Source organism: Scyliorhinus canicula, chromosome 10, assembly GCF_902713615.1.
Source record: "Scyliorhinus canicula chromosome 10, sScyCan1.1, whole genome shotgun sequence".
NCBI classification, from domain to species: Eukaryota; Metazoa; Chordata; class Chondrichthyes; order Carcharhiniformes; family Scyliorhinidae; genus Scyliorhinus; species Scyliorhinus canicula.
The window spans coordinates 139,086,887-139,231,065 of NC_052155.1; the positions used below are offsets into that span (position 1 = coordinate 139,086,887).

A 144,179-nucleotide genomic window follows, 5' to 3' on the forward strand; every position below is an offset into this window, starting at 1 on the left:
GTGTATAAATAAACTATCTTTGAACTTGAACTGACTAACTGGTTGTTTGGTCCTTTGATCGATATCCGGTAAAGCCTTGTGGTGGTATCATTTGATACCAGGTGACTCTGAAAAGCAATACTATCATTAATAACTGCCATATCTAGTTAATTTGGCAACATTATTGGTGCCGAAAGAGCAACAGGCCCCTCATGATTTTGAATCAAATCTCCTCTCAGCCTTCTTTTCTCCAAGTAGGCTCCCCAAGAGTCCACTTACACATCAATCACTATTCCTTCATCATCATTGGTCATAATCTGGTTTAGCTGTTTGAGCACACTGAGCTAAACAGTTGGCTTGTAATGCAGAACAAGGCCAGCAGCGTTGGTTCAATTCCCGCATTGGCCTCCCCGAACAGGCATTGGAATGTGGCGACGAGGGGCTTTTCACAGTAACTTCATTGAAGCCTATTTGTGACAATAAGCGATTATTATTATTATTATCTTGAACTTCTTGGCTGAACAGTACTCCACAGACCGCATCGGTTCAAGGTGGCTCAGCTGTACCTACTCAATAGGAGTGGGCAATAAATGCTGGCCTTGACAGTGATGTCCACATCCTGCGAATAATAAAATTATTTAGTGTTGACCGTGTTGCGGTGCCCACTAGCAGTACATAGCTGGAATGGGTAGACAATATGATGGCAACAGATCCAAATAGACTCACCTAGCCCCTTCAATGGCAGCACTGGACCAGACAGCTGACAAACCCAGGCAGTGACAATGTCCTGCATGCAACTCCATAAGCAGCTACTCCCCAAAGGTTTTCATTTTGCTCACAAGGTTCATCCCCAACTAACCCCCCCCCCCCCCCCCCCCCCCCCTGCCCCCGCCATTATGTTGCCATCCACCCCAGCAGGTTAATATTTTATCCTGTTCCTCCCTTTCTCTAGTTTCTGATTCAACAATTGCTTTTCATGTACTGGATTCAAATTCAGAGCTGTTAGTGCAACATGTTCCTTCCTGTTGACATTTTAGTGTCGAAGACCGACTCATCCTAACCTCGCCCCACTCTGGTGGGAGGGAAAGAGAGCACCACCACCATCACCCCTAATTTCACCGAATCTCACTGAAATCCATCCTCTCTGTTGAAATTGTGTTTCTGGCATGGGAGGTTGGGAACGGGGACAAAAAGTTTCCTGCTTTCCTCAGGTCTTCACCAAAATGAAAATCTTAACCGCCTGAAAGAATGAGCGAAGAAATGAGATGGCCTCCAGAAGCCCCTTTATCCTCACCAAAACGGTCCACCCCATGCAGCTCAAATGGTAAGTTTCCTATTTTAACTCCCCCCTTCACCCTCGTAATGCTGAGGTAATTTCCTTCCATTTGCTCCCATCTCCTCCTCTCTCTCCTTTAGCGACTCCATCTCTGCCCCCTTTGCACTTTTTCTTTTGCCCCCATCCTCCTTTTGTCTCCTATACCCACCTGCTTACCCTCCCCCTTGCTTTTTCACATGTTGTGGGTAATATGAGCAATGTTAGCAAACCTGCCTTGAATAATATTAAGGAATACATACAATTCCTTTGGAACATCAGACATGGGATTTTTCTGGCAGAGAATAGAAGGAAATGTTTGTTGAAGGAGAGTTGCTGCATCAATTAACTTTCAGTGCATTGCAAGCTTGATTTTGTGCCGGCTGTTGTCAGGGACAATACCCAATGATGCTTCCCTGGATACCACAAACAACGCCTGTTGCTGTTACTTACAACAAATCTGGCGGTGCCACTTAGTCCTGAAGTCACTAAACATTGTTCGTTTGTAAAGCATGCCAGATCCAGCTGAAATATGATGCGACCTTAAAAACGTCATCAAGGGCACCATCTGTTTGCCTTTCTCCTCAGACCTCTTCTCCAGCAGGCACAATCACTGCTTTCAAGGATATCTTGCAACATTTTACCGGGTGATCACTTTAATCTATCGCATAGATTTTTGCATCTCGCAACACTCAATTATTGCATTGTAATGCTGCCCTTCCCAGGATTATAGTGCTCAAGATACAATTTAAATAAATGGCACAGCTCATCTCGCTATCTATCATCCATTATACTAAGCAATCAGGTTGGCTACCTGCAGCACGGTGAGCAGGTCCTGTTGCTGCATTTCTCCGCAACCCAGTGAGCTTAGCTGGACAGGGCTGTGCTGCTGGAGGTCGGGCTGTGCTGCAGGACTGTGTTTGCAGGGGCTTATCTGGGCCGGGGTTGAGTTCAGTTATGCTGGCCGAATCGGAGTTGTGCTGCCCTGTGCAGTATTGGTCAGAGTGGGGCTAGCTTTCGGAGCACTGCTCCTTCCTCAGGTGAATGAAAAGGTGGGTTCCAGAAACATATATATATAGACAAAGTCAAAGATACAAGACGATACTTTGAATGCAAGTCTTTGCAGGTAATTAAGTCTACAGTTCCACAGGAAAGGATGTCCCGAAGCGTGGTACATTGGCAAGACCATGCAGATGCTGCGACAACGAATGAACGGACATCGCGTGACAATCACCAGGCAGGAATGTTCCCTTCCAGTTGGGGAACACTTCAGCAGTCAAGGGCATGCAGCCTCTGATCTCTGGGTAAGCATTCTCCAAGGCGGCCTTCAGGACACGCGACAATGCAGAATCGCCGAGCAGAATCTTATAGCCAAGTACCGCATACATGAGTATGGCCTCAACCGGGCCTTGGATTCATGTTGCATTACATTCAACCCCCCCCCCCCCCCCCCCCCCCCCAACATCTGGCCTGGGTTTACAAAATCCTACCAACTGTCCTGGCTTGAGACAATTCACACCTCTTTAACCTGTGATTATCCCTCTCTCCAGTTGCTCCATCTGGACCAGGAGACTTAGTCACCTGCAAAGACTCGCATTGGAAGTATCATCTTGCATCATTGGATTTGTCTATATATGTGTTTGTGGAACCCAGCTCTTCATTCACCTGGTAGAACAAAGAACAAAGAAAAGTACAGCACAGGAACAGGCCCTTCGGCCCTCCAAGCCCGTGCCGACCATGCTGCCCGACTAAACTACAATCTTCTACACTTCCTGGGTCCGTATCCCTCTATTCCCATCCTGTTCATGTATTTGTCAAAATGCCCCTTAAACGTCACTATCTTCCCTGCTTCCACCACCTCCTCCGGCAGCGAATTCCAGGCACCCACTTCCCTCTGTGTAAAAAACTTGCCTCATACATCTACTTTAAACCTTGCCCCTCGCACCTTAAACCTATGCCCCCTAGTAATTGACCCCTCTACCCTGGGAAAAGCCTCTGACTATCCACTCTGTCTGTGCCCCTCATAATTTTGTAGACCTCGATCAGGTCGCCCCTCAACCTCCGTCATTCCAGTGAGAACAAACCGAGTTTATTCAACCGCTCCTCATAGCTAATGCCCTCCATACCAGGCAACATCCTGGTAAATCTCTTCTGCACCCTCTCTAAAGCCTCTACATCCTTCTGGTAGTGTGGCGACCAGAATTGAAGACTATACTCCAAGTGTGGCCTATCTAAGGTTCTATACAGCTGCAATATGACTTGCTAATTCTTATACTCAATGCCCCAGCCAATGAAGGCAAGCATGCTGTATGCCTTCTTGACTACCTTCTCCACCTGTGTTGCCCCTTTCAGTGACCTGTGGACCTGTACACCTAGATCTCTCTGACTGTCAATACTTGAGGTTTCTACCATTCACTGTATATTCCTGACCTGCATTAGACCTTCCAAAATGCATTACCTCACATTTGGCCGGATTAAACTCCATCTTCCATCTCTCCGCCCAAGTCTCCAAATGATCTAAATCCTGCTGTATCTTCTGACAGTCCTCATCGCTATCCGCAATTCTACCAACCTTTGTGTCGTCTGCAAACCTATTAATGAGACCAGTTACATTTTTCTCCAAAATCATTTATATATACTGCAAACAGCAAAGGTCCCAGCACTGATCCCTGCAGAACACCACTAGTCATAGCCCTCCAATTAGAAAAGCACCCTTCCATTGCTACTCTCTGCCTTCTATGACCTAGCCAGTTCTGTATCCATCTTGCCAGCTCTCCCCTGATCCCGTGTGACTTCACCTTTTGTACCAGTCTACCATGAGGGACCTTGTCAAAGGCCTTATTGAAGTCCATATAGACAACATCCACTGCCCTACCTGCATCAATCATCTTTGTGACCTCTTCGAAAAACTCTATCAAGTTAGTGAGACACAACCTCCCCTTCACAAAACCATGCTGCCTCTCACTAATACATATATTTGCTTATAAATGGGAGTAGATCCTGTCTCGAAGAATGCTCTCCAGTAATTTCCCTACCACTGACATAAGGCTCATCAGCCTGTAGTTCCCTGGATTATCCTTGCTACCCTTCTTAAACAAAGGAACAACATTGGCTATTCTCCAGTCCTCCGGGGCATCACCTGAAGACAGTGAGAATCCAAAGATTTTTGTCAAGGCCTCAGCAATTTCCTCTCTAGCCTCCTTCAGTATTCTGGGGTAGATCCCATCAGGCCCTGGGGACTTATCTACCTTAATATTTTTCAAGACGCCCAACACCTCGTCTTTTTGGATCTCAATGTGACCGAGGCTATCTACACACCCTTCTCCAGACTCAACATCCACCAATTCCTTCTCTTTGGTGAATACTGATGCAAACTATTCATTTAGTACCTCACCCATTTCCTCTGGCTCCACACATAGACTCCCTTGCTTATCCTTCAGTGGGCCAGCCCTTTCCCTGGCTACCCTCTTGCTTTTTATGTATGTGAAAAAGCCTGGGGATTTTCCTTAACCCTATCTGCCAATGACTTTTCGTGACCCCTTCTAGTCCTCCTGACTCCTTGCTTAAATTCCTTTCTATTTTCCTTATATTCCACACAGGCTTCATCTGTTCCCAGCCTTCTAACCGTGACAAATGCCTCCTTTTTCTTTTTGACGAGGCCTACAATATCTCTCGTTATCCAAGGTTCCTGAGATTTGCCGTATTTATTCTTCTTCCTCACAGGAACATGCCGGTCCTGAATTCCTTTCAACTGACACTTGAAAGCCTCAAACATGTCAGATGTTGATTTCTCAAACATCCGCCCCGAATCTAGGGTCTTCATTTCCCACCTAATATTGTTATAATTAGCCTTCCCCCAATTTATCACATTCACCCTAGGACCACTCTTACCCTTGTCCACCAGCACTTTAAAAGTTACTGAATTGTGGTCACTGTTCCCGAAATGGTCCCCGACTGAAACTTCTACCACCTGGCCAGGCTCATTCCCCAATACCAGGTCCAGTACAGCCCCTTCCCTAGTTGGACTGTCTACATATTGTTTTAAGAAGCCCTCCTGGATGCTCCTTACAAACACTGTCCCCATCTAAGCCACTAGCACTAAGTGAGTCCCAGTCAATATTGGGGAAGTTGAAGTCTCCCATCATAACAACCCTGTTGTTTTTACTCTTTTCCAAAATCTGTCTACCTATCTGCTCCTCTATCTCCCGCTGGCTGTTGGGAGGCCTGTAGTAACCCCCACTATGCACCGAAAGCTAGTGATTCAAAACAAACCTGTTGGACTTTAACCTGGTGTTGTAAGACTTCTTATTGTGCCCACCCCATTCAAACACTGGCATCTCCACATCAGGGTGGGGCTGGTCAGGGCTGGAGCTAAGCTGTGCTGGTCTGGCTTGGGTTTGTCTGGTGTGGGAGGGGCTGTACTGCTGTGATAGGGGCTGCTCTGCTTTGGGAAGGTCTGTGTTGGTGTTGGTTATGCTGGTGTGGACTGTGCTGGTGCGTGCTGGTGTGCACTGTGCTGGTGTGGGTGGATCTTGTTGCTAGATGTTGCTTTTACTTAATTTCACTATTTTAATAACCTTTTCTCTAGAGTTGCCAGGTATCTTTCTGATACCACCACGAGGTTCAAAGCCAAGTGCTGATCAATAACTCAATACACCAGTTAGTAAGTTTCAAATCAAAATACATTTATTATACACACAGTCAATCACGACTCATGCATAAAACTCTACTTACTAGACTATTACTACAACTAAAGGCCTATACTTAGCTTTCGAATGGCCCACCAGGTCAGAGGAACAATGGCTTTGTCCGGTTCTGAATCTGCAGGCTTCAAGCTGGTATGGAATAGTAGCTAGGTGCACCTATCTCGTAGCGTGCGTTGACTGGAGACTTACTTGGTTGATGCAGCTGCTAGGTAGGTCTCTCCTCGCTGAGAGTCACGGTCAAGAGTTCTTTGAGAGCTGCCAAGAGAGAACTGCCAAGAGATCGAACTGAACTTGGAGACTGTACTTTATAGTCCCCACGGGTTTCGCGCCCTTGTGGGCGGACCCCGGACCTGGTCCCAATTAATTGGACCATGTCCCAATCGGTTCTATCGATTTCTCCAATACTGGAGCTGTTCCCTAATCACTGGGCAGTTCCTATGTGTCCGTTGGCCTGCCTTTGTCCTGGCTCCCGCTGGCGCCGGGGAATCTGTCTTGGTCCTGATCGCTTCAATGTTTCTAATTGTTCCTGGGGATTGCTCATTAATATGTAGATGGCTATTGGTTTCGGTTCTTCTGGGTTCTGCAAGTCTTACTACACAGGAAACCTTGCACCTGCTTGTTTTCCTGTGCCTGGCCGATTTTCCCTGTATTCTTTGCGGGCCTCCATTTTGGAATTGGGAAGTGGCCACCCCAGGTGGCTACAGTGATCTGTGCTGGTGAGGGCTGTGCTGGTGAGGACTGTGATCATGTGGCTGGGTCCATGCTGGTGTGGATGTCCTGGTGTGTTGGACTGTCTGGGCTGGGCTGTGCTGGTGTGGGAGGGACTCTGCTGAGCAGGGCTGAGTTTATGTGGGTGGGGTTGTACTGGCCAGTACTGTGCTGCTGCGGGCAGGGCTGTGGTACAGATGGTGCTGAGTTGGTGTGTGTGGGGTTGTGCTAGTGTTTACTGTGCTGGTCATCATCCGATCCCGAGACCAAAAGCATGCCCTCATCACTAAAGCGATGACCATTGCAGATGACTGCTAGACAGATCAGCGGCTCATTCACTCCTCTGTATCCAACATACTCTACCAGAAGCAGAGGAAGATGAAGAAACAACGCAGAAAAATAACAATGTTGAGCGGCGTCAAGAGCCAAGCATGCTGGTGAACTTCCAACAAAGTCTTCTCCCAACTCTACAAAGTGTCCACTCTAATGAAATGGAGGAAAACTGCAAAGAGCGGAGTACCGCTATCATCTTGATCTGTGAAGAAACAATTGGCTACAAGACCAGGAAACACCAAGACTGTTTTGACGAGAGCGACCAGAACATCCAAGACCTCATTGAGAAGAAGAGGAAAGCTCTCCACATCTGTCAAAATTACATAACCAGCAAGGCAAAGAGGAGAGCTCATCAACCCGCCAAGGCGGATACAAAGAAGAATAAGGGAAATCCAAAACCAATGATGGACTGAGAAAGCTGCAACTCTGGAGGAAACCCACAGAGATACGGGAAGAACATGCTGACTCCGCACAGACAGTGACCTAAGCGGGAATTCAACCTGGGACGCAACAGTGCTAACCACTGTGCTACCATGGCAACATGGCACATAGATACATAGATACATAGAATTTACAGTGTGGAAGGATGCCATTGGGCCCATCGAGTCTGCACCGGCTCTTGGAAAGAGCATCCTACCCAAGGTCAACACCTCCACCCTGTCCCCATAACCCCATAACCCAGTAGCCCCACCCAAGACGAAGGGCAATTTTGGACACTAAGGTCAATTTAGCATGGCCAATCCACCTAACCTGCACATCTTTGGACTGTGGGAGGAAACCGGAGTACCCGGAGGAAACCCACGCACACACGGGGAGGATATGCAGACTCCGCACAGACAGTGACCCAAGCCGGAATCGAACCTGGGACCCTGGAGCTGTGAAGCGATTGTGCTATCCACAATGCTACCGTGCTGCCCTCAGCAACCTCAGCTGGTGTGGGTGGGGCTGTGCTGGTGTGGGTGGGGCTGTGCTGGTGTGGGTGGGGCTGGGCTCATGGGGATGGGGGTGGGCTGGGCTGAGCTTGTGTGAGTAGGACTGAGCTGGTGTGGGCGGTATTGTGCTGGGGGGCATGGCTGTGCTGCTGTGGGCAGGGCTGTGCTAGTCTCGGTGGGGTTGCGCAGGTGTGGGCAGGGCTGTGTTGGGGGAGGTACGGCTTTGCTGGTTAGCTGTGCTGGTGTGGGCGGGGCTGGGTCGTTGTGGGCGGGGCTGGGTCGTTGTGGGCGGGGCTGAGCCGTTGTGGGCGGGGCTGAGACTCTGGGTGGGGCGGGGTCGCTGAGGGCGGGGCTGATTGGGTGTGGGCGGTGCTGAGCCTGTGGGCGGGGCTGAGCTGTTTTGGGCGGGGCTGTGAGCGGGGCTGAGCCGCTGGGCGGGGCTGAACCTCTGGGCGGGGTGGGGCTGAGCCTCTGTGGGCGGGGCGGGGCTGAGCCTCTGTGGGCGGGGCTGAGCCTACTGTGGGCGGGGCGGGGCTGAGCCTCTGTGGGCGGGGCGGGGCTGAGCCTCTGTGGGCGGGGCGGGGCTGAGCCTCTGTGGGCGGGGCGGGGCGGGGCTGGCTCCCCCCGGATCACCAGCACCTGTCCGGGCTCGCTGTCACGTGCTGCCGCTCCCAGCTCTCTGCTTCACCTGTGTTGACGGCCACAGGAACCATGTCGGCTCCCGCTACAACTCCCAGCCTGAACTCTAACGCCGTGTCTTTCCCGGCTCCTCGGATAACCTTACCTCTCGGAACGTCGGTGCTGCAAACCTATTCTGGAGCTTTAATCTGTTTGGAAATTGTGAGTAGTTGGTAATGATTATAACAAAAGCTGCTGGGTGGTGACGCCCAGTGTCTTTGCCCAGCAGGTAAATCTTTCTCTCTTTTACCTCAAGCTGTTCGGAGCGTTGGTGTGGATTCTGGTCGCCTCGTCTAATGTCCCGGTGCCCCTGATGCAAGGTTGGGTGATGTTTGTGTCCGTCACCATGTTCCTGTGCTCGACCCTGTACCTGTGTGTGTATCTGTGCGGACTGGCAGACAGGCTGGATACCGACTGGAATCTGGTGGTGAGTAAATGTCCCTTATTGTCACCGAGTGATCGCTGGGCATCCCGATACCCTGGTCTCGTAGTCAGTCCCTGGCATCGTCTTAAGCTGTAGTGTGAAGCTATCGCTAAATGAACCTGTCTGCAGACACAATTGTTACTCTGTAAAAGTCTGACATCTAATCTAGTTATGTAGTCTTGACCACCTTGCGAATTTAAAAAGTCACATTGTTTGACTGTCGGTCTACAGTGGTATTGCAGGGTGCCAGAGCATCTCCGAAGTGGTTTTACTTTGATTTGTTAGAAGTGCAACTAGGTTTCCTCACCTGCAGCAAAAATTAGTGAGAATACAAAACAACTTGAAAAGTTTTTGGTTTGGATGTAAATCTCGATTATCAAACGCTGTAGCAGAGAAATGGGGTCATTATATTCATTTAAATATGTATCCAGTATTTGTCCCCACACAAGCTGCCTTGTTTAATTCCAGCAGGAGTATTGGATAGTTACCTGATCTCTTGTGTCTCACCTCTGTCTGGAGGACAATTTAATGTCTCAGTGCTCATTCTGGCTAAAATAGCTATCTTACACTTGATTGGAAATTCAACTCCAAACTTCCTGATTTGATTTTGTCTGACATCACTAGTGCTTTGGGAATTATGTATGGCTTCACCTTAGATATTCTAATGACCATTAATATAATACCTTTTTAATGTAGTCCAATGTACCAAAGTGTAATCCCAAAATGTTAACACAAGGTGATATTGGGTCAGGTAATTGATCAGCAGTATGTTTTAAAAGGAAGAGAGAGCTGGAGGGTTGAAAGCATGCTGCAAGTGCAGATGTGAAAGGTTATATTACAGGCTATAGTTGGAATGAAGCAGAGTTCTTGTAGATTGTAAAGCTGGAGGAAGTTACAGAAATAGGAAGGGTCAAAACTGGGAGTCCATGTAGGTCTGCAATCATGTTTTTTTTAATTCATTCATGTGATGTGGTATTTTACTGCAAGGTCAGAATTATCAGCCATCCCTAATTGTTCTTGATAAAATGGTGGTGAGCTGCTGCTTGAATAGAATTTAATGACTTGCCTTGCCAGTGTCAGCCACAGTGTCATAAATCTGGAGTCACATTTGGCTGTACTAGGTATGGAAGGCAGATTTCCTTCTCTGAAAGACATTGGTGAATCTGATGGGTTTTGTGACAATGTGCAAGGCTTATGGTCGCCATTACTGAGACTAGCTTTTTATTTTAACTGATTTGTCATTAATTTCATTCAAATTCCCCAACAGCCATGGTGGGATTTTAACTTGCAATGATTCATTTGTCCAGACCTCTGGATTGCTACAGCGCCCTCTTAGCTGAATGAGATTTGAGCTAAATGAGATTTACTGTAGTGTTTTGGGCAAAGGAGTTCATATGAGCTCAGTTATGGCAAGTGACGATTTCAGAATCATAAGACTTTAAGCTGTCTAATTTATTTTTGGAGTATGCAGATGTTTTATTTAAGTGTATAGTAACTTAAATCATGCGCAAGATCCCTTTCATGTGGGGATTTTCTGGTTGCGGAAGTGAACCATAAGGCCCATCGAGCCTGCTCCACTATTCAATATGATCATGGCTGATCTTTGGTTTCAATTCTACTTTCCTGCCTATTCCTCATGTTTCTTCATTCCTTGAGATTCTGAAAATCTGTCTACCTTAGCCATAAATATATTCAAATGATGGAGCATTTTCTGTCCACTCGGGTGGAGAATTCCAAAGATTCATAACTGTTTGAAGTAATTTTTCCTCATCTCAGTCCCGATAGCATAGTGGTTAGCACTGTTGCTTCACAGCACCAGGGTCCCAGGTTCGATTCCCGCTTGGGTCACTCTGGGCGGAGTCAGCATGTTCTTCCCGTATCTGCATGTTCTCTCTGTGCCTGCGTGGGTTTCCTCCGGGTGCTCCGGTTTCCTCCCACAAGCCCCGAAAGATGTGCTGTTAGGTAAAGTGAACATTCAGAATTTTCCCTCCGTGTACCCAAACAGGTGCTCTGGTGTGGCAACTAGGGGCTTTTCACAGTAACTTAATTGCAATGTTAATGTAAACCTACTTGTGACTATAATAAAGATTATATATTAAAGTGATTGGCCCCTTATCCTAAGACTGTGCTCCCTTGTTCTACATTTCCCAGCCAAAGGAAACAACATCTCTGCATCTATCCTCTCGAGCCCCTTCATACCTTGTATCTTTCATTGAGATCACCCCTTATATACTGCTAAAATCCAGAGAGTATAGATTCAGTTTTCAGTCTCATCATTGGGCAACCTACTCATCTCGGGAATCAATCATGAATCTTTGCTGTGCTGCCTCCAATGTGAGTATACTCCTTTTTAAATGTGGAAAACAAAACTGCACAGAATATTCCAGGTGTGATTTCATCAAATCCCTGTGCACTTGTAGCAAGACTTCATTATTCTTGTACTCCATCTTCCTTGCAATACAGGCCAACATGATATTTGCTTTTCATTTTTTCAAAATTATTTTTATTCAAATTTTTGTCAAAAACATAATTTTTTTTTGCATAACTGTATGCAACAATTAACATAACAAAATAAATGTTAACCATATATACAGAGAAAAGAACGATACTACGTAACAATTCCCCCTAAACCTGGCATATGATGAAGAGGAATTGACCCTGTTTAGGGCATCCGCCCACAGGCCCGCATCCAGCTCCCCGCCTAGCTGCTCCTCCCATTTGCCCTTAAGTTCCTGCACTGGGGCTTCCTCTGCCTCCTGAAGTTCCTGACCTTCCCCTCCCCTACCCAGGTGCCGGAGACCACCCTATCCTGTATCCTACGTGGGGGTAGCAGCGGAAATGATACCACCTGTTTTTTTGAGAAAGGCACGTACCTGAAGGTATCTGAAAGCATTTCCAGGGGGCAAACTGAATTTCTCCTCCAGCACTTTCAGGCTGGGAAAGGTTCTCTCTATGAACAGGTCCCCCATCCTTTTAATGCCTGCCCTATGCCAGCTTTTAAACCCTCCATCTATCTTGCCCGGGACAAATCTGTGATTGTTGCGTATCGGGGTGCAAACTGAGGCTCCCTCACCCCCCTGTGCCTTCTCCTCTGACCCCAGATCTTTACTGCTACCACCACCATGGACTGGAGGGGTAGTGGACCAGCGAGAACAGCAGAGATGCCGTTACAAGTGACCCTAGGCTGGTACCTTTGCATGAGGCCGCCTCTAACTGTTCCCACGTCGACCCCTCCCCCAATACCCATTTTCTAATCATGGCTATGTTAGCCACCCAGTAGTAGCTGCAAATGTTCTGCAGCGCCAGCCCCCGACTGCGCTCCAGGTACAGTCTCTTTACTCACGGGGTCTTATTTGCCCATACGAATCCCGAGATGATCTTGTTCACCCGCTTAAAGAAGGACTTGGGAATGAAGATGGGAAGGCACTGGAAGACAAACCGGAATCTGGGGAGAACCGTCATCTTAACAGTCTGCACCCTCCATGCTAAAGATAACGGGAGCATGTCCCACCTTTTGAAGTCCCCCTCCATCTGCTGTACTAGCCAAGATAGATTAAGCTTGTGGAGGGCATCCCACTTTCGAACCACCTGTATCCCTTGGTACCGAAAGCTCTTCTCGACCATCTTCAGCGGGAGCTCCCCCAGTCTCTTTCCCCCTTCCCGAACCAACCCCTGCCAGTTCTTTGAGGTCTGCAGCGCGAGAGCCAGCGGCTCTATCGGAAGGGCAAATAATAACGGGGAGAGGGGGCATCCCTGCCTCGACCCCCGGTGGAGCCTAAAGTACTCCGACCTCCCCTGTTCGTGCATACACTTGCCACGGGGGCCTGGTAGAGAAGCTGGACCCAACCTATGAACCCCTCACCGACTCTGAATCATCTTAGCGCTTCCCACAGGTACTCTCATTCCACCCGGTCAAAGGCTTTCTCTGCGTCCATCGCCGCCACAACTTCTGCCCCCCTCCTTCTGAGGGCATCATGATGTTTCGGAGCCTCCGTACATTGGAGTTCAATTGCCTGCCCTTGACGAAGCATGTATGATCCTCCCCCATCACCCCAGGGACACAGTCCTCAATTCTAGCAGACAAGATCTTGGCCAGCAGTTTGGCGTCTACGTTCAGGAGCGATGTCGGTCTATAAGATCCACACTGTAGCGGATCTTTCTCTCGTCTGCGGATGAGTGAAATCAAAGCCTGTGACATTGTTGGGGGGAGGATCCTTCTCTCTTTGGCCTCATTAAAGGTCCTTAGCAGTGGGCTCAGCAGCTCCGGAAATTTCTTGTAGAATTCTACAGGGTAGCCATCCGGTCCCGGGGCCTTGCCCGACTGCATATTCCCGACCCTTTACCATCTTCTCCAGCTCTATGGGGCTCCCAGTCCCTCTACCAGATCCTCCTCCACTTTGGAAACCTTAGTTGGTCCATGAATTGCTTCATCCCCTCCCCTCCTGGCGGGGGCTCTGACTTATACAATTAACTGTAGAACGCCCTAAAGACTTTGTTCACGCCCTCTGGGTCTATAACCGTGTTGCCCCCCTCATCCCGTACTTCCCCACTTTCTCTGGCCGCCTCCCTCTTCCGAAGTTGGTGCGCTACCATTCTACTTGCTTTCTCCTTGTATTCCTAGACTGCCCCCTTTCACCTTCCTCAGCTGTGCTACCGCCTTCCCAGTGGTCAGCAGGTCGGATTCCGCCTGCAGCCACCAGCGCTTTCAGTAGCCCCGTCTCGGGGGTCTCTGCGTAGCTTGTCTACTCTGAATATCTCCTCGACTAGCCTTTCTCTCTCCGCTCTTTCTTCTCTCTATGGGATCTGAAAGAGATTAACTCCCCTTTGATAACTGCCTTCAGGGCCTCCCACACCGTGGACGCCGCTACCTCCCCCGTATCATTAGTTTCCAGGTAATTTTTAATGTTCCTCCTTATCCGCCCGCATACCTCGTCATCTGCCAGCAGCCCAACATCTAGCCTCCATAGTGGGGGCTGACCCCTCTCCTCCCCAAGACGCAAATCCACCCAGTGTTGAGCATGATCGGAGACTGCAATGGCCGAGTATTCTGTCCCCTCCACCCGAGGGATTAACGCCCTGCTCATCACAAAGAAATCTATACGGGAATAAACTTTGTGGACATGGGAAAAGAAAGAGAACTCCTTCGCCCTCAGTCGGGCAAATCTCCACAGGTCTGTGCTCCCCACCTGTTCCACGAATCCCCTCAGTTCTTTAGCCGCCACTGGTCACTTCCCCGACCTGGGGTTTGACTGGTCCAATACAGGGCCTATAACTGTGTTAAAGTCACTCCCCATAATCAGATTGTGTGAGTCTAAGTCTGGAATTTTACCCAGAGTGCGTCTCATAAATTCCACGTTATCCCAGCTCGTGGCATAAACGTTCACTAGCACCACCTGAGTCCCCTGCAGCTTCCCGCTAACCATTATGTATCTGACCCCCCTTGTCAGCCACAACATTCCCTGCCTGAAAAGCCACCCATTTGCTGACCAGGATTGCTACTCCTCTGGTCTTTGAATCCAGCCTTGAATGGAACACCTGGCCCACCCACCCTTTTCTCAATCTTGTTTGGTCCGCAAGTTTTGGGTGCGTCTCCTGTAACATGTCTACGTCTGCCTTTAACCCCTTCAGGTGTGAGAACACGCCAGCCCGCTTGACTGGCCCATTCAGGCCCTGCACATTCCATGTGATCAGCTTGGATGGGGGGGCTACCCCCTCCTCCCCCTGTCGATTAGCCATCTCCCTTTTATCGGTCAGCCACTAGCCCGCGTCCCCTGCTTACTCGAGCCCTCCCATCGAGCCTCTCCCCCCCCCCCCCCCCCCCCCCCGACTCTTCCTCTGTTCCCCCATGTTGGCTCCTTTTCTCCGATTATTCAGATGCCTCATTTTTCGGGCCCCTCCCTCCCTGTGGAAAGCCTAACTTATCTGCTTCAAAAGCCCCCAAAGAACATTTTCCACCCCCCTCCCCCCAACAAAACACACAACAAACCCCTGGCGCAAACCTGGCCCCACAAAAGAAACGGCTCCAGCTACCAGGAGAGCAGCCTTACATGTAGGGCCCTCCTCCTCCCTCTGCGGCCGAGCTCTGCAAGAGCCGAAAACATGGCCGAAGAAGCGGGGGGCAAACTAAAATAAGAGGGAACCACATAATGTCGCTCCCTCCGGCTACTCGGTAATTACCATCCTCACCAGAGTAACATCCCAGTGTGGCTGTCCTTTAGGTCGAGCCCAACTTTTCTTGCTTGATAAAATTCCACGCCTCGTCCGGTGTATCAAAGTAATGGTGGCGATATTGATACGTGACCCACAGCCTCGCCGGATGCAACAGCCCGAACTTCACCTCTTTTGGTTTGGAGAGCCGCTTTAGCCCGGTTGAATCCAGCGTGCCTCTTGGCCAGTTCTGCTCCCAGGTCCTGGTAGATGCAGATTACGCTGTTCTCTCACCTGCTGCTCTGCTCCTTTTTAGCCCATCGCAGGACTCGTTCCTTATCTGAGAAGCGGTGGAACTGTACCACCATGGCCCTCGGTGGTGCATGCTAATTTTGCTTTCCTTCTGAGTACTTTCAAGTCTCTCTGAACATCAGCATTTATGGGTTTCACACCTTTTTGAAAGTACTCTGCTGTACTATTTTAATGATTGAAGTGAATAACCTAGCACTCCCCACATTATACTCCACCTGTCACCTTGCCCACTCACTTGTCTTTATTTCTTTGCAACCTCGTTGTGCTCTTCTCACAGCTTGCAATCCCACCTAACTTTGATAAATTAGCAAACTTTGTTAAATTTCTCCGTTAATGATTTAAAAGAAAAGACAGATTGTAAATAGCGAAGGCAATCATATCGGACTTTATGAGCGGGAAGGTGCCGAGCGTGGGGAGGACCCTGCTACAGAGGCAGAATCAGCAGGAGGTTTGGCATTGAGAGAAAGAGAATGGATAGTGTATAGAGGCAGAGAAGGGAAGTCAAGATGAGGGATCTGTAATTGGAGGAAGGGTTCACCAGCCTGGAGGAGCTAAGAAAGAGGGTAGAGCTACTAAAGGGGAGTGATTTCAGGTATCTGCAGGTTAGGGACTTTGCGCGAATGGTCGGGGGGGGGGGGGGGGGTTCCCTTGGTTGCCAGGATGCACCCTGCTGCAGCGACTACTCCTTCTGGATGTGGAAGGGGAGGGAAAAACTGGGGATGTATGTAAGTGGCTGGGGGAGCAGGGAGGCGAGCGGGTGGTGAAGATCAAGGAGAAATGGGAAGCGGAGTTGGGAGGGGAGATCAATTGGGGAGTATGGAGTGAGGCACTGCAAAGGGTAAATGGGACGACCTCTTGTGCAAGGATGAGCCTGATACAGTTTAAGGTGGTGCAAAGGGTGCATATGACTCGGGCGAGAAAGAGTGGTTTCTTTCAGGGGGTAGCAGATGTGTGTGAGAGGTGTGGGTGGGGGCCAGTGAATCTCACGCATATGTTTTGGGATTGTGAAAACTTGGGAAGATTCGGGCGGGAGTGTTCGCGGTGTTAGCCAGGATAGTGGAGGAAGAGGTGGACCCTGACCCTTTGGTGATATTTGAGGTTTCAGAGAAGCCAGTGTCATGGCCTTCACCTCTCTGATGAACAAAGAACAAAGAAAAGTACAGCACAGGAACAGGCCCTTCGGTCTTCCAAGCCTGTGCCGACCATGCTGCCCGACTAAACTACAATCTTCTACACTTGCTGGGTCCGTATCCCTCTATTCCCAACCTATTCATGTATTTGTCAAGATGCCCCTTAAACGTCACTATCGTCCCTGCTTCCACCACCTCCTCCGGCAGCGTGTTCCAGGCACCCACTACCCTCTGTGTATTAAAAAAAAAACTTGCCTCGTACATCTCCTCTAAACATTGCCCCTCGCACCTTAAACCTATGCCCCTAGTAATTGACCCCTCTACCCTGGGGAAAAGCCTCTTGACTATCCACTCTGTCTATGCCCCTCCTAATTTTGTAGACCTCTATCAGGTCGCCCCTCAACCTCCGTCGTTCCAGTGAGAACAAAACGAGTTTATTCAACCGCTCCTCATAGCTAATGCCCTCCATACCAGGCAACATCCTGGTAAATCTCTTCTGCACCCTCTCTAAAGCCTCCACATCCTTCTGGTAGTGTGGCAACCAGAATTGAACACTATACTCCAAGTGTGGTCTAACTAAGGTTCTATACAGCCGCAACATGACTTGCCAATTCTTATACTCAATGCCCCGGCCAATGAAGGCAAGCATGCCGTATGCCTCCTTGACTACCTTCTCCACCTGTGTTGCCCCTTTCTGTGACCTGTGGACCTGTACACCTAGATCTCTGACTTTCAATACTCTTGAGGGTTCTACCATTCACCGTATATTCCCTACCTGCATTAGACCTTCCAAAATGCATTACCTCACATTTGTCCGGATTAAACTCCATCTGCCATCTCTCCGCCCAAGTCTCCAAACGATCTAAATCCTGCTGTATCCTCTGACAATCCTCATCGCTATCCGCAATACCACCAACCTTTGTGTCGTCTGCAGGAATTCTATCACCCTCAACTCCGTGAGTCTTTATCCTGTGTATTAACCTTTTTTGTGGTGCAATCTCAAATGTTTTTTTTGTGGAAAATTGTGTATTATATTTTCTATATATCCATATATTATGGTAAATTTAGAGTACAAAGTCATTTTTTCCAATTAAGGGACAATTTATCGTGGCCAATCCAACTACCTTGCACATCTTTGGGTTGTGGGGGCGAAACCCACACAAACACGGGGAGAATGTGCAAACTCCACACGGACAGTGGCCCAGAGCCGGGATCGAACCTGGGACCTCGGCGCTGAAAGGCAGCAGTGCTAACCACTGTGCCGCCATGCTGCCCTTATCCATGTATATTATTATCTTTTCTTTCCCTTTTATTTGCCTGTATTTGCGTCCTCAAGATATTTTAACAAATTAGTCAAACAGGATACCTCGCTGTGCAGTTTACCGGGAACATTGGTTAAGACTGGAGGTGACAGCAGCATGGATGAACATTGCAATGGGTGAGACAACAATGGCAATTGAAGTAGTCTGTGTTTGCAGTGGAAAAGAATGTGGGGTCAGACTTTCAATGCAGGGATAAAGTTTGCCAAGATTTGAATACTGTATTGTTCATCCTGAGATGATGGCCAAGTTAAGGGGATGGAAACGTAAAGGAACTAAAGTTGGTGGCAGGGGATAAAGATACTGGCTTTGGACTTCCCAATGTTTAATTGCAGAAAACCGCAGCTTAACCAAGATTAGATGTCAGGCAGTCTGATGGGCAGTGAAGAGGTAGTGGGGTATTGAAGAACTGGGTAGCGTTAGCATTTGTGTGGAATCTGATGTCATGTCTTGAGATTATATCACTTGAGAGACAAGGATAAGTACAAGGGAGTGTAATGGTCCTGGAGCAGCATATGAAATAACTGCTAGAAAATCTCTGACTTTAACTGAAGAGGTAAGAGTGGGAATAGGTCAAGGCAGCATCACTACGTTGAACAGGGGGCAATGGTGTTGTCGACCATGTAAAACATTGCAGTGATTGAGAAAGTTTAAGGTTCACATCCTTTCATTTATGACTTTGGGGCCGTTTCCATTTCATTGAGGCAGGGATGAGACCAAAAACTAACTGGAGAAGTTCAAATGTGGAGTTGTGGTAAAGTTAGGTAAGGATTTGGGAACTGACAATCCTCTCAAGAACTTGAGAAGAAAGTAAATCTGGAGATAGGATGATAGTTTTCAAGGGCACAGAGAGGTCAGAGAAGCTTTCTGGCGTTGGAAAATGATAGCAGGTTTGAAAGGGAACAGTACTTGAGATGGAATTATTTGCTGTGAGAATTAGCATGGGGCCTAGAAGAGAGGTTGGGTGGTATTATGGCCGTTGAGTGCATATAAGGATAAGGAATCAGGAGTAAAGTCATCTTGGCCGAATGAGCTCCGAGCTTTGGGCGACATGGTAGCACAGTGGTTGGCACTGTTGCTTCACAGCTCCAGGGCCCCAGGTTCGATTCCCGGCTTGGGTCACTGTGCAGACTCTGCACAGACATTCTCCCCATGTCTGTGTGGGTTTCCTCCGGGTGATTTGGTTTCCTCCCGCAGTCCAAAGATGTACACGTTAGGTAGATTAGCCATGCTTCCATGAATGCTAAGAAAGATGGGGAAACTAGTGAAAGTTGCAAGTCCAGTCTGGACAAGGGGCAGGAAATTTAGTACCCTGGTCAAGGGGAAAAGAGGGATGAGGCAGACACAGCTGAGCAATGCTGTCTCAGTCAGCCATTTAAGGCGGTAGCAATGTCTGGATTGAATGTTGGTTTGGAGAATAAGTGAGCCCAGGAGCTGTTTGGGAGGCAGAATACTTGAGAAATTTTAATTTATCTTTGTAATTTCTCTGTAATCTCAGAAGAAATTGATTGTGGTAATTTCAAGTTTCATAAATATTGATCTAAGGGACCTTAGAATGGATTAGGAAAATGGCACGTTTGCACAAGTAAGAAGTAAAACCAGCTTCTCGAACCAGAAACTGCTGGAATTTTGACTAAGTCAAGTTATGCCCAAGAAACCCCCCCCCCCCCCCCCCCCCCCCCCCACACCCCACACCCCAATGTCATTGGAGTACGTTTGATAATAAAATGGGCAAGAATCAGTCAAATTAATGGTGCAAGAAGATGCCAGACCATCTCATTAAGTTTGATAATGCATCTAAGGTGCAGAACATTTAGGAAGTTGCATTTTGGAAGGGTTTTAATTTTTGTTTTTATTATGACTTGCACTTTGGAGCATAAAAATGCATTAAATAAATGAGAAAATGCCAAGCGGGTGTTTTTTCTTATGAAAGCACTCTGGTTTGCAAATATAATACAAGAAAAATTGTAGCTTTTCTCCCAGCAAGTATAATTGGAGGATCTAAGCGGCTGGTGTGGCCAGTTTTGTGGACAGAGATTTGTTTAGATACAGGGTTTGATGGACAGCCATAAAGATCACGACCATTCGGGCAAAATTATAGTATGATGTATTGGATGTAACTCACTTGGATCCAAAATTTCACAATCTATTAAGCCATGCATTTTGTTTTCTCCCAATCACTGCTGTATCTTGGTGTAAATGCAGAGGGAACTCCAAGTCTAGGTCATTTCCAGCACCTCAGCAAAAGAGTTGTTTTTGACGACTGTTTGAGCTATTCTACATGGGGAGGGGGCCCATATCACAGATCAAACCCAATCTTACCCACAAATGGCTCCACATGTTCACTTTACAGCAGTATTTTTCAAACTTTTTTTCCCAGGACCCACTTTTACCAACCGGCTAACCTTCAGGACCCACGCTGGCCAACCATCATAACAGACCAATTTTTCTCTTGCCTTTAATGCGGCAGGTGAGCCTGCTTGGTCTTTATGAGCTCACATCACTGCTTTGTCCTGCTGTGGACTCTCCTGTGCAGCGCTCTCTCCAGATTTAGTTGTGGGATCCTGGCCTATTTGCCTCTGGCGTTCTTTTTTTTAAATTACAAAACTATCCATTTTAAATTCTTCAGTCCTTTTGCTTGCTTGCTGGCAGCTACAAATGTAGCTGTGCTCTGTGATTTCGCGGCCAGAATACGCATGACCTGCTCTCTGCCAGCGCTGCTGGCAGGAATCTCCATTATTAAAAATCTGCTCCTGGGACAGCATACTGGTGTCTGGAAGAGGCTGTCTGCCCGGCTGGGCCCTGGGCCTGCGCATTGTTACATGTGGCTGAAGGGGCACACATGCGTGGGGCTGCTGTCATTCTTGAAAGCTGGTCGAGGATGGCAATTTTAAAAGCCGATCCTGTCCATTGGGTACTACTTCTCACCACCGCGATCGATCATTCCACGAACCACAAGCGGGTCGCGGCCTTGAGTTTTAAAATAACTGCTTTACAGTGAGCAGTAGATGGTATATAGAACATAGAACACTACAGCGCAGTACGGGCCCTTCGGCCCTCGATGTTGCGCCGACCTGTGAAACCATCTGAAGCCTATCTGACCTACACTATTCCATTTTCGTCCATATGTCTATCCAGTGACCACTTAAATGCCCTTAAAGTTGGCGAGTCTACTACTGTTGCAGGCAGGGCCTTCCACACCCCTACTACTCTCTGAGTAAAGAAACTGCCTCTGACATCTGTCCTATATCTATCACCCCTCAATTTAAAGCTATGTCCCCTCGTGTTGGTCATCACCATCCGAGGAAAAAGACTCTCACTGTCCACCCTATCTAACCCTCTGACTATCTTATATGTCTCTATTAAGTCACCTCTCAGCCTTCTCCTCTCTAACGAAAACAATCTAAATTCCCTGAGCCTTTCCTCGTAAGACCTTCCCTCCATACCAGGCAACATCCTAGTAAATCTCCTCTGAACCCTTTCCAAAGCTTCCACATCGGGGTAGCATGGTGGTTAGCATAAATGCTTCACAGCTCCAGGGTCCTTGGTTCGATTCCCGGCTGGGTCACTGTCTGTGTGGAGTCTGCACGTCCTCCCCCTGTGTGCGTGGGTTTCCTCCGGGTGCTCTGGTTTCCTCCCACAGTCCAAAGATGTGCGGGTTAGGTGGATTGGCCATGCTAAATTGCCCGTAGTGTCCTAAAAAAAGTAAGGTTAATGGGGGGGGTTGTTGGGTTACGGGTTTGGGTGGATACGTGGGTTTGAGTAGGGCGATCATGGCTCGGCACAACATTGAGGGCCGAAGGGCCTGTTCTGTGCTGTACTGTGCTATGTTCTATGTTCTATCCTTCCTATAATGTGGTGACCAGAACTGCACGCAGTACTCCAGGTGCGGCCGCACCAGAGTTATGTACAGCTGCAGCATGACCTTGTGGTTCCGAAACTCAATCCCCCTGCTTATAAAGGCTAGCACACCATATGCCTTCTTAACAGCCCTATTAGCCTGGGTGGCAACTTTCAGGGATTTATGTACCTGGATGCCGCGATCTCTCTGTTCCTCTACACTACCAAGAATCTTGCCATTAGCCCAGTACTCTGTATTCCTGTTACTCCTTCCAAAGTGAACCACCTCACACTTTTCCGTATTAAACTCCATCTGCCACCTCTCAGCCCAGCTCTGCAGCTTATCTATGTCCCTCTGTATCCTATAACATCCTTCAGCACTATCCACAACTCCACCGACCTTCGTATCATCTGCAAATTTACTAACCCATCCTTCTACACCCTCTTCCAGGTCATTTATAAAAATGACAAACAGCAGTGGCCCCAAAACAGATCCTTGCAGTAAACCACTAGTAACTGAACTCCAGGATGAACATTTGCCATCAACCACCTCCCTCTGTCTTCTTTCAGCTAGCCAATTACTGATCCAAACCGCTAAATCACCTTCAATTCCATACTTCCTTATTTTCTGCAATAGCCTACCGTGGGGAACCTTATCAAATGCCTTACTGAAATCCATATACACCACATCAACAGCTTTACCCTGATCCACCTGTTTGGTCACCTTCTCAAAAAACTCAATAAGGTTTGTGAGGCATGACCTACCCTTCACAAAACCGTGTTGACTATCGCTAATCAACTTGTTCTTTTCAAGATGATTATAAACCCTATCTCTTATAATCTTTTCCAACATTTTACCCACAACCGAAGTAAGGCTCACAGGTCTATAATTACCGGGGTTGTCTCTACTCCCCTTCTTGAACAAGGGGACAACATTTTCTATCCTTCAGTCTTCCGGCACTATTCCTGTCGACAAAGACGACATAAAGATCAAGGACAAAGGCTCTGCAATCTCCTCCCTGGCTTCCCAGAGAATCCTAGGATAAATCCCATCTGGCCCAGGGGACTTATCTATTTTTACACTTCCCAAAATTGCTAACACCTCCTCCTTTTGAACCTCAATTCCATCTAGCCTGGTCGACTGAACCTGAGTGTTCTCCTCGACAACATTGTCTTTCTCCAGTGTAAACACTGACGAAAAATATCCATTTAACGCTTCCCCTATCTCCTCTGATTCCACACACAACTTTCCACTACTATGCTTGATTGGCCCTAATCTTACTCTCGTCATTCTTTTGTTCCTGATATACCTATAGAAAGCCTTAGGGTTTTCCTTGATCCTATCTGCCAAAGACTTTTCGTGTCCTCTCCTCGCTCTTCTTAACTCTCCCTTTAGGTCCTTCCTGGCTAACTTGTAACTCTCAAGTGCCCTAACTGAGCCTTCATGTCTCATCCTAACATAAGCCGCGTTCTTCCTCTTGACAAGTGCTTCAACTTCCTTAGTAAACCACGGTTCCCTTGCTCGACAACTTCCTCCCTGCCTGACAGGTACATACTTATCAAGGACACGCAGTAGCTTTTCCTTGAAAAAGCTCCACATTTCGATTGTACCCATCCCCTGCAGTGTCCTTCCCCATCCTATACATCCTAAATCTTGCCGAATAGCATCATAATTGCCTTTCCCCCAGCTATAATTCTTGCCTTGCGGTATATACCTATCCCTGCCCATTGCTAAAGTAAACATAACCGAGTTGTGATCACTATCACCAAAGTGCTCACCTACATCTAAATCTAACACATGGCCGGGTTTATGGGTCTTATGCTTTTCTCTTTCCTATACATCTGTGAGCCAACAACTTGAAGTAAGTCAGCTGCACCTTTGGTACGGATAAGCTAATTTAGCACCGACATGGATCCTGGTTTCATTTTTTGGTCTTTTTTTACTTTTCCCCTATTCAGAAGTCTACAGTGGCAAAGGCAACCTAAATAGGAGCAGGAGTAGACAATGTGGCCCCTTGAACCTGCCCCACTGTTCAATAAGGTTATGACAATATTCTACATCAACTTCACTTTCCCTGTGTACCTTGATTCCCTTTGTGCCCAAGTCTATCGTTTTCTTTTTTTTCCTTTATTATTTTTTATAAATTTAGATTACCCAATTATTTTTTCCAATTAAGGGGCAATTTAGCGTGGCAAATCCACCTAACCTGCACATTTTTGGGTTGTGGGGGCGAAACCCACGCAGACACGGGGAGAATGTGCAAACTCCACACGGACAGTGACCCAGAGCCGGGATCGAACCTGGGACCTCAGCGCCGTGAGGCGGTTGTGCTAACCACTAGGCCACCGTGCTGCCCTATCGTTTGGAGTCAATGGTTGAGTATCCTCAGCTCTCTCAACTAGCAAATTCCAAAGATTCACAACCCGAGGGAAAAAAAACTTCAGCTCAAGTCTTAAATGGCCAACACTATATTCTGAGGCCTTGACCTCTAGTTCTAGATGAAAGGAAAAAAACAAATTCAGAAGAGTGAGAATGTTGGCAGGTCTCTCTTTCTGTTTCTGAAACCGTCTGTGCTGTCATTGTGAAACTTCCATGATCTGGTTGGATTATTAAATAGCAATAGGTATCCAAAATTAGTTGATTAATGATTAAACTGCAGCTGTTGAGTCCTTTAGCTGGTTGAATTCATAATTCCTTGTGTATGGGTGAAAAACAGGTGCATTAACTTTATGTCCTTATTACTTTGGCACCTATCTGTATCAAATTCTCAATGGGATCTACGAATAAGATGGACAAATGCTGGTTTGTATTCCTGCTGTGTCTTGGAAATGATTTGGTGCTGTTGGCGATTAATCTTTTCACAACATTGGATCTGAAATAAACATTTGTACATCCAACAATTTGGTTTGTCAGATGGGAGAAATGTGACAAAAACAATCCAATTTAAAAGATTACTAAATGCCACTATTTTGTGTTGAATAAAATCAATCAGTTGCATCTAACTATGTTTCTCCTGTGGTAGAAGCTCTTCATCTTTCTTGAAATTTTATTATTTTATTATTGATCAATGATAAAATTTCAAACAAAATGGAGATCATTATAAAAGTGTAATTGTGCTAACGGGAGACACGTAACCAAATTGTGTGTTTTGTCCATATTCACCACATTTCTGGTCCCTCGAAGCAATAGTTGATATTGTAAAGCATTAGAACACATTATGCCAAAAAAAATCCCGTTTTGTAAAGGGTAAGTTAGTTATTAGGTCATATCTCGTATCTGATGTGCAGATGAGTAAGGAGCAGATCGGTAACTTGGGTTTGAAAAGCAGGTAATAGATCAAGAAAGATTGATGGTAAAGAAAATAAATGAGTTCATGATTATATGGACATGAACTGTATGATTTTATGAAAAAGGAAAATGTGAAATGAGTAAGCTAAAGCATGAAGAGATTTGAAAGCAGAAGAACAAAGACAACAAAGTATACATTACAGCAAAAGTGAAGTAGCTTTTAGACTTTCATTTTCCACTGGGCTTTAATTTGTAGCTGTGGTTCAGTGCAATTAGCTTGTTGGGTTAAGATTTATCTTAACCCACGGGGCCTCACGGTAGCATGGTGGTTAGCATCAATGCTTCACAGCTCCAGGGTCCCAGGTTCGATTCCAGTCTGGGTCACTGTCTGTGTGGAGTCTGCACGTCCTCCCCGTGTGTGCGTGGGTTTCCTCCGGGTGCTCCGGTTTCCTCCCACAGTCCAAAGATGTGCGGGTTAGGTGGATTGGCCATGCTAAATTGCCCATAGTGTAAGGTTAATGGGGGGATTGTTGGGTTACGGGTATACGGGTTACGTGGGTTTAAGTAGGGTGATCATTGCTCGGCACAACATTGAGGGCCGAAGGGCCTGTTCTGTGCTGTACTGTTCTATGTTCTATGTTCTATCTCTTGGGCTAAAGACTATGTATGTTCCAATCAGTGTGTTGTACCTAAAGTGTAAAGGTAATAATAGTATCATAGAATCATACAGCACAGCAGCAGACTATTCAGCCAGTGGTGGCACTTTGAAAGAGCTACACACTTAGGCCCATTCCAATGCTCGTGCCCCAAAACCCTTCAATATCTTCTTCTGTGGAAAAGTGTATTTGTATATATTATTTTGTGAATTATGGACATTATGCTGTGCCTAGTTGTATACAGGGGTTGCACGGTAGCACAGTGGTTAGCACTGTTGCTTCACAGCGCCAGGGTCCCGGGTTAGAGTCCTGCTTGGGTCACTGTCTGTGCGGAGTCTACACGTTCTCCATACGTCTGTGTGGGTTTCCTCCGGGTGCTCCAGTTTCCTCCCATGGTGTTGGGTGAATTGGGCATTCTGAATTCTCCCTTGGTGTACCCAAACAGGCGCCAGAATGTGGCGACAAGGCTTTTCATAGTGACTTCATTGCAGTGTTAATGTAAGCCTAATAAAGATTATTAATATTAATTCCTGAAATTGGCCTTGGCTCCTAACCCCACCACACGTCATGCATAATTTTATATAGTTACTCTTAAATGTGTTTAATCTACATGAAGTTGCGCAAGTATATTTCTCCCCCCCCCCCCCCCCCCCCCCCCCCCCCCCCACCCTTCAAGAATAAGTTTCATACCCTGTACTATGATGGTGAGAATGCTTATGCAATGTTAAGGGTTTGCTTTGTAATTCTGGCATTTTTGTTAGATTAGAAAAGTTAGCTTTTGCCAAGCTTTTGACACATTGAAACAAATCTGGACTTGTTCACGCTTGGTGACTTAAAAATTGAGGAATGTGTCTGCTGATGGGACAATTGTGGATTTAATTCAGAAAATTGTTTTCATTTAAGGAAACTCTTGTACAAAATAAAATATAGAATAGATGTGATTTTTTTTTCAACCATCCAGTGTGGTGTTAAATGTTTCTTGCCTTTCCAATTCTGTTTGTGGGTTTGGAATAAGCTGACAACTGATATTACCAGAAATTCAGTTGAACTTGCACACAGCACAACATGAGCATGTTACAGGTAGAGTATTGTACAATGTTTATTCCATAAATAAATGTCCCAAGAAAAGGCTAGTATGCAGGATAGCTGTACGACTCATTTAATCATCGAAGATGGATGATATTTATTCACTAATTTCATGCTATGATGGTGAATGATCTATCTGTCTTATTAGATTCATACTCACTTTTCCCCTTCATGATAACTTTAGGTGGAATTGTTTTCTACTGAGCTAATTTTGCAGACAGAAGCGTTTCCAGTATCTGACTAAATTAGTTCTGAGGAATAATTAACTAATATGCACCAGGAGAGAAGTGACCTAGATATTTGTGCTTGCGTAATTCTCCTTTTTGGGTTCCAGGGTGTGTAGCTATAGTTGAGGGAGGGAAATCTATTAGATCAGATTTTTGTGTTAAGAATAACACGGAGGCTAATGGTGTTCACCATTATGAAGTAAATTGGACACCAACATCTGCCACCTGCACATGGGTTAAATGCAGAAATCCAACGTTGCTGCCAGGATTGTGCTGCTCACTGATATCTTGTGTGGTTTGGCATCAAAATGCATGAAGGTTGTGAGGTTCCAGGTGCTCTTCACTAAATAATGACTAAAAGCAGCTGACAATGTTAGGCTAGTGCAGGCAGCTGTAAGTGGAATTTTTAACAGTATGGTAAATCTTGAGTACTGCTCTCATCTCTGGCCCTGAAAATATTACTATACAAGTGTGGAGTCACATTCCTTCAGCAGTCGATTATTGAAAATATAGCTTAATTCTGTCTCTTTCTCTCACTGTTAATCCAATCTTTTATTTTCCTGTTTTAATTTTCCCCTAGCAAAAGAATGTAAGACATTGGGACAGTTCAGTTGGAACTATAAATGAGAAATTTCTCAGTCAAAGGGTTGTGAATCTTTGGAATTCTCTATGCGTTCAGGGTGGAGGAATTTGTGGGCAAGTGGAGTGGAGGCCGATGATCAGCTATGATCATGTTGAATGGCAGAGCGGGCTTGTGGGCTATATGGTCTAATCCTTTTTATGTGTCCATTTTGTTTTCTGTAAATTTTGCATTGAATTGCGTATTACCTCCTGAAATAGACTGTCTTTTTAGTACCCAATTATTATTTTTTCCGCAAATAAGTGGCAAGTTAGCGTGGCCAACCCACCTAACTTGCACATCTTTAGGTTGTGAGGGTGAAACCTACACAGATGTGGGGAGAATGTGAAAACTCCACACGGACAGTGACCCCGGGCCAGTATCGAACCCGAGTTCTCGATGCTGTGAGGCAGCAGTGCTAACCACTGCACCACCATGGCATCCAGACTCTGTGTTTCATTGAAGATTCTTCATTTTGGTTTGAAAAGCACACTATTGCTTGGCCTTCTCTCATCGCAGATTCTCTGTAGAACCTGTCATGCTGAAAACCATCTCCAGCATACTTGCTCCCCAAAATCAGGCTGCACCTTTTTTCTACCTATGATTTTTACAGTGCAGTACAGGCCCTTCGGCTCTCGATGTTGCGCTGACCTGTGAAACCAATCTAAAGCCCATCTACACTATTCCATTATCATTCATATGTTTATCCAATGACCATTTAAATGCTCAGAGTTTGAAAAAGCCAGCTGTACAGAACCAATTAATTCTATATTGAAAACCGGAAGAGCAAAACACTTTAAAAACATTCATTTATTACTATCTAGTATGTTTTTAAAAAAATATTCCACAAGGCAATAAAAGCATCATCCAGACCCTTTAAATTAACAATAACAGAAGTCACAAACTCTGTGAATCTGACTGCCAAGATCAGATAGCTAGAGCTATCAAATACAAGCCATGGCGACAGCAGCACCATTGGAATGTCACTGGGCAAGTCATCCAGAGTCCAGGCTAATGCGCTGGGAACATGAGCTCAAATTTCATCACAGCAGCTGGTTCAATTTAAATGTAATTAATAAATCTGGAATTAAAGCTAGTCTCAGTAATTCTGACCAAGGCAACTACATGGGGCTGGTTTAGCTCACCAGGCTAAATCGCTGGCTTTTAAAGCAGACCAAGCAGGCCAGCAGCACGGTTTGATTCCCGTACTAGCCTCCCCGGACAGGCGCTGGAATGTGGCGACTAGGGGCTTTTCACAGTAACTTCATTGAAGCCTACTCGTGACAATAAGTGATTTTCATTTCATTTCATTTTCACCAACAGTTGTTATAAAAACCTGCCACATTCTACATGGTTACTGACTATCTGCAGTCGAACTCTAACCTTCTGTGCGAACCCAAACCCTTCAACTGTCCCTCTGAACCACTCCTGTTCAGTGTAATGCTCCTCTTTATAACGTGCCTCGAAAGGTTTTGCTGCATCAAAGTGCCCCCTAAGTAACTATTGTTATTATTATGATGACGGGGAGTACAGATTAACAGGTTAAATGATGGACTTGTCCCTAGTGCTGACCTTTAAATCCACACGCCTATTCTGGGAAAGTATATTATTATTTTTAAAAGTACTTAGCAAGTAAATCTTTTGTTTGTTTCCAAACAAATGGACATAAGTCACGTAATTTGAACAATCTTAAAATTGTGCATTCCTCACCCATTCAAAATGCCAAGGTTTGCCACGTACTTTTAAAAAATACCGAGTGCTCAGAGTATCCTGAAGTAAGTCACTCAATTGCACTCTTGTCCCTGGCACCAGGGAGGCAACAATCACAGAAAGGCCTCTCATGAAAAGAATAGTAGAACATCAAAAGATTGACATACCGACAAGACAAGTGGCAATGGATGAAGTATTAATACGAAAGCAAAGTACTGCAGATGCTGGAAATCAGAAATACAAACAAAATGCTGGAACTGCTCAGGTCAGGTCAAATATATGGAGAGAGAATAGTTAACAATCGGGTCATTGACATTTTGTCAGAACATGAGCGTTTCTTTCTCCACTGATGTGGCTTGACTTCCTGAGCATTTCCAGGATTCCCTGTTTTTATTTCAGATTTCTAGCATCTGCAGTGCTTTGCTTGCGTATATCTATGGACTTCAGACAAAATAGGAGGCATTGTGGCGGGAAGGCGGAAAAGTTACTACAAAAATAAGGAGTACACTATTTTTAAGCTTGCCTACTTTCTTTGCAATGTGCATATTTAAAAATCAAACTTACACAGGCAAGAGAATCTCAATACAAATAAGGTTTTAACATGACACCACATGCAGTACACCATAAAATTTAAATACAAATAGACTGCATGACTAAACACTTTTTCTGCCTGGCAGTATTTCTAAAATTTAAATACAAATAGCCTACATGAACAACCACTTTTTATGCCAGGCAAAAATTTACTTCAAGGAGCAGCAGGAAGCAGGATACACCAGTTGTAAAAAGTAGCAAGTACAGCTAGGAGTCAATCTACAGATTTTGTAGTCAGCTGCAAAGTAGGATGGAGCAGTTATTATGCTCCTAGCTGGCCACGTACTTTGTAAACTTGCTGAGCATTTCCAGGATTCCCTGTTTTTATTTCAGATGTCCAGCATCTGCAGTGTTTTGCTTGCGTATATCTATGGACTTCAGACAAAATAGGAAGCATTGTGGTGAGAAGACGGAAATGTTACTACAAGAATATGGCGTACACTATTTTCAAGCTTGTCTACTTTCTTCGCAGTGTGCATATTTAAAAATCAAGCTTACACCGGCAAGAGAATCTCAATACAAATAAAGTTTTAACATGACACCACATGCAGAGAATAGCAAGCTGGACCTCTAAGATAGTAATCTCTGTATTGCTCCAATACCATGTTCTAGTGAGTACAAAAATAAAGAGTTGGAGCAGTTTAATGCATCTTTGGAGATAAATGGGGCAGGGGTGGGGATGACTACAGATTCCTGAGGTATTGGGATTGCTTCTTGAGGGATGACATCCCCACAGCTGAGGTGGCTTGCACTTCATCAGGCTGGGACCAATGTCTTTGTGGATAGTTTGCTCGTGCTAATGAGGAGAATTTAAACTAATTTGGCAGAAGGACAGGAAAGGAAAGACCAGGTACACCAAGGACTGGAAGAAGCAGATAGTACTAGAGTAAGTACAAAATAGTAAGGTATTAGGCGGGTTCAAACATTAGGACCAAATTCAGATTTACAGTACATGTATGTAAATGCATGTGAGAAATAAGGTTGATAAGCTGCAGATACATAGGGGACTGATGTTTAGGGGATAATGGAGACCTAGCTCAAACTCAACAGGACTGGGTATTAAATATTCCTGGATACAAGATGTTCAGGAAAGATTGGATGGAAAGAAAGGAGGAGGAAGAGTGACAATCAAGTGTATATAACAATGTTGGAGAAAGCAGGTATCCCCGTATGGTTAAGGACAAAATCTGTTTGGTTAGATTTGAGGGAGAAAGAGGTGCTATTTCAGCACCGTGTTTTGTAGGCTACCAATTAATCGGAATGATAGAGAGGAGCAAACTGGCAGGGAAATTAGAGAGGCAAGAACCATAGAGCAGTGATGATAAGGATACTATCTCAGTTTATATTAGGATAAATGATAGTACAGAAGAATAATTTCTAAAGTGCACTTCCAACGAGAAATTACTTGGGAATGAGATGTGTTTAGTGAATGGCACGTCAATCAAAACATTTAGGATACAGTGATCTTAGTATTGCAAGATTTGGGTTGGCTATGGAGAGGGATGAGGAAAAATCTGGAAAAAAAATACTTAATTGGAGGAAGGCAAATTTAACCTGTCCTGGGGTAAATTGGCATGAAAAATTAGCAGGCAGAACTGATGGAACAATAGGCTGCCTTTAAAGAGGAGATGCCTTTGGTGCAATAGAGTTGCATTCCCATGAAAAGAAAGGTAGACCAAACAAAGCCAGAGCTCTCTAGATGAAGAAAGGGATCGAGTAAGTTGAAGCAGAAAAGTAAGTTGAAGCAGAAAAGTATGACAGATACCAGGTTAATGATACAAACGGGCTAAATATAGCAAGTTCAGAGGGGAAGTAAAATAGGAAAGAAGATAAGTTAGCAACCCCCCCCCCAATATATTGGGATCCAACTTGCAAGCTCGGAGACTGACTTCAGATTGTCTTTCTGTCTAAGTTTGGGATGTCGAGTTGTGCAGGGTTCCATGCTTAGCTGCCCGCTGAATGCTGCCATTAGTATGTGGGACTCCTCCATGCTAACCACATGACTGAGGGGTTGAGATTCATAAAGCGCATTTAAAAAAAAATCTTTTTATTGGTATTTTCAAGAATAATAAATAATTATGTACATTGCTGATTTCTACTGGGCTATCTGCCCGTCAGTTGCTCCAACAGAGAATCTTCTCTTTTTCCCCCAATTTGCCTAAATAGATCATAGATCTATTGCCTGAAAGAATTGTCGAGGTGTCGCAGCATTTAAATGAGCACTTGAAACGCCATAACGTACAAGGATGCAGACCAAGTGCAGGAAAATGTGATTCGAATAGTTTCCATGCCAACTATCAAACGCCAATGGGGCTCTTTATGCTGTAAAACTCTTGACTCCATGCTGATTCATAATCAATGCAGATTTATGTTGGTGGTAATTCCATGGATGCCAGTGGATCTATGATCCATTGTGATCCTTGATTCTTGCTTGGGCATAGATGGTGAGTATTGAAAGGCGGCTGCTCCATCATTGAGACTCATCATAAATGCACTCACCCAAGATCTATTTCCCTTCATCCATTTCTGGCACATGTCAGGACATGGAGAGGCATGGCCATGGGCTGCTGGGTTGGACACTGGTTGGGCTGGCATGGGTGGTAGGAGGGGGGGGGGGGGGGGGGGGGAAAGGAGGGTTGTGATGGGGGAACGGGCCGTGTGGCTGGGGTGACCCCCATGAGACTAGGGTGGTATGCAGGCATGCACTGCCATTACTGTGGACTGCAAGGCAGCCATCATGCTCGGTACCCCACTGACCACCTAATCACCCACCTTGGCCCCTGGCTCTGCAGAGTGACACTAGCCATATAGGTACCTCCACCCCTGTATCTGACCTGCCATACCCCTCACCACCCAACAGGCTGCCACTCACTGGCGGCGCATCAGGTGCCCACCCATGGCAATGCCCACTACAGCCCCGATGGGGGTGCCAGACAGTGGCCAGGGTGCATACCCTTCGCAAGGGCAGTGCCAGCAGGGATGGCCTCCAGGGCCAGAGTCCCCACAATACGGGCACTAATGGGGCCAGGAGTGCGGGGATGGGGGAGTTAACATGAGGGGATAGGGTCCGCAATGCCAACAGGGGCCACCATATAGGCCGTTGGGCAAGGGGGTACGCACAATGCTAATGTGTGTGCCTTTCACCCCCTGCAGACAATGGATATTGGAATTCAACCAGCAATGGTGATTTTCCTCCTAGTCGCTGCAGCCCTGGGGAATGCATGTGGCTGTATGAGCTGGAGCTGCTCGAGGAGGATGAAGCTGCAGCAGCGGTGTGTGCCCCAGAGGAATAGGAGGCAGCTGCCCAGGATGGAAAGCCGTGTGCCCAACAGGCCGAGCAGGAGGTGCAAAGGAGGTGCCACATGAGGTGTGTGTACCGGCAGCGCCTGTCATCCGAGGACCTGCTGGATCAGGCATGCCATTAAAGACTCTGGCTGAGCAGGGGGACATATCTGGCTGATCTTGGCATACCTGGCACCATGGGAGAATGGAGGGAGGACAACAAGATGACTTGTTGCCCTGACCCTATTCACCATGGGCTTCTTCCAGGCGTCATGAGGGGACCTGTCCAGTAACTCTAGAGCTCGATGCACAGGTACGTCTGCGCATTCATGGAGGCCCTGTATGTCCAGTCAACACAATACATCCACATCAACGTGGACCGAGCACTCCAGGTAGCAGGGTTCGCCGCCATCGACGGGATGCCCAAGTCCAGGGGGTGATCAACACGATGCATGTAGCCTTACGAGCGCATGCTGGTGACAGGCCACTGTACACAAACTGAAATGGGTTCCACTTGATGAACATGCAGCTACATGACAATGAGTTGCACATCATGCAAGTCTGCACCCGATACCTGGACAGTGTGCACTTCATCCTGGCACACTCGATGATTCCTGAAGTTCGAGAGGGCTCCTCTCCTCCTCCCCCCCCCCCCCCCCCCCCCCGCCCGCCCTGGATGAGGGGTTGGATCATGGGATGGGTGATGAGGGTTATCCATTGCGGTCATGGCTGTTGACGCCTATCCTGAGGCCACAGGCCGACTAGGGGAGCCGCTACAACGACGCCCATGCAGCGACCAGGTGTCTGGACTGCTCTGGAAGGGCCCTCCCGTATGATTCCGAGAGGGTCGCCCACATTGTGGCAACCTGCTGCGTCCTCCACAACATCACGCACCAGAGGGTCGATGTGCTAGAGGAGAAGGATGAAGGCCAGGCCTCGTCAGATGAGGAATTTGGGCAGGACATTGGGCCCAGGCAGGTACTGGAGGCCGCAAGACGTGTGCGCCAGGGCCTCTGATCGCCTCTAGGTTCACTGACTAGGGGGATCTAGCCAGGGACATGGACATCCTCCTGTCTGTGCCACGTTGGCCAGTGTCTGGGCAATGCCGCCGATTATCTCGGCCGTGGCCTGCTGTGATAGGTCACACTCTGGAGTGCCGCTGCGATTTCCAGGTGGCTCTGGCACATGGTCGTCTGTGAGGCAGCAATCCTGTCCTGGGACGAAAGGGAAAATGCTGGAAAATCTCAGCAAGTCTGGCAGCATCTGTAGAGAGAGAAAAGAGTTAACGTTTCGAGTCCGATGACTCTTTGTCAAAGCTAGCAAACAGAGAGTGGGAAATATTTATACTGTGGAGTGAGAATGAAAGAGGAGTGAGAAACCCAGGGAAACCGGGTGTTAATGGCCACAGAAACCAAGGGGAAAGGGTGCTAATGGCAGTCCCCAGAGAGGACAAAATATGTGAAAGGTCAAACAGCAGGGAAACTAACATCAGAAATATATATTTTAATCCTGTCCTGGGCCTCGGCTGATGCCTGCACAGAATGCCCCAGGCATTGGTCACGCTGACCCATAGCTAAAACCTCACCTCCACTGCGGATATCACAGTGTGGTGTTGGCCTGGGCAGCACGCATGGTCGGCACCACCTTCTGCTCCTGCATATGGTTGGACTCCTCCAGCTGCATCTGCAGGTACTGGATGATCGCTGACAACCCCTCATGTAGTCTCTGGCTCGATGATTGCATCTCCACGACAGATGGGATTGTCTGTTCCGGGAGCCTGAAACCCGGCTTGACGGCAGCTAGCCCCTGGGTTCGGCCTGCCCTCCGACTGTCCGCCCCTCAGGTGTTCCTACCTCCACCTGCTGCTGTGTGATGCGCACCAGAGTGTCCCAGGAGCCTCTTCACTGAAGTGCCCAACTGAGGTGAGTGTCTCTGGGATAGTGGGTGTTGGAGATGGCTTTGATGGGAAATCTGTGTCATCCGCGGACTTGAGCTCTGGGGTGCATTGGTCTCTCATCGAGTGTTGCCGTCCGTACTGCCCTCCTCATTGCTGGTCGGCACATGGCGGGGGTCAGGCTGGTGATGGGGCAGGGCGCACTAGATGGACCTGCCCCATCAGCAGGAGGTCCAGCAAGATGCAAGACGAGATGCATGATTAGATTGCGGACCGGGGGGGGGGGAAGGGAGGGAGGGAAGAGTGGGGGTAATAATAATCTTGGTGTCACAAGTAGGCTTACATTAACACTGCATGAAGTTACTGTGAAAAGCCCCTAGTTAGCCCACACTACAGCGCTTGTTCAGGTACACCGAGGAAGATTTCAGATTGTTTGATTTGCATACCAGCACGTCTTTTGGGACTTGTGGGAGGAAACAGGACCGTCCCGAGGAAACCCACGCAGACACGGGAAGAACGTGCAGACTCCGCACAGAAAGTGACCCACGCTGGGAATCAAACCCGTGTCCCTGGCGCTGTGAAGTAATGGTGCTAACCACTGTGCTGTGGTTGGGGGGGGGGGGGGGTGGGTTGACACATATGGCATGGGGAAACGCAACTCAGTGAAGTCTCACTTCCTCGCCTGCAGCCGGCACCCACCCTGGTGACCATCCTTTCATCTGGCCATGTCCAAGGCCCTCTGCTCAGGCATGGTGAGGGGCTGCAGGTCCGGCGGTCACCTTCTAGTCTCCTGTTCCCAGTGGTTATGGGTGTCCTTCTACGTGGGGGGTGGGGGGGTGGCGATGATGGGGTTAGTGCTAGAGGGACAGTGGTACCTACTCACCCTGGACCCCCGAGGGAGGTTTTGCAGTTTCTTCCTCCACTGCAGGCTGGTCTGGGTGATGTTACTGACTGCCTCTGCCACCTGCACCCAGGCATGGCAAACGGCGGCAACTGGCAGCCACTTTCTGGGCCGAGGTACAAGGTAGTCCACCTCTCCTCTCCTCCTCCACTGCGTCCAGGAGGGTGTCCAGCTCGGCGTCCGTGAAATAGGTGCAGCTGTCCTCGCTGCCATCTTGTTGGTTGGGACGGTGTATGTGGGGCGTGAAATATATATATATATGCTGCAGTTTGTTGGCCTCCTGACTGTTAATCGTGAATCCAGCACAGTTTCTCATTGGAATAAATTGTGCTAGCCCCTTAACAGTTGCTGAATCGGTCCAGGTACGGTGATAGTTTAGCTGTTGTAGAAGTCCATGAATCCTGCCCCAGCGTCAACAATTAATCTCCAGAACGGAGAATCCAGCCGTTATCTTTTATTGTGTTAATCTATGAATTGTTCATCTCCCCAGCACAAAGTCTTATTATATTCGATTCTTAGTGAGACTAAGACACTTGAGTGGGAAAATTGTCATCTGATTGAATGCCATATGATCAAATGTCGAGCCAGAATTGACAATCCTAATTCTAGACTGTTTAACGTTTGCAAATATTCTGTTTCGATCTCCCAAGTCTCTTCCCTTAAATTTAAACGTCTTTCATCAAAACACCCATTCATTCTGATGAAAGTAGCTCCAACTTTTCAAGTCTCTCGTTATATTACTATTTCTTCACACCAGATAGAATCATTGGTATAATGTAAAGCCTGAAAATGTACATAATCCAATTGTCATCTTAGTTTTACATCTTGCATCTTGATATTTTTAGGCAATGCTACATTATTGGCTCACTATGCATAAGAGTACTCCAATAAACTAAGCGATAGAAGTAGTTTAGCAGCTTGATGCAATGTAAATTAAATGCTCTCAGTTAATATTGAATATTACATTGTTTTCTCACAACTATCCATGATTGAATAAAATATCAAACAGTTATAATCTGAGCCACTCAGTTTGTCAGTGGTGCTGTAACTGCTGATGGCCAGATCCAAAAATGGCAGGTTTCATGGTGTTGCAATGAGAGGATTATAAAATCCATTAATCCTGAAACTGCTGGGAATGTTGGCATAACCCGGACGTAATTTATTAATTAAATAGCTAACAGTAATAAAGAAATATAATTCATGTGGCTAGAGATTTCGAAATCACACTCATTGGGAAGTCTACAGGTCACTTAATAGGACAAGGAGGGTGGTGAAAAACTGCACAAACATTAACAAAATTAATAGTAAACGTTTAAAATGGGGGATTTCAACCTACGCTGAAATTAATTGGCCAGGAAAGATCATAAAAGGGATAGGGAATGAGGTTCCAACAGGAGACAGGACTCCTGATTCCGTATGTAAGAAGCCTGAGAAAGATGAACATAAGAACTAGGAGCAGGAGTAGGCCACCTGGCCCCTCGAGCCTGCTCCGCCATTCAATGAGATCATGGCTGATCTTTTGTGGACTCGGTTCCACTTTTTGGCCCAAACACCATAACCCTTAATCCCTTTATTCTTCAAATAACTATCTATTTTTATCTTAAAAACGTTTAATGAAGGAGCCTCAACTGCATCACTGGCCAAGGAAATCCATAGATTCACAACCCTTTGGGTGAAGACGTTCCTCCTAAGCTCAGTCCGAAATCTGCTTCCCCTTATTTTGAGACTGTGCCCCCTAGTTCCCCTTTCACCCACCAGTGGAAACAACCTGCCTGCATCTATTCTATCTATTCCCTTCATAATTTTATACGTTTCTATAAGATTCTCCCCCCCCCCCCCCCCCCCCCCCCCCCCCCCGCGCATCCTTCCAAATTCCAACGAGTACAGTCCCAGTCTACTCGACCTCTCCTCGTAATCCAACCACTTTAGTTCTGGGATTAACCTAGTGAATCTCCTCTACACACCCTCCAGGGCCAGTACGTCCTTTCTCGGGTAAGGAGACCAAAACGGAACACCATACTCCAGGTGTGGCCTCACTAACGCCTTATACAATTGCAGCATAACCTCCATAGTCTTAAACTCCATCCCTCTAGCAATGAAGGAGAAAACTCAATTTGACGCCTTAATCACCTGTAAACCAACTTTTTGCGACTCATGCACTATCACATCCAGGTCTCTCTGCACAACAGCATGTTTTAATAATTTATCATTTAAATAATAATCCTTTTTGTAGTTATTCCTACCAAAATGGATAACCTCACATTGGTAAACATTGTATTCCATCTGCCAGACTCTAGCCCATTCGCTTAACCTATCCAAATCCCTCTGCAGATTTCTGGTATCCTCTGCACCTTTTAATTTACCGCTCATCTTAGTGTCGTCAGCTAACTTGGACACATTGCACTTGGTCCCCAACTCCAAATCATCTATGTAAATTGTGAACAATTGTGAGCCCAACACTGATAACTGAGGGTCACCATTAGCTACTGATTGCCAACCAGAGAAACACCCATTAATCCCCACTGTTTGCTTTCTATTAATTAACCAATCCTCTATCCATACTACTACTTTACCCTTAATGCCATGCATCTTAATCTTGTGCCGCAACCTTTTGTGTGGCACCTTGTCAAAACCTTTTTGGAAATCCAGATATACCACATCCATTGGTTCCCCGTTATCTACTGCACTGGTAATGTCTTCAAAAGATTCCACTAAATTAGTTAGACACGACCTGCCCTTTAGAACCATGCTGCGCCTGCCCAATGGGACCATTTCCATCCAGATGCCTCGCTATTTCTTCCTTGATGATAGGTTCCAGCATCTTCCCTACTATCGAAGATAAGCTATGCAATGGTACTGTGCCTGGAAATGGGGACTGGATTGGAACAGGTAAGAGAAGTAAAAGTAAAGGAACATCCAGGTAATTATGACCATAATAATAATAAAGTTTATTTTCACAAGTAGGCTTTCATTAACACTGCAATGAAGTTACTGTGAAAATCCCCTAGTCGCTACATTCCGCTGCCTGTTCGGGTACACAGAGGGAGAATTCAGAATGTCCAATTCACCTAACAGCACGTCCTTCGGGACCTGTGGGAGGAAACCGGAGCACCTGGAGGAAACCCACGCAGACACGGGGAGAACGTGCAGACTCCACACAGTCAGTGACCCAAGCCGGGAATTAAACCCGGGTCCCCGGCACGGTGAAGTAAAAGTGCTAACCACTCTGCTACCGTGCCGCCCGTAATATGCACTTCAAAATTGTAGTTGAGAAAGACTTAACGTGCGGTGAAAACCAGGACACTCAATTGGAGAAAAGGTGATTTTTGAAGGGCTGGGAGTGGAATTCGACAAAAATAAAATCGTGTACAATACTGACTTATGTAGAACAGAAATAGGAAACCTTTTAAATGGTGATAAACAGAGTCCAGGGAAAAAAAGTATTAAAAGAAATGAGCAAACTAAGCACCAATGAAACAATGAATGAATAAAGCACATGGCAGCAGGGTAACGGAAAAGCACCATGAGGGGGAATACAGCAAGATTAGAAGAAATGACAACTGAGGCAAGGATGAACTCCAAAATTGTTACCAAGGAACATTGAAAAATAAATATTTGACAGGTACATAATGGAAAAAGAGATGGGCAGGTTGTAAATAGGGTCACTAAGGAATGGCCAGGAATAAATTGCAGACAGCAATGGTGAATAGGGAGAAATATTAATTGAATTGCTTCAATAGTTACAGGGAGAGGGATCAGGTGGACATGACATCAGAGGATGAAATTAGAAATGATGTAACTGTGGTTCGAATGTTTTTTTTAAAAACGAATTAAACTCCGGATAGAACCTTGGTCGGGACAGATTGTATTTGCATGTTTTAAAATAACCTAGGGAAGGAATAGCAAGGGTACTATTCTGCGTATCCAATAATTTAATAGAAAACGATGCAGTAGCAGAGACTGGCAGATAGCTAACATACCTTTATTTAAGAGGGAACATGTTGAGGATCTGAGCCAGCCTAATATTTACGGCTAGGAAACAAAATGGTGGAATCCTGATTAAATCTGAAAATAGAAAAATATGTGTTGGCCAAATATATAACAGTCAGCATGGATTTGAAAAGGGAATGTCTTGTTTGATCAATCTTGTTGAATTCTTTGGAGTTATGAGAGTGGATAAGGGTGGATACTTAGAGTCGCCAATATGATGGCTTGGGTCACTCTGTGCGGAGTCTGCACATCCTCCCCGTGTCTGCGTGGGTTTCCTCCGGGTGCTCCGGTTTCCTCCCACAGTCCAAAGATGTGCAGGTTAGGTGGATTGGCCACGATAAATTACCCTTAGTGTCTGTTAGTGTTGGGTGGGGTAACTGGGTTATGGGGATAGGGTGGAGGTGTTAACCTTGGGTAGGGTGCTCTTTCCAGGAGCCGGTGCAGACTCGATGGGCCGAATGGCCTCCTGCACTAAATTCTATGATCTATGATGATACTGAGGCTCTTTTTTATGATATGATGTTATGTCCCAACAGTGTTTCTGTTTCTCTTACTGAACCACAAGGCTTTCCTGTATATCGGTCAAATGACCACACAACCAGTTAGTCAGTTCAAAATTGGTTAATTTACACACGAGGGTTAATTCAACATGCAAGCACAATATACTACAAGTTAAACTCCACCTATCAACTACAATAACCTATACTTAACTTCAGGCGACCGGCACTATGCAAGTGGATAAGGCCTTTATCTTAATCTCACGTGGTTGGTTTGAATAAGTGGCTCTGTCACGGCTGGGCTCATCCATCAGGTGTGGGCTTGGATAGGATGCTCTTTCCAAGAGCCGGTGCGGACCCAATGGGCTGAATGGCCTCCTGCACTGTAAATTCTATGATCTATGATCTAAAAATTATTTATAAATACAAAACTTTGAAAAAAGTTAATTTTTAACTTGACGTTTTACTTTTAATCAGCTGAACAATTACTTAAAACTGCCTCAACTTTTATAAATTTCTTGCAATAAAATCTATTTTCTCACTTAAACACAACGGTCTCATCTATTTGTAAGAGGGGAGGAAGGTAGGGAAGAGGGTTTTGACAATTGTTAATTGATGAGCTCTATGTCTGAAAGCAGCAGCTGCTGAAGGGCAGTGTCCTGGCACACATCTCCTCTCACATCATTTTGGGATGTCCTTTTGGCAGTACACTGTTAGGGTGGGTGATTGATTCACTGCAATGTCTGTCAGACAGATAGTTCATATTACCTTACATGAGGCTTGCATATATATACTAAGGCATTTAACTTTGTTAATGCATTTGAATTAATCCACTGAGACATGTAAAGATGAACATTACATCAGGGAGACCTGTAAACAACTCAGCTTAAAATACATTGCAAAATCCAAATGTACTTTTGCTCTGAATAGCTGGGAGGACAGGCTTGCTAACGTTAGTGTCCTTGAAGGAGTCGATAGCACTAGTATCAAGATCATGATCAACTCCGCTGGGCCCCCCATGTGCTTAGGGTGTCAGAGTCCCGACTGCCAAAGCAAATCTTCTTCACCCAGCTCAAGGAAGGATCCTGAACAAGAGGAAGCTCTTCAAAGACACCTTGTAGGCTTACATCAAGAAATGGAACATGGATGTCAATGCCTGGGAGACATTTGTTCAGAGGAGACCTACTTGGAGCAACCTTCTGATTGAATTAGAATTAGAATTAGAACAGTACAGCACAGAACAGGCCCTTCGGCCCTCGATGTTGTGCCGAGCAATGATCACCCTATTCAAGCCCACGTATACCTATCCCAGTAACCCAACAATCCCCATTAACCTTATTTTTTTTCGGACACTAAGGGCAATTTAGCCTGGCCAATCCACCTAACCCGCACATCTTTGGACTGTGGGAGGAAACCGGAGCACCCGGAGGAAACCCACGTGCACACGGGGAGGATGTGCAGACTCCACACAGACAGTGACCCAGCCAGGAATCGAACCTGGGACCCTGGAGCTGTGAAGCATTTATGCTAACCACCATGCTACCGTGCTGCCCCCCATGCTACCGTGCTGCCCCTTGAAGGGACACAATTCTTCGAGAACACCCGACGGCAATAGGAGACCCGGGAAAGGTGCCCGAGAAAGGAGTACCTGTGACTTAGGATTCAAGGACCGATCCCACCTTTTGGAAACTCCTCGTAAGTGAGTGATTGAAGATGCAGGTCGAGGATCAGGCTCATTAGCCACAAGGACCCACAGAACTGAGTATCTTAGGTGGACAATCAAACTGTTACCAAATGATCACTGCATTCTATCCGTTGCACTTCCTTTAGTGGAAGGGGTGCGTGTAAAAGTGTACATAAGGAACATCATACTTTATAAATATTATTTGCTTTATGTTAAACTGTTATACTGTTAAAATTGGAAAATGGCAATAAAAATATTTTTTAAAAAAGCAACTCCCCAAACATCCGGGTAAGTAGCCCTAACTTGCGCTGCAGCTGGATTTTTCATTCAGCAGATAAAAATAAACCGGCTGGGAATTTGAATACTGTGTGCTTTTAGCACGCATGCCTGAGCACCCACATTTCTGCGTTGTCACACCGTGCATGTGAGCGCACCAACGACTTAGTCGTAAGTCCTGCAGGAAGTTACAGGCCATTATTGAACTTGCGGAACAAACGTGATTTGCAGATGAATTTCAACACTGCTAAGTGTTGAACATAATTTAGAAAATAATCTAAAAGGACAACAGGAACAAAGTGAGCTGCCTGTAGTACAAATGCACAAATCACAAATGTAGCAATGTAGTTAAGTTCAGTTTTTTTTTTAGAAGCCAACTAGGCACAAAGTCGAGAGATAATTCTAAGCCTGAATGGAACCTCAGTTAGACCACACTTATTGTGTACCATCCTGGTCGCTATATTATTTTTTTAAAAAGAGGTTCTGGAGTGGGTGCAACAAGCTTTGGATGAATTGAGGAACAGGAGATTGTCAAGAAAGAATGAATAGTCTGGGTCTCCTTTCTGTTGAAAAGTGAACACTGAAGCCTAATAGAGGTCTTTAAAAATTCTGAAAGGTTTTGATATGAGTAGATATTTCCACTTGTAGGGAAGAACAAAACTGGAGGCTATCAATGTAAGATGGTCAGCAAGAAACCAAATGGGGAATTCATCAAAAACTTCTTTATCCAGGGAGTGGTGAGAATGTGGAACTTGCAACCATAGGGAATGGCTGAGGCAGATATTAGATGCATTTAAGCGGAGACTAGATAAGTTGGGGGCCAGTTTAGCTCAATTGGCTAGGCAGCTGAGTAAGAGAATTTCAAAGACACTTGAGCCTCCAAGAAAGACACTCCTCATCTCCACTTTATAAATGGGAGATTTCATAGAATTTACAGTGCAGAAGGAGGCCATTCGGCCCATCGAGTCTGCACTGGCTCTTGGAAAGAGCACCCTACCCAAGGTCAACCCCACCCAACACTAAGGGCAAATTTGGACACTAAGGGCAATTTATCATGGCCAATCCACCTAACCTGCATATCTTTGGACTATGGGAGGAAACCGGAGCACCCGGAGGAAACCCACGCCCACACTGGGAGGATGTGCAGACTCCGCACAGACAGTGACCCAAGCCAGAATCGAACCTGGGACCCTGGAGCTGTGAAGCGATTGTGCTATCCACAATGCTACCGTGCTGCCCAAAGGAAGATCCCTTCCTTTTAAACTGTACCCCTAATTCTAGTCTCTCCCAGAAAGGGACGCACCCTTTCGGCATTCACCTTGTCCAGTTCCCTCAAAATATAATGTTTCAGTGAGTTCACCTTGATCCTCTAAATTCCAATGGCTACAGGCCCACCTTGTTCAATTTTTAATTGTAAGATAACCACCACCGCCATGCCCAATCCCAGGTCTCTTGTTGAGTGAACCTTCTGAACTGCTTCTAATGTATTTATACTAAGGCGACCAAAACTGTACACGGTACTCCAGACCTAGTCTCACCAACACACTGTAGAGCTATAGTAAAACATATAATGGTGCTCTGAAAATATAACAAGGTGCAAATTGTTAATTTGACAATTTGTTTGAACAACAAATAGGTTGAGGGCTTGCTAATTGAAGGCTTAATCATCCCAAATAGTTTCTTTGTCTTCTGTTTTGGTGTGTACTTTAGGATGGTTATTCTCTGCCCTCCACTGCCAACCCCCTCCCACAGGATGCCTCCCAAAAACTGGAAAATTTGGATGATTTAGGGTAGATTTTTCATGTGCACCTACTGATCACAAATAAAGCACAAATAAACATTTGAAATTTTGATTTGATATCAAGACTGCTCAAATTTAAGTTAAATTTTCCTTTTATGCACATTAGCTAAAAATACTGCAAGGGTTAAGTATTTAGCTTTAAAATAAAAGTTATAAAGAGAGCGCAAACAGCCGTCTGCCAGGAATTACTATTTCCCACGACCCTGCGAGCGATTAGCATATTGTTTAATCAACGTCTGTTTCCAAACCCCACCAGATTCGAGTTTTTTTTAAAGTGCACAGTCATAATTTTGTCATGAATTGTAATATCCAATAGTATATTTAGAAGATGATCAAATGTTTAATTGATTTGTTGAGGCCTCATGGATGCAGTTGCTAAGCCAAGACTTTATTAATAATAATCTTTATTGTCACATGTCGGCTTACATTGCAATGAGGTTACTGTGGAAAAAATACAAATAAAATTTTAAAATGCATGGACAAAATAATATTCCCACTTCGTGAACGAATGTACCAATCTGAGTGAAAATTCTCTATTTTACATTGAATGATGTGTGTGAATTTTTGAGGGTCCTTTAAAATTAACAGTTGGACTAATCATTTGACATTAATTTGAAAGAATGCTTGACACCAAATTAATCTTGCTCAGTCTTACTCAAAAACCATACTTAATGGAACACTTATTAACGTTTGCATCAGATTAGCCTGCCAGTTAACCTTTGGAAAGTGTACACAAACATGACCTTCCAAAGTTTCACATATTTAACATTGCTGGGAGTTTGCATTTCCATATTCAGTTTTTTTTTCACCAAAATAATCTAGTAATGCAAAGGCTGCTGGAGGTCCTGACCCATTTACTTCTCTGACAGCCACCTCATGAATGCCAGATGTGCTGAATGTCAATATCTGCAGCTTTCTCCAAAAGACAACTATATTGCATATTAAGTTCTAAAAATGCTCACCTCTTCCCCTACCTCCACTGGTATAAGACTCATTCCCCAACCCTAAACTTAATGACCTTGATCTGGGGCCTCTACAGATTAAAACATGTCAAATGCCTACAAATGACTGTCCTCCATTAGCACGCCTGTCACACTCATTATCTTTGTTCTTAATCTACACTTCCTTTTGTTATGACACCCTTGGCTAGTGCACGATCAATTCCAGCCCCACAGGTCCCCGAGTCCCAATACAACTGATTGAACCAATAATCCATTTAGAATTCCTGTAATCTTTGGCCCTTGGCTGTCCAATGATTTAGTCACCAGGTTTGTAAGTTGAAACACAATGACTGTTCATATATTACCAAAATAAAGATTAAATATGCCATAGTTACAACAGAATAATGGCAAGTTAACCTATTACCCTTCTCCTTTATTGTCCCAACCTCTACCCACACAAGACAGACAGATAGAGGGGTGGAAAGGGGTAGAAATAATCAGGATCAAGGTAAAAAGAAGGGGCAGCACGGAGCAGTGGTTAGCACAGTTGCTTCACAGCTCCAGGGTCCCAGATTTGATTCCCGGCTTGGGTCACTGTCTGTGCGGTGTCTGCACATCCTCCCTGTGTGTGCATGGGTTTCCTCCGGGTGCTCCGGTTTCCTCCCGCAGTCACAAGATGTGCAGGTTAGGTGGATTGGACATGCTAAATTGCCCTTCGTGGCCAAAAAAGGTGGGGTGGGGTTACGGGGATAGGGTGGTGGTATGGGTTTGGGTAGGGTACTTTTTCCAAAGGCCGGTGTGGACTTGATGGGCCCAATGGCATCCTTCTGCACTGTAAATTCTATGAAAAATAGATGATCCTTTTCGATATCCATGAAGGCCCTGTCTTTTCAACCCTGCCCCTTACCGGAGGTGCGGTGACCCTTGGGTTAAATCACCACCAGTAAGCTCTCTCTCTCAAAAGGGGAAAGCATCCTATGGTCCTCGGGCACAATGGCAACTTTCACACTCAAAGGATGTACTCCCCACACAGTAGCACAGAGGTTAGGCACTGTTTTTTTTTCACAAGAGATTGAGGTTATTGAGCAAGTCATCATAGGGAGGGACAAGATACTGGAGGTGTTGGCAGGCTTCAAAGTGGAGAAATCTCCAGGTCTGGATGAATTGTGTCCCACATTACTGTGGGAGGCGAGGGAAGAAATTGCAGGGGCACTGATCCAAATTTTTAATTCTTCTCTGGCCACGGAAGAGGTGCCAGTGGATTGGAAAACCGGGAATGTGGTCTCACTATTTAAGAGGCTGTGGGGGTAAGCCAGTATCACGTCAATAATGAGGAAACTAATGGAGAAAGTACTGATGGAGAAAATAGATCTTCACTTGGAGAGGCAAGGTTTGATCTGAAATAGTCAGCTTGGCTTTCAGAGGGAGGTTAACAAATTTGATTTGAGTTTTTTTGAGCACGTGACTGAGTAGATGAGGGGACTGCAGTTGATGTCGTTTACATGGATTTCAGCAAACCATTTGACAAGGTTCCACATGGGAGACGTATAAAGAAGGCAAATGCACATGGGATAAAGGGGAACCTGATAAGGTAGATGAGTAGATGAACTGTATGAAACACAGATGACAGATAGCTGCTTTAGTGACTGAAAGTCAGTGCTTCGTGGTGAGCCACAGGAATCTGTGCTGGGTCCCTTATTAATTGTGATTTATAGAAACGACTTGGATAACTATGTTGGGGGGGGGGGGGGGTGTAGGATCAGTTAGTTTGTGGATGACACAAAGATAGGCCGGGTGGTTAACAGTGAGTCTGAGTCCTTTGTTGCAGGAAGATATAGACGGGATGGTCAAATGGGCAGACAAGTGGCAGATGGAATTTAATCCGGAAAAGTGAGTATACACTTTGGAAGGAGCAATCTGACGAGGAAATATTCAATGAATGGCACCACACTGGGAAGTCCTGAGGAACAAAGATACCTTGGTGTGTTTGTAAATAGATCCCTGAAGGCACAAGAGCAGGTTAATAGGCTGGTGAAGAAGGCCAATGGTACACTTGCCTTTATCAATCATGGCATAGATTACAAAAGCAAGGAAGTCATGTTGGAGTTATATAGAACATTGGTGAGGCCACAGCTGGAGTACTGTGTGCAGTTCTGGTTGCCACATTATAGGAAGGATGTGACTGGAGTGGGTGCAGAGGCATTTCACCAGAATGTTTCCTGGGGTGGAACATTTCAGTTCAGAAAGGTTGGATAGGCTTGGGTTGTTCTTGCTGGAGCAGAGAAGACTGTGAGGCAACCTTATCAAGGTGTACAAAATTATGAGGGGCGTGGATAGGGAACACCTGTTCCCCTTAGTTGAAGGGTCTGTTATGAGGGGACACGGGTTCAAGGTGAGGGGCGGAGCCTCGGGGGATTTGAGGCAAAACTGTTTAACCCAGAGGTTGGTGACAGTCTGTAACGCACTGCCTGGGAGGGTGGTAGACGTGGGTTGCCTCACATCCTTTAAAAAGTACCTGGATGAGCACTTGGTACGTCTGAACATTCAAGGCTATGAGCCCAGTGCTGGCAAATGGGATTAGGATTGGCAGACTAAGTGCTTTTCATGCAGTGGTGCAGACTCGATGGGCCGAAGGGCCTTTTATGCATTGTATTTTTCTGTGATACTATCTCCGTCTGTAAAATCTTTGTCCCCTCTTCACTGCCTGCTTCTCACCTATTTTAGTATCATCCACAAATTTTGCTCTATTACACTTTGTCCTTGCTTGCAGATCATTTATATAAATTGTAAACCATTGAGGTCCGAGGATTGACCCCTGTGGCATCCCGCTCATTAGTTTGCCAGCCAGAGGACGACCCGTTTATCCCGGCCCCCTGCTTTCTGTCAATCAGCCAATCCCAAATCAATCTAGTACTCTACCCCCAGTCCCCTGCGATCTCACCTTCTGGATCAGTCTTTTATGCGACACATTATATGCCTTCTGGAAATCTCGATTTACCACATCCACCTTGCCAGTTACATCCTCAAAGAACTCGAGCAGAATTATGCATGGACAATAAATGTCTTCAATTCAGATAGCTCTAAATTGTCAGGTTTTTTGGAACTTTGTTTTGTTTCCTAGGATAATATACATGACCTTTTTTCATGTTTTCTCTTGACAGGAATTAGAAATAGGAATATGAAGAATTTTGGCTGATCATAATATTGGGTTTATTGTGTCAAGTATAAAGATGCCTTCAAAAATCATCGACTGGAATATTGTGCCGTTATGTTATAGCTTGTGGAGTCATCAAACCTCTCCCCTGATTTGCTAAGATGGTACTTGTTAGGAATCTCTTGTCTTCAAATCTGTTTCCATGGCTAAATATCAGGGATGTCAGGCTTGCGATCTGTGGTCCTTGCCACAAACTCTGTTGCATTTGGCATTGACTCAACTACCCCTCCCTGGCCAATACCTTGGGCTGAACTGAGAGTTTGCAACCTTAGTGTCCTTATTAACCTTGTATCTCTCCAAAATCAAAAACTGCCAGTTTCTAACTCCATAAAATGCCCTGTCGGTTTGCACCTGAACTGTCACTGGAACTCTGCCTGCCTTCAGACTTCCAAGCTCACTCAACCAAGCCGCTGCTTCTTAGAACATAGAACATTGAACAGCACAGAACAGGCCCTTCGGCCCTTGATGTTGTGCCGAGCAATGATCACCCTACTCAAACCCACGTATCCACCCTATACCCGTAACCCAACAACCCCCCCCCCCCCCCTTAACCTTACTTTTTAGGACACTACGGGCAATTTAGCATGGCCAATCCACCTAACCCGCACATCTTTGGACTGTGGGAGGAAACCGGAGCACCCGGAGGAAACCCACGCACACACGGGGAGGATGTGCAGACTCCGCACAGACAGTGACCCAGCCGGGAATCGAACCTGGGACCCTGGAGCTGTGAAGCATTATGCTAACCACCATGCTACCGTGCTGCCCTTGCTACCATGCTGCCCTAATCAAGTCCTATCTATCCTTTGCTGCCTAGAAATACCAGCCTATCCAAGACTCTACTCGTGTCTTGCCCAACTACCAGTTACACCCTTGTTGCCTTGCATTGGTATGTGGGGGTGTTTCTGTTCTTGGTGTGTGTGGGTGTATGTGTCCACAGTCTGTGATCACAGCTGCACTTACCTGAAACAGGCCCAAGCAGAATAGAATCCTTGCAAGCTGGGAAAGAAAATCGGAGAATGGCTAGGTTACTTTGCTTATTTAAAGCACCTTGTTTTAGAACAGCCGAGGAAGTCCTCCTCTTGACTGGTAAATTATACCTAGTTTACAAAAGCATAGTGAGAAAAAAAGTAGTATCTCCATTCGTCAAATATGTTTTGCAAAGGTAGAGGAGCTATAGCCATGGGGTATCATGGATTATTCTCACTAGTTAACTGGGTACTTAGTTGCATTTGAAATGAAAATGAAAATCGCTTATTGTCACAAACCTTCAAATGCAGTTAGTGTGAAAAGCCCCTAGTCGCCACATTCCGGCGCCTGTTCGGGGAAGCTGGTATGGGAATTGAACCGTGCTGCTGGCCTGCCTAGGTTTGCTTTAAAAACCAGCTCTTGAGCCCTGTGCTAAACCAGCACAGTTTTCGTCACAATTGGACGACATTAGGCTTTAAGTCTCTGATCGTTTTTAATTGTTTCAACTCTTGTGCCAGTCCTGCTGCACAAAGTTTTAAATGACAGCTCACCCTCATTATTTCTACCAGCAGTTAATTTATACTTTTCTCATGTGTCTGTTTCTACGCAGGAGCCTAACTCTAGGTTAAATACATTTTTGGAACAGTCATTTCATCTTGAAAATTATGGAAGATTTTCCACTCTTTCTCCCATGTTTCCTGCAAGCAAGGACTTCTTGCTGAGTGTGGCTTATTTTTGGGTTTGTTATTATAGTTGCTCTCTCGATACATAGAAGATAGGAGCAGGAGGAGGCCTTCCAGCCCTTCGAGCCTGCTCTGCCATTCATCACGATCACGGCTGAGCATCCAACTCAGTAGCCTAATCCTGCTTTCGCCCCATAGCCTTTGATCCCATTCTCCCCAAGTGCTATATCCAGCCACCTCTTGAATATATTCAATATATACTACATACTTATTTAATTGGTTGTCGGCTCAGTAAGTAACTAGATATGTTATCAATGAGTCTGAGCCAATCTCTCCTGGCCCACCAATTTATGGTTCCGTTTCATGCTGGACGTTTCTCTCAAAGTATATATTCATACGATTGATTGTAGAATTATCATATGTTTGCAGAACCTTTTAATCAATTACTATTAATAAGGTAATATTGGCAGGCATGTTTTTCAATAATGCTGGCAAGCTTTCAAAGTAGTGCACTGATTTCTTTTAAAGTTGAGTACTGGTCGTAATGGTCCCTTTTTTTAATTGCAGGATTTCGTCTATCATTTTGTTGCCTTTGTATTCTACTTTGGCGCATCAGTTCTTGAAGCTGCAACAACAGCTGCAGCTGTAGAACGCGAGGCCATCAATGCAACTACAGCTATTTTTGTAACGGTTCTAGATTTAAGGCAATACAGTATAAATGTTGCTGCTACGGTAAGTTTTTTTTTGTTTAACACAATATCGGTTTTTTGAGAATTCATCTACTTATAAACTAACTTTAAAATTATGTATAATATCCAAATCCTGTGTTTCTCATGGATAGTGTTTAGAGTACATTTGTAATATTTGTCAACTGTAGAGGTTCTTCTACATGGAGGTCCTACGTTTGAGGTGATTGAACTATGCAAATGTAGCTTTTGGAAATTCCTGAGATTGGTTTACTGATAGAACAGCAGGACCCAGTGTGAAAACTGTCTCTGAGCTGTTTTATATCTGAGATTGAGATATTGCTGAAAAAGAGAGCATGCTGTTGATGCTTTACATATTGCACTCATTAGGACAATGCAAGAATACCAATTCTCAGAACATTTTATACCGAATGACTGGTGGATTACATCAAACACCATGTCCCTTCTGTTTCAAACAGGCAAAATATTGATCATACTCAACCAGCCTGTGCTTACAGAGCTCAGAACATCGTGTCCAACAAGTATTTTACTAAACAATCCCAATTGGTGAATGCGCCAAGGAGCAGTTTACTGCCAAGCTTTTGTTTAAATTAAAACCAGACAAGTCAACTGCAAGATGAAAACTTCAACACCATGTCTCTTTCAGCAGTACTCAAATTCTGTTCTACCAAGTCACTATTTGCGACAGATGTTGAAATGAGCTTTAACACACAACTGACAGAAATATTTATTTGTCAGAATGATGACGATATTTGAAAGTTTGCAAACGTAACACCACTGTTTAAAAAAAGGAGGTAGGCACAAAGCAGGTAATTATAGGCCAGTGAGCTTAACTTTGTTAGTAGGGAAGATGCTGGAATCCATCATCAAGGAAGGAATAGCGAGGCATCTGGATGGAAATTGTCCCATTGGGCAGACGCAGCATGGGTTCATAAAGGGCAGGTCGTGCCTAACTAATTTAGTGGAATTTTTTGAGGACATTACCAGTGCGGTAGGTAACGGGGAGACAATGGATGTGGTCGATCTGGATTTCCAGAAAGCCTTTGACAAGGTGACACACAAAAGGTTGCTGCATAAGATAAAGATGCATGGCATTAAGGGTAAAGTAGTAGCATGGATAGAGGATTGGTTAATTAATAGAAAGCAAAGAGTGGGGATTAATGGGTGTTTCTCTGGTTGGCAATCAGTAGCTAGTGGTGTCCCTCAGGGATCCGTGTTGGGCCCACAATTGTTCACAATTTACATAGGTGATTTGGAGTTGGGGACCAAGGGCAATGTGTCCAAGTTTGCAGATGACACTAAGATGAGTGGTAAAGCAAAGTGCAGAGGATACCGGACGTCTGCAGAGGGATTTGGATAGGTTAAGCGTCTGGGCTAGGGTCTGGCAGATGGAATACAATGTTTACAAATGTGAGGTTCGCCATTTTGGTAGGAATAGCAGCAAAAGAGGTTATTATTTAAATGACAAAATATTAAAACATGCCGCTGTGCAGAGAGACCTGGGTGTCCTAGTGCATGAGTCACAGAAAGTTGGTTTACAGGTGCAACAGGTAATTAAGAAGGCAAATAGGATTTTGTCCTTCATTGCTAGAGAGATGGAGTTTAACACTAGGGAGGTTATGTTGCAATTGTATAAGGTGTTAGTGAGGCCACACCTAGTGTTCAGTTTTGGTCTCCTTACCTGAGAAAGGACGTACTGGTACTGGAGGGTGTGCAGAGGAGATTCACTAGATTAATCCCAGAGCTGAAGGGGTTGGATTACGAGGAGAGTTTGAGTAGACTGGGACTGTACTCGTTGGAATTTAGAAGGATGAGGGGGGATCTTATAGAAACATATAAAATTATGAAGGGAATAGATAGGATAGATGCGGGCAGGTTGTTTCCACTGGCGGGTGAAAGCAGAACTAGGGGACATAGCCTCAAAATAAGGGGAAGTAGATTTAGGACTGAGTTTAGGAGGAACGTCTTCACCCAAAGGGTTGTGAATCTATGGAATTCCTTGCCCAGTGAAGCAGTTGAGGCTCCTTCATTAAATGTTTTTAAGATAAAGATAGTTATTTGAAGAATAAAGGGATTAAGGGTTATGGTGTTCGGACCGGAAAGTGGAGCTGAGTCCACAAAAGATCAGCCATGATCTCATTGAAAGGCGGAGCAGGCTCGAGGGGCCATATGGCCTAGTCCTGCTCCTAATTCTTATGTTCTTATGTTCTAATTAAATAATCCCTTGATTTGAAGATTAATTCTTTTTCAGATCTTTTTTATCAAAATAATTGGGTTAATGTCTAATTTTTAAGTAGAATAACTTTATACATCTGCTCATACACTCGTTGGTAAAACTCAATCCTAGATGCTGTACCCTTCTGTAATTTACTTGCATACAAAAATTTCAAATGTTCAAGTAAGTATCAGATACTTGAAAAGAATATCTAGGACATCTGAACAAAGTCCCACTGAGTTGTTCTCCAATGCCACTTAAGTTGTTAATGTACAAACAAAACATTATTGTCTTTGGTATGAATGTAAAATTTGTATTTTGGGGACAAAGTCTAGGAATGCAAGTTCAATTTCTGTAAAAATATATTTCCCCTCTATATTAAGCAAGGAGATTAAACAGGTAGAACATGACTGGTGATATCAATGTATATAGTTGTCTATCAGTGCACATAGATACTGGTATGACCTCCGACCAGCAGGTGGCACTGGAGATCTATCACGTGACTCGAGACAGCAGCCAGTTGGTAGTAAGTCGTACATGAAGATAGTTGCACTTAGAGTAGCTCCAAGAGAATTCGCTAAATTCATTTAGTAGCCATAATTTGTACTATAGTTTGTTATCTTTCAACGTGTTTATTAATCAATCATCTTCCTAGTTAAACAACTATATGTTCTGTGTACTCATTACGACGGTTAGATCACTGAACACAACAATGCCCTCTGAAGAAACAAAAATCAGTTGCAAATTCGGTATGATAAATGTTTGCTAAACTACTTAGCAAACATGTTAAAAATGTGGTTCTTTGTCAGTATCTGCTTCGACTCAGTACTGTCAGTCAGTGTGCATTTTTTTTTCCATAAGCTGACTCTTGGCCCTGCATTTGGTAGGGCAGATTGTAGAATCTGCATGTGCAACAAAAATGGCAAGTGATCATCATATCTTAAGCATGTATAGTGTTAGAGCAGCACGATAGCACAGTGGTTACCACAGTTGCTTCACAGCTCCAGGGTCCCAGGTTCGATTCCCGGCTTGGGTCACTGTGGAGTTTGCACTTGCTCCTCATGTTTGCGTGGGTTTCCTCCGGATGCTCTGGTTTCCTCCCACAGTCCAAATAAGTGCAGGTTAGGTGGATCGACCATGATAAATTGCCCTTCGTGTCCAAAACGGTTGGGTTGGATTACTGGGTTACGGAGATAAAGTGGGGGTGTGGGCCTAATTGGGGTGCCCTTTCCAAGGGCTGGTACAGACACGATGGGCCGAATGGTCTCCTTCTGCACTGTAAATTCTATGATATTATGATTCTATGAATTGGGGAAAACTAAGATTTTTAAAACTGAGTTGATGAGAAGCAGATGTCTGGAGAAATTAAGATGTGAATTCATCTATAGGGTTCAGAGAAAACAATGGGGCCAGCGTGGTTAGTAACAGTTCTTTTAACCTCCAAGGTGTGACAAATTAATATAAGGTATGATATCACATGGCCTAGTTTGTAAACTGCTCTATTCAGCAGTAGGTAAAATGTACACCATACTGAGTATAATAGTCAACTGGTACAATTAGCTAATCTCCAATTCATACACTTCAAACAAACTTGTCCACCAGCCAACTTTGATATAAAAGCCCTTTGACCGGGAGAACTGTTCAGAGCTTGCAGCTCGTCAGACTTGGCTTTGTTGATTCTTTAAAACATCTCCATTCAAAGAAGTTTGTCACTATCAGGTGACATCTGGCACCTTGGAACGACCAGACCTGGTTAACAAATGAGTCATTGTTTGGGACCTGCACAAAGCAAGTACCCATTTCAACATTTTGATCACTCTATCTCCCATTGGTGTCTAACCCAGTATGGAACTATCGGGGGGGAAAATAAGATATTGTGAAGCAAAATTTATTTATATGAACATAGAATTAGGAGAAAGCGTAGGCCAGATGGCACCTTGAGGTGTTTCGCTATTTGATAAATCATGACTAATTCAAATGTGGCCCAAGGGCGGTAGAGTGGTGCAGTGGTTGTCTGCACGGGTCTCACCCCCACAACCCAAAAGATGTGCAGGGTAGGTGGATTGGCCACACTAAATTTCCCCTCAATAGGAAAAAGATAATTGGGTACTCTAAATTTGTATTTAAAAAAAAAAAAAATTTCAAATGTGGCCTCAACACCACTTTGTTGTCTGCCCTCCCAAAGAACAAAGAAAAGTACAGCACAGGAACAGGCCCTTCAGCCCTCCAAGCCTGTGCCGACCATGCTGCCCATCTAAACTTAAATCTTCTACACTTCCGGGGTCCGTATTCCCTCTATTCCCATCCTATTCATGTATTTGTCAAGATGCCCCTTAAACGTCACTATCGTCCCTGCTTCCGCCACCACCTCCGGCAGTGAGTTCCAGGCACCCACTACACTGTTTTTTGTTTTTTTAAACTTGCCTCGTACATCTCCTCTAAACCTTGCCCCTCGCACCTTAATCCTATGGCCCCTAGTAATTGACCCCTCTACCCTGGGGGAAAAGCCTCTGACTATCCACTCTGTCTATGCCCCTCATAATTTTGTAGACCTCTATCAGGTCACCCCTCAACCTCCGTCGTTCCAGTGAGAACAAACCGAGTTTATTCAACCGCTCCTCATAGCTAATGCCCTCCATACCAGGCAACATCCTGGTAAATCTCTTCTGCACCCTCTCTAAAGTCTCCACATCCTTCTGGTAGTGTGGCGACCAGAATTGAACACTATATTCCAAGTGTGGCCTAACTAAGGTTCTACACAGCTGCAACATGACTTGCCAATTCATATACTCCATGCCCAGGCCAATGAAGGCAAGCATGCCGTATGCCTTCTTGACCACCTTCTCCACCTGTGTTGCCCCTTTTAGTGACCTGTGGACCTGTACACCTAGATCTCTCTGACTGTCAATACTCTTGAGGGTTCTACCATTCACTGTATATTCCCAACCTGCATTAGACCTTCCAAAATGCATTACCTCACCTTTGTCCGGATTAAACTCCATCTGCCATCTCCGCCCAAGTCTCCAAGCGATCTAAATCCTGCTGTATCCTCTGACAGTCCTCTTCGCTATCCGCAATTCCACCTACCTTTGTGTCGTCTGCAAACTTACTAATCCGACTAGTTACATTTTCCTCCAAATCATTTATATATACTACGAACAACAAAGGTCCCAGCACTGATCCCTGCGGAACACCACTAGTCACAGCCCTCCAATCAGCAAAGCACCCTTCCATTGCTACTCTCTGCCTTCTATGACCTAGCCAGTTCTGTATCCACTTTGCCAGCTCCCGTGTGACTTCACCTTGTACCAGTCTGCCATGAGGGGTCCCTTGGTGAGTCCCTTGTCAATCAAGTATCTAACTCTGCCTTTAATGTATTCAATTACTCAACCTCTACTGCTCTGAGGAAGCAAATTCTAGAGGAAATATTTATCTACTTCTCCAGATCTAAATGGGAGGCATCTTATCTTTAAACTGTGCCCCCAGTTAGTTTCACCCTTAAAGGGCTGCAGTGTCTCTCCATTTAAATAATATTCTTTTATATTCTTCCTGCCAAAGTGGACAAGTTCATCATTTCCCACATTATACAGCATCTAGTAAAATTTTGCCCACTTTTTAACCTATCTATATCCTTCTAGAGACTCATTTGTCTTCTTGACATATTGCTTTCCTATCTGTCATCTGTAAATTTAGCTTCGCCTCATTTGGTTTCTTTATCTAGATTGTTGGTGTAGGTACCCCACCAGTCACATTCTGACAACTTGAAAATGGCCATTTATCCTTCCTTTGCTTCCTGTTAGCTGAGCAATCCTCTACCCATTCTGAAATGTATCCCTCTGCAACACGATCTCTTATTTTGTGTGGTAACATTTGCTTGTACCTGAACCACACAATCATCACATCCGAGTCTTTCTCGAGTAGTAACAGGATCCCGAACCATGACTAGTTTAGGCACTGTGAATATTACACACTCCTGTTTGGGCCAGAAAATTGAGCTAAGGAAAGTGTGAATTTAAGTGGAAGGAGGGGCAAGGCAACTCCCTCTGTGCTCTCTGATCCAACCTTGTGTGGTGATCACAAGTTAACTAGATGCAATACAACTGAGCAAACACTAGAGGGAGCACGGGAGAGCCATATAAATAGACCGGGACAGGAAGTGAGGACACACTTCAGAGGGCAGAACTTGGAGCAGGACACAGACACGCCAGCTAGTAACACTTGAGGTAGCCGTAGGTAATGCTCTGAAGAGAGAACAAATTCACAATAAAGCATCTTCTCCACATTTGAGACTACGAGCTTTATTAAGTCACGAGGAACAACACATGGTACCAAGGAGTGGCTTCAGACGCTTACTACAGGACAACTCGGTGGCAGACACAGAAAGAACAAAATGGCATGGAAATCTCCTACTGGACATTCGACTTGGGAAGACATCGCTGATGGGAGGAAGTGCCTTGGATTCACACTTCAGCTGGACATGACTGGAAATGTAAAAAGTGTCTGGGAAACGTTTAAACAATGGTTCGATTACGGTATCATAGCATATGATGCAGAAGCAGCCTCAGACGAAATTAAAATAGCAATACTCATCGAAGGACATGAAGCTACGAAAGTTTATAATGGATTTAAATACTCAAAAGGTGAAGACAGAAACAGCTTACAAACGATACTAAACAAATTTGAAGAGTACTGTAAGGAATTTGCACAGCAAGGCATGCTCAGAGGCCAAACTGCACAGAGACTGAGTGATGCAAAACTTAAAAAATCACGAAAAGAACAAGAAATCGCGAATGAAAAGTACGGATCAAAAAGAAGAAATAACATGAATTTTTCACAAAGCCAAAACGCTGAAATCCAGTCCAGATCGGAAAGAAAAGGTAACTTACAACTTTTAGAAAGAAAAATCGCTGAAATCCGCGAAAAAATGGCGTCGGAGCACATTTTGCAGTCTCGGGCAAGCAAAGAACTACAAATTGCGTCTGCGCATGCGCCGGAACCGGAAGCCGCGCATGCGCAGTTAAAAAAAAGTCGTGTTGCCGATCGTTATGCGCATGCGCACGCCGCGCATGCGCAGTCTAAAAAAGTTTTGGTCGCGGATCGTTATGCGCATGCGCAATGGACACAAAACCGCACAGTGAAGGAGGAAGGCCGATTTGCGCGTGCGCAATTCATTCCTACGCGTGACGTCATGACGTCTGAGCATCCCGACCACGCCTACTTAAAAGGGAAATGCCCGAAAATTGAAAACAAGACACTTAAAGTGGTAAAAGCAAACTTTCTTGCCTCAGAACACAGAAAGACGCCTGAACTTAAACCAGCAGTAAAAAATAACTCGCACAACACCCTGAAAAAAGCAGTCTGCACCACCCAAAGTGAACAGAACAAAAAGAATTCCGAAACAACAAAAGATGATTTGTTTTTCGAAGATTACCTCTCAAACATGGCTGAATCAGTCGGATATGCTTATCACAGCATCAGCGACACGGTCGCAAAGTACAACACGAACCAACTCGTGGTAGATGAATCCAACCAAGATGATTTGGTTTTCAAAGAATACTACTCAGACATAGCTGAGTCAGTCGGATATGCTAATCACAGCATCAGCGACACTGTCGCAAAGTTCAACACGAATCAACTCGTGGTAGAAGAAGCCAACCAAGATGATTTGGGTTTCAAAGAATACTACTCAGAGATGGCTGAGTTATTTGGATATGCTGATCACAGCATCAGCGACACCGTTGCAAAGCTCAACACAAATCTACTCGTGGTAGATGAATCCAACACCATGATGCCATGGCAGCTCGTCGATACATTGGATGACAGCAATACCCAAGACGAAGACGACGCCACACAGAGCACAGAAAGACTCCACAGAGCGAGTGATGACAGGCTCCACAGAGCGAGCGATGACAGGCTTCACAGTGCGAGTGATGAAAGACTCCAACAGGGATGCAAGCAAACACTCCCTGGCGAACACCATGCATGAACAAGACCATGAAGGTAAACCCGCTGTATCTGAGCAACCGCAAGCAGACTATGAAAGTCTACCAAGCTCACATGAACAAGAAGAAGACAATGTACCTCTACCTACTGCATGCGAAAACAGTGACAAGGTGATCACACTCGACGTACAGGATCACAGCGAGACTGACAGTTCTCAGCTTGTCTGTACAGAAGCAGAGTCGGGCCACCCAACAGTCCAGAGAGACAACGCCGAAAGAAAACATGCAGATTTTGACTCCAGAAGAGGAGCACCTGGAGTCCAGAGAGACCACGCCAACAGAAACCATGCAGATTTTGACTCCAGAAGAGGAGCACCTGGAGTCCAGAGACACCACGTCAACTGAAATCATGCAGATTTTGACTCCAGAAGAGGAGCGCCAAGAGTCCACAGACACCACGTCAAATGAAATCGAGAAGAATTTGACTCCAGAAGAGGAGCACCAAGAAAGCAAAGATGAGGAATCAAATCCTCCACAAATGATTGATGTCACCAGCACCGATGCAACATCAGATCATTCGCACCACTCTCGAGACGAAATGCTCAATGACTCAAATTATCCACACGGGACACTCGTAGAGTATAACAAGAAAAACAAAAGTCAAAAGAAACACTGCAAAACGATGACAAGACTACAAACATGTCATGGGATGACAACGAATCGCACAAACTCACATCTGCTCCAGAACAAGCAAGCACGCCAGCATCCAAGGCGGATGAGATAATAAATCAATACCACAAGCACAGAAAAAAGTCCATGCCAGTCAACATCAGTGATGTGACCATGCAAACACCTCGGGATGACGCATTGGGTACTTAAAATAACAAGGAACACCAACAACATTCACAACGGAGTTGCAATATCAATATCACCACGTCATCAACAACAAAAAGAAAAAAAACTGAACAAATTCATCAGGTTTGGACTCATAAATGTTTTATTAAGATTGGACTCATAAAGGGCAGCACGGTGGCCTAGTGGTTAGCACAACCGCCTCACGGCGCTGAGGTCCCAGGTTCGATCCCGGCTCTGGGTCACTGTCCGTGTGGAGTTTGCACATTCTCCCCGTGTCTGCGTGGGTTTCGCCCCCACAACCCAAAAATGTGCAGAGTAGGTGGATTGGCCACGCTAAATTGCCCCTTAATAGAAAAAATAATTGGGTAATCTAAATTAAAAAAAAAAAAAAGATTGGACTCATAAATACATTGGCTTTGTAAAAATATGCAATAGCACCATCACTTGTATAGATACGCATATCATAAGTAACTGTTTTGTATAATTTTCTTTAACGATGTACAGACAATATGTAAAGAGAAAAAGGGGGATGTGGTGATCGTAGATTGACTAGATACAATACAATTGAGCAAACACTAGAGGGAGAGCTATAAATACACCGGGACAGGATGTACAATTTTCTTTAACGATGTACAGAAAATATGTAAAGAAAAAAAGGGGGATGTGGTGATCACAAGTTAACTAGATGCAATACAACTGAGCAAACACTAGAGGGAGCACGGGAGAGCCATATAAATAGACCGGGACAGGAAGTGAGGACACACTTCACAGAGGGCAGAACTTGGAGCAGGACACAGACACGCCAGCTAGTAACACTTGAGGTAGCCGTAGGTAACGCTCTGAAGAGAGAACGAATTCACAATAAAGCATCTTCTCCACATTTGAGACTACAAGCTTTATTAAGTCACGAGGAACAACACACCTTGCTGTTGTTTAAGGCTGTTTCTCCCACGTGAAATTTGCTGCTTTGTGCTTGAATGGACTTGATGCATATCATTGTCAGTAACATCATTTGAATATTTTTGGTCACATCATAATTTCTGCTCACAGCATAGAGCAGAAAGTCCCCTCCTGCAATGAAGCAAGAGTTCAAGTGAAATTGTCAGGGTCAGCAGTGAAGAGAGAATTCTTCCAAGAAGGAGAAATAGCAAGTATAATTTGAAGAAAGAACGAACCTCGGGGTGGTATGGAGGCTGGTGAAAGGAAAGTGCCTCTAAGCAAGGTGTATGAAAAGCTTTGACAAAGAGTCATTGAACTCGAAACGTTAGCTCTTTTCTCTCCCTACAGATGCTGCCAGACTTGCTGAGATTTTCCAGCATTTTCCCTTTCGTATTAAAAGTGTGCCTTTTGTAAAGGAGTAATAGGCTGAAGTGCCCTACCGGGGCAGCACGGTAGCATAAATGCTTCACAGCTCCAGGGTCCCAGGTTTGATTCCCGGCTGGGTCACTGTCTGTGCGGAGTCTGTACGTCCTCCCCGTGTGTGCGTGGGTTTCCTCCGGGTGCTCCGGTTTCCTCCCACAATCCAAAGATGTGCGGGTTAGGTGGATTGACCATGCTAAATTGCCCATAGTGTCCAAAAAAGTAAGGTTAAGGGGGGGTAGTTGGGTTACGGGTATAGGGTGGATACGTGGGTTTGAGTAGAGTGATCATGGCTCGGCACAACATCGAGGGCCGAAGGGTCTGTTCTGTGCTGTATTGTTCTATGTTCTATGCCTCTGAATAAGGGTGATTTGAGAGCAGGGTGGGAATGGGATCCGTCAAATACATAAGGTGTGAAGAAGATCTGTCAATGAGTAAGAATTCATTTTGTGTTTAACCTTGCAAGAACTAACTTGCTCATTTGACAAAACTTCAAGTAACTTGCAATGGGTAATATTGATCTGTTGAATATAAACAAAAATGTTAATTTTGCTTTCCTATCAAATGTGCAATGTTCATTTTGCTTTCCTATCAAATGTGCAAGAGTTCTACAATTAACTAAAATGCGCAACTGATCCCCTACTTCCAATGCCAGAAATGAAATTGATAGCTTGATGCAGGTGAGGTGGATATCGTAGACCAGGGCAGTGCATTTAACATATTGTGGTATTGGACTTCAAATTCCCATTCAAACTCTATTGCCATTGTACTGATCTTCAGCAGACGGCTGAGTAGGAATATCATGAGGAATGTGTTACAACCAGGATTAAAGGAGTGCGTGTACTAGCCCTATTACTCTGCAGATCGTGCCACTAATTTAAAAGTTCAATTTGCACACCAAAATAACCAATCGTCTATTTCCCCTATTGGTGCCCAGAATAAAAGAGACCTTAACCAGGCTTTTTTTCAATAAAATTAATAATTGATTGCTTATCATAAAACAAAACTTTTTTTAACAAGTTGCGAGCATTGGTTGACACACAGTGGTCATCAAAGTATAACGATCTATCTGTTTCCCGAAGAATTCCACAGAACACACACCGGTATCATAGACAAACAAAGGACAAACCAGTAGTCTTCAGAAATGGGCTTTTGAGGATGGGCATTATAAAGGATAAAGTTCTGTGTCTTGACGTTGTCGAACTGTAGTTCATTCTGTGAAACCGTGGGCATCTGGGTGTTCTCACCAACTGGTCTTCGCTTTGCAGGTTCAAATGCTGACCAGCTACACTCTGGTGAAGATTATCTGGCTGCAGGTTGATAGCCACACATAATTGTAGGTGAGGGGAGAGAGAGAGAGAGAGCACCAATTAAGGTCACCTTCCTTCCCTGCTTGTTCCCCAACAATACTGCTTTGAAAACCAGCAGGCCCGCAAAGTTTTTTTTCTCTCCCTTCTGATTTCCAGCAAGTTACCAACTGGATAAAAGCAAATTACTGTGGATGCTGGAATCTGAAACCAAAAGAAAATCAGCTTTGACAAGGGATCATCTGGACTCTATGTTGGCTCTTTTCTCTCCCCACAGATGCTGCCAGACCTGCTGAGATTTTCCAGCATTTTCTTTCTGGTTTAAGTCACCAACTGTCCTTTGCAGTTTTATTTTTGTCCCTAATAATTAGTGATTGCAGCTCAAAACAAAACCAGATAGATTCTTCCTCAAGTCCATAAAAGTCAGGTGATTTCTTGGAAGAAGCCTTCTTGTTGATGATTTCAAGGTGAGCCGAAGACCTTTTCTAAAAAATCCCAGCCAAGCATACAAATGTACAGATCATTTTGTAAAATAAAAATTCAGTCTTGAAAGATTTGATTCTAACCAAGGCTTCACCTTTTCCCCTTTCTCCCTGCTCCAAGCAAGACGATGTTTGGATCAATCCTCTCTGCTCCTAGGTTTGGTGGCAGTGCAAGAATTAACAGTTTCATGTTGTTTCATGTACATGAACCTTGAACAGCCTTAGTTGACAGGAATTTCTGCTCTGCAACCTGGTCACAAGGCAAATCCCAGAGCTGATGATGGGGAACAACAATTGCTTGCATTTATTAGTATTGCAAGTAACATAATATATTTCAAGGCATTTTCCAAGAATATTGTTTGACGCCATGGCACATAATGGAGGTTGGGGCAGTGACCAAAAATTAGGTTTTCGGGGCAGAGATGTTTAAGAAAGGAAGCCCAGAGCTGAGGGCCCACGCAGTGGGATTTGTCGTTGTCAATAGTAAAATAATCAAAATCCAATGCAGATAGACAAGAATTGGAGAAATGCAGATTGGAAGGTTGGTTGGTGTTACGGAGCCAAGAGTGAACATGAGACCATGGAGGGATGAGAATTTTGGAATTGAGATGTTTCTGGACAAGAATTCAGTGTAGATCAACAAGCATGGTGATGGGTGAATAGGGCTTGTTGTATATTAAAAGTAAGGCCAGAGTTTTGTATGAGAGTTTTGGATCAAGTTTTTGGAGATTAAAATATTGGAGGATTGCGTTGGTAGAGTCAAGTCAAGACGAGCGGGGATGAGAGTTTCAGTAATACTTGAGCCGAGACTGTGGCAGAGACATGAGGTTACGGAGGAAGAGGCAGGTGGCCAGGACTCCATCTTCAGGTCAAATATGAGGCCCAAGGTTCTAAATAATCAAGTTCAGCCTCATAGTTGCTAAGGAGAGAGATGAAGTTGGTGGCTAGGTGGCAGAAATGGTGGTGGCAACTGAAGATGATGATTTCATGTTTTTTCAATATTTAGTTAGAGAAAATTCTGTTCAACCAGGACTAGATGTCAGACAAGCAATGTGGTAATCTGACATTGGAGTGGTTGAGAGCTCCATATCTTTACAATGGTCTGAATAAATTTCTCCTAATTTCCCCTTTTGTTCTTTCGTTAATTATTTTAAAGTTAGCACGGGTTCTTCGTCCTTCCAGAAGAGGAAACAATTTCTTCCTACTTTCCCTATTGAAGCCCTTTAATTTTTAATACCCTTTTAAGTTACCCCTTAACCTTCTCTGCTCCAAGGAGAACAATCCCAGCTTCTCCAAGTAGCTGAAGTCCCTCATTTCTCTAAATTTCGCCTAGAACCTTGATATTGGGCAAGTTCCAGCTGCTGTTCACTAGCATCATAGGTTCATAAGTTCCTAGTCCCCCCAGCATTGCATTTGGGGGGGTATCCCAATAATGCACTGGAGAATACCTCAGGAAGTACCCACATAAGGGGTTAACCAGCAATTGCCCAGACCAGAACTGCTAACTTTCTCTGAGAAATTGCGCTTGGCTGGGAACCAACTGACAGAAACAATTTTAAGTCACAAACTTCAGATGGTTCTGGTAGTTTTACTCTGATAGTTACTCTGAAAGAGATAGAAGAAAAAAATCACTTCTAACTCCAGTGAAACTATTTAAACACCTAGATCCAGCCTTGCATGTGGAAACCTGCACACACATGACCCCCTCCCAGAGGACCCTCCTCACCACCCCAACATGCCCTAATGAAACCTTCTCTGAACCCCACTCCTCTCTCTTCCACGCCCCCAATTGTCTAAACCACATACCTTTAAAACTTACCTGCTTCCTTTAAATTGTCCCTTTGAATGTATGCCTCCGTTAGGTCCTCCCCAATCCACTTAACCTGCACATCTTTGGGTTGAGGGGGTAAAACCTACGCAGACGGGGAGAATGTGCAAATTCCACACAGACAGGGACCCAGGGCCGGGACCAAACCCGGGTCCTCGGCGGCGTAGGCTTCACTCGCACGTCCCGATTGAACCTGAAGGTTTCCCATTTGTAGCTCCAATGCTCCCTCACCCACTCCTTTTCTTTGAAGCTATGAAACTTCCTGATTACTGCACGCAGTGGTTTCTCAGGGCCCGGCTTCATAGAACAGTACAGCACAGAACAGGCCCTTCGGCCCTCGATGTTGTGCCGAGCAATGATCACCCTACTCAAATCCACGTATCCACCCTATACCCGTAACCCAACAACCACCCCCTTAACCTTACTATTAGGACACTACGGGCAATTTAGCATGGCCGATCCACCGAACCCGCACATCTTTGGACTGTGGGAGGAAACCGGAGCACCCGGAGGAAACCCACGCACACACGGGGAGGACGTACAGACTCCGCACAGACAGTGACCCAGCCGGGAATCGAACCTGGGACCCTGGAGCTGTGAAGCATTTATGCTAACCACCATGCTACCGTGCTGCCCCTTCTGTCAGAGTGTACAGTGGGCTTGGTCCAACTCGGGAGGGGACATGAATTCACCCTCCCCAACATCTTCCCGAACATTTCCACAAAATGCTCTGAGAGTCGGGCCTTCCACCCACTCCGGCAGCCCCACACGTTGAACATTTTGCCTCATGGAACAATTCTCCAAATCATTCCCCTTGGTCTTATGATACCCTGGGCGAGTGTGTGGTCAGTTCCAGCCCCACAGACACTGGAGTCCCAATGTAAGTGAATTGACTGTTAATTGGTATATTTTCCTGAGGTCTTTGACCCAATGAGTTAGTGTGCCAGGGAGGATTCCAAAGGTCACGGTGCAGATTTAGCACAGGGGCTGGTTTAGCACAGTTGGTTAAAGAGCTGGCTTATAAAGCAGAACAAGGCCAGCAGCACAGGTTCAATTCCCGTACCAGCCTCCCCGAACAGCCAGAATGTGGCAACTAGGGGCTTTTCACAGTGATTTCATTTGAAGCCTACTTGTGACAAGTGATTTTCATTTCATTTCAGATGACCTTTGGTTGGGGTGAGATCTGCTAATCACCTGATTCCTCCACAGTGGTGCTGCACTTCTGAGGAATGCCAACACCTGGTGGGCCAGTGATTAAGTTTGGCCATGCCCATCCACTTGATACTGTTGGGCATGATTGTTACCAGATGGGCAGCCTGGGTGGGCTCCCACATGACCAGAGGCTCCCTGAACATTCACAGGACACGGGCAGCAATGTGAACTGCCCAGGAGCCTGAGTAGCACCAGAGGGGTGTTTAAACCACATACTGCAGCAAAGGTGGTCTGAGCCAAGCCACCCCGATCCCAAGGGGGACTGTCCGAGTCCCTCTGAGACTTGACACCTGGCCGTACCCTGTGCCATCCCCAGCAAGCCCAACATTTTTTGGGAGTTTTTTTTTTACCCCCTCTCTCCCCCTCAACAGGCATGGCACCTAGGCCTCGTTTGCAAATACTATGGGTAGGCCCCTCACACCCATGTGACTTCCATCTGAGGGGGGCGGAGCATCATGGTGAGGTGGAGCATGAAGTGTCAACCTTCTAATGAGATTTAAATCCATGCAATCCTGGGCTTGCTAGCACCAAGCCATAAACTTCAATAACATAGCACACAGGGAACTGGATCATGGCATCAGAATCGGCACCGGGCACAAATTGGGATTTTTCCATTGCACACTGTTCTCCATCAGCAATGGCTGGAAGCAGCACATTCAGCGTCTTGGCTTTCCTTACTGTAGATTTACATGAGAAGACAAAAGTACCCACTACGTAAGGACTTCCAGTGGCAGCCATGGAATGCTTGATCGCACATTTGGTGGCTCCCGCACAAGGTGGATTTTTTTCGGTCCTCCCCCAACTGAATTGTGCGGTGTTTGAGGGCAAAAGGTACATGAGTGCCCAGGGATTGTAATACTCCTTTGGTGGGTTCATTGGACAAGGAGTGCCATGAGGAAGAGAGAGAAACTGGAGCACAAAAGTTTTAGGGGTGCAACACAGGATACGATGACCGAGAGCAAGGGGGCAGTCCAAATTTCAGCAGCAGAGGAAGGAGGCCTTGAAAGATTTGTCCACAGTGGTGGGGCTCTTGGGGCAGTGACCAAGCAGGTGGGGCAGAGGCAGGAGGCTCAAGACCTGGCAATTCAAAAGATGAAGTCGGTGGTGGAGCATGAGGACCAGTTGACCTCACTGGAGGCGGATATGGGGATAGTGGTGAGCAGCCAGAACAGTCTGAGGAAGAAGCGGGAGGACCTGGAGAACCGCTCCAGGAGGCAGAATCTGTGCATTGTGAGGGTGCCTGAAGGCATTGAATGTGTGGAGACGCCAACTATGTGGCGAGCATGTCGGAGAAGGGGGAAGGGGCCTTTGGCTGTCCCCTCGAGGTGGATCGAGCGCACAGGAAGCTGAGGAGGCGGCCAAAAGTGTATGGGGGGAGAGAGGGAGGAGGAGTGAGCTGTGGATTTATCAGGACCTGGGTGCAGAACTGGGCAAAAAGATGGCTGCGAATAATCCGATAAAGGCTGCCCTCTACAAGAAGGCGGTGAAGTTCAGGGTTTTGCACCCACTTCTGTATGTTGCACCAAAAGCAAGAATTTTATTTTGATTCACTGGAGGAGGTGATGGGCTTAACAGAGACCATGGACTGGGAGGAGTGTGAGGACATTGAACTTTGTAGCGGAGTTCTTTGTAAACTGTGAGGCATATTGGCTGGGTGAATTGAGGAAGGTTCTGATGAGGGAGTGGTGAGGTGTGACTTTTGTTTCTCTTTGGTTGGTGGGAGAGGTGGTTTGGGAGGGTGAGGGGTACTCGAGAAGCCTGGGCAGGGGCTGAGGGGCCCACCCATAGCTGGGTGGGCTAGTTAACGGGAGTGAAGTTGGGTGTTGCCAAGAGGTAGGTGTGGGTGGGGAGAATGGGTTGTTTCTTTGTTTGGGTGTGGGGGAGGGATGGGGAGGAAGAGGGTTACTGACGGGCGTGTGATTGGTGTGGCGCAGTTGGGAAGGGAGAGATCTTGAGGTGGGCTTGGAAGAGTGTGTGATGCGGGCATGTGTGTGTGAGGACGGTGCTGACTTAAAAAGGGATATGGCTAATCGGGGGAGCGGGGAGTCCCCCGACCAGGCTCGTCACTTGGAACATGCGAGGGTTGAATGGGCCATTTAAGTGGTCGCATGTTTTTGCACACTTCAGTTTGAAGGCTGTCGGTGTGTTTTCGCAGGAGATGCACCTGAAGTTGGGGGCCAGACAAGGCAGAGGACTGGATGGGTGGGACAGGTGTTCTACTCTGGGTGGTGGTGCTGGTTAATGAGGAACTCATTTACTCATTTGTGGAGATTTGAGAGGCCGAGGACGAAGGAGTTTTCGTACTCCATGTGAACTGGGTGTACTCCCAGATTGATTTTAATGATGGACAAAGCGCTGCTGTTGGGTGGCCGGCTCCAGAATCTTTGCCAATTTGTGGTTTCTGACCACTGGCCGCACTGGTTGGATTTGCAGTGATCTGGGGGGTCTCAATGGCCACAGTGGAGGTTTGATGTGGTGTTGTTGGCAGGTGGAGGAGTGTGCAAGATGGTGAAGGCCACCATCCGGGGCTGTGTGGAGCTAAATGACACGGGGGAGGTTAATGCCTCCACGTTGTGGGAGGCACGAGGCAGTAATTAGGGGCCAGTTTATTTTGATCCGGATGCTTAGGGAGAGGGTGGAACAAGAGGAGAGAGCAAGGCTAGTAGATGAGATTCTGAGGGTGGGTGGAAAGTAATTTGTGGTGCTGGTGAAGGGGTTGTTAAAGGAGAGACGAGCACCAGATGGAGTTTGTGTTGGTGTCCACAGGGAAGGCGGTGCGGTAATTACAGAGGGGTATTGTACGATTACGGGCAAAAAAGCAAGTAGCATGCTGGCCCATCAGCTGAGGAGGCGGACTGCGGCAAGGGAGATTGGTGGGGTGAAGGATGAGAAGGTGGTGTCGGACCCAGAGAGGTGAATGTGGTACTTGAGGCCTTCTACAAAAGGTTGTACAAGTCAAAGTATCCGCCTGGGAAGAGGTGATGAGACGGTTCCTGTATGCATTGGCGTTCCCTAGGGTGGATGAGGAGAGGAGTGCTGGGATTGGAGGCCCTGATCGGGCTGAAGGAGGTGATGGACGGCATTGGTGCGATGCTGGTGGGGATGCCCCCAGGCTGGAGAGATTACCAGTGGAGTTTTACAAGAGGTTCGGTGCAGAGTTGGGGCCTCTGTTAGTGACGATGTACAAAGGGGTGAAGGGGGATGTCGCTGACATCCATTTGCCTGATTTTGAAGAAAGATAAGGACCCGGAGAGCATGGGTTGTACTGCCCGATATCATTGCTTAGTGCGGGCGCAAAGGTGTTACCAGTGCAGTTGGAGGATTGTACCAGGGGTGATAGTGGCAGACGAGAGGGGGCTTCTAAAGGGGCGGCAGTTGTCAACGAATGTGCATCGGCTGCTTCATGTTATTATCATTCCCTCTGAGGGGCAGGAGGTAGAAGTGGGGCTGACAATGGATGCGGAGAAGACCTTCAATCAGGTGAAGTGCTGGGTCACTTCAGGATTGGCCAGGGGGTCATGGAGTGGTTCGGCTACTGTAGAGAACGCCAATGGCAAGTGTCCTGATGAACAGGATGAGTTCAGGGTACTGGGTACCGAGACAAGGCAGGAGGTGCCCGCTCTCCCCATTGCATTTCGTCTTGGCAATAGAGCTGCTGTCTAAGGCAGTTAGGAGGTCGAGCATTTGGAAAGGGATTGAGCGGGAGGGGAGGGCGGAGCACAGGCTTGCTGTATGTGGATGCCCAGTTTTATTTATTTCAGACCCAGTGGGCTGTTTTGAAAGGATCAAGGAGATGTTCAGGGAATTTGGCCAATTCACAGGGTTGTAAATTGAATATGGGAAGAGCGAGGTGTTCCCAATTAATGCTGGCGGGCAGGAGAGGAGGTTTGGAGAGTTGCCGTTCTGGGTGGTGGGAGCGAGTTTTCGGTATCTAGGAATCAAGGTAGCGGGGAGCTGGGCGCTGCTGCATAAATTGAATTTGGTGAGGGATTTTGTGTCTCACTCGGGTGATGTCTCTCTCTCCCAATTGCTCATGCACCCACTTAGTGTCTACTGAACTCGATAGTTAGCAACTGAGCAGTATGTTGGTAGGGCTTTCAATGCCTCTTGAAATATAGAAGTTTATTTTGTGATCATCTGTAATAACAATGCTCTGAGATATTGCTTTTTCTTAGAGTTTCCAGTTGGATAATGAACTGGCTAAACGATAGAAGTCAGAGAGTGGTGGTGGGTGGCAAATATTCAGCCTGGAGCCCAGTTACCAGTAGCGTACCGCAGGGATCAGTTCTGGGTCCTCTGCTGTTTGTGACTTTCATTAATGACTTGGATGAGGGAGTTGAGGGGTGGGTCAGTAAATTTGCAGACGATACGAAGATTGGTGGAGTTGTGGATAGTGAGGAGGGCTGTTGTCGGCTGCAACGAGACATAGATAGGATGCAGAGCTGGGCTAAGAAGTGGCAGATGGAGTTTAAACCTGAAAGGTGTGAGGTTGTCCATTTTGGAAGGACAAATATGAATGCGGAATACAGGGTTAACGGTAGTGTTCTTGGCAATGTGGAGGAGCAGAGAGATATTGGGATCTATGTTCATAGATCTTTGAAAGTTGCCATTCAAGTGGATAGAGCTGTGAAGAAGGCTTATGGTGTGCCAGTGTTCATTAGCAGAGGGATTGAATTTCAGAGCTCTGAGGTGATGATGCAGCTGTACAAAACCTTGGTAGATTTTTGAAGTACTGTGTACAGTTCTGGTCGCCTCATTTTAGGACGGATGTGGAAGTTTTGGAAAAGGTGCAAAGGAGATTTACCAGGATGTTTCCTGGAATGGAGAATAGGTCTTACAAGGAAAGGTTGAGGATGCTAGGCCTTTTCTCATGAGAACGGAGAAGGATAAAGGGCGACTTGAGAGATGATCAGGGGAATAGATAGAGTAGACAGTCAGAGACGTTTTACCTGGGTGGAACAAACCATTACAAGGGGACATAAATTTAAGGTGAATGGTGGAAGATATAGGGGGGATGTCAGAGGTAGGTTCTTTACCCAGAGAGTAGTGGGGGCATGGAATGCACAGCCTGTGGAAGTAGTTGAGTCGGAAACATTAGGGACCTTCAAGCGGCTATTGAATAGGTACATGGATTACGTTAGAATGATGGGGTGTAGATCAATTTGTTCTTTTGACAAAAGTTCCGCACATCGTGGGCCGAAGGGTCTGTTCTGTACTGTATTTTTCTATGTTCTATGTTTACCAAAGTAGGATGGTCTGAAGAACCCTCAAAAGAGTATTGACAATCCGAGAGATCTTGGTGTACAGGTCCACAGGTCACAGAAAGGGGCAACATAGGTGGAGAAGGTAGTCAAGAAGGCATACAGCATGCTTGCCTTAATTGGCCGGGGCACTGAGTATAAGAATTGGCAAGTCATGTTGCAGCTGTATAGAACCTTAGTTAGGCCACACTTATAGTGATCAGTTCTGGTCGCCTCACTAGTCGAAGGATGTGGAGGCTTCAGAGAGGGTGCAGAAGAGATTTACCAGGATGTTGCCTGGTATGGAGGGCATTAGCTATGAGGAGCGGTTGAATAAACCCAGTTTGTTCTCATTGGAACGACGAAGGTTGAGGGGCGACCTGATAGAGGCCTACAAAATTATGAGTGGACAGTCAGAGGCTTTTTCCCAGGGTAGAGGGGTCAATTATTAGGGGGCATAGGTTTAAGGTGCGAGGGGCAAGGTTTAGAGTAGATGTATGAGGCTAGTCTTTTTTTTTACATAGTGGTTCGTGAGTTCCTGGAACTCGCTGCCGGAGGATGTGGTGGAAGCAGGGACAATAGTAACATTTAAGGGGCATCTTGACAAATACATGAATAGAATGGGAATAGAGGGATACAGACCCAGGAAGTATAGAAGATTTTAGTTTAGACGGCAGCATGGTCGGCACAGGCTTGGAGGGCCGAAGGGCCTGTTCCTGTGCTGTACTTTTGTTTGTTGTTCTTTGAAGGACTTTAAGTCTCTGTGTCTGAGTGTACATTACGCAGATCCACTTCCCCGTTGGTTTGCATGCGTTAGTTCTTTCCCACCTAGCTCTGATCAAGTCCAACAAGTTTTTCATATTAAGAGGTTGGGCAATTGTAACAATGCTGAACAGAAGCTAGTGGATTGCAAACTAGTACTTGCATGTTGCAAATATAGAATTTGGGAAGAAATAGATTTCCTTTAATTTTGTGGAACAGGGCTCACAAATGCTTGAATTTAATATCTATGACTTCCTGTTTTTTAATATTCAAAGCAATTCCTTAAACTGTTTTCCTGAAGCGCTCTTGCTTGTGCTTGTTTGAGTCTGGATTGTGAATCTATTCTTGTTATAGGATACTGCAATTACTTGTATCAGTATCCCCCTAAGCAAACGCCAGAAAAAAAGCAGCCTTTGTCAAATAGTGGATAAAAGCAAATTACTACGGATGCTGAAATCTGAAACCAAAGAGAGAATGCTGGAAAATCTCAGCAGGTCTGGCAGCATCAGTAGGAAGGGAAAAGAGCTGATGTTTCGAGCTTTGACAAAGGGGCATTTGGACTCTAAACATTACCTCTTTTCTTTCCCTTTGGTATGACAAATAGGATTGTTCTTGCTCAACCTGTTATGAATATTTTGTTGAAATGCTTCAGCCTGTTGAATATCTTCACTGCAGAGAGTTTGTTTAATTACGGAGTTATTGTGTGATGCATAGATAGTAAAATGACCAACCCAAACAGAAATATTCAGTGCTTATTAACAACTTAGATATAGGATAAAGGACAGAGCGCAAATTTGCAGTTTGAAAAATAGTAAGGTGAATAAGTGAGAACCAAAGGAAGCTACATGAGATATTGGGGATATGGTGAAAAATGTAAAAAGTCGGATTGAATTCATAGAATCATCGAATTTACAGTGCAGACGGAGGCCCTACAAGTCTGCACCGGCCCTTGGAAAGAACACCATACTTAAGCCCAAGCCTCCATTCCATCCCCGTAACCCAGTAACTCCAGCTAACCTTTCGGGCACGAAGGGCAATTTAACATGGCCAATCCATCCAACCTGCCCATCTTTGGACTGAGGGAGGAAACCGGAGCACCCGGAGGCAACCCACGCAGACATGGGGAGAAAGTGCAAACTCCACACAGGCAGTGACCCAAGCCGGGAATCTAATCTGGGACCCTAGAGCTGTGAAGCAACTGTGCTACCACACCGTCAATAGCAGCTGAGGTAGTACATTTTTTAAATAATTATATAATGAGTGATAGCTGGAAGAGCAGAGGGAATTGGGGATTCAAGTTCACGATAAAGTTATTAAAAATCTAACTGAATACTGGATTTTATACCGAGCAGTGTGAAATATAAATCTAAATGTAATAATGAAAATTTTAAAAATTAATTAGGATATTCTTTTTGTAATTTGTTGCTCCACACTATAAGATGGGCACTTGGGTAAGAACGAACAGTGCAAATTTAGTGGCATATGTATATACAAATAGAGAACAATAGAACATTACAGCGCAGTACAGGCCCTTTGGCCCTCGATGTTGCGCTGACCTGTGAAACCAATCTAAAGCCCAACTACTATTCCATTATGATCCATATGTTTATCCAATGACCATTTAAATGCCCTTAATGTTGGCGAGTCTACTACTGTTGCAGGCAGGGCCCTTACTACTCTGAGTAAAAAAAACTTACCTCTGACACCTGACTTGTATCTATCCCCTCTCAATTTAAAGCTATGTCCCCTCGTGCTAGCCATCACCATCCGAGAAAAAAGGCTCTCACTGTCCATCCTATCAGCCTCAGCCTTCCCTCAAGATCTTTCCTCCATACCAGGCAACATCCTGGTAAATCTCCTCTGCACCCTTTCCAATGCTTCCACATCCTTCCTATAATGCGGCGACCAGAACTGCACGCAATACTCTAAATGCGGCTGCACCAGAGTTTTGTACAGCTGCAACATGACCTCATGGCTCCGAAACTCAATCCCTCTGCCAATAAAGGCCAACACACTGTACGCCTTCTTAACAACCCTATCAACCTGGGAGGCACTTTTCAGGGATGTGTACATGGACACCGTGATCTCTCTGCTCATCCACACTACCAAGAATCTTACCATTAGCCCAGGACTCTGTATTCCTGGTACTCCTTCCAAAATGAATCATCTCACACTTTTCTGCATTAAACTCCATTTGGAAGAAAGACCATGATCAGGTGTAATACTTATTCTTAACTTGGGTCTCGTACATCCTTTTTGTGGGGGGGGGGTTCATGAATTGGATTCAATTTATACAGTTTTTTGGAGCAAGCAAGAAGATGGGTTAGGGCTTGCCCTGACCACTCTGCACATTGGCTTTGTCACTTTGAGAAAGGAATACAGTTTGAGTTTTTTTTTTTTTGGAACCAAGGAGATTGTATGTTAAATTGACAGATGTTGAAAACATGATCAGATATAGTGACCAATTTAGAGTGAATGACAGTTCCAGAATGTGGAAATATAATTTTCAATGTTTTGAGATTGGAGAAGGCACTATCATAGAGAAGAGTGTGTTAATAATTAATATTTGTATAGGTGTCTGAAGGAAAGGAGAATAAACAATAAGGGGTGGGAGAGGCAAATGAGATTAAAGTTTTTGCTCACGTGGAGGATAAACACAGACAGACTGGTTTGACCAAAAGGTTTGTTTCCATGTTGTAACTTGCACACATTTTAGAAACTAACAACTGCAGACAATTCTGCAGAGAAATACAACATAACCCCAAATTAAAACAGTGCAGTTTTTAATTTAATGATGAGACTAATTTTCTCCCCCTCTTATTTCAGATATTCTCTTTTGTCGTTACTCTGTGTTATGCGTGCAGTTTGGGTCTTGCTTTGAGAAGATGGAAGCTGTGAATTTCATCATATGAACTGTTTGGAAAGGTGCGAATGGCTGGTTTTGTTATCATTAGCACACAACTCTTTCAAACACCGATGGAAGAAGCTTCCCAAGAGAAGGGTGGTCCTTTCGTAGGCTGAATCTGTTTTTATACTGAAGTATTTTTGCAGCAGTGATGGCTTTTGTTTATAAATTAATAGCTTTTTTATGATCATTTTCAGTGTTAAGTTCAGAAGTTTGTGAAATAGGAAATTAAAGTAGTTTCCACTTTATCTGAACGTTGGGTGCCAAGTGTGTCATCCAAATATTTATAGTTTTCACAAACAAAATATTCCAATACCAGTAACAGCAGGAGTTAATTTACTGTAAACCTGAATTCGGGCAAATAAGATCTAAAGGGATTAGATGAAGAAAATTCAGACTTTTTATCTGTCTTGATTGTGAACACTCTCCATTTCTTCCTTAAAAATGTAAATTGTTTTCATTTGTGTGCTTGACACTTCCTATGACTATAATTATGACTGTGATCACTTGCTGAACAGTTTTTAATTTTTGCATAGGTTGCATAAGTAATCATTTATTATATGTACTTCATATAATTAGCATACGATTGTTGAACCTTTTGAGTACAGAAAGTAATATTTTGTAAAACAAGATTATTCCAATTATGTTTCCATCATTCCACAATAATTCTATAGTTTTCTAATTCTTAATGTCAAGAACCTTTTTAACTAAGTGCCAAGGTTTCAAGAATGGCCTTGTGTGTATTGGACATGTTGGGTGATCTGTGTCTCAACATCCAGTGAAATTGGTGGGGTCCGTGACCTGGCAATAAAGCTTTCTGAAAATTCATTTTTAAAGAAAGCCACAAACTGCTTCAACAACTAAAATGTCTCAACTGCACAAACCTGACACCTGTTCCAAGTTCTACATTGCCACAGAAGCTTTGTTTTAAACTGATTGTACCATTTATTTTTAAATATCTTTATTGAACATTTTTTTAAGAAACCGATTGCACCAAATATCAAATTCTGTTTCCTTTACATTTCTGTAACAGTTTAAAGTTGTGACCAGATTACAGGAATTTCTCAGTCCATGGCCAGTGAGGAATCACTCCAATAAGTAACGCAATGAAGTTCTAGTACCACTGACCATTGTTTTCATGACTCCTGTCTAAATTTCCCATTGCAACTGCCAGGATTCGATGGAAGCACAGATGGTAAAATTGTCCCCTTTTAGAGAAAGAAAGTCACTGAATATCAGCAATTTTATTGTTGAGATCAAACTTCCTGATGTTCTCCATTCGGGTTTCTGTTTGAGCAAAAATACAGACTGCATTCCCTTGTTCTATCAGGGAGTAGGTATTTGTTATGATCATGGAGATCTTCTCATTCAGTCATCTCTGAACAAATATTAATTGTTTAACCAAGTGACTCAGCTTGGTGAAACTTAATTTATTGCTTTTCTCTCGATTGGTTTTTAATGGAGGTGAATGGAGACTGTCCACCTGCCCACACAAAGTAACCATCACCCAATATGCTACTATCAACTTCTAATGGTTTACAGTGTTTTACTTCTGAATTTTATATTGGTTTTCTTATTTTAGATGTTGAAAAACCTGCACTGAATAAAGGTAGTAATCCACAAAACCTTTCTTGATGTTTACGGGCAATTTATCTCACTAATTCTCAAAAATATCTGGACCTTTGCAGGGAGCCTTTTTTTAGCCAGCTTTCTGGCTGTTAATGAGTTACTTTGTACATGACTAAACTGAGCAATATGTTCACTATTTGCTTCCAATACCACTACTCACTAGTTGCAGCAATTATGGGTGCGATTCTCCAATCACGGGACAGAGTCCTGAACACTGTTGCATTTCACGATGGCGCGAAACGGGCGCGGGCAGTAGTGATTCTGGCCTCCACAAAGGGCCAGCACGGCGCTGGAGCGGCTCATGCCACTCCAGCCTCACTTCCTGGTGTGCACTGGGGCGGTCGGACAGCCCGTACATGCGTGGTGGCTTTACGGAACACGCCGCTCCTGATGATGCAAAGTGGCGCGGGGGTTCTGGGGCCGTACACACAACAAAGTAGGCCTGGGGGGAAAGGCGACCTGCCAATCGGTGGGTCCCGATTGTGGGCCAGACCCCATCGGCGGCGCCCCCCCCCCCCCCCCCCCCCCCCAGGTGACAGCCCCCCACAGGCCACCCCTGACCCTTCATGCAGAGTTCCTGCCGGCAGCGACCAGGTGTGGACGACGCCGGCGGGACTCTGCGTTTTCCATTCGGCCCATGCGTGCCGGAGAATCGGCGGCCTGGCCTTGTACAGCGGCTCGCGACTGCGCTGCCCCAAACACGCTGGCGCAAATGGCGCCTATTCTCCGCAGCTCTGAGAATCTCGTGCCAGCATCGGGGTGGCCTGGCACGGTTGCAGCGATTTCCGGCCCAGCGCGGGGCTGGGAGAATCGCACCCTTTTTTTTCCCCCTAAGGTTATGCCTGTGGGGCAGCTTGCTGATACTCTTCTGTTCCCCTTCTCATCTCTGACTTTGGATGCGATGGGGCACCTGGAGGAAGATCATGGTGATTCATTCTTCTCACGCCCAAGGCCAGATAGATTGGATGCAAGCCCTGTGTTCTGCTGAACCTTTTTTAAAAATGTTTTTTATTACAAATATGTATAAAAATGAGCAGTAACATATGCAGGAACACACTCCATAATCTACAATTTGTACAGTTTTCCCCCCATCCTCCCACTTTCCTGCAATGAACAACCCCGCACCTTGCCTCAAAACTCCATCCAACACCCTCAACTCAAATTTGATCTTTTCCAATCATAGAAACTTATACAGGCTCCTCAGTCAGGCCACCACCCCAGGTAGCATATCCGCCCTCCAGTTTAACCAGATCCTCCGCCGGGCAATTAGAGAGGTGAAGGTGCAACATCAGCCCCCCTCCCCTCTCTCGGCTTCGGAATTTCCGGTAACCCAAAGGTCGTCACCATTGGGTCCAGCCTGACCTCCACCTCTACAGCATGGTGGCACAGTGGTTAACACTGCTGCCTCACAGAGCCATGGACCAGGTTTCAATTCTCACCTTGGGTCACTGTCTGTGCGGAGTCTACACATTCTCCCCGTGTCTGCATGGGTTTCCTCTGGGTGCTCCAGTTTCCTCCCACAGTCCAAAAATGTGCCCCTTAGAATGAGGTTACAGGGAGGGGGATTGGGCCTCGGTAGGGTACTCTTTCAAAGGGTCAGTGCAGACTCGATGGCTGAATGGCCTCTTTCTGTACTGTAGGGATCCTATAATGATTCGATGAATTATGGACAACGTCGCAAACACCGCTTCTCAGGACCTTTCCAGCTTCTCGCAGCCCCAGAACATGTGCACATGATTCGCCGGCCCTGCCCGCACTTCTCAAACTTCTCAGCCACTCCACGAAGAAACCACTCATCCTTGCCTGAGCCATGTGCATCGTCTGCACAATCCTGAACTGAAACAAGCTCATCCGCGTGCAGGAGGAGGTAGCATTCGCTCTACGCGTTGTCTCGCACTACAGACCCCAAATTATTTCCTCCCAAATTATTCACCACCCCCCCGTTCCATCTCCCATTTACACTTGATCCTCGTCAGTTGCACCTGCCCCCTCCACTGCTCCCCAAGCTTCCCATATATATCTCCAATTCTACACTTTCCCGACTCGTCCGGGGGCAGCAATTGCTCAAGCAGGGTATACCCAGCATCCTGGGAAACGTCCTCCAAACCTTTCTTGCAAAATATTTCATTTGCCTATATCTAAATTCATGCCCCCTCGGCAACTCCAATCTCTCCCGCAGCTCATCTAGGCCCGTCACCCTCTCCAGGCCTGCCTCCCTCCACCTCCCATGCATCCTATCCAGTGGCAGCATGGTGGTTAGCATAAATGCTTCACAGCTCCAGGGCCCCAGGTTCAGTTCCCGGCTGGGTCACTGTCTGTGTGGAGTCTGCACGTCCTCCCCGTGTGTGCGTGGGTTTCCTCCCGGGTGCTCCGGTTTCCTCCCACAGTCCAAAGATGTGCGGGTTAGGTGGATTGGCCATGCTAAATTGCCCGTAGTGTACTAAAAAGTAAGGTTAAGGGGGTGGTTGTTGGGTTACGGGTATAGGGTGGATACGTGGGTTTGAGTAGGGTGATCATGGCTCGGCACAACATTGAGGGCCGAAGGGCCTGTTCTGTGCTGTACTGTTCTATGTTCTATGTTCTATCTCTCTTGGTTTAAACCTATGGGGCTAGATTCTCTGCCCTGCGCGCCACATTTCTGTTCCACCCCACCGGCAGGATGCTCCGTTATGCCGGCCGGTCAATGGCAGCCCCCTAATTTGGAGCCCAGCCCTGCTGCGTTCACCTGGAAATAACTCGCTCTTCCCAACGTTCAACTTGTACCCCGAGTAGGTCCCCAGCCTTTCCAGTATTTCCATGATCCTACCCATACTCTCCAGCAGGTCCAACACTACAACAACAAATCATCCACCTTCAGCGACACCTGGTGTTCTCTACTCCCCCTCACAATCCCCCACAATGGCGACAGTGGAAACCCCTGTCTCATACCTCTGTGCAGCCCAAAACATCTTAACCTCGTCCCACTCGTGACTAAACGTGCCACTGGAGCCGTATTCAACAAGTGCACCCACGCTGTGAACTTCGGTCCAAACCCAAACATCCACAAAATCTCAAATCATACCTTTAGTTCACTTGATCAAAGGCCTTATCTACATTCCATGGAGACAACAACCTCCGGCACCCACCCTCTCAACGGTGTCATTACCACATTCAATAGCCTCCTGATATTACTGGCGTGCTGCTTGCCCTTTGACAAAATCCATTCGGTCCTCTGCCACCATCCCTGGCACACATCTAAGGCACCAACCTAGCCAGCACCTTCACATTGGTGTTCAACAGTGAAATGGGCCTGTATGACCCACACTCTAGCGGATCCTTCCTCTTTTTCGGGATTAATGTAATTAATGCCTGCGTCGGTGTCTCTGGCAGCTCCCAGTGCCTCATTAAACATCCCCAACAAATGCGGTGCCAACTCCATTGCAAGAGCCTTCTAGAATTCGCTGGAAAGCCATCTGTCCCCGGTGCTTTCCCCAACTTCATTCCCTAATACTGTCAAACACCACCCTCCGGCCCACCAGCTCATCAAATGCTTGCCTCCTCTCTTCATCCAGCCTCAGGAACTCCAAACCATTCCGACCCATGTCCCCTTCCTCTCCACTTGGCACCGCCCTATATAACTTCTCGTAATACCCCAGGAATGCCTCATTCATCTCCCACCAGCTCTGATACTACCTCCCCTCCCGTACCAGCCTCCCTGAAAAGGTGCCGGAATGTGGCGACTAGGGGCTTTTCACAGTAACTACGTTTGAAGCCTACTTGTGACAATAAGCAGTTTTCATAGAACATAGAACAATACAGCGCAGTACAGGCCCTTCGGCCCTCGATGTTGCACCGACATGGAAAAAAAACTAAAGGCCATCTAACCTACACTATGCCCTTATCATCCATATGCTTATCCAATAAACTTTTAAATGCCCTCAATGTTGGCGAGTTCACTACTGTTGCAGGTAGCGCATTCCACGGCCTCACCACTCTTTGCGTAAAAAACCCACCTCTGACCTCTGTCCTATATCTATTACCCCTCAATTTAAGGCTATGTCCCCTCGTGCTAGCCACCTCCATCCGCGGGAGAAGGCTCTCGCTGTCCACCCTATCTAACCCTCTGATCATTTTGTATGCCTCTATTAAGTCACCTCTTAACATTCTTCTCTCTAACGAAAACAACCTCAAGTCCAAGATTTTCCCTCCATACCAGGCAACATCCTGGTAAATCTCCTCTGCACCCGTTCCAAAGCTTCCGCGTCCTTCCTATAATGAGGCGACCAGAACTGTACGCAATACTCCAAATGCGGCCGTACTAGAGTTTTGTACAACTGCAACATGACCTCATGGCTCCGGAACTCAATCCCTCTACCAATAAAGGCCAACACACCATAGGCCTTCTTCACAGCTCTATCAACCTGGGTGGCAACTTTCAGGGATCTATGTACATGGACACCGAGATCCCTCTGCTCATCCACACTACCAAGAATTTTACCATTAGCCAAATATTCCGCATTCCTGTTATTCTTTCCAAAGTGAATCACCTCACACTTCTCCACATTAAACTCCATTTGCCACCTCTCAGCCCAGCTCTGCAGCTTATCTATGTCCCTCTGTAACCTGCAACATCCTTCCGCACTGTCTACAACTCCACCGACTTTAGTGTTGTCTGCAAATTTACTCACCCATCCTTCTGCGCCCTCCTCTAGGTCATTTATAAAAATGACAAACAGCAACGGCCCCAGAACAGATCCTTGTGGTACGCCACTCGTAACTGAACTCCATTCTGAACATTTCCCATCAACTACCACTCTCTGTCTTCTTTCAACTAGCCAATTTCTGATCCACATCTCTAAATCACCCTCAATCCCCAGCCTCCGTATTTTCTGCAATAGCCGACCGTGGGGAACCTGATCAAACGCTTTACTGAAATCCATATACACCACATCAACTGCTCTACCCTCGCCTACCTGTTCAGTCACCTTCTCAAAGAACTCGATAAGGTTTGTGAGGCATGACCTACCCTTCACAAAACCATGCTGACTATCCCTAATCATATTATTCCTATCTAGATGATTATAAATTGTATCTTTTATAATCCTCTCCAAGACTTTACCCACCACAGACGTTAGGCTCACCGGCCTATAGTTACCAGGGTTATCTCTACTCCCCTTCTTGAACAAAGGGACCACATTTGCTATCCTCCAGTCCTCTGGCACTATTCCTGTAGACAATGATGACCTAAAAATCAAAGCCAAAGGCTCAGCAATCTCTTCCCTGGCTTCCCAGAGAATCCTAGGATAAATCCCATCAGGCCCCGGGGACTTATCTATTTTTACCTTGTCCAGAATTGCCAACACTTCTTCCCTACGCACCTCAATGCCATCTATTCTAATAGCCTGGGTCTCGGCATTCTCCTCCACAATATTATCTTTTTCCTGAGTGAATACTGACGAAAAGTATTCATTTAGTATCTCGCTTATCTCCTCAGCCTCCACACACAACTTCCCACCACTGTCCTTGACTGGCCCTACTCTTACCCTAGTCATTCTTTTATTCCTGACATACCTATAGAAAGCTTTTGGGTTTTCCTTGATCCTACCTGCCAAAGACTTCTCGTGTCCCCTCCTTGCTCGTCTTAGCTCTCTTTTTAGATCCTTCCTCGCTTCTTTGTAACTATCAAGCGCCCCAACTGAAACTTCACGCCTCATCTTCACATAGGCCTCCTTCTTCCTCTTAACAAGAGATTCCACTTCTTTGGTAAACCACGGTCCCCTCGCTCGACCCCTTCCTCCCTGCCTGACTGGTACGTACTTATCAAGAACATGCAATAGCTGTTCCTTGAACAAGCTCCACATATCCAGTGTGCCCAACCCTTGCAGCCTACTTCTCCAACCTACACATCCTAAGTCATGTCTAATGGCATCATAATTGCCCTTCCCCCAGCTATAACTCTTGCCCTGCGGGGTATACTTATCCCTTTCCATCACTAACGTAAAGGTCACCGAATTGTGGTCACTGTTTCCAAAGTGCTCACCTACCTCCAGATCTAACACCTGGCCTGGTTCATTACCCAAAACCAAATCCAATGTGGCCTCGCCTCTTGTTGGCCTGTCAACATACTGTGTCAGGAAACCCTCCTGCACACATTGTACAAAGAACGACCCATCTAATGTACTCGAACTATAGTATTTCCAGTCAATATTTGGAAAGTTAAAGTCTCCCATAACAACTACCCTGTTACTTTCGCCCTTTTCCAGAATCATCTTCGCCATCCTTTCCTCTACATCCCTAGAACTATTAGGTGGCCTATAGAAAACTCCCAACAGGGTGACCTCTCCTTTCCTGTTTCTAACCTCAGCCCATACTACCTCGGAAGAAGAGTCCCCATCTAGCATCCTTTCCGCCACCGTAATACTGTCCTTGACTAGCAGCGCCACACCTCCCCCTCTTTTGCCTCCTTTTCTGAGCTTACTAAAACACCTAAACCCCGGAACCTGCAACAACCATTCCTGTCCCTGCTCTATCCATGTCTCTGAAATGGCCACAACATCGAAGTCCCAGGTACCAACCCATGCTGCCAGTTCCCCAACCTTATTTCGTATACTCCTGGCATTACATAGAACATAGAACAGTACAGCACAGAACAGGCCCTTCGGCCCTCAATGTTGTGCCGAGCCATGATCATCCTACTCAAACCCACGTATCCAGCCTATACCCATAACCCAACAACACCCCCCTTAACCTTACTTTTATTAGGACACTACGGGCAATTTAGCATGGCCAATCCACCTAACCCGCACATCTTTGGACTGTGGGAGGAAACCGGAGCACCCGGAGGAAACCCACGCACACAGGGGGAGGACGTGCAGACTCCACACAGACAGTGACCCAGCCGGGAATCGAACCTGGGACCCTGGAGCTGTGAAGCATTTATGCTAACCACCATGCTACCCTGCTGCATTGAAGTAGACACACTTCAAACCACCTACCTGAACACTGGCACCCTCCTGCGAAGTCAAATCTGTGCTCCTGACCTCTATACTCTCAATCTCCCGTACCCCAAAACTACAATCCAGGTTCCCATGCCCCTGCTAAATTAGTTTAAACCCCCCCAAAGAGCACTAACAAATCTCCCCCCCCCCCCCCAGGATATTGGTGCCCCTCAGGTTCAGATGTAGACCATCCTGTCTATAGAGGTCCCACCTTCCACAGAAAGAGCCCCAGTTATCCAGAAATCTGAATCCCTCCCGCCTGCACCATCCCTGTAGCCACGTGTTTAATTGCTCTCTCTCCCTATTCCTCGTCTCACTATCACGTGGCACGGGCAACAACCCAGAGATAACAACTCTGTTTGTTCTCTCTCTGAGCTTCCATCCTAGCTCCCTAAAGGCCTGCCTGACATCCTTGTCCCCTTTCCTACCTATGTCGTTAGTGCCAATGTGGACTACGACTTGGGGCTGCTCCCCCTCCCCCTTAAGGACCCGGAAAACACGATCCGAGACATCACTTACCCTTGCAGCTGGGAGGCAACATACCAAACGTGAGTCTCTCTCGTTCCCACAAAATCTCCTATCTGTGCCCCTGACTATTGAGTCCCCAATTACTAATGTTCTATTCCTTTCCCCCCTTCCCTTCTGAGCAACAGGGACAGACTCCGTGCCAGAGGCCCGTACCCCATGGCTTACCCCTGGTAAGTCATCCCCCCCACAAGTATCCAAAACGGTATACTTGTTACTCAGGGGAACGACCGCAGGGGGTCCCTGCACTGACTGCTTCTTCCCAGTCCCTCTTACAGTTACCCATCTATCTCCAGTCTTTGGTGTAACTGCTTCCCTGAAGCTCCTATCTATGACCCTCTCTGCCTCCAGAATGATCCGAAGTTCATCCAGCTCAAGCTCCAGGTCCCGAACACGGTTTTTGAGGAGCTGGAGTTGGGTGCACTTCCCACAGATGAAATCAGCTGCACTTCCCACAGATGAAATTTCATTTTTCATTTTCACTTCCCTTCCTATGAAGATTTCCCTGGACGCAGCCTGCCTCCTCAGCTGATGAGCTAGCTTGCCTTCTCCCCATATTCATATTGAACCCCCCCTCGCCCTCCATAACTGCCCCACTGCCTTCCCCATTGTCAGCCTATCAAACTGCTCCTGCAACCTCTTCCTCCTCTCCGCCAACAACTTTGCGTTCTCCAGTCCGTGTTTGTTTCTAGCTTGGTCCCCTGCCTCCCTTTCCCCCTTTCCTTCCTGACCCCCCCCCCCCCCCCCCTCCCCTTAGTTGTCTGGCATCCAGTCCAGTGCCCAGCAAGTCTGGAGCAAGACCAGAACATGTGGGCGTGGTTGGCCGGGCCCCCTTGGCACGGTTGCATTTATCCTCCACCTCCAGGAAGAATCTGCTCATTCGGGTTTTGGCTAAGTGAGCTCTGTGTACCACTTTAGCTACATTAGGCCGTGCGCATGTGAAGGTGGAGTTGATCCCGTGCAGTGCTTCACTCCAGAGTCCCCACCCTATTTCAAACCCAAGGTCTTTCCACCACTTTTCACTTGTCTCGACCAGTGGTGTATGTGCCCTTCCTATTAGTCTCCCATACAGGTCGCCGCAGTTTCCACTCCCTCAGATGTCCATGTCCAGTAAGTCCTCTAACAGCGATTGTTGCGGTGGTCGTGGGTACATTTTTTATTTCCATGCGTCAAACGATTTCGACCTGCGCACATCTTGGCTCATTTCAACCATCAGCTGAAATATCCCTGTTAGTTCCTCCAGTATTGGAAGTCTGTCGGGCCTCTGGTACTTCTACCCGATATCCCCAAACCTTCCTGTCTCTGCATTTCAATCCGATTTCTTCCAGCTGTTTCCAGAGGCATCGGACACAGCATGGGACTGGTCTCCACAATTTATCTGACTGTCAGGGACCTCAGCTCCCATATCAACTACGGGGATGTGTCTGTGGTGAACTCACCAGATTGTGACCTCTAAACTAATATTGAAAGTGTAACCAGTGCGGTGGATGTGTGGGTGGGTGGGCGGTGCGGTGAATGTCTGTGTGGGTGGACGGTGCGGTGTCTGTGTGGGTGGTCAGTGCAGTGAAGGTCTGTCTGGGTGGACGCTGCGGTGAATGTGTGTGTGTGTGGGTGGACGGTGCGGTGAATGTGTGTGTGTGTGGGTGGACGGTGAGGTGAACGTCTGTGTGGGTGGACGGTGCAGTCTCTCTGTGTGGGTGGACGGTGCGGTGTCTGTGTGGGTGGACGGTGCGGTGTCTGTGTGGGTGGACGGTGCGGTGTCTGTGTGGGTGGACGCTGCGGTGAATGTCTGTGTGGGTGGACGCTGCGGTGTCTGTGTGGGTGGACGGTGCCATAAATATCTGTGTGGGTGGACGGTGCCGTGAGTGTCTGTGTGGGTGGACGCTGCGGTGTCTGTGTGGGTGGACGGTGCCGTGAGTGTCTGTGTGGGTGGACGGTGCGGTGAATGTCTGTGTGGGTGGACGGTGCCGTGAGTGTCTGTGTGGGTGGACGCTGCGGTGTCTGTGTGGGTGGACGGTGCCGTGAGTGTCTGTGTGGGTGGACGGTGCGGTGTCTCTTTGGCTGGACGGTGCGGTGTCTGTGTGGGTGGACGGTGCGGTGAATGTCTCTGTGGGTGGACGGTGCCGGGAATGTCTCTGTGGGTGGACGGTGCGGTGTCTGTGTGGGTGGGACGGTGCGGTGAATGTCTGTGTGGGTGGACGGTGCGGTGTCTGTGTGGGTGGACGGTGCGGTGTCTCTGTGTGGGTGGGCGGTGCGGTGAATGTCTGTGTGGGTGGACGGTGCGGTGTCTCTGGGGTGGACGGTGCGGTGTCTCTGTGTGGGTGGACGGTGCGGTGTCTGTGTGGGTGGACGGTGCGGTGTCTCTGTGTGGGTGGACGGTGCGGTGTCTCTGTGTGGGTGGACGGTGCGGTGTGTGTGTGGGTGGACGGTGCGGTGTCTCTGTGTGGGTGGACGGTGCGGTGAATGTCTGTGTGGGTGGACGGTGCGGTGAATGTCTGTGTGGGTGGACGGTGCGGTGTCTCTGTGGGTGGACGGTGCGGTGTCTGTGTGGGTGGACGGTGCGGTGAATGTCTGTGTGGGTGGATGGTACGGTGTCTCTGTGGGTGGACGGTGCGGTGTCTGTGTGGGTGGGCGGTGCGGTGAATGTCTGTGTGGGTGGATGGTGCGGTGTCTCTGTGGGTGGACGGTGCGGTGAATGTCTCTGTGGGTGGGACGGTGCGGTGAATGTCTGTGTGGGTGGACGGTGCAGTGAAGGTCTGTCTGGGTGGATGCTGCGGTGAATGTGTGTCTGTGTGGGTGGACGGTGCGGTGAATGTGTGTCTGTGTGGGTGGACGGTGCGGTGAATGTCTCTGTGGGTGGACGGTGCGGTGAATGTGTCTGTGGGTGGACGGTGCGGTGTCTCTGTGGGTGGGCGGTGCGGTGTCTCTGTGTGGGTGGACGGTGCGGTGTCTCTGTGTGGGTGGACGGTGCGGTGTCTCTGTGTGGGTGGGCGGTGCGGTGTCTCTGTGTGGGTGGGTGGTGCGGTGTCTCTGTGTGGGTGGACGGTGCGGTGTCTCTGTGTGGGTGGACGGTGCGGTGTCTCTGTGGGTGGACGGTGCAGTGTCCCTGTGGGTGGACGGTGCGGTGTCTCTGTGGGTGGACGGTGCGGTGTCTCTGTGGGTGGACGGTGCGGTGAATGTCTGTGTGGGTGGACGGTGCGGTGTCTCTGTGGGTGGACGGAGCGGTGTCTCTGTGGGTGGACGGTGCGGTGTCTGTGTGGGTGGACGGTGCGGTGAATGTGTGGGTGGACGGTGCGGTGAATGTCTGTGTGGGTGGACGGTGCCGGGAATGTCTCTGTGGGTGGACGGTGCGGTGTCTCTGTGGGTGGACGGAGCGGTGTCTCTGTGGGTGGACGGTGCGGTGTCTCTGTGGGTGGACGGTGCGGTGAATGTCTGTGTGGGTGGACGGTGCGGTGTCTCTGTGGGTGGACGGTGCGGTGTCTCTGTGTGGGTGGACGGTGCGGTGAATGTCTGTGTGGGTGGACGGTGCGGTGTCTCTGTGGGTGGACGGTGCGGTGTCTGTGTGGGTGGACGGTGCGGTGAATGTCTGTGTGGGTGGACGGTGCAGTGTCCCTGTGGGTGGACGGTGCGGTGTCTCTGTGTGGGTGGACGGTGCGGTGTCTCTGTGGGTGGACGGTGCGGTGTCTCTGTGTGGGTGGACGGTGCGGTGAATGTCTGTGTGGGTGGACGGTGCGGTGTCTCTGTGGGTGGACGGTGCGGTGTCTGTGTGGGTGGACGGTGCGGTGAATGTCTGTGTGGGTGGACGGTGCGGTGAATGTGTGGGTGGACGGTGCGGTGAATGTCTGTGTGGGTGGACGGTGCGGTGTCTCTGTGGGTGGACGGTGCGGTGTCTCTGTGGGTGGACGGTGCGGTGTCTCTGTGGGTGGACGGTGCGGTGTCTCTGTGTGGGTGGACGGTGCGGTGTCTCTGTGGGTGGGCGGTGCGGTGAATGTCTGTGTGGGTGGACGGTGCGGTGTCTGTGTGGGTGGACGGTGCGGTGTCTCTGTGGGTGGACGGTGCGGTGTCTCTGTGGGTGGACGGTGCGGTGTCTCTGTGTGGGTGGACGGTGCGGTGAATGTCTGTGTGGGTGGACGGTGCGGTGAATGTCTGTGTGGGTGGACGGTGCGGTGTCTCTGTGGCTGGACGGTGCGGTGTCTCTGTGTGGCTGGACGGTGCGGTGTCTCTGTGTGGGTGGACGGTGCGGTGTCTCTGTGTGGGTGGACGGTGCGGTGTCTCTGTGTGGGTGGACGGTGCGGTGAATGTCTGTGTGGGTGGACGGTGCGGTGTCTCTGTGGGTGGACGGTGCGGTGAATGTCTGTGTGGGTGGACGGTGCGGTGAATGTCTGTGTGGGTGGACGGTGCGGTGAATGTCTGTGTGGGTGGACGGTGCGGTGTCTCTGTGGGTGGACGGTGCGGTGTCTCTGTGGGTGGACGGTGTCTTGTCTTATTTCAGATTTCCAGCATCCATAGTATTATGCCTTTCCTTTAATGAGCAAGTAGGTGTACAGCAGCTCGTTTCACTTCTCTGGTAAGTTCAGTCTTGCAACTGTTCCTTTCTACCGCGTGACCTGACTACATATTTCAATCTTGCTGCATCTGTTATTGAGGCCTGGAACCTGGCATTCCCCTCCATTTGCTGCAGGGACACTCGACACTACAGAGTGCCGCTCACTGTCACAGTTGACAATGCAAGTGTTTGATTTAAGACTTCTACTTTGTCCTCGTATGTACACAGGACAATCTCAATTGTATGCTCAAAATATAAAGGATATTTATCAATTGGATGATATTGTGATTTTAAAATTTTTTATCATGCAGATGTTTTTTTATCGTATGCTTCACAGGTGCAACTATAATGACGCCACAGGAGACATTTCATGGAAAATGGGCTTATCAGATGTGAAATATAACACCGTCTGTGGAATACAAATACTGCAGCTTTCTTGGCAAAACCCTGAGAGCACAGCTAGCAACCCTCTGGCTGTTGGCCCGAAAGTGACTTTAGCAAAGATAAAAAAGCAGATCATCTTTTATTCAGCCTTTTATCTTTGTAATAACTTCTGTAAGCAAATGCACGTTAGAATCAAGATGCTTGGAAAATATTGCTATTTATTTATTTGGGTGATTCCATGAAAAAGCACATTTTACAAAGCAATAGAATGGTACTATACAGAAGGAGGCAAATTAGTCCCACATCCCTGACCTTTCCCCATACTGCTTTGTTCACGGTTAACCAGGGATTTTCCTTGTATGCAATTCCTGCTGCCAATTAAATTAATTTTAAGGAGAACTCGCTTTTGACACAATTGGGTGCAGTGTGGGTAAGACACTGACTTGTCACTGATGGGACCTGTATTAATTAGCCCAGGTGGCTGAGATGAAAGTCTCCTGTGTGCTGGTAGTGTGTGGGCTATGTGAAGTGTGTCTGGCCTGGCTTGGCTCATCCCAGTTACCTGCAGATATGATGAACCTACAACAGGACTAAGAACTAACAACATCCTAATAATTTAGTTTCTGAATCGGCCAACAGAGGGCACTTGTAATCTAGTCATTGTATATGAATTGGGGAATATGTCTCCTGGCCAAGGCTATTACGTTTGAATATTTCAGGGGCTGTATAGATGTAATTTGCCAAATTCATCACCAGGATGACTGCAGACTGCAGAATGCTCGTTTTCTTCCTGACAAAACCTGTTTACTGTTCACAGTGCAAATGAATCGGGCAATGTGCCACCTCATTCTAACTTTTGTTTTAATGCTGTCCATTGCTGTGTGTTTTGCAATGATTTTGTTTTTCAATAGAGCCACTTGGAAACTTTGTCTGTTGACTTCCTATTGATGTCGACAAACGAAATATGACACAACCCTGCCATAAATTGTCATTTTTTAAAAAAAACAAAGGATTTGGGGATGACATTGCAACTTCCTTCAGCAGGCCAGCTGAAATTTTGAGTTGTCTGACTCGGGAACTAATGTGGTTTGAAATCAACGTCCTTTAAAGCCGTTATCTTTCAAGCGGACCCACGTTTACAGAACGGCCAACTATCGCGATCCATGCCACATTCACAAAAGATTCTCCAGAATGACTTTTAAAAAGTCACAACTCATTGCCACTTCTGTATTATTGAATGTAAATTGAGCTGCTGTTTCACCTTAAACGACAGTTCTGCCCCGACACATTGCTCAAGCCTGTACCTCAGAATTATTAGATTATTTTATTACCTCACGCACACATTGTTAGCATTTGGAAAATTGCATGCAAGTGTTGGAAAGATTAACGGGCTCAATATTGCACAGTTTTAACAACATCATGTTCACGCGTTCAAAACTTCACACGACCTCGGATAGGAAATTAAACTCAAAACTTCAGAAATAGGAACCCTAACTGTTGAAAGAAAAACAGGCAGACAGAATGTCAGTGGACGCCTGTCAGTACTGTCTCCCAGGTAATTATGTAACAGACTGAAAGCATGCAAATAAAAACAATGCTGGGCACAACTCAGCTGACCAATATGCAAAACGTGCAGACACATTCCATTCCCTACATCTGCAACATTTAACTGGCTCCTGGATACATCAGTAATTTATTTGCCAGCTAATGCTATCCTTGTCGAACAACTGAAGTCCCGGTACATGTAGATGTAAAAGTCCTTGTGGTACAGGACCCGATTCTGCTGATGGAGTCCATGTAACCACACAGCAGAGCCGGATGCCTGGGGGTGAGTACCTGGGAAGAGGGGGTAGAGAGCAGCGGGAGACGTGATGAAATAAAAGAAGCGTCCTTGAAGGACAAGAGCCCCGGTGTGGAGAGACAATTCGGAAGTGGAAGAGACAATTTGGAAGTGGAAGGAATGGACATAGGGGCTTGTAGGGCTGGAGGAGGCTGTATGTCCAGCTTAAATGAGAGAATGATAAAAGATCCATGGGATTAATGACACACTGAAGTCAAGAAATAATACTTCACTGAACTCCAGAAAATATACTGTAGCCACCGAAGCTGGCCACTTCCCAACATAAAATGGAACATTGAGTTGCATGCAGGGAAAATTGGACAATGTCAGAGAGGCAAGCAGGTTGCAGAACCCCTCTGTGGATTCTGTCTGTGAAGAAACCAGACAGCATAGGAACTAGCAGTTTGCATACTAGGAGCTAGCAGTTTGCATACTAATTGAGCGATTCCCGGGCACAATGGACGCAACAATTAGCTGCAATAGAAACATTCTATAGCAGGTCAGACTTCTCGGCGCCAATGGAGCCTGAAACAAAAGGACACAAACAAGTTAGAGAGAACCGCCCAGTGATCGAGTAACAGCCCCGTTATTGGGAAAATTCAAATCAATCGATTGGGAAGAGACACAATTGATGGCAAGTTTATAGAGGGTCCGCCCAGATGGGCGCGAAACCCAAAACAGTATAAGACAGAGACCCCAACCCCAGCTCTCTCTCTTAGCCGGCCCTCCCAGCAGAACACCTTTGCAGCAGCTCTCCAGGAACTTGAACGTGAGAAGGAGAGGCCTGGCTAATTGCTACATAAGTGTCATACAACGCCCGCTACGAGAATAGACACTCATGACCCCTTTAGTCCACACCAACTGGAAGCCTGCGGATCCAGGACAGAGCAAGAGGCCATTGTTCCCTGATTCAGCAGGTCCCTTATTCTAGATAAGTATTGGCCTAGTAGTGGTAGGAACAGTTTAGTCTTAGTATTATATGCATGAGTAGTAAATAACTGTAATAATAAACGTGTCTTGTTTGAACTTACTAACTGGTGTGTTGAGTCATTGATTTGAACTTGAATCTCGTGGCGGTATCATAAAGATACCTGGCGACTCTAGAGCTAAGGAATAAAACAGAGCCAATTGAGTGTAAAGCACACTCACCCAGAACGAGCAACATTTAGTGGCGAACTCCGCCGGGGCTGGAATAGAAGTGCCCCCCCCCCCCCCCCCCCCCCACTCCGAGAGAACCCAGCAATTTGAATCAGAAATCCAATTAGGAAAAGGAAAAACCAGAAGTGTTCAAGTAGTTCACATCAATCCTCATAATTCGGAAGTGTGTTTTTGCATGCGTAACTAACAGGGTTATAAGGTAAAACCGAGAGATTAGTTGCGAAAAACTGTCGGGAGTTTATACTTCGGAAATTAGCGAAAGCCGTACCCGTATTGTATAACACCTCCTCAGCATCCCTTGTTCTAAATTTAAGCGCGAGCATTGAGAAAGAGATGGCCATGCAGGCAATGGAACGCCCCATGCACCCCCAAGAGTTTGTGGTTGTAGCGACCAGCAGAGTAGGTCAGTGTCCCGTTTGGGAGAAAGAGATCAGGAAGTATCTCAAAGGGAAAGAATGGCCCCTTTGGAGCGAATTCTGTTCGAATGAGGAAACAGGCCCCGGGAGTATAGGACATACTTGGTGGGAGGACCTGAGCGCAATTCACAAAAGGAATCTATGTAAAGCACGTAAGCCGATGGCAATTGTGTCCTGTCTGGCACAATTGCGAGGCACAGAGGAGGTCGTCAGGACCCTCCGAGCAGAATTAGAGGAAAGGCATCGCATGAGTAAAGTGGGTGTCAGTGATATAGAAAGAGAGAATCTACAATTAAGAAAGAAGTTGGCAGATAAGGATACAGAGGTAGATGATGCCAAGAGGGCACACCAGTCTTGTCTAGCCCATCTGAGCAGCTCCCACGTACAATATGAAAAAGTCTATCAGGATGTGCAGCGTGCAGTCTTGATAAGACAGAATCAGAGAAGCAGGTAGAGACACTGAAGAAGCAGTGCAGCGACCTGAAGGCAGCTTTAAGGGCACTCCATGCTGCCACCACTGAGCAAAGGCAAAGCACAGTGGACCATGCAAAGTGTAGGAAGCAGATTGCGGAGCTGCAATCTCTGCTTTCAGTGCAGAATGGCTTCCAAGATACTTTTGGAACGCAACTAGAGGAAGAGAATGCACCAGATTGGCAGGAGTTAAGCGAGACAGCGCAGCGATATGTTCAGGGAACATGTGCGCTAGAAAGACAGCAGAAAAGGCATTATCTCCCACGCCACAGAGGCTGGGCAGAAAGTGTGTGCAAATTACGACCCCTTAGAAGATAATGAAAAATGGTCTTGAAAAGATTGTCCCGCGCTTGAGAGCAATCTATCCATGGTAAGACAGCATTTAAGAAGCCCGAGGAGGTGCAAACCGAGGTAGACATTCAAGCAGTAAGAGCGCACCAAAACCCCGCATGGGTAAATGAGGGAAAGAACAGCCCCCCACAGAAGTCACAGAAATGTTTTAACTGCGGACAGTTAGGGCATTTTGCTAAAGAATGCAATGCACCACAGAAATCACAGAGAAGCCAACAGACAGGCACTCTGAACAGAAACAGAGCGAAGCCCATTCACAGTATAGGGACGCAGTCAGGACAGACCAATGTGGACAGAACGGACTGACGGTGTTCGGGCTCCCCCACTTGGATCTGTGACACCCTCTGGGACAGATCCGGACGACCGGTAGTCACAGCGAAAATTCGGGGACGGCCCATAGAATTCCTCTGGGACACAGGAGGGTCCCGCACGACCATTAATTCCTCCACTACACCACAGGCAGCCACGTAGCCCACTACAGCCACAATACCACTCTGCGGCTTTACAGGCCACTCACAGCAGGGACACATTACATCCCCTGTACCCATCCAGCTAGGGAATATCTCCACCAGACACCCCGTTGTTATAGTAGATCTACACAGCAGAACACATACTCGGAATTGATTTCATGAATGCACACAGCCTGTCGTTCGACCCAGTCAATCAGTGTGTCTGGCGAATGGCAAGGTCAGAGAGAGCCCCTGCAACGCTCACAGTAGGTGAGTACGAGCACAGGATTAGCGCAGTAGGAGAGTATTGTTTTGACCCTACCATGCTCTCCACAGACAAGCAGGTTAGGGCAGTTTTAAAGACAAACGGATCAGCATTTGCCAGTCACAGGTATGACTGCGGCAGAATGACTGGATCCGTTCAAATTACAGGACCTGACCCTAGACCACAACGACAATACAGATTTCCCCAGGAAGCAGAGGGAAAAATCGCCAAAGTAATAGAGAGCTTATTAGAGCAGGGCGTACTTAGATCAGTAGCCTCAACTAATAATGCACCGATTTTGCCAGTGAGGAAGCCCGACGGATCATGGCGTCTGACCATTGATTATCAGGAATTCAATAAAGTCACCCCCGCAGTAGCCCCCACGGTAGCAACAAGTCCCGAGACCATGCTCAAGCAGGGACTCAAGTACTTTACGGTTTTGGACATTAGCAACGGCTTCTGGTCAATCCCATTGGCGAAGGCATGCCAGTACAAATTCGCATCACTTTTTTAAAAATAAATTTAGATTACCCAAATATTGCTTCCAATTAAGGGACAATTTAGTGTGGCCAATCCACCTAGGCATCTTTGGGTTGTGGGGGTGAAACCCACCCCCACACGGGGAGAATGTGCAAACTCCACACGGACAGTGACCCAGAGCCGGGATCGAACCTGAGACCTCAGTGCCGTGAGGCAGCTGTGCTAACCACTAGGCCACCGTGCTGCCCTGCATTCACTTTTAAAGGTCAACAGTACACGTGGACATGCCTCCCACAAGGATTCCACAATTCCCCCTCCATTTTCCATCGACAGCTGGCAAATGGATTATCAAAATTTTCCCGACCCGAATGTCTGGTACAGTATGTGGACGACCTATTACTGCAGACAGATACCAAGGCAGAGCACATCACGCTTCTGTCTGAACTCCTGGAACTTCTGCAAACAATTGGATGTAAAGTGAACCCCAGAAAGGCCCAAATATTGGAGAGTAAAGTGATGTATTTGGGTACGATCATCACGCACGGCAAACGCGAGATCGAGTTCAAAAGAATTGACTCGATCGTCAAATTGCCCCTTCCGCAAAATGTTTCAGCCCTCTGGTCATTTTTAGGACTGGTTGGGTACTGTCGGAACCATATTGACGGTTTTGCGGCAAAAGCAGCCCCCCTTTCAGACCTCCTTAAGAAAGGAGACCCTTGGGAATGGCTTCCGCAGCATACAGAGGCTGTGGACGATTTAAAGAAAGCCCTTAGCACAGCCCCTGCACTCCAAGTTCCAGACCCGCTTTACCCCTATGCAATTGAGGTAGCAAGCACAGATCTGACCCTCTCGGCTGTGCTCCTTCAGGAATGGCACGAGCAGCTACGACCAGTGGCTTATGCCTCCCGACTTTTAGACCCAGTAGAGCAAGGAGTTTCAGCCTGCGAAAGGCACCTACTCGCAGTATTCTGGGTAGTACAGTACTTTTCATATATTACCGGACTCAACCCCATAACGATTCTGACCGAACACATCCCCACACAGCTTCTATTGGACGGACGACTGAAGCATGGTTCAGTTAGCCAAATTAGAGCAGCTAGGTGCACCCTTCTTTTACAGGGACGGGGCATCACAGTTAAACAGACGAAGACAATTTGACGGATTTTCTACCCCTGTGGAAGACAAGTGGTTTTGTTTCCGCAGATGGAAAGCCCCTTCCATCAGCCCCATTGCTCCGCCATATCCTAGATCAGGCAAAGGATAGGATTTATGGGATAATTAAAGTGAGAAGCCATCATCGGTCATCCCCCCCCTGGAAATGTGAAAGCCGACGTACTGGCAAAAGCAGGTTCCAGGCACGGGCATTTTTGGACACCCCCAGCTAGCGCCCCTGTGAGTTCAGTTCAGGTCTCACAGGCAAACATTGAGGATCTAGTACAGGCCCAAAAACAGGACAGCAATCTCAGGAGATTTTGAGAGGACAGTTTTCGGCCCAGTATGACAAGTTTAAATACGCTCTGACCACACATGATGGTGTGGCTCTTAAAGATAAATTGTATGTGGTTCCTGAGAAGGACAGGAATCAAATGATTTGCCTATTCCATAACAGTCATGGACACCAAGGGATAGACCCCCACGACAACCCATCTGAGACAGCTCTGTTGGTGGCCAGATTTGAGACAAGATGTAACACATTACATCGAGAATTGTTTAATTTGTGCACAGAATAACCCGGAGAGGTATTCTAAGAAGGCTCAGCTTGGTCACACTGGCCCCGTTAATGGCCCCTGGACTAACCTCCAGATCGATTTTATAGGTCTATTGTCCCCATGCAGGAATGGCTATAAATACGTTTTGGTGGTAATTGATACATTCACCAAATGGGTAGAGGCATTCCCATCACGAACTAACACGGCCAAAACAACCACAAAGATCCTGACACACCAAATCTTTACTCGATGGGAACTCCCCAGAAGTATTGAATCAAACCAGGGATCTCATTTTACAGGACGTGTCATGAAGAACGTCCTGACCATATTCGGCATTAAACAAAATTTCCACATTGCGTACCACCCTCAGTCCAGCGGTATTGTGGAACGCATGAATTGGACTCTAAAATCGACCCTTAGAAAGATGGTCCAGGAAAATAATACGACTTGGGATTCGGTGCTCCCATTCGCACTTATGTTTTTAAGGAATACTGTTTCAGCTTCAACAGGTTTCACCCCACACACACTCATGACCGGACGCCCCATGAAAGGTTCTGAATTCCTTTTAGGACTCGGCATGACCAGCCCAGAAGTGACGGCCCTCACACACGAGACAGCAGTCAAACAATTAGTGGAAAATGCAAGATCGGCTCAGTTAACAGCCGCAGTTAAATTGGGAAAGAAAAAGAAACAGAGCAAGGCTTGTTTCGACCGGACAGTACATTCCACAGAGTTTCAGGTTGGACAGCAAGTGATGGTGTCTGTTTATAATCCCAGCACATTTCTGGCCCCAAAGTATTCAGATCCGTACTCAATTGCGGACAAAGTCAGCCCTTCGGTTTATAAAATAAAGTACCCCAATGGGAAGACTGCCTGGTTCCATATTAACCAGTTAAAGGCATATGGAACACAGTCCAACCACACACATCACGCCATGCTTGACGCAGCAGACCTCCACGCCCCGTCCACAAGAGACGCATTTCCACCCTCCCCCTCACAGACCAGCACCTCATCAGACTCGACCTTGACTCCGCCCATTGACTTTAGACCCCGCCCCTACATGCCCACAAGCTGCCACAGCAGAGACAGTGACTGTGACTCTGACGACAGCCACAGCACGCCACTCTACTGCCCCGATACAACAGACCACACACACAGCGACTACGAACCCGACTCCAGTGATCCTTTTGAGATCATATACATAAAGGCCCCAGACCCAGAACCCCCGCCCCACAATGGCGACCCCGCTTTCGCTCACTCAATTTTTGACAACACTCATTGGCACCGTGACAATTCATCCAGGCTCGTCCGGAACGACGAGATGGACCCCCGTTCACACAATGCAACCATAGCACGCCTGATCCATACAAGGGTATGGGATCTGGGAGAAGAGGATGACTTTAAGTCTGACTCCTGACACGGCAACCCCTTTGCGACCCTGTTCGCAGAAGATGATGATTGAGGTGTCCAGATGATGTAAAAAGAGGAACCGCTTGAGAGATAAACGGTGTCCTTTTCTGATGGAACCTGCAGTATGTTTGTTGCATGTTTGTTTGTTTGTGTTTTGTTTGTTTTCCAGCAACAGTAGCTCTGCGGACACACACTCAATTTGTCCGCCGATACCTTTGAGAATTTGCAAGACACCTTATCAGCTGAAATGTCTGAAGTCCAGCCGACAGGCATATCGGCCAAAACCTCTGAGAACTTGCTAGCTCCAGTTTCACAACTGCTCTTCTGTTTGGAGGACAGAAGGGGCAACCCCCATGATGACTACATTCTTGCTCACTCGTTTCAGGTTGCTCAGGCAGTGGGGAAACGGCATTGAGGACCCACCCTGTCTGAGGACCCCCCCCCCCCCCCCCCCCCCCCCCACCCTCCCTCTAGTCAGCTAAGTTCGGGTACAGCACAGCATGCCCTACCCGGGGATTCCACCCAAATCTTACCCGTCACGGCCCATACGCACCTCATTTCGAAAGTCTTGTTTCTAAAAGTTTGGTTTTGTTTGTTTTATTTTAGGTAGCCCTTTGGTTGCCATTCCACATGCTATTTACATCCAGGAACATTGGAATGGTAAATTGCAAAGCCTGCGAGACGGTTCGCAGTGGCACAGTAGTTAAGTGTATGTCTGGTCCTAAATTTGTTTTGAAAAAAAAAATGAGGGAGTCACATGGAGTGACCAATCATAAAGGGACACTTGGCATAAGAGGACAGACATACTAAAATTCAAGATGTTAAACGGATCACGAACAGACACTATGCTTGATCCCATAGCTTGGACATTCCGAGGAGAGACCAAGAACAGGATCAAAGCAAGAGAAGACCAAAGCAGGAAAAGAGAAGAGAAGAGAAGATGCAGCAGCTTTTTTCATTTTTGTATTCTGGATTATGGAATCCATGTGGTTGTGCGAGGCCCCTTATCCCCACTCCACCGGCCGTTAATGTTTCACTTCCACAGACCACTCAAAGCCCAGTAACAAGCAGCAGTAACCCGACCTGGTGTACCAAATTTATGAATTGGTACTCCTTGTCATATGTAGTAGAATCACTTTTGGCACTGGCAATTGTCTGCATCATAGTACAGACTTTTAGGATGAGGAAATGGTGAAGGAGAGCCTACCGCTCTCGTACCTCGACGGTATATAGGATGAGATCCCCTATCTTCGGTTTCCACCAGTCCCCCGAACCCCTTGAAATGTAATAAAGGATTTTTTTGCCGATGTTGCCATGTAAATAAAGGAAAGTGTTTTGAATGCTTATGTATCTCTGAGCTCGACTGCCGAGTCAGAGAAGTGTATCATGAATGTTGTTATAATTCTGTACTGATAGGAAGATAGGATGATGGAATGTAAGTTGAGTGTAGTTTATTTAAGGTTAATTTAGAGGTTCCCGTTGTGATTTGATAATGCATGTCCCCTATAACATAGCGCCAAATAGAGATTGTAGGTAACATTTTCTGCATAGTTGAGGAAAGTGCAGAGGCCATGGAACTCGCTGAGGTCAGGGAACAAAGACACCGTAGTTGTGTGATCCTTCACGCTATCGCGTTAGGATCACAAGGAGGGAGTGTAGCCACCGAAGCTGGCCACTTCCCGACATAAAATGGAACATTGAGTTGCATTGGACAATGTCAGAGAGGCAAGCAGGTTGCAGAACCTCTCTGTGGATTCTGTCCATGAAGAAACCAGACAGCATAGAAACTAGCAGTTTGCATACTAGGAGCGAGCAGTTTGCATACTAATTGAGCGATTCCCGGTGATTCCCGGGCACAATGGACACAACAATTAGCTGCAATAGAAACATTCTATAGCAGGTCAGACTTCTCGGCGCCAATGGAGCCTGAAACAAAAGGACACAAACAAGTTAGAGAGAACCGCCCAGTGATCGAGGAACAGCCCCGTTATTGAGAAAATTCAAATCAATCGATTGGGAAGAGACCCAATCGTTGGCAAGTTTATAGAGGATCCGCCCAGATAGACGCAAAACCCAAAACAGTATAAGACAGAGACCCCGACCCCAGCTCGCTCTCTTAGCCGGCCCTCCCAGCAGAACACCTTTGCAGCAGCTCTCCAGGAATGTGAACGTGAGAAGGAGAGGCCTGGCTAATTGCTACACCGACAAGTAAGTGTCATACAACGCACGCTACGAGAATAGACACTCATGACCCCTTTAGTCCACACCAACTGGAAGCCTGCGGATCCAGGACAGAGCAAGAGGCCATTGTTCCCTGATTCGGCAGTTCCCTTATTCCAGATAAGTATTGGCCTAGTAGTGGTAGGAACAGTTTAGTTTTAGTATTATATGCATGAGTAGTAAATAACTGTGTAATAATAAACATAGAACAGTACAGCACAGAACAGGCCCTTCGGCCCTCGATGTTGTGCCGAGCCATGATCACCCTACTCAAACCCACATATCCACCCTATACCCGTAACCCAACAACTCCCCCCCTTAACCTTACTCTTAGGACACACGGGCAATTTAGCATGGCCAATCCACCTAACCCGCACATCTTTGGACTGTGGGAGGAAACCGGAGCACCCGGAGGAAACCCACGCACACACGGGGAGGACGTGCAGACTCCGCACAGAGTGACCCAGCCGGGAATCGAACCTGGGACCCTGGAGCTGTGAAGCATTTATGCTAACCACCATGCTACCCTGCTGCCCTCTTGTGTCTTGTTTGTGTCTTGTTTGAACTTACTAACTGGTGTATTGAGTCATTGATCTGAACTTGAACCTCGTGGTGGTATCATAAAGATACCTGGTGACTCTAGAGCTAAGGAATAAAGCAGAGCCAATTGAGTGTAAAGCACACTCACCCAGAATGAGCAACAATACAGATCCTGATGCTGAACACAGTAGCAGGATATGCCACCCAAAGAGAATTTTCCAGGTCTCTGACTACAAACTGCCCAATTCCACTCTGGCGCAAAGAGGCAAGGAAGTCCACGGCACCTGCTTCTTCATCAGTCTCTATACACTATAACACAGTGAGAATTTACCTGGAGAGAAAACGGTAAACATGGTCAGGCGATATTTGGAGATCATTTTGATGATCTATTGGCGACCCATTCTACACCATCCGGTGACCCATCGCGACCCCCACTTTGAAAATCATTGCTTTAAAGCTATAGTACAAAAACACAGGAATTTTAAACACAAATGTTTGAAAGAGTGAAAGAGGTCTTAGTTGAGGCATTAGATGGGTTAAAAAAAATGATTGAAAGAAAGTATTAGAAAAGCTGACTAAATTAAAGCTGATAAATCATCAGGTCCACATCAGGTAGATCTCAGGTGCTGAGGAAAGTAATGCTGTAAAACAAGGAGAGGCATTGGCCATAATTTTCTAAACCTCCTTAGTAAGGAGGGCTGTTGCCACGGGATTGGAGAATTGCAGATGCTACATTCCTACGCAGAAAAGCAAAAGCCCAGCAACTAGGGCAGCACGGTAGCGTAGTGGTTAGCACAAATGCTTCACAGTTCCAGAGTCCCAGGTTTGAATCCCGGCTTGGGTCACTGTCTGTGTGGAGCCTGCACGTTCTCCCTGTGTGTGCGTGGGTTTCCTCCCACAGTCCAAAGGATGTGCAGGTTAGGTGAATTGTCCAGGCTAAATTGCCCTCAGGGTCCAAATTGCCCTTAGTGTTAGGTGGGGTTCCTGAGTTATGGGGATAGGGTGGTGGTATGGGCTTGGAGAGGGTGCTCATTCCAAGAGCTGGTGCAGACTTGATGGGCCGAATGGCCTCCTTCTGCACTGTACATTCTATGAAAAACTACAAGCCAGTCAGTTAAAAGTTTTAGAAACTAAGCGTGGATAAAATTAATATTTGGACAAATGTGGATTAATTAAGGAAAGACAGCACAGATTTGTTAAGGGCAAGTTTTGTTCAACTAATTTGACTAAGTTTTTCTGATGAGATGACGAGAAGGTAATGAGGTAAGATTGGATTGGATTTGTTTATTGTCACATGTGCCAAGGTACAGTGAAAATCATTATTCTGCATACATTCCAAACAGATTATTGCATATGTGAAAAAATACATAGGGCAAACATAAAATACACAATGTAAATACATAGGCACAAGCATCAGGTGAAGCTTATGGAGTGTAGTACTACACAGTAGAGAAGTTGTGTGAAGAGATCAGTTCAGTCCATAAGATAGGGGCTGGTTTAGCACAGGGCTAAATCGCTGGCTTTGAAAGCAGGCCAGCAGCACGGTTCAATACCCTTACCAGCCTCCCCGAACAGGTGCCGGAATTTGGCGACTAGGGGCTTTTCACAGTAACTTCATTTTCAAGAGGATCATTCAGGAGTCTGGTAACAGAAGGGAAGAAGCCGTTTTTGAATCTGTTGTGTGTTCTCAGACTTTTGTATCTCCTGCCCAAAGGAAGAAGTTGGAAGAGTGAATAAGCCGGGTGGGAGGGGCCTTTGATTATGCTGCCCACTTTGCCGTAGGCAGAGTCAACGGATGAGAGAAGGGTTCACGTGATGGACTGGGCTGTGTTCTCTGTAGTTTCCTTGCCGTTTTGGGCCGGGCTGTTGCCATACCAGGCTGTGATGCAGCCTGATAGGACACTTTCTATGGTGCATCTGTAAAAGTTGCTGAGAGTCAATGTGGACATGGCAAATTTCTTAGTTTCCTGAGAAAGTATAGGCGCCGTTGTGCTTTGTGGTCGGAGCATCGATGTGGGTGGACCAGGACAGATTGTTGCTGATGTGCACATCTAGGAGTTTGAAACTGTCAACCATCTCCTCCTTGGCAAAATTGATCCAGACAGGGATGTGTAAGATACTTTGCTTCCTGAAGTCAATGGCCTGCTCTTAGTTTTGCTGACATTGGGGGAGAGATTATTGTCGTTACACCACTTCACTAGGTTCTCTATCTCCCTCCTGTATTCTGACACATCAGCAAACTTGTAGATGGAGTTTGAGCCACATTATGCCACACAGGCATGTGTGTACAGGGAGTATAGTAAGGGGCTAAGTAAGCAGTCTTGTGGGGCCCTGGTATTGAGGACTATTGTGAGAAGGTGCTGTTGTTTATCCTTACTGATTGTTGTCCATGTATCAGAAAGTCGAGGATCCAGTTGTAGAGTGAGGAACCAAGTCCTAGGTTTTGGAGCTTTGATAAGAGCTTGGCTGGGATTATGGTATTTGAGGCTGAGTTGTAGTCAGTGAATATAAGAGTCCTTGTTGTCGAGATGCTCCAGGGATGAGTGTAGGGCCAGGGAGATGGAGTCTGCTGTGGATGGGTTGTGGCGGTATGCGAATTGCAGTGGATCGAGGCATTCTGGGAGTATGGAGTTGATATGGTACAAAAACAGAAAATACTGGATACTGTCAGCAGGTCTGACAGTATCTGTGAAGAGAAAAGGGAACTCACATTTTGCATCCGGATGACTCTTTGACAAAGGGTAATTATGGTTCATGTCGTGTATAGGGACTTCTGAAAGGTGTTAGATACCGTGGCACTAACAGGCTCGTCAACAAATATAAAGTCCATGGACGAGTGACAGCATTGATATGAAATTGGCTTGAGTGACGGTGTGGGATAAAAGAGTTTGATAAATTGTTTTTTCAGGACTGGAGGAAGATATAGAATGGGGTTCCTCAAGAATTGGTATTTCGATCACTGGATTTCTAATCTGGAATTGAGTGTGTTGTAAGTAACAATTAAAAAATTTGCAGATGACACAAAACGTGGAAATATTATGGACTGTGAATGGAATGGGATAGACTTGAGCGAAGATAGGTTGGTGGAAAGACACGTACATTGCAATTGAATTTAATGCAGAGTAGTGTGAAGTGATACATTTTGATAGGAGGAGAGGCAAGATAAACCAGAGCAGTGTTTCTCCCAGTACCCACTTTTGCCAACCAGCTGACCTCTGTGACACATACCACATTCGCTTACCATTAATGCGAAAGGGGAGCCTGGTGATCCACAGGCTCTCACTCCAATCAGGTTCACAAGAGGAGAGGGCAATGCACATATCAGGTGCCGACTTTAGCCAGTTCCTTTGCAACATCTTCATCTTTGAGAATAGAAAATCCAACCTTGCTCATGTAGGTCATCATGAAGGGTAATAGCAACAAAATGTTTGTTTTACTCAGCACTAGATACTCCTGAAAGATGATACTCTAGAATGCTGTTGGCCTCATAGACTTTTGGTGGGTTTTTAATATGCTGTCACAGGTCAGGCACAGCAGCATACTCTTTCTATTTGGAGACCGCTGTAAATTAATAACTGACTGACCTCTCAACCTCAAATGTAATTTTTCTCATACCACCTCTTTCAAGATCTCAAACTTCTCTCATTTGTCAGTACTTCCCTGCATATAACACACATTACCTTTGCTTCTTTATTTGCACTGGCACAATTGACACAACCGTACCTCAATGAATCATCTTTACATTGCTTTGTTCCTGAGTTAATATTCTTTGTAGGCTGTTCACTAAAGGCCCTGGAGCTCTGTACAGAGCTAACACTGGCACTGTTCTGTCCTGCCATGGATTCTCCTGAGCAGCGCTCTCCAGCAGATTCAGATGTCAGATCCAGGCCAGTAGGTACTCTGCCTATTTGTGTTTCTTGCCGTCTCTTTCTTGTAACAGAATGATCCTTCTTCACAGTTCTCTTGAAAAATGAAATGAAATGAAATGAAAATCGCTTACTGTCACGAGTAGGCTTCAATGAAGTTACTGTGAAAAGCCCCTAGTCGCCACATTCCGGCGCCTGTCTGGGGAGGCTGGTACGGGAATCGAACCATGCTGCTGGCCTGCTTGGTCTGCTTTAAAAGCCAGCGATTTAGCCCAGTGTGCTAAACCAGCCCCTTGCCTTGCTTGTCAGCATCTAGAAAATGGAAGAAGCTCTCCTCCATGATTTGGCGGTAAAAGCAGGCACATAAGAGGGCGCTCGGCATCAAGCGTACGTGCACGGTGCATAACCTGATCTGTTGCCACTTATGGTCTGAAGACTACACGCAGCTTCATTTCATTCTCATTTTAAAAGTGGCAGCAGTGGCCATTCTCAATTAAAATGCCGGTAGTGGCCATTGGGCGCTTCACCCGCTATCGGGACCACCACGGGAACACTTCAACTGATCGCTCCGCAACCTTCCCGACTCCCACCTGCACTTTGGAAAACCCTGAACTGGACGAAACTCATGGTCAGGTTGGGAGGGAACTGCTGACAGCCCCGTCCCTTTTCAAACTGCCTGTGCCCAGTAAACAGGCTCTCGTTCAAACCTAACCTCATTAGGGACTGCATAATGTGATTTAGCAAATACCCATTGTTCTTCCGGACATTCCTGCAGCACCAGACATCCTCCCATTAGTAGGGTCTGAGGACCTCACGGTCTAGCAATGGAAATCTAGGTGCATATGAATGGCCTAGCTCCAGTCTTTTGTGTAGACAGAAATGGGCTATCAACCAGATAATGGGAATAGATTCAGGTTTGACCACCTCATGGGATAAGCTTTGTTGGAAGGGCTGGGCGGAGCTTAGAGTGATTGAGGGAGACATCTGTTTTAGGGGGAAAAGGGAAGCCGGTAAGCAGCCAGTGGAAGAGGTTATGACAAAGACCCACAGAGGAAGTCATGTGGGTCTTTGGGGCAGCAGGGTAGCATGGTGGTTAGCATAAATGCTTCACAGCTCCAGGGTCCCAGGTTCGGTCCCGGCTGGGTCACTGTCTGTGCGGAGTCTGTACGTCCTCCCCGTGTGTGCGTGGGTTTCCTCCGGGTGCTCTGGTTTCCTCCCACAGTCCAAAGATGTGCGGGTTTGGTGGATTGGCCATGCTAAATTGCCCGTAGTGTCCTAATAAAACTAAGGTTAAGGGGGGGGGTTGTTGGGTTACGGGTATAGGGTGGATACGTGGGTTTGAGTAGGGTGATCATGGCTCGGCACAACATTGAGGGCCGAAGGGCCTTTTCTGTGCTGTACTGTTCTATGTTCATGAACATGCAAAGGAGCATGTCGAGAGCAGCCAGTCTGGTTAGGAAACCTGCAAGTTTAAAGATACAAGCAGCCATGGAAAAGATCATAGGAAAAGCCAGAGAGAGAGAAAGAACCAAGTGCTGCCTTTGCCTGGATGAGTAAGTGGAACAAGAGCTGAGTTTAAAGCCAAGTGTTGTTTGATAGGAAGTTGTGTTCAATTTAAAATGTATATAATCTGTTAGTATTAGGACTGTGAAGTTTGAAAGTTAAGTTGTGGTTTCTTTTCTTTTTTTTAAATAACATTTTGTTTATAAAATAGCAAAGCCCAATTTCTTATATTATCACTCTCGGAATGAATCTATCTTTTCTGCACAGCCTTAGAATGTTACCCACCTTGTTGAATACCTTAACCTTTGCGGCGATCTGACTAGGCGTCTCAAACTGGTCAGGAAATTGTACAACAACAATCTTTGGGAATTCATTCTGACAATGATGATAGTGTTTTTAAAAATAAATAAAATAATCCAAAAATGAACACGACTTCACTCGCACACATTCCCTAACACAAACAGTCAAGAAAACTTACAGGGTAAAAGATAATGCGCTGCTTTAACTTATAAGGAAAAAAGATATGTTCTTGTAATCTGAAGATCAAGGCCAGATGAGAGGTCCTCTCTAGTCAAAGAGGCAGTTAAGGGATTTCAATAGCTGAGATTAAAGGGGTTTGCAGGAATCCTCTTGAAGGGATAAGGTTGGTTTCTGGCCGTTTCTTCAACCAATGAACAGTCAGTCCTTATGTAGGTCAACATCCAGGTAGACAGTTATTTTTTGTATAGGCCAGACTAAGGACAGATTTCATAGAGTTCAATATTCTCCCAGGCCTTTTCAGAGTCTCTCTTTTTCTGCATTCAGAATTTCTTATTTAAAAGATTCAATAGGAGCATGGCTGTTTGCCACGTGACTCCTCACATCAGTGAGTTCTTTATCAAATACGGGGTTGTTCCTTGATTGATAGTCACAACCTGCTTTATTGTTTTACTGTCCCATTGATTAAGACATCCACCTTCGTGGTTTAAAAGTTGTTCTTTCTCTCTATTTTTTTCCACAGAGGTCTCATTCAATCAAGGAATATCTTTTGATGGTTTTTCAGGATATGTGCAATTCACACCTTTTCAGGTTGGAATGCACCTTTTGTCCTTGTGAGACAGTGTCAGCTCCTTAACTGGGTTATAGAATCCACACTGCAGTGTCACCTTACAGTCAGCTGTCATTTTGTGGACATAGTAACCTTTCTAAACCAAATATTTTAAACAGCTTCTCTGTTCAGTGGCATGACCGCACTGCACTAAAATGATGCAGGAGCAGAGATCCTGCCGGTGTATGGCAAATTGTTGAATGTGACATAGCAAGTTGAGAAATTAGTTCAACAAGGCATATAGGATCGCCTAGCGATCCATCCCCCCCCCCCCCCCCCCCCCCCCCACCGCACTTTGGAAAATAGAACCACAGAGGGTGCTCCTTCTCCCAGCAGATAAGCAGAAACTTAAGCAGGAGAATCCAGTTAAGAAGGTAGTGCGATGGAAGAGCTCCTACCTGACTGCTTGGAGTCCGTGGACTGGTCTATATTCAAGAACTCAGTGACCAACCTAACGAGTATGTCACCACCATAACAGACTTCATCAGTAAGTGTGTAGAAGATTACGTGCCAAAGAAGGTAGAACGTACGTTCCTCAACTTGAACCCATGGTTTAATCGGGAAATTCACTCCCTATTGAAGGCCAGGTCTGAGGTGTTCAATACGGGCAACCCTGACCTATACAAGAAATCCAGGTATGACCTCCTCAAAGCCATAAGGGGCACGAAGAGACAATACCACACTAAGCTAGAGTCACAGACTAACATCACGGACTCTCGTCGGTTGTGGCAAGGCTTACACAACATAACGGGCCACAAAGCAAAGCCGAGAAGAATCTCTAGCAATAGAGCATCCCTCCCTGATGAACACCATGCATTCCATGCTCGTTTCGAGCATGAAGCCAACAAATCGTTGTCAATTACCCAAACAGCCTCGGAAACACCCACACCTGCCATCAGAGTCTCCTAAGTCAAATTGGCCTTCTTGAAAGTGAACCCACGGAAAGCAATGGGTCCTGGCAGAGACCCTGGTCGTATACTCAAATCCTGTGCAGGCCAACTGGACGGTGTATTGGCCGACATTTTCAACCACTCCCTACTCCGTTCCGAGGTCCTCACCTGCGTCAAGAAGACCACCATCATACCGGTGAGACCATCATCATACCGGTGCCAAAGAGGAACCAGGCAATTTGCCTCAATGACTACCGTCCATTATTCTCCCAGAATGCCTAGATCCACTGCAATTCACATACCACCGCAACTGTTCCATAGCAGACGCCACCTCCCTGGCCCTACACTCAACCCTGGAGCATTTTGTCAGACTCCTATTAATTGACTATAGCTTTGCGTTCAACACCATAATCCCAGCCAAGCTAATATCCAAACTCCAAAACCTAGGACTTGGCTCCTCCCTGTGCAACTGTATCCTCGACTTCTTGACCCACAGACCACAATCAGTGAGGATAAATGAAGATGCCTCCTCCACAATAGTCCTCAATACCAGGGCCCCACAAGGCTGTATATTATACTCCTTCTACACTCATGACTCTGGCAAAACTTGGCTCCAACTCCATCCACAAGTTTGCAGGTGACAAGACTGTAGTGGGTCAAATCTCAAAAAACGATGAGTCAGAGTATAGGTGGGAGAATCAAGTGGTAAGGTGCAACGACAACAATCTCTCGGTCAATATCAGCAAAACTAGGCAGCTGGTTATTGACTTCAAGAAGCAAAGTGTTATACACATCCCTGTCTGCATCAATGATGCCAAGGTCCATCACGCAAACCAACCTTCCATCCATTGACTCTCTCTACACCTCCCGCTGCCTTGGGAAAGTGAGCAGCATAATCAAAGACCCCTCCCACCTGGGTTATTCTCTCTTCCAACCTCTTCCATCAGGCAGAAGTCTGAGAACACGCACTAACAGATTCAAAGCAGCTTCTTCCCTGCTGTTACCACACACCTGAATGACCCTCTTATGGACTGAATGGCACGGTAGCACAGTGGTTAGCACTGTTACTTCACAACTCCTGGGTCCCAGGTCCCAGGTTCGAATCCCATCTTGGGTCACTGCCTGTGCAGAGACTGCATGTTCTCCCATGTCTGCGCGGGTTTCCTCCGGATGCTCCGGTTTCCTCCCACAGTCCAGGTTAGGTGGATTGGTCGTACTAAATTGCCCTTAGGGCAGCACGGTAGTACAAGTGATTAGCACTGAGGCTTCACAGCGCCAGGGTCCCAGGTTTGATTCCTCGATGGGTCACTGTCTGTGCGTAGTCTGCAAGTTCTCCCCGTGTCTGCGGGGGTTTCCTCCGGGTGCTCCGGTTTCTTCCCACAGTCCAAAGCCGTGCAGGTTAGGTGGGTTGGCCATGATAAATTGCCCTTAGTGACCAAAAAGAGTTAGGAGGGGTTATTGGGTCGCGGGGATGGGGTGGAAGTGAGGGCTTAAGTGGGTTGGTGCAGACTCGATGGGCCGAATGGCCTCCTTCTGCACTGTATATTCTGTATATTAGTGTCCGAATAAAAAAAGGTTACATGGGGCTACTGGGTTCCGGGGATAGGATGGCGGTGTGGACTTAAGTAGTGTGCTATTTCCAAGGTTCGGTGCAGACTCAATGGGCTGAATGGCCTCTTTCTGCACTGTAAATTCTATGATTCTATTAACTGATCTCTCTACACATCGCCTCTACTGTTGTAGCACTACACTCCATATGTTTCACCTTATGGCTATGTATTTAAATTGTGTATCTACGTATTTCCTATGTTTTATCCATGTATGAAATGATCTGCCTGGACTGTACGTAGAATAAACTTTCCACTGTACCTCGATACACGTGACAATAAATCTAAATCTCACCAACTCGAAGAGGCATAGAATACAAAAGCAAGGAATCAATGGTGAACCTTTACAAAGCACTGGTTGAGCCTCAGCTGGAGTAATGGATTGCATCCTATGGGGGAATGTGGGGAGCGGTTCAAACCGCGCCCCCCCTGGAGGAAAGTCGGCCATAAGCCAGCACAACTGGAAGGAGTCTCAACATTGGGAGTAGGTTACATTGGTCGAGAGCAGGACTTCCATCCTTCTGTGTGAGGAGGTTCTGCCCTCAGGAACTACTAGCCAATCTGATTGGCTGGCAACCCCAGATGTTCTGACATCGCCGAAGGTTGCAGGAACTAGCACAAGGATGATCATGGCTGCCTCAGAAGGTTTTAGGGTGGGGAGAGATCCTTGAGCCCTGGAAGGTGGGACAGGGTTTAGGGGTGCTGGTGTTGGAGGGCAGTTGGTGTGGAAGGATGGTGGGGGGGGGGGGGGGGGGGGGTGTTATCTGTTATATTACTAAATTGTAATATAAATATTACTCTTTTTGTCTTGCCGAATTGTCTTGAATTCTTTTAAAAAAAATAAATTTAGATTAGCCAATTATTTTTTCCAATTAAGGGGCAATTTAGCGTGGCCAATCCACCTAGCCTGCACATCTTTGGGTTGTGGGGGGCAAAACCCGCACAGACACGGGGAGAATGGGCAAACTCCACACGGACAGTGACCCAGAGCCGGGTACAAACCTGGTACCTTAGCGATGTGAGGCAGCAGTGCTAACCACTAGGCCACCGTGCTGCCCCTGAATTGTCTTGAATTCTGATGAGAAATAGTCGAAGTCTTCCAGATGATGACAAAATGTTTATTGAGTAATATATAATAAACTGGTGAGTTCATTCACTCCGATACTAAACTAGTAAAACAAGTAAGTTTATATTAAATTAACAATTATAATTATAATACACTGCACTCTGATCTAATCACATCTTCACTCGAGCTGCTCTCTACCCACACAAACTTACACACACCAAGAAAGAGTGGGAAACTCCTCTTTATAGGTCCTGTTAGTGTTGCCATCTAGTGATCATTTGTCTGTACTTACTTTACATTAACTGAGCATGTATTAGCACATTCAGAGATCACTACAGTATCTTGAGGCATACTTGCCCCCAATGCGCACAAAGCACCCCTGGAATGAGGAGAGTCTCCCTACCCGCCTTTCTGTCCTTTTTTTCATATAGACCATAAAATGGCTTTTCCTCTCCTTTATGGGTGACACAGTGGCACAGTGGGTAGCACTGGTGCTTCACAGCACCAGGGTCCCAGGTTCCATTCCGGCCTCGGGTGACTGTGTGGCGTTTGCATGTTCTCCCCATGTCTGCATGGGTTTCCCCTGGGTGCACCCGTTTACTCCCTCAGTCCAAAGATATGCAGGTTAGGTGGATTGGCCATGATAAATTGCCCCTTAGTGTCCAAAACGTTAGGTGGTGTTACGAGGATGGGGTTCGGGCTTGACTCTAGGTAGGGTGTCCCTTCAGAAGGTCTGTACAGACTTGATGGGCCGAATGGCCTCCTTTTGCACTGTAGGGATACTGTGATTCCCTTCTGCCCATGCCAGATATAGTATGCTCTGGGAAGTGTACTATCTAGATTAATAGGCTGTTGATTAGACTCGAGGGTGGGCTGGAAGGTGGTTACCTAGCTAGCCAACCTATTTTACGTGACCCCACCCACCACATACATGCTCAGCGGGGGCAACATACATGCTCAGCGGGGGCATTTAAAATCCAGCTCATTCTGTCTAATTCTCGGCATTGAAAAATCAGATGGCTGGCAGAGTGCAGAAAAGATTTACCAGAATGGTTCCAAGCAGAAACGTCAATTACGTGGATAGAATGAAGAAGTTGGGATTGTTTCAGAAGAGCAGGTTGAGAAGGAATTTGTTTGAGGTAATCAAAACCATGAGTGGGATCTGGACAAAGAAGACAGAGATAGAGAGAAACCCTACCCATTGATAAACCATTGATTAAAGGTAAAAGAACCAACGGTGATAGGGTGAAAAGCCTTTTACACAACAAATGGGTAGGATCTGGTTTGTTATTTGTGGCTTTCAAAAGGGAATCGAATAATTATCTAAAGAGAAAACATTTCTGGGGCTGGGGGGAAAGGCAAGGGGGGGTGGGACCAGGTGAATGTTCTTGCAGAGAGCTGCCATGGTCACTGCTTCTGTGCTTCTCTGTTTCTATGACCACCCTGATGAATGTTATATGTGGAATGACCTTCAAAGAGGCTGCAAAATCTAACTAAACTCTGATCTTCTATCCTTGGTTTAAGTACAGTGAATCTGCACATTCTGAAGCCAATTAGAAACTATTTAATCTTTCTTGGTGAAATTTGGTTTTTAAAAAACAATCTTGTGAAGCAGCAATCCAAGTTGTCCCCTGACTTAGCAGAAGGATTGGCTTGTATTGACTTCCTGGGTTTTGAGTTAGGAAACAGCTCATAATTCTGGGTGCTCCGGTTTCCACCCACATGCCCCGAAAAACGTGCTTGTTAGGTGAATAGGACATTCTGAATTCTCCCTCAGTGTACAGGAAGCAAAGCCGGAATGTGGAGATTAGGGGATTTTCATATTAACGTCATTGCAATGTAAACCTACTTGTGACAATAATAAAGATTATTATTATTAGTAGGACCCAGCTTCTTTTATTTTGGTGCTATGTTATCAGGATCTGAAAAAATAGCAGCAAACCGCCTTTTCCTTTTGTTTGTATATTTTTTATTTCGGATAAGTGCGACAAGGCAGGGTGTTGGTTAATTCACATGGTTAGATGGCTGGCATGTGATTAAAAATAACGGCAACAGTGTGGTACTCCGAATCACCATTGTGGCTGAGATAGACTTGGGGCCTGCCTCTTCACCCTGCCCGTTGTAAAAATCAGTCTCATTCTGCTTGGCTGGCCCTCAAATAGTTGAGGATGATACCTGAAGAAGTGTGACAAATGTAGGAACAAAAAAGGTACGACTGCGATTTTGTGATTTCCTTTGAGAAATTGTATTTTTATCGCCCCAATTTAGATATGTTTTTAACTTAATGGTTATTTTTCTAAAAACGTTTTTACAGCCTTATAAAGAAAACAATCATTTATAAATACATTAGAAGGTTAAGATTAGAAACTCAACAACATCTTTGATTTATGCCCAAATTAGAATTGCCTCAACAAAACAACATGGATGCAATTCAATGGACTAAAGTTAAAGGCCGGTTTAGAGCACGTTTGGCAGGGAGTTTTGTGATGGTCGCGTTGGCGAGATCGTAGCCCGTATTTAACGGCACTTAGTGCCACAAATGAGATTTTCGACAATACTGGCTCCCTCGCCATCTTATTCACCCGACTCATGCCTCAGCAGCTCACTGCTAACAAGGGGGGAGCTGCATGTAGAAAAATGGAAAATCGCTTATTGTCACAGGTAGGCTTCAAATGAAGTTACTGTGAAAAGCCCCTAGTTGCCATATTCCGGCGCCTGTTCGGCAAGGCTGGTACAGGAATTGAACCGTGCTTCTGGCCTGCCTTAGAACATAGAACATAGAACAGTACAGCACAGAACAGGCCCTTCGGCCCTCAATGTTGTGCCGAGCCATGATCACCCTACTCAAACCCACGTATCCACCCTATACCCGTAACCCAACAACCTCCCCCTTAACCTTACTTTTATTAGGACACTACGGGCAATTTAGCATGGCCAATCCACCTAACCCGCACATCTTTGGACTGTGGGAGGAAACCGGAGCACCCGGAGGAAACCCACGCACACAGGGGGAGGACGTGCAGACTCCACACAGACAGTGACCCAGCCGGGAATCGAACCTGGGACCCTGGAGCTGTGAAGCATTTATGCTAACCACCATGCTACCCTGCTGCTTTCAAAGCCAGCAATTTAGTTGTGTGCTAAACCAGCCCAATGAAGTTACTGTGAAAAGCCCCTCGTCGCCACATTCTGGCGCAGCTCCTAAGCGCTCCCTCATCACTCACTCCCAGCCAACGCAGAAGCAGACCTGCTCCTTGCTTTGGAGAGTCTGACCTCACAGGGCTACTGCATGTCATGGATCCCCGACCAGGCAGCAGGGTCTGCAATGCCACCTGAGAGGCAGTTGTCGTGTTCAGCACACTGAGATAACACGGGCTGCAACTGGATGCAGCTAAAAATGAAATAGACTCCAGACCTTGAAGTTAGTTCAATTTGATTTATTGAACCTGTCACACAGTTAGCACAGTTCTCTGTGAGTTTAACTCTCTGCTAACCTAAGTGTGATTACTCTGTCTGACTGAACCAGATTAGCTCTAAGCCACGTGCTGTATGTGTTACGTGATATATACACCGGACTCACTCTGTAGATGTCCCTAGTGGAAAGAGACGGAGTGTGAGTGCTTCGTGCTTTCCTAGGGGAAACCACCCCTAAGTGTTCTGCCTGCTGATTGGTTATGCCCTGTTCTCTGTGTTCATTAGCTGCCTGTCTGTACCTCATTATGTGCATGTCGGTATATCATGACAGCAGTGGGGGCAGCATGTCCAGGAGGACTGGTAGCCAATGTCGGAAGAAGACCAGCGACCTCCAAACGAGCTGCAAGGGTAAGTTACCACCTCTCTCCTGGCATCAGTTCCGCTGCCACCACTTAAATTCCCAATTTCTCCCTCCTCCTCCCCAGTTGACTGGCTGACACCTCACGCCCTCTCCACATCTGATCTTTGTGCTCGTTACTCAGAATCCCCTGGCACCCACCTGCCCAACCTCTTCATGTCCAGGTGTGGTGCCCACATGCCACCTGCTGTAGACCCACCTGACCCATTGTGCAGCTCATAATGCCCTCTCTTTGTCTCCGATGGACAATATCGTCCATTATCAACATTTCCTGTTCTGGGGGGAAGAATCCCAGAGTTTTGGGTCCTGACCCCCCATGAGGAGCGGCCCTGGAAATCACAGGTATGCCCGAGGAGAAAGCCAAGGTTGGCCTGCTCGACAGAGGTGAGGATCCATTTCCCCTTCACCCAGACGACCTGCCTCAAGTGTTCACGTCAGACAAAACAAACCATCCCTCTCAATGACCACATGTCCATTGTCTCACAGGATTTCCATCTGATGAGGCCGGGCCATCCAGAGGCGTACCCCCCCCCCCCCCCCCCCCCCCCCGGCCACCGCCACCCAAGAGGATGCCCGAGAGCTCCCAGGAGACAATCGGGGAGGCGTCACAGCCATGACTCCCACCTTCCACCAACGCAGAGACACACATCTCGGTGATCAGTGGACAGGCTTCTGGGGCACAATCTGGTGAGCACCACAGATGGAGCAGGAACATCTAAGACAGTCAGCAGGATCCAGGTCACAGTTGGGTCCCAGCCAGATTCCGAGCCTCTGGTCTAGTTTTCCCAGAAATAATGCAGATGATAGGATGCAGCAGTGAAACACCCCCGTCAGCGACATTCCAGTGACTGCAAGGTCACTGGAGGTGCTTGAGAAAGTGCTGACAATGAGTGGCACCGAGGCCAACACTGTGAGGGTGGCAACCGCAGTGGAAAACCTGGAGCACAATGTCCGCGTCTTGAGTGGTGGTGTCCAAGGCATAATTATATATGTCACAACCCTGGCTGAGGACCTTGGATAACGAGAGATATTGTAGACCTCGTCAAAAAGAAAAAGAAGACAAGTATTTTTCTGTCAGCAGCTCAAACAGATCATTTAGTACATGAAAATAAAATAAAATAAAAATAAAATACATAATAGTGCAACACAAGGTCCACAATGTAAATACATAGACACCGGCTGCGGGCGAAGCACACAGGAGTGTAGTATTAATCAGATCAGTCCATAAGAGGGTCATTTAGGAGTCTGGTAAAAGCGGGGAAGAAGCTGTTTTTGAATCTGGTCGTGCATGTTCTCAGACTTTTGTATCTCCTGCCCAATGGAAGAAGTTGGAAGAGTGAGTAAGCCGGGTGGGAGGGGTCTTTGATTATGCTGCCCGCTTTCCCAAGGCAGCGGGAGGAGTAGATAGAGTCAATGGATGGGAGGCAGGTTTGTGTGATGGACTGGGCTGTGTTCACGACTCTCTGAAGTTTCTTGCAGTCTTGGGCCGAGCAATTACCATACCAGGCTGTGATGCAGCCCGATAGGATGCTTTCTGTGCTGCATCTGTAAAAGTTGGTAAGGTTCAGTTTAGACATGCCGAATTTCCTTAGTTTCCTGAGGAAGTATAGGCACTGTTGTGCTTTCATGGAGGTAGCGTCGACATGCGTGGACCAGGACAGATTTTTGGTGATGCGCACACCTAGGAATTTGAAGCTGTCAACCATCGCCACATCAGCCCCTTTGATGCAGACAGGGGTGTGTACAGTACTTTGCTCCCTGAAGTCAATGACCAGCTCTTAGTTTTGCTGACATTGAGGGATAGATTGTTGTCGTTGCACTACTCCACTAGGTTCTCTATCTCCCTCCTGTATCCTGATGCGTCATTGTTCAATTTTCGACCCACTATGGTCACGTCATCAGCATACTTGTAGACGGAGTTGGAACAAAATTTTGCCACGCAGTTGTGTGTACAGGGAGTATAATAGGGGGCCAATTACGAAGTTTGCGGGGCCCCGGTATTGAGGACTATTGTGGACAAGGTGTTGTTTATTCTTACTGATTGTGGTCTGTGGGTTAGAAAGTCGAGGATCCAGTTGCAGAGGGAGGAGCCAAGTCCCGGGTTTTGGAACTTTGCTATGAGCTTGGCTGAGATTTTGGTGTCGAAGGCGAAGCTGTCGTCAATAAATAGGAGTCCAATGTAGGAGTCCTTGTTGTTGAGATGCTCTTGGGATGAGTGTAGGGCAGGGAGATGGCGTCTGCTGTGGACTGGTTGCGGCAGTATGCGAATTGCAGTGGATCAAGGCATTCTGGGAGTATGGAGGTGATGCGCTTCATGACCTTGGTAAGGCCACATTTGGAGTACTGTGTGCAGTTCTACTCGCCTCAATTTAGTAAGGACGTGGAAGCTTTGGAAAAAGTGTAAAGGAAATTTACCAGGATGTTGCCTGGAATGGAGAGTAGGTCTTACGAGGAAAGGTTGAGGGTGCTAGGCCTTTTCTCATTAGAACGGACAAGGATGAGGGGAGACTTTGAGAGTGGTTTATAAGATGATCAGGGGAATAGATAGAGCAGACAGCCAGAGACTTTTTCCCCGGGTAGAACAAACCATTACAAGGGGACATAAATTTAAGGTGAATGATGGACGATATAGGGGGGATGTCAGAGGTAGGTTCTTTACCCAGAAAGTAGTGGGGTCTGTGGAAGTAATTGAGTCGGAAACATTAGGGACCTACAAGTGGCTATTAGATAGGTACATGGATTATGGTAGAATGATGGGGTGTAGATTACTTTGTTCTTAATTTCGGACAAAAGTTCGGCACAACATCATGGGCCGAAGGGCCTGTTCTGAGCTGTATTTTCTATGTTTTATGTTCTATGACCAACCTCTCGAAGCACTTCATTACGACTGATGTCAGGACGACCAGACGATAGTCATTGAGGCACGTTGCCTGGTTCTTCTTTGGCACCGGTATGATGGTGGTCTTCCGGTCCCCAGAGAATCAGCGGCAATCGGGCATGTGCGGTCAACACGGCGCTGGATGGGAGCCATTGAAAGAGGCCCCGCGGCAATTTACCGAGTGGAGCTGGCTGAGTTCCCGACAGCGTGGTTCTCTCATGGTTACACTCGGCGGGAACTTGGAGTGGCGGCTGGGTCCGTGGGGCGGCCGACGCAGGATGCCGCCATGCACATGCGGGGACTTCCGACCGGAAATGCAGGGCCCTGTATCGGCAGCCGGAGCTGCGAGGACTACACTGCTAGTCCCCTGCAAATCGGAGAATCACCTGGCCTTTCTCCAGTTAAATCCAGAGTGATTTGCGTGCATTTTCTTGCGGGAGTGGGGACATAGCCCCATTATTAGACAATCCCGCCCATGATTTTTCACTGCACAGTTTTGAATAATTTCCACTTTTGGGATCTTTGGTCTTCATCCCAATATTCAGGCTGCATTGTAACCTCTGAAGGTAGAACTATGCAGCAATGGGCCATATCTATCTGAATCATAACCACTTAAAAATCAATAATACAAATGATTCTTATTTTCTCCTTCCTTTCACAGCATCGCCAAAATGTAATGCATGTTTAAAAGTTACATCATTTGGATTCCAAGTTTCAAATTCCAAGTTAACAAGGATGATTTTATGTCAATGTGAACCGCAGGTGATCTGACCTTTTGAGTTGGCTCTGCACACTGCGGTTGACAGCTAACTGTGAGAAGAGGAAGTGCGTAAACTGCACAGATGCTCCAAATGACCAGCTGGCACCTCTCTTGCCTCTCACACTAATTAATATTATTCTTCCTTGACAGAAATTGCCTCTCACATCCCAAAGAGAACTCTCTTTGAGTTATAACTCTAGATAGAGGTTGTGATAGACAGAATTGAGATTACACGTTGAGTATTTGTTTACCAAGGCTGGTTTGGCATGTTTGACGTGGCAGATTGCAACAGTAAAGTTTGGTAACTCAATCTTTGCACAACCTTTCAACAATTTTTCTTCAAGCAGAATGTATGATTAATGTTTAAAGCTTCCATGACGCTCAAACAGAATTGCAAGCAGTTGTCCACAGATTGAAATCTTCCTGGTTCTTTTATTATTTTCTCATTTTTCTTCTGCCCCTTCACTCCCCATTTGGCTCCTTAATTGACATATGGTTCCAGCTATCTCCAGTGTCCTTTGGTACAATTACTATTTCTTATGAGTAAATGTCAGTGTGCTGTTTGACTGCATAGGCAGCAAATATAGTCTAAACCTATAGTTACTCAATGTACACATGCAGATATATTCCCAGTGGGGTTTCCCAAACAACAATTTAGGGTCTGGGACCCTGGGGAACTTTACCATTCTTAATCCAACAATACTGAGGCAGAATTTGTAATGCCCATTCTACCAACTGTACTGAGATAAACATATTTCAGTCAGTGCTGAAGGAATAATTGTTGTGTTGCCAGGCACAGCATTTAACCAAAATAAATGTAGTTGGAGCTGGGGTAGCATAGGGGCTTCGCACACTATCATTTTAACTTGATCTGTCTTTGCGATTAACCTAAATTGAAGCAGTACAAGTTTGTTTTTATCTTCCTTACTGTGAATGTTGTGGATTAACTCTATTTCGGGCATTCAACTCAGTCCCCAGTGGGTGCAATTGCACCATAAATCTGCTTTGATTTTGCAATAGCTGTTATGACAGAAACACAAGTTTAAGCTTAATTTGTGTTTCTGTATTTGTGATAAGAAAGGTTTAAAACTTCACTTTCGCTTCATGTCAAACAAAGGTGCCTACAAGTCTATAGTTTAATTTCACTTTAAACTTTGCCTGCATTGTAATTGCAAAATTACAAGCTTTTAAAAAAAAACTCAGCTGTTTAGCAATCAGATGCCCACATCAAAAAGCATTTGAGTTCAGTTGAAACCAGGTAACCCAGAAGCAAGAAGCTTTCTACAGAAACTGCCAGCACAGGCAGGGTTACACAGAAGGGCAGACAGCAAGACCCAGAACATAAAGAACAGTCAGTAATAAGAGAATGAGAGTTCCAGGACGTTAAAGGAACAAAGAACAGATATCTGGAAAAGGGTTCTTTTCAGTGAAATCAGGAAGAGAGAGAGGGGCTCCCAGTTTTAGACTGAGCTGTAAGATACAGACTTGGAGATGTCGGCTAGCAAGAGTCAGACATCTGAGGTGGCCCTAAGTTTTGTGACACCTTAATACAGCCTGTGAAGCAGCAGCGTTCTGTTGGTGTGGATAGGTACCTGAGAGATTGTGGGCTGAGACTAAGTGTTGAGGCCAGGGCAAGATTTGTGGACTATCACGACAGCAAAACAGGTGCTGAACCTAGGTCTATTGAGCGACTGTGGAGGGGCTAGCACTGGTGCCATGTGGAACACAATCGATTCCAATGAAAAATGGTGTGAGATTCGCCAGGTCCATGATGTCCGTGACAAGCTGCAGCTATATATACACATTACAATCCCCACACACATTCATCCCAGCCAACAAGATGGCACTGGTTGTGCTGCAGCTGATGGGTCAGCTGGGGCTAGAGGGCACCTATGGTGGTGGCCTGGGGGACACCCACATGACCCATGGCCCTAAGTTCACAGTGGGCTATTGGTGGCGTGTGCAGCTGTATGGCACCACAACCCACCTCCTGGCCAGAAGCCCCCGGGCCAGCAACACAACTGACAGAAAACTATGGTGATGTTGGACACCTTCCTTCCCCCTTCTCTCTCTCCCTCAGAAGCCATGATGCCGGTTTCACGATTTTTTAAAGTACAAGTGATGCGGAGCATTGCGGAGGTCCCGGAGAATACCAGGACAGGCCTGCTAATAATATACAAATGGTGTTTACTCTTTGTGCATTCCAGACCGAATTGACGTGGCTGTCGCAGTGACAGAGAATTGCAATTTGGTGTCAAATCACTGCATGTCACAATTTTGGGGTCGGAACCTATTCTCCACCCAATCACATTCCCCGATTTCGGCGTCAGCCAATGGAGAACCCTGCCCTGTGTGTTTCAGACTGCGGTGTGTCTGCCCACATTTCACCTATTGGTTTGCATGGACTGTGTACTTACTGAGAACATTAGAGCATTAGGTCTATTTTATAAATTGTGTTATCCTCCTAAAGCTGTGTGTATCTGTAAAGGTATAACTGGGGTGAAGGAGTAATGTATTATAGCTAATAATTTATTCTGTAATAAATATTTTATCCTTTTGTCAAACATTCATCAGCAGTCCTGCAACTCTGTTCATTCATGGCAGCAGGGTAGCATTGTGGATAGCAAAATTGCTTCACAGCTCCAGGGTCCCAGGTTCAATTCTGGCTTGGGTCACTGTCTGTGCGGAGTCTGCACGTCCTCCCTGTGTGCGCGTGGGTTTCCTCCGGGTGCTCCGGTTTCCTCCCACAGTCCAAAGATGTGCAGGTTAGGTGGATTGGCCATGATAAATTGCCCTTAGTGACCAAAATTGCCCTTAGTGTTGGGTGGGGTTACTGGGTTATGGGGATGGGGTGGAGGTGTTGAGCTTGGGTAGGGTGCTCTTTCCAAGAGCCGGTGCGGACTCGATGGGCTGAATGGCCTCCTTCTGCACTGTAAATTCTATGAAAACAAAATATAAAGTTAGGGGGCTGGATTCTCCCTCAGCGGAGATGATTTTTCCCCCTTTTCACCCCACCCCCATGCCGAACAGCCCCGAAAAGGGGGAAAAATCTGTACAGACTGTATAGTTGATTGTTGGGAAGTATGTTTCCCGAGGTGTTTATTCGCTGTAACCTGTTTTGATACATGTTTGTAATAAAATACTTCTTCTTTAAAATTACTCCTTCCAAAGTACATCACCCCACATCTTTCAGGGTTAAATTCCATCTGCCACTTATCTGCCCATTAGATCATCCCGTCTCTATCTTCCTGTAACACAGGACACTTAGCCTCACTGTTAACCACCCAGCCAATCTTTGTGTCATCCACAAACTGACTGACCCTATTGTCATCTATGCCATTTTGTATAAATGACAAACAATAGCGGGCCCAGCACAGATCCCAGTGGTGTGCCACTGTTCACTGGCTTCCAGACATTATTAGCAGCCGTCTATCATTACCCTCTGTCTCCTACTGCTAAACCAATTATGAATCAGCCTTATCAAATCACACTGTATCTCATGTGCATTTGCCTTCTTAATAAGTCTCCCATATTGAGCTCAAGATGGCGCCGGAGGGTGGCGACTCTCTGCGAGCACTCCCGAACAGATCCTCTTTTTAAATATCTTATAATCATACTAATCTTTTTTAAAAATTTATTTTCTTTTCATGTACTTAATGATCTGTTTCAGCTGCTCGTAGAAAAATACTTTTCACTGTACCTCAATAAACAAATCCAATCCAATGCAATCCATGTGGGGCTTTGCTGAAATCCATGTAAACTGCATCAACTGCACTACCCTCATCTATACACTTGGTTACATGCTCAAAAAATTCAATCAAATTTGTTCAGCATGAGCTCCCTCTGACAAAGCCATGCTGACTATCCCTGATCAAACCTTGCCTCTCCAAGTGGAGATAGATTCTCTCCTTCAGAATCTTCTCTAGTAGTTTCCCAACTAATGATGTGAGACTCATTGGTCTGTAGCCCCCTGGCTTATCCCTACAGCCGTTCTTAAATAGTGGGACCGCATTAGCTGTTCTCCAGTCTTCTGGCATCTCTCCCTTAGCCAGAGAGGAATTAAAATTTGGGCCAGACACCCGGCAATCTCCTGCCTCGCCTCTCACAGCAGCCTGAGGCACAATTCATCTGGACCTGGAGATTTGTCCACTTTAACCCTGTCAATATCTTCAATACTTTGTCACTCCCTATGACAATTTGCTCAAGAACCTCACAGCCTCTCTCCCTGAGTTCCATAACTACCTCCTCATTCTCTTGGGTGAAGACAGATGTGAAATATTTGTTCAACATCTGACCAATATCCTCTGGCTCCACCCACAGATTTCCCCCTTGGTCCTTAATAGGCCCTGTTAATCCTCTTTCCATTGATAAAATATCTTGGGATTTCCCCTACCTTTAGCAGCCAGAGCTTTCTCATATCCCCTCTCTGCTTTCCTAATTGATTTCTTAAGCTCCATCCTGCACTTTCTGTATTCCACTAATGCTTCTGTAGACTTGCTCCCCTTATACTTGTTAAAACCTTCTCTTTTCCTTCTCATAGAATCCTGAATGTCTCTGGTCATCCATGGACCTCTGGGTTTGTTACAACTTCCTATTACCCTAGAGGGAACATATTTAGCCTGTACCCTCCCCATTTCATCTTTGAATAACCCCCCCCCTCTCTACCCCACCCCCACTGCTCTCCTATAGGTTTCCCCACAAGTAATTCTTTCCAATCTGCCTTGGCCAGATCCTGCCCTATTTTGTTAAAATCTACTCTCCCCAATCAAAAACCTTTTTTTGCAACTTGTCTATTTCTTTGTACATGACAAATTTAAATTGTACCTCAGACTATGCACCATCCTGTTCCCCGTGACTCCCACTGAGTATGAACTCTCCTGGTAAAATGAGGCGGGCTTTCACCTTAACAAGAGGGAACCTCACTGAATAAAAACCCTGACCTGGGTACAGGTCAGGAAAGATGACCCCACCCACCGCGGTGGCGGCGATGACATAGGAAGCCGCACATTTGGGAGCTCCCGTTTCAAACGGACTTTTCGGCTCTTTTTAGAGCCCAAAACGGAATTTTTTTCGACGTCTCCCGGTGGGAGAAGGTGTCCTGAACGACTTTCTCCACATTTCATGACTCGAACTCGGAGTGGAAAGGGGGAAAAAGCGGCAGCAGCTCCCCAGAAAAAACGGGGGAAGGAATCCAAGATGGCGGCCGGCAGAGCACCAGAGGAGTGGAAGCAGTGGGCCCTGGAGCAACAAGCTGCTCTCCTGTGCTGTTTTGCAGATTTCAAGGCTGAGGTACTGAGCTCTCTGCAGGAAACGAACAAAAGGCTCTCGGAGATTCAGACGACCCAGGGTGCTGCCATCAAGGCGTTGCAGACGCAGGCCACTGAACGAGAGGAGGAGGCCGTGGTCCTCATGAGTAAGGTGGAGGGGCACGAGGCACTCCAGAAGAAGTGGCAGGACCGCTTTCAGGAGCTTGATCACCACACGAGGCGGAAAAATCTGAGGATCTTGGTCCTTGCGGAGGGGCTGGAGGGGTCGGATCTGACAACCTACGTGGCTACGATGCTGAACTCGCTAGTGGGGGCCAGGAGGCCTAAGGAGAATGAACCCCCGCGTGCGGTGCTGGTGAGGTTCCACCGGTTCAGTGATCGGGAGTGTGTGCTGCGCTGGGCCAAGAAGGTGAAGAGCAGCAATTGGGAGAATGGGGTAGTACGGATCTACCAGGATTGGAGTGCGGAGGTGGCTAAGCGGCGGTCCGGATTTAATCGGACGAAAGAGGTGCTCTACAAGAGGAAGATAAAGTTTGGAATGTTGCAGCCTGCGCGCCTGTGGGTAACTTATTTGGACCGGCATTATCATTTTGATTCCCCGGAGGAGGCGTGGGCCTTCGTGCGGACGGAGAAACTGGACTTGAACTAGGGGTTGGTGGTTGCAGGGTCGGTTGTAATACTTTATTGCTGGTTTCTGCTGTTGCTGTGTTCTCTTTTTCTGTACTTTTGTAATTTTGATATGGTTATTTATTGGGGTGTTGTTCTGTTTTTTGTTGTGGGGCATTGTTTGAGTTTTGTATCTTGCGGGGAGGGTTGGGGGGGTTTGTTGTATTCTATATCGGGTTGGGGGTATGGAGTGGGGCTGGTATTTGGGAGCTGCGTCAGAAGGGTGTGGTGGGGCAGTGCGAAAGCGCGGGCGTTCCTCCGGTTTCCCGCGTTGCGGGCCTGGGGGTGGAGACGATGACGGGGGGGCGGGGCCTTAATTGGTTCTTCCCCGCGCTGGAACGGTGCCTGGAGGAGGGGTAGGATGGGGGGCGATCCCACTTTGGGAGGGGTCGGGTTTTTGGCGGGAGTTTCCGGGGTCAGCAGAAGTCAGCTGACCCACGGAAGTACAATGGAGGATGGTTCGCGGCAAGGAGGGTTCCTAGCCGGGGGGGGGGGGGGGGGGGGGGAGGGAGGTGGGGAAAGGGGAATGCCGGGTTGCTGCTGGCAGGGTCAGGAAGGAGCTGGTGGGGGCCGGTAGGACAGAGGTGAGGTGTTGTCACTGTGGGAACTGGGTCGGGCGGGGGGTGCTGGCCTGGGGCGGGCAGTCGACGGGCTATGGCTAGTCTGCGGGGGAGGGGGGCGGGACACCCTCTGATGGCGTGTGTGGCCACGAATGGGAGGAGGTCGGAGTACTTCCGGCTTTACCGAGGGACCAGGTAGGGTTGCCTCCTGTCCCCCTTGTTGTTTGCATTGGCAATCGCGCCGTTGGCGATGGTGTTGAGGGATTCAGGGAGGTGGAGAGGTTTGGTGCGAGGTGGGGAGTAACATAGGGTGTCGTTGTATGCCAATGACCTGTTACTGTACGTGGCGGACCCGGTGGGAGGGATGCCGGCGGTGATGGAGCTGCTAGCTGAGTTTGGGACCTTTTCAGGCTATAAACTAAATTTAGGCAAGAGTGAGGTGTTTGTGGTGCACCCTGGAGACCAGGAGAAAGGAATTGGTAGGCTCCCGCTTAGGAGGGCAGGGGAGAGTTTTAGGTACCTGGGGGTGCAGGTGGCCAGGGACTGGGGGACTCTTCACAAGCATAATTTCACCAGGCTTGTGGATCAGATGGAGGAGGAGTTCAAGAGGCAGGACATGCTGCCATTGTCGTTGGCGGGGAGGGTGCAGTCCGTCAAAATGACGGTGCTTCCGAGGTTCTTGTTCCTTTTTCAGTGCCTGCCCATCTTCATCCCCAGGGCCTTCTTTAGGAGGGTGACTAGCAGTATTTTTAGTTTTGTGTGGGCACATGGGACTCCGAGAGTGAAGAGGGTTTTCCTGGAGCGAGGGAGGGATAGAGGCGGGCTGGCGCTGCCCAACCTTTTGGGGTACTATTGGGCGGTCAATGTGTCAATGGTGCGTAAATGGGTGATGGAGGGGGGGGGAGGGGGGGGGCGGCGTGGAAAAGAATGGAGATGGTGTCACGTAGAGGTACGAGCCTGGGTGCCATGGTAACGGCGCCGTTGCCGCTCTCTCCTAAGAGGTTTACCACGAGCCCGGTGGTGGCGGCGACCCTAAGAATCTGGGGACAGTGGAGACGGCATAGGGGGGAAACAGGGGGCTCGATGAAGGCTCCATTGGGTGGAAATCATCGGTTCATCCCGGGGAACAACGATGGGGGATTTAGGGGGTGGCAAAGGGTGGGCATTAGTAAACTGAGGGACCTGTTTATTGGCGGGAGGTTTGCAGGCCTGGGGGAACTGGAAGATAAATTTGGGCTACCCCAAGGGAACATGTTCAGATACTTGCAGGTAAAGGCGTTTGCTAGGCGACAGGTAGAGGAGTTCCCTTTGCTGCCCTCGCGGGGGGCGATGGACAGTGTGCTTTCGGGGGTGTGGGTCGGAGAGGGGAAGGTGTCTGACATTTATAAGGTAATGCAGGAGGTGGAGGAGTCGTCAGTGGAGGAGCTGAAGGCTAAATGGGAGGGGGAACTTGGGGAGCAGATAGAGGACGGGACTTGGGCGGATGCCTTGGAGAGAGTCAACTCTTCCTCTTCATGTGCGAGGCTTAGCCTCATCCAATTTAAGGTGCTGCACCGGGCCCACATGTCCGGGACTAGGATGAGTAGGTTCTTTGGGGGTGAGGACAGGTGCACCAGGTGTTCGGGGAGTCCAGCAAATCATGCCCATATGTTCTGGGCATGCCCGGCACTGGAAGAATTCTGGAAGGGGGTGGTGGGGACGGTGTCGAGGGTGGTTGGATCCAGGGTCAAACCAGGGTGGGGACTCGCGATTTTTGGAGTTGCGGTAGAGCCAGGAGTGGAGGCGAAAGAGGCCGGTGTCCTGGCCTTTGCGTCCCTAGTAGCCCGGCGGAGGATCTTGCTGCAGTGGAAGGATGCGAGACCCCCAAGTGTGGAGACCTGGATCAGTGACATGGCGGGATTTATAAAATTGGAGAGGGTCAAATTTGCCCTGAGAGGATCAATACAAGGGTTCTATAAACGGTGGCAGCCTTTTCTGGACTTCCTGGCTCAATGATAGGTATCTTGGTCAATAAGGAGGGGGGGGGGGGGGGGGGTGTTCCTTATTGTAGTTTCTATTCTGTAACTTTATATTGTGTTAATTTAAGTTGTTGTTAATATGTTGTGTTGTTCATTGAGGAGGGGCGAATGTTTATGATTGCTATCATTATTGTTATTGTTGGTATTTTATTATGGTTCGATGTTGTTGTATAAATTCAAAATTTTTCAATAAAAATTATTTTAAAAAAAAGGAAAGATGACCCTTCGGGGCGAGGAGAGTTAGTTGTGTAAGTTGTGTGTACCTAAATAAACCTGAGTTCATTTTATCCTACTGTGTATACCTGTGCCTCTTAGTTGGAATGTATAGTTCCATAGATAAGCTGATTGAATCCACAGCAATGACGTGCAAGAAAGCAATTTAGCAAATCACCGTGACACAGCCATAACAGACAGTACTGCATTCATTAGTAATATAGAACAGTTCTACTTCAATTCACATTTGTTTGGAGCCTACTCAAAAACCTGAAGGTTGGTTTATACATCATTTCGCAACTGTACGGTTAACAACCATCTTCACTGTAGAGTACTGTGTCCAGGCTTAGCAATCAATCAGTTATCATGCCTGACGTGCTGCAGACGCAGTGCCCAGAGATCACAGGGGGAATTCATTTTGAAGATCCTCCTTAATGAATAGTGACCGGAAATTCATAGGATGTCTCATTGGAGATTGGTGAAGAGAAGTGCCCTTTTTCACAAACGCATCTAACTCTCACCACTGTAAGCACAGGAGAGTTATACAGCCTACTGTACAAAGGCCCCACTCTCTGTTCCCAACTGAGGTAGGACTAAAATGATCATTATTTTAAACAGATGTCACAAATTAATGGACAGAGGAGTGTCACATGAACATGCTAACTGCTGTTATCACCAGCAGTATTTCTAGCCTTGGATTTCTTTTTAACAGTGTTGATGATTATTATAATATTCAGGTAAGGACTAAAACTATCAGAACCCCCATCGATATGAACCTGTTCAGAAGTGTTTTGTTTTACTCACTGTCTCCACCTGGTGGTGCATGTGTGACAATGGTGTCAGAACAGTGCAGTAAAATTTCACTCATTCACTCACATTGCATATCGCACTTACCAAATCGGCACTGAAATAAATACCTTTACACTGAGTTCCTAACAGAGTGTGGGCTCCAGCTCAGAGGTGGACAGTAGTTGCCCGTTTGCCATCCTGTTGTGTATCTTCCCAATACCATCCATTGTCTTGGTGCATGAATCAATGCAGTGGTTCATTGAACTCTGGTAAGTTTTTGTTAGAAATGTTGTCATTTTATTTTCCCTACCCATGAACCTTTGTAATTCAGTGATGTTCTTTGGAGCTGGAAATTCTTCTCAGACTCCAGTGTTCACACAGGGACAAAGCCTGCCGCCTGTTGGCACACCAGCTGAGAAAGCCTGCCGCCTGTTGGCACACCAGCTGAGAAAGCCTGCTGCCTGTTGGCACACCAGCTGAGAAAGCCTGCCGCCTGTTGGCACACCAGCTGAGAAAGCCTGCCGCCTGTTGGCACACCAGCTGAGAAAGCCTGCCGCCTGTTGGCACACCAGCTGAGAAAGCCTGCAGCCTGTTGGCACACCAGCTGAGAAAGCCTGCCGCCTGTTGGCACACCAGCTGAGAAAGCAGGCAGTCACCAGAGAAATTGCACAAATTAGGGACAACAGAGGCACGCTAGAAACGGTCCCAGACCTAAGGTTAGCACGACCTTTGAAGACTTTTACCGGGGACGGTACACCTCAGAGCCCCCACCAGGGGACTCAGGGATGAAACAGTTCCTCGATGGACTGGACATGCCAGTCGTGGGGGAGGACAGGAAACAGGGCCTGTGAGCACCACTAGCACTGGGAGAGATCATGGATTGTATTAGCTCCATGCAGGGTTCGCTGACGGGTTCCCGGCGGACTTTGCCAAAACATTCGCACCGGCAAGAGATGTTCACAGACTCGGTAGCTAGGAGCACACTGCCACCTACACTAGCGCAAGCCTCAATCTTGGTAACACCTAAGAAAGACAAAGACCCAACTGAATGCGGTTCATACAGACCCATCTCCCTACTGAATGTAGATGCCAAAATATTTGCCAAGATCCTAGCCAAAAGGCTAGAACACTGTGTGCCAGAGGTGATTACAGAGGATCAAATGGGCTTTGTCAAAGGTAGACAGCTCAAATCGAACATCAGGCGCCTGCTGAATGTGATCATGACCCCACCCAGGGACAGAGCACCTGAGGTGATTGTCTCTTTGGATGCAGAAAAGGCCTTCGACAGAGTCGAGTGGAATTACCTTATAGAAGTGCTGGAGCGGTTCGGGCTCGGAAAAGGTTTCACCTCATGGGTGAAACTCCTGTACAATGCTCCCATGGTAAGCGTACGGACAAACAACACCAGCTGTCAATACTTCCAGCTGCACAGGGACACCAGGCAGGGAAACCCACTGTCCCCATGGTAGCACAAGTGGTTAGCACTGTAGCTTCACAGCGCCAGGGTCCCAGGTTCGATTCCCCGCTGGGTTACTGTCTGTGCGGAGTCTGCACGTTCTCTCCGTGTCTATGTGTGTTTCCTCCGGGTGCTCCGGTTTCCTCCCACTATCCAAAGATGTGCAGGTTAGGTGGATTGGCCATGCTAAATTGCCCATAGTGTCCAACAAGGTTAGGCGGGGTTATTGGGTTACAGGGATAGGGTGGAAGTGAGGGCTTAATGTGGGTCGGTGCCGACTCGATGGGCCAAATGGCCTCCTGTTGCACTCTATGTTCTATGTAACTATTAGCGATCGCTCTCAGAACAGCAAAGACCTGTGGCACAGTGGTTAGCATTACTGCCTCACTGCGCCGAGGTCCCGGGTTCGATCCCGGCTCTGGGTCACTGTCCGTGTGGAATTTCCACATTCTCCCTGTGTTTGTGTGGGTTTCGCCCCCACAACCCAAAAGATGGGTTAGGTGGTTCGGCCATGCTAAAATTGGCCCTTAATTGGTAAAACATTAATTGGGTACTCTAAATGTATTAAAAAAAAGAACAGCAAATAACTGGAAGGGGCTCCTGAAAGAGTTTGGTGCCTTCTCGGGCTACAAACTCAACATGAGCAAAAGTGAGATTTTCCCGGTGAACCCACAAGGGGGAGGGGCAGCACTGGTGGGACTGCAGTTTAAACAAGCCCAACACAAATTCCTCTACCTGGGGATCCAAATCGCTCATGACTGGATGGGGATTCACAAATGGAACCTGACCAGTTTGACAGAGGAAGTCAAAAAGCGTCTGCAGAGGTGGAACACAATCCCACTCTCCCTGGCGGGGAGAGCACAGACGATCAGGGGGGGGGGAAGAGAGGGGGAGAAGGCTGGGGAGAGGGGGGAGGGTGGGGGGGGGGGGGAGGGGGGGGAGAGGGGGGGGCTGGGGAGAGGAGGGGGGGCTGGGGAGAGGGGGGGCTGGGGAGAGGGGGGGGCTGGGGAGAGGGGGGGGGCTGGGGAGAGGGGGGGGGCTGGGGAGAGGGGGGGGGCTGGGGAGAGGGGGGGGGGCTGGGGAGAGGGGGGGGGGGCTGGGGAGAGGGGGGGGGCTGGGGAGAGGGGGGGGGGGCTGGGGAGAGGGGGGGGGGGGCTGGGGAGAGGGGGGGGGGGGGGCTGGGGAGGGGGGGGGGCTGGGGAGGGGGGGGGCTGGGGAGGGGGGGGGGCTGGGGAGGGGGGGGGGGCTGGGGAGGGGGGGGGGGCTGGGGAGGGGGGGGGGCTGGGGAGGGGGGGGGGGGCTGGGGAGGGGGGGGGGCTGGGGAGGGGGGGGGGCTGGGGAGAGGGGGGGGGCTGGGGAGGGGGGGGGGCTGGGGAGAGGGGGGGGGCTGGGGAGAGGGGGGGGGCTGGGGAGAGGGGGGGGGCTGGGGAGAGGGGGGGGGCTGGGGAGAGGGGGGGGGCTGGGGAGAGGGGAGGGGCTGGGGAGAGGGGGGGGGCTGGGGAGAGGGGGGGGGGCTGGGGAGAGGGGGGAGGGGCTGGGGAGAGGGGGGGGGGCTGGGGAGAGGGGGGGGCTGGGGAGAGGAGGGGGGCTGGGGAGAGGAGGGGGGCTGGGGAGAGGGGGGGGCTGGGGAGAGGGGGGGGCTGGGGAGAGGGGGGGGGCTGGGGAGAGGGGGGGGCTGGGGAGAGGGGGGGTGCTGGGGAGAGGGGGGTGCTGGGGAGAGGGGGGGTGCTGGGGAGAGGGGGGTGCTGGGGAGAGGGGGGGTGCTGGGGAGAGGGGGGTGCTGGGGAGAGGGGGGTTGCTGGGGAGAGGAGAGGGGAGGGGCTGGGGAGTGCAGGGGAAGGGTTGGGGAGAGGGGAGGGGCTGGGGAGAGGGGAGGGGCTGGGGAGAGGGGAGGGGAGGGGCTGGGGAGAGGGGAGGGGGGGGGCTGGGGAGAGGGGGGGGGCTGGGGAGAGGGGGGGGCTGGGGAGAGGGGGGGGCTGGGGAGAGGGGGGGGCTGGGGAGAGGGGGGGGCTGGGGAGAGATGGGGGGCTGGGGAGAGGGGGGGGCTGGGGAGAGGGGGGGGGCTGGGGAGATGGGGGGCGGGGGAGAGAGGGGGGGCTGGGGAGAGGGGGGGCGCTGGGGAGAGGGGGGGGGGCGGGGAGAGGGGGGGGGGCTGGGGAGAGGGGGGGGGGGCTGGGGAGAGGGGGGGGTTGGGGAGGGGGGGGGGTTGGGGAGGGGGGGGGGGCTGGGGAGAGGGGGGGGGCCGGGGAGAGGGGGGGGCCGGGGAGAGGGGGGGGCCGGGGAGAGGGGGGGGCCGGGGAGAGGGGGGGGGCGGGGGAGAGGGGGGGGGCGGGGGAGAGGGGGGGGCGGGGAGAGGGGGGGGGTGGGGAGAGGGGGGGGCTGGGGAGAGGGGGGGGGCTGGGGAGAGGGGGGGGCTGGGGAGAGGGGGGGGGGCTGGGGAGGGGGGGGGGGGGGGAGAGGGGGGGGGCTGGGGAGAGGGGGGGGGGCTGGGGAGGGGGGGGCTGGGGAGAGGGGGGGGGCTGGGGAGAGGGAGGGGGGCTGGGGAGAGGGGGGGGCTGGGGAGAGGGGGGGGCTGGGGAGAGGGGGGGGCTGGGGAGAGGGGGGGGCTGGGGAGAGGGGGGGCTGGGGAGAGGGGGGGGGCTGGGGAGAGGGGGGGGCTGGGGAGAGGGGGGGGGCTGGGGAGAGGGGGGGGGCGGGGGAGAGGGGGGGGCTGGGGAGAGGGGGGGGGCTGGGGAGAGGGGGGGGCTGGGAGAGGGGGGGGGCTGGGGAGAGGGGGGGCTGGGGAGAGGGGGGGGCTGGAGAGAGGGGGGGGCTGGGGAGTGGGGGGGGGCTGGGGAGAGGGGGGGGCTGGGGAGAGGGGGGGCTGGGGAGAGGGGGGGGGCTGTGGAGAGGGGGGGCTGGGGGGGCTGTGGAGAGGGGGGGCTGGGGAGAGGGGGGGCTGGGGAGAGGGGGGGCTGGGGAGAGAGGGGGGGCTGGGGAGAGATGGGGGGCTGGGGAGAGGGGGGGGGCTGGGGAGAGGGGGGGGGCTGGGGAGAGGTGGGGGCTGGGGAGAGGGGGGGGTGGAAAGATGCTAGGATCACAAAGAAGGTCCTACAGAAAACAAAATCCAGGGGAGGGCTAGCCCTCCCAAACCTACAATTCTACCACTGGGCAGCGACAGGGGAAAGAGTGATGGGATGGTTAAAGGAGCCAGAGGCCGACTGGGTTCGTGCAGAGGAGGCCTCCTGCAAGGGGACCTCTCTCCAGGCCCTCGCCACGGCGGCACTACCATCCCTCCCAAGAAACACTCCAGCAGCCCAGTGGTAATAGCCACCCTGCAGACGTGGAACCAACTATGGTAGCTATTTGGACTGACCGAAATGTCTGACCAAAGCCCACATCTGCAACAACCATAGGTTCACACCAGCACTCACCGGCGCCACCTTCAAAAGGTGGAGACAGGACGGGGGGGGAAACACTGACAGTCATGGACCTATACACTGACGGTAGGATCACAACACTGGCAGAACTGACGCAGAGATTCCAACCAGCTAAAGGCAACAAACTCAGATACCTACAGCTTAAAAACTTCCTCTGGAAGGAGGCAAAGACCCTGGACCACCACGACAGATACTATTAGATGACGTTATCGAAACATCAGCTCTTTTCTCTCCCTACAGATGCTGCCAAACCTGCTGAGATTTTCCAGCATTTTCTTTTTGGTTTCAGATTCCAGCATCCGCAGTAATTTGCTTTTATTTACTATTAGAAGAGCTACTGGACGCAGATATCCTAAGCAGAGGGAACTGTAGTGACATGTACGAACGACTGTATGAAGTAACATGGCCGACACTGAACTGGACATGACAAGGAGGAAATGGGAGGAAGACTTGGGGTTCAAAATAGAGTTGGGTTTCTGGAGCAATGCACTGCACAGGGTCAACTCCACCTCCACATGCGCGAGGATCAATCTAATGCAGCTAAAAGTGGTGCATAGAGCCCACTTGACCAGAACCCAAATGAGCAGGTTCTTCCTGGAGGTGGAGACCAGATGTGAACAGTGCCAAGGAGGCCCGGCCAACCACGCCCACATGTTCTGGTCTTGCCCAGATTTGCTGGGTACTGGACAGCCTTCTTCGAGACAATGTCCAAAGTGGTGGGGATGAGGGTGGAGCTATGCCTGAAAGTGGAGGTCTTTGGGGTATCAGACCAGTCTCTTCATGAGGAGGAGGGCAGACACGTTTGCCTTTACCTCCCTGATCGCCCGCCATAGAATCGTGCAGCGGCGATTATGCATCGGCGATCAGCAGCACCACCCAAAGCTGCAGACTGGCTGTCCGACCTATCAGAATTTCTCCAAATGGAGAAAATCAAATTCACCATCCGGGGGTCGGAAGATGGCTTCCACAGAACATGGGAGCCATTCACCTGACTGTTCCGAGACCTGATTGTGGGCAACCCATAAAAAAATAAATAGCCAGTAGCCAGGGAGAACCTGGCAGGACACGATAGAAAGATGAAAGCGAGGGAGGACCAGGTGGGTGGGGGGTGAGGGTGGGGGAGCAAGGTGAGGTAGCAAAACCCAATAAGAAAAAATGGGGAGCAGCAGTGAAAAAGGGAGGAGGGGGGGTGGGGGGTCAAGGCGAGGGGAGCTGGGGTGGGGGATAGGGAGGATTGTATGCTGAGCCAGACGGCGACAAACTATAAATAGAGAAACCTAAGAAGAAACCTTTGGGACTGTACAATAAATGAAAACGAACGGCAATGTATAAAATTTTGAAAGTGGCAATAAAAATATATTTTTTTAAAAGACTCGTGTTCAGTGGACCAACATTTATTCCTGATCCAATCACTGTGTGACCAGTCCTGCCTCTTGTCGTCTTCTCAGCACTGCTTTCACTTTCATGTCATCCTTAGTTTGAGTGGACCCACATATCAATATGGTATCCATGTGACAAACAACCCCATTGTAAGCACTCTCACAGATTTGACATTGGTTTTGAACGATCTCTAGTGCTGATGTTATTCCAACGGGTAACCCCTGAAAACAGAATCTTCCAAATGGTGTTATGAAAGATTTGAGAGAAGCTTGGACTCCTCTTCTACTGGCACTTGCCAGAATCCTCTGTTAGCATCTAATTTAGAAAATATTGAGTTCTTTCTTAATTTAGCAAAACTTACATTTTCTGACACCATTGGATGGACTTCCCTCTCACAGATTTAGTGAGTATGTGGAATTAACACAGACTCTTATGGAACTGTTTGGCTTCGGAACTGGTATCATCCCTGAGCACCAGTTTTTTGGCTCTTTTACAGGTGAAATAGAATTTACAGTGCAGAAGGAGGCCATTCGGCCCATCGAGTCTGCACCGGCTCCTGGAAAGAGCACCCTACCCAAGGTTAACACCTCCACCCTATCCCCATAACCCAGTAACCCCACCCAACACTAAGGGACACTAAGGGCAATTTAGCATGGCCAATCCACCTAACCTGCACATCTTTGGACTGTGGGAAGAAACCGGAGCACCCGGAGGAAACCCACACACACACGGGGAGGATGTGCAGACTCCGCACAGACAGTGACCCAAGCCGGAATCAAACCTGGGACCCTGGAGCTGTAAAGCGATTGTGCTATCCCCAATGCTACCGTGCTGACTCCTTATCTTACCATTGAGCTGATTTCTTGCTTGATCTTTGGAAGTAATGGCTGTGGAACCTTTCTGGGTGGATAAGCATGTTAGTTTCATCTCTGGACTTATTGTTATACCCTGTTTTTCACTTTCCCAATCCTGTAAATAACTTCTGAAATTCTGTTAATTAACCTTCAAAATTCTTTATTTTGTCTATTCTGTGAATAGATTCAATTCCACACACCCCTTTCTACTGAAGAGAGAAAAGCTCAAATCTTGGATTATGTACACTTTACTAATTACTTTCTCACTGTGGTTTAAAGTAGCTATTAGTTCTTCCAGATCCTTCAGCTCTGTTCCTCCTGGTCCATGTAGCTTCTGTAGGATGGCTGAAGAACTCTCTTGTTTAACCTTGGTTCAGTATCTGAAAGAACTGAAACATCTGCTCCAGTATCCGCTTTAAAATGTGTCTTGTGACTTTTTACCAGGATCTCTGTACTCCAATAATTTCTGCCTAATTGTTCAATCTCTTCAAAGAAGGGTATCTCGATTTACTTATGAATCCACTATCCTCTACTATAGGACTGTATCCTGTTAAAACTTTCACCTTTTTGATGATCTGCCTATTTTTCCATTGTAACATACTGCCTGAAGATCCCCCATCTTTTTGCACCAATGGCATTGTGCATCTTTAGAAGGACAATTCCCGAACCCATGTCTTTCTCTTCCACAATACAGCTAGCTTGGGTTTCCCCATTAATTGCTTCACATGCTCACATGTCTCCTTCTCCTAGCTTCCCTGTTATAGATCTGACTAATGCAACTGTTTACTTTGGGATTTGTTCTCTCTACGCTGGATGCCAATCTGTTCTGCCTCCTTCTCTTAGTTTGCTTACTTAATGGAATCACCTTTGCCTGTGTCAAGTCTTCTCGGGCTGCAAGTTTATGTGATAATGCAGCAAACACCACTCCAACAACTATTCTATCACAAATTAGCTCCTCTTTCAGATTACTGTCCTTACAGGCTTCTGCTAATCAGTCCAAGTCATTAATAAATGCAAATCTCTTGTACCGCTTTGGCCATACCTCACACGGATTTAGGTCTGCAACTTTCTTGAAGTGCTCTAGTAGAAATAGAGATTTTTCTATCACTGTCTTTTTACCACTTGCCATGATATATTACTATATTTTTGGGTTGGAGCAGTTTCAATAACTCCCAAAAACTGTCAGTTGCAAACACTCTATAACATTATTGTATCACATTTACAGTGATGTAAATACTCCCTTACACCAGCTCCTTTCCATATTTCTTTCTCCTAGACTTTCTCAGATCACACGCATATATGTCACTTCCTTCTATGACAACACAGACTATTACAGTTAACCGTTTATGGAGCTTAGCCTATACTCCACTATATTATTAGAATTGGGAAAAGGTAGAGATGCAGTTTAAAAAAAAAAAATTTAGAGTACCCAATTCATTTTTTCCAATTAAGGGACAATTTAGTGTAACCAATCCGCCTACCCTGTACATCTTTGGGTTGTGGGGGTGACAGCCACGGAAACATGGGGAGAATGTGTAAACTCCACGTGGACAGTGACCCAGAGCCGGGATTGAACCTGGGACCTTGACGCCGTGAGGCAGCCATGCTAACCATTGCTCCACCGTGCTGCCTGGAGATGCAAGTTTTATGCAGGTGAAAAGCAGGTAGGTGGGGTAAAAACAAAATAGATGGTCTGTGATGGGATAGAAGGCAGGAAAGATTAAATGACAAAAGGGTTGATTGGGAAAGACCAAAGGTAGTGCTAATGGGATAAGTAAATGAACAAAGGAAGGACAGCAGAAAGAGGGAAAATCGACCGTGGCTATCTAAGGAAATAAGTGAGAGTATCAAAGTGAAGGAAAAAGCATACAGAGTGGCAAAGATCAGTGGGAGACTAGAGAACTGGAAAATCTTTAGGGGGCAACAGAAAGTTACTAAAAAAGCCATAAATAAGAGTAAGGTAGATTATAAGAGTAAACTTGCTCAGAATATAAAAACAGACAGTAAAAGTTTCTACAAATACATAAAACAAAAAAAGAGCGGCTAAGGTAAATATTGGTCTTTTAGAGGATGAGAAGGAAGTTTTAATAATGGGAGATGAGGAAATGGCTGAGGAACTGAATAGGTTTTTTGGGTCGGTCTTCACAGTGGAAGACACAAATAACTTGCCAGTGACTGATAGAAATGAGGCTATGACAGGTGAGTACCTTGAGAGGATTGTTATCACTAAGGAGGTAGTGATAGGCAAGCTTATGTGGCTAAAGGTAGACAAGTCTCCTGGCCCTGATGGAATGCATCCCAGAGTGCTAAAAGAGATGGCTAGGGAAATTGCAGATGCACTAGTGATAATTTACCGAAATTCACTAGACTCTGGGGTGGTCCAGGCAGATTGGAAATTAGCAAATGTGACACCACTGTTTAAAAAGGGAGGTAGGCAGAAAGCGGGTAATTATAGGCAAGTCAGCTTAACTTCGGTAGTAGGAAAGATGCTGGAATCTATCATCAAGGAATAAATAGCGAGGCATCTGGATTGAAATGGTCCCATTGGGCAGACACAGCATGGGTTCATAAATGGCAGGTCGTGCCTAACTAATTTAGTGGAATTTTTTGAGGACATTACCAGAGCGGTAGATAATAGGGAGCCAATGGACGTGTTATATCTGGATTTCCAGAAAGCTTTTGGTGCCACACAAAAGGTTGCTGCATAAGATAAAGATGCATGGCATTAAGGGTAAAGTAGTAGCATGGATAGAGGATTGGTTAATTAATAGAAAGCAAAGAGTGGGGATTAATGGGTGTTTCTCTGGTTGGCAATCAGTAGCTAGTGGTGTCCCTCGGGGATCAGTGTTGGGCCCACAATTGTTCACAATTTCCATAGATGATTTGGAGTTGGGGACCAAGGGCAATGTGTCCAAGTTTGCAGATGACACTAAGATGAGTGGTAAAGCGAAAAGTGCAGAGGATACTGGAAGTCTGCAGAGGGATTTGGATAGGTTAAGTGAATGGGCTAGGGTCTGGCAGATGGAATACAATGTTGACAAATGTGAGGTTATCCATTTTGGTAGGAATAACAGCAAACGGGATTATTATTTAAATGATAAAATATTAAAACATGCCGCTGTGCAGAGAGACCTGGGTGTGTTAGTGCATGAGTCGCAAAAAGTTGGTTTACAGGTGCAACAGGTGATTAAGAAGGCAAATGGAATTTTATCCTTCATTGCTAGAGGGATGGAGTTTAAGACTAGGGCGGTTAGCTGCAATTGTATAAGGTGTTAGTGAGGCCACACCTGGAATTTTGTGTTCAGTTTTGGTCTCCTTGCCTGAGAAAGGACGTACTGGCACTGGAGGGTGTGCAGAGGAGATTCACGAGGTTAATCCCAGAGCTGAAAGGGTTGGATTACGAGGAGAGGTTGAGTAGACTGGGACTGTACTCGTTGGAATTTAGAAGGATGCAGGGGATCTTATAAAAACATTTTTTTTTAATTTAGAGTACCCAATTCATTTTTTTCCAATTAAGGGGTAATTTAGCATGGTCAATCCACCTGCCCTGCACATCTTTGGGTTGTGGGGCGAAACCCAAGCAAACACGGGGAGATTGTGCAAACTCCACACAGACAGTAACCCAGAGCTGGGATCGAACCTGGGACCTCGGCGCCATGAAGCTGCAATGCTAACCACTGTGCCACCGTGCTGCCCCAAGGATCTTATAGAAACATATACAATTATGAAGGGAATAGATAGGATAGATGAGGGCAGGTTGTTTCCACTGGTGGGTGAAAGCAGAACTAGGGGGCATAGCCTCAAAATAAGGGGAAGTAGATTTAGGACAGAGTTTAGGATGAACTTATTCACCCAAAGGGCTGTGAACCTGTGGAATTCCTTGCCCAGTGAAGCAGTTGAGGCTCCTTCATTAAATGTTTTTAAGGTAAAGATAGATAGTTTTTTGAAGAATAAAGGGATTAAGGGTTATGGTGTTCGGGCCGGAAAGTGGAGCTGAGTCCACAAAAGATCAGCCATGATCTCATTGAATGGCGGAGCAGGCTCGAGGGGCCAGATGGTCTACTCCCGCTCTAAGTTATTATGTTAAAAGATCTATTTACAGGAGATGTGAATGAACGAATGATGAAAAGCTGCTGTCCGAAAGCAAAAACAAAGAGAATATAAAGTAAAACCAGTGGAACTAAATTGAGGCAACGCTTACAGGCTAAAATTGTTGCATTCCAGAAGGCTGGAAATTGTCTCATTTAAAACTGCTCCTCAAGCTGATGTTGAATATCATTGGAACAGTGCAGGAGGCCAAGGCTAGAGACGTCAGAGTGGGAGCAAGGTGAAGAATTAAAATGGCAGCCAACCAAAGATTTTAGGTTATGCTTGGAGACCGAATACAGTTGTCCAGTTTGTGCTTGCTCTCCCCAGTGTAAAACACAATGCAATGTGAGCAGCAAATATAGCATGCTAAATTGAATGATGCACATGCAAATCACTGCTTCACCTGGAAGGAACATTTTGATTTTAACTTGAAATTTGTTTGTGATATTTTTCAATAGTTCCTACTAGCCACCTAAAACAGTTGTTATTCCCCTTTACTGCACAAATGTAAATGAGGGGCCTCACACCTATTTTATGTCCCCGCACAGAAATGTGTCAACAAAGTGCAGCTCACGTGGCGTACACCACTCAAGCTTCTTTAGCTGTTACCAATTCGAGGTCAGTTTTTAAAAACATCCAACATCCCTGTTAAGCCAGGGAGAGCAGCAGTATCAGTGTTTCATGTGAAAATACAGCTGTATGTTGTCAGAGTGTGCTCAGTGAGAGTCTTTATTAAACTCATCTAAAGATGTCCGCCTCCAGAGGCAGCCTCATGGCATAGTCACATGACTATGGAAAGCCAGATGTGTCAATCAGATTGGTTACAATTCAAAACCCTTTCCATATTGAACAAATGATACAAGCATCCCCCTTTTCCTAGTGATAAATGATACATTTACATTCACGATACTGTGTAAACATGAGTTACCCAAGTTACTCACTCTACCCCCACTTCTCTCATAAAGTAGCAACTGTTTGTTTTGCTGGTCAGTTACTATGCAAGCATTGCACACAAATTCTGTAGTCTCTTAATGGTTGCATATGCACATTGACATTGGCTGTAAGTCTGAGTAATGTTCCTTGTCTATAGACTGTAGTTCCTCTGTCATTTGTTGCCTTGGTGACTGTCTCTGTTCCATTACAGATATTGAGGACTCATTGAGCTCTGGGATTGATGGTATTTCTGTATTCAGCGTGGTTGATGAGGTCACTTCTTCCTGACTCGCCAATTGCAGTGAAGGAACAGCTTCGCTAGTTGAGCTTCTATATGTCTGCAGTAGTTTATTGGTTGAGTTTTTTCAACTCTCGCCTGGAGTTGCCAGATATGGAACCAGATCATTCTTTCCTCCTAGTACCTTAATGTTGTCCCTGAAATGCGTTTGCTCAGATCTCGCACAGCTTGGTTCATTGACGACTTCAGTTTGCCATGCATTTTCAAAGGTAGAGACTCAGCTGGAGTCTTGCCGCACAACTCTTCCAGTTAAGCTCTGTGTCAACATTTTCCTGTAGAACTGCTTCACTTAGCTCAGCTCATGCTTTACGCGCATTGATGTCGTTGGCAACCACCTTGTTGTTTACTTAAATAAATGCCTCCCTCTTACAGGGACCTTCTGCCTCCTTCACTCTCTCTGGAGTATCTTGCCTCCCTCTCTCTGGTGTCTTTTTCTGCTCTTTCTCTGGTGTCCTTTTCTGCCCTTTCTCTGGGGTCTTTTTCTGCCCTTTCTCTGGGGTCTTTTGTTCCCCTTTCTCTGTTGGCATGTCCAGAGTTACCAGGCCAAGCTTAATATTTTCTCCAGCTGAGATAAGTAGCCATTGCCTCCCATCTCTTTTAGATTTTCCTGTTTGCCCTCACATTGGGGTCTCAGAATAATTTATCCTCTCAGTGTGAGTCTTGAACCATCATTTAGCCTCAATCTGACTTTCGAGGGCTTTATTTCTGGATTGTCATGTTGAAATGAAAATCGCTTATTGTCACAAGTAGGCTTCAAATGAAGTTACTGCGAAAAGCCCCTAGTCGCCACATTCCGGCACCCGTTCGGGAGGCTGAGCCAATTCACACAGATCTGTGAAGGTCATTATGTTGACTGCAGTGTCTATTTGGCATTGTTTGTTCATCTGATACTGTCCCCCTGCGATCATCATGGTAACAATCACATACTATTTGTCATCTATAAACCTGACTGAGCCTACCTGTTGTATGGAATATAGCTCTTCATCAGACTCGTCTGCTGATATCTCTCCAGTGGTCATCTGTGGAAGCTTGTATTTTGCTTCTTTCTGGCCAATCACGTGTGTGTGAAATGACGTAGCTTCTTGCAGTTATAACATTGAGCTCCCCATGCTGGAAATCCTTTTGCCCTGTATATGCTGTCATGCGCAGTATTTCCATTCTGCCCATGGCCTACAATTGCTCAAGTCTTTTGATTTGAACTGTTATCAGCATTATGTATGCCCTGGTCTACGATACCCTATATATGCTCCAGCAGCCCCCTGCCCAGAAATGTTAAAAGTCTTATTGGTTCAGGCTTGTTCATTAAGTCTGTTGCAATCTAATAATTTTGCCATTGTAATTGAAAAAGCTAAGTTTTGCCCTGTATCACTTTTCTATTTGATTGAAAATGAGAGTGGAATATTTAATGTAGCTATTTTGCTCATGTAGTAATTTACTTGCAGCCTTTGTATGTGTTTCCTTTGTCCATTTTCTGCAGCTCAGTAATTTTTCTTTGTTCTATCTATGATAGCTTTCTGCATATTTAAACTTTTCTGTATACTCCTCTTAGCTGTGTCTTCTCTCTCAGCCAGTATTTCACTTGCAGAATGTGTGTGATTTTCTTTTGCCTTTTTTCAGCAGTTTATTTGCAGGTTTGAATCTGTGTTCCTGGGTTCTCGATGTCTTCCCTCCACAATTTCCAAGATGCAAACATCTATTTTTTTTCACTTCCTGATACCATGGGCGGGATTCTCTGAGGCCCGCGCAGGGCCGGAGAATCGCCGCAACCATGCCACACCGTCCCGACTCCGGCGCGCGATTCTTCGAGGAGCAGAGAATCAGCACCATTTGTGCTGGCACGATTGGCGCAGCGCCAGTCGCGGGCCGCTATCCGCAGACGGGCTGCCGATTCTCTGGCCTTGATGGGCCGAGCGGCTGCGTGGAAACAGCAGAGTCCCGCCGGCGCCATCCACACCTGATCGCAGCCAGCAGGAACTCTGCGTGCAGGGTCTGGGGGAGGTGGGGGAGGGGTCTGGCCTGTGATTGGGGCCCACCGATCAGCGGGCTGGTCTCTCCAGCCCTGGCCCTATTTTGTTACGCGGCCGGCCCCTGAACCACCGCGCCATAATGCGTTGGGGCCGTCGCGTTGAGGAAGTCCCCCGTGCATGCGCATGTTGGCGCTGCGCCAGTTGGCACCAGGAAGGGAGGCTGGAGAGGCGTGAACTGCTCCAGCGCCATGGGTGCCCACTGTGGGGGCCAGAATCGATAGTGCCCGTGCCCGTTTCGTGCTGCTGTGAAACGCGACGGCGCGGACACTCTGCCTCCATTTCGGAGAATCCCGCCCCATGTTTCCTGTATAAGGGCCGCTGTACTTCTTCAGCATGTACTCAGTGAGAGTCTTTATTGAACTCATTTTAAAATGGCTGCCTCCAGAGGCAGCCTCATGGTATAGTCACATGACAACGGGAAGCTAGGTGCATCAAGCTGACTGGTTATATTTCGAAACCCAAACAATCAGTCAGCAAACTTCCTCCTACTGTTCTCCCCTCCCACCCAGCACTTAGCTAGGATCACTGCTCACGAGGTCTGAAATTCATTGCGTCAAAAGATTGAGGGGCTTGTGAAGCTCTGACAGATTCTGGCAGTTTACTCGGATTGGTTGGATGCGGCCTGAGGCCTGATTTTGGGCTAACCTCGTGTGTCCTGGTTCGGTCACATGGTGTGCCAACTGCAGGCATCACCATTAACATGCCAGAAAACCTCAGCCGACAAATTTCCACCCGATGTTTTCCTGGAGTGTCTAATTTCCCTGCTTATAAACACACAATAGGTAGTGGGAATGTACTGTTAACATTGGGTGAAGTAGTATGCTCATTGGGTTTGACTTGCCTCATGTCCATTTCAATCCTTTAAGGATACGGCCTCCAGAATGGTAGATAGGTCAGGCCCCAGCAAATAGCAATCATGCACTTTTATTTGGATGCTCCACTGTAGCAGTTTAACAGTTCACAATGGCTGGCAAAGATGGGACTATTCTTCCTGTTCTGGCTAGAGTCAAAACTAAGTCTGGAAGCAGAAGGTCAATTCCAATATTAAACTGTGATGCACCTTCATTCGAAACTGACATCCCTGGGCACGTTTTCTCCAGTTCTAAAAATGTCTTCAGCAGGAGTGGCCTAAAATTAAGCCAAGTTCATATTGCGAAGTTCATGCTTTCTGAGTATTTTCACATATTCTCTTGTCTTGGCTACATCTCTGCCTGCAGATGGTTGTTATACAAAAGCAAATCTGCTGGGAACATAGATCGAAGCTGAACTTTACAAATGAAGAAATATTGATGACACAAAAGGGAATTTGACTCCAATATTCCATTATCAATCAATGCAAAATGTTGTCTGGAACTCATTCACTATCTAGAAAGTCATGAAATGTTTGTTCAGGTGTTGGAGATTAAGCAGATGCGATGTTTAAAATCAATCCTCTGGTGTAAAAGTGAGGATGTGAGAGGTTCAGACTGAACAAGACTTTTGGCAAACTTGCTGTCTTCTTTTACACTTAGCAGAACATCCAACTCCATATTCTCTCCATCACCTACTTCCATCTTTATTCTAAATGTATTCATTCCTGGGATGTGAGTATTGCAGGCAAGGTCAACATTATTGCTCATTGCCAATTGCCCTTGAGACCACGCCGGCGTAAATCAAGCATCTTTTTTAACGGGGTCAACCAGTCGTGCTGGCCAATGGCGATGAAGGAGGTGGTAGGGGTCTGTGTGGGGGGCCGTCGGGGAGGAGGTCGGGGGGGGGGGGGGTGAGGAGTGCCCGGGGGTGTATGGGGGGAGGTGGGGTGAGGTAGTAAGTGCGGTGGGTTTGTGTGGCTAGGTGCCAGCTGGTAACAGTGGCGATCATGCAGCCCATGGCACCTGGTTGCGGAGAGGGATAAGTGCAATGATGATATCTCGTCTACCCCCACCACCTGCAGACCGTTATGATTGGCCATCACCCAGCGATGTAGGCTGCCATGGCAGGGTCGCTGCCCTGCATGTAGCCCTATGGGAGCTGGAGCAGGGACGTGCCAGGGAGGCGGCGGAAGCTGCCGTAGAGGAGTGTGCCGCAGAGGGGCAGGTGGCAGCCAGGCTGGAGGGTCGCCCGCCCGACAGGAGGAGGAGGAGGAGGAAGAGTTGGTGCAACGGCGACGGAGGCGGCCGATGAGGCCTCGTATGTACCGGCGCCGCATTTCCTACCAGGACCTCACAGACAGGGCATGCAGAAGGAGACTCCGGATGAGGATGGAAACCATTGGCCATATCTGCCACCTGGTGTTACACCTGGCACTGCGTGGGACTGGGGGTGGACATTCTCTCCTGGTGGCCGTCAAGGTCACGGTTGCCCTGAACTTCTATATGACGGGGTCGTTCTAGTCGCCGTGTGGGGACCTGTCCGGCATCTCCCAGGC

At 47.2% G+C, this 144,179-nt stretch overlaps 1 protein-coding gene across 2 annotated transcripts; it reads left to right on the top strand.

The window, feature by feature from the left end:
- Positions 1-8,590: 8,590 nt before the first annotated feature.
- mal2 (mal, T cell differentiation protein 2) lies at positions 8,591-89,216 on the top strand. 2 transcript variants are annotated; one of them, XM_038809787.1, is made up of 5 exons: positions 8,591-8,810; positions 8,905-9,075; positions 50,698-50,862; positions 74,866-74,964; positions 88,959-89,216. In XM_038809787.1, the coding sequence occupies exons 1-4, from the start codon at positions 8,682-8,684 to the stop codon at positions 74,935-74,937; spliced, it is 537 nt and encodes a 178-aa protein (XP_038665715.1). In that variant the 5' UTR covers positions 8,591-8,681; the 3' UTR covers positions 74,938-74,964; positions 88,959-89,216. The 2 variants fall into 2 exon arrangements, with proteins under 2 accessions (XP_038665715.1, XP_038665714.1); XM_038809786.1 differs by lacking the exon at positions 88,959-89,216 and having other exon boundaries at positions 74,866-76,571.
- Positions 89,217-144,179: the final 54,963 nt, after the last annotated feature.

What these genes read in the sequence shown, in the direction of transcription:
- mal2 (XM_038809787.1), top strand. Translation starts at nt 8,682, where the DNA reads ATGTCGGCTCCCGCTACAACTCCCAGCCTGAACTCTAACGCCGTGTCT. An exon ending in CTTTAATCTGTTTGGAAATT is followed by an intron (nt 8,811 to 8,904) that starts GTGAGTAGTTGG and finishes TTTTACCTCAAG; the next exon opens with CTGTTCGGAGCGTTGGTGTG. An exon ending in GTATAAATGTTGCTGCTACG is followed by an intron (nt 50,863 to 74,865) that starts GTAAGTTTTTTT and finishes CTCTTATTTCAG; the next exon opens with ATATTCTCTTTTGTCGTTAC.